General features: G+C 50.4%; 2 protein-coding genes and 4 long non-coding RNA genes across 10 annotated transcripts; 2 read left to right on the top strand and 4 right to left on the bottom strand.

The window, feature by feature from the left end:
• Positions 1-4,625: 4,625 nt before the first annotated feature.
• On the bottom strand, positions 4,626-10,424 carry LOC144367855 (uncharacterized). The gene is made up of 2 exons (XR_013427391.1): positions 5,862-10,424; positions 4,626-4,941 (listed from the first exon to the last, which is right to left on the bottom strand). It is a non-coding gene; the product is annotated as an uncharacterized LOC144367855 (long non-coding RNA).
• Positions 5,113-15,902, top strand: LOC144367854 (uncharacterized). Of its 2 annotated transcripts, none has more exons than XR_013427390.1 (2): positions 5,113-5,797; positions 15,654-15,902. It is a non-coding gene; the product is annotated as an uncharacterized LOC144367854 (long non-coding RNA). The 2 variants fall into 2 exon arrangements; XR_013427389.1 differs by lacking the exon at positions 15,654-15,902 and adding an exon at positions 12,614-13,293.
• On the bottom strand, positions 14,873-22,024 carry LOC144367856 (uncharacterized). The gene is made up of 2 exons (XR_013427392.1): positions 21,357-22,024; positions 14,873-18,870 (listed from the first exon to the last, which is right to left on the bottom strand). It is a non-coding gene; the product is annotated as an uncharacterized LOC144367856 (long non-coding RNA).
• A 1,170-nt stretch (positions 22,025-23,194) lies between these two features.
• Tmem201 (transmembrane protein 201) lies at positions 23,195-45,212 on the bottom strand. 3 transcript variants are annotated; one of them, XM_078025227.1, is made up of 11 exons: positions 45,036-45,212; positions 38,844-38,964; positions 38,025-38,219; positions 36,501-36,677; positions 35,045-35,391; positions 34,302-34,505; positions 28,687-28,919; positions 27,019-27,090; positions 26,205-26,504; positions 24,783-24,920; positions 23,195-23,623 (listed from the first exon to the last, which is right to left on the bottom strand). In XM_078025227.1, exons 1-11 carry the CDS (start codon positions 45,146-45,148, stop codon positions 23,526-23,528), a joined length of 1,998 nt encoding a protein of 665 aa, XP_077881353.1. In that variant the 5' UTR covers positions 45,149-45,212; the 3' UTR covers positions 23,195-23,525. The 3 variants fall into 3 exon arrangements, with proteins under 3 accessions (XP_077881353.1, XP_077881354.1, XP_077881355.1); XM_078025228.1 differs by having other exon boundaries at positions 36,507-36,677; positions 45,036-45,211; XM_078025229.1 differs by lacking the exon at positions 45,036-45,212 and adding an exon at positions 43,704-44,710.
• A 171-nt stretch (positions 45,213-45,383) lies between these two features.
• LOC144367853 (uncharacterized) lies at positions 45,384-59,966 on the top strand. Its single transcript, XR_013427388.1, has 3 exons — positions 45,384-45,702; positions 46,266-46,320; positions 59,834-59,966. It is a non-coding gene; the product is annotated as an uncharacterized LOC144367853 (long non-coding RNA).
• Positions 48,576-79,202, bottom strand: Slc25a33 (solute carrier family 25 member 33). Of its 2 annotated transcripts, none has more exons than XM_078025226.1 (7): positions 78,924-79,202; positions 66,473-66,652; positions 55,410-55,487; positions 53,921-54,021; positions 52,319-52,385; positions 50,344-50,624; positions 48,576-49,042 (listed from the first exon to the last, which is right to left on the bottom strand). In XM_078025226.1, exons 1-7 carry the CDS (start codon positions 78,977-78,979, stop codon positions 48,840-48,842), a joined length of 966 nt encoding a protein of 321 aa, XP_077881352.1. In that variant the 5' UTR covers positions 78,980-79,202; the 3' UTR covers positions 48,576-48,839. The 2 variants fall into 2 exon arrangements, with proteins under 2 accessions (XP_077881352.1, XP_005334808.2); XM_005334751.5 differs by lacking the exon at positions 78,924-79,202 and adding an exon at positions 70,206-70,360.
• Positions 79,203-104,506: the final 25,304 nt, after the last annotated feature.

The raw sequence follows: 104,506 nt of genomic DNA, 5'->3' as shown, positions 1-104,506 counted from the left end.
CATCGGCGTTCCTCAAGTTCCTGATAGAATCGCCTTCTGCCTTCCTCTCTCTCTGGTTTCTGATCTCTCTCACTCTATTTTTAACTGTTGTCATGTGTGTATTGGAGGAAGCCACCTCAAGTTCCCTTTGAACTGTAAATAAAATGAACTAGATGCGGTGGAGAATTTATGGCCCTCCTAAGGGGAAAATGGCAAGTTTTGGTGGACCACTGGAAGGTCCACACTGCTATTCCTGGGCTGGGTGCCTTTCTCTGCAAAGAGTCGCTGGGAAGTACTCGGCCCATTGTATGGAGGCCTCAGTCCATAAAGGGTGGGGCTGGCCAGTGCAGATGGGCCTCAGCCAGGCCTCCAGGCCTCTTTTCCGTGTCCCTGGAGCCCCGCCCCCCCATCTCCCCTCCCAAGCCAATTGGTTCCCGCAGCTTCTTGCAGCAGATGCACAAGCAGGGTCCTTGCCCAACCTCTGGTAGCCTTGCACTGTCACCCACGCGTGCCCACAAGCAGGGTTAGCTCGAGGCAGCCACACTGAGCACCCGGGCACAGAGGGGAACAAGTGTGAGCCAGTCCCCTTCCTCAGCCCCCTCACGAGGGGCTCCAGACACCTGTCCCCTTGTGCCCTGCCTGGCAGGAAGTCCACTTCGCTCTGCTTTCCCTTCCACCCAGCTTAGAAGCGTAAGTCTTTTTTTTTTTTTTTTTTTTTTTTTTTTTTTTTTTTTTTTTTTTAAAGAGAGAGTGAGAGAGGAGAGAGAGAGAGAGAGAGAGAGAGAGAGGATTTTTAATGTTTATTTTTTAGTTCTCGGCGGACACAACATCTTTGTTGGTATGTGGTGCTGAGGATCGAACCCGGGCCGCACGCATGCCAGGCGAGCGCGCTACCGCTTGAGCCACATCCCCAGCCCAGAAGCGTAAGTCTTTAGCCTTTTGCTTTGGCCAGAAAAGGGTGGTGAAGCTTCACAGTGGAGAGTAACCATCTCCCTGGAACCACACTGCCTTGCGGGGCGCTGTGGTGCTGCGGGGACTCGGGGCAAGGGACCTAAATCTCTCTGCTCCCATTTCCATGTCTATAATGTGGCAATGATAATCATAATGCTCAACTGTTGCTAGGATCAACTGGGTTGATACTACAAAATGCTACAACAGTGCCTGACACAGACTCAGTCCCCAGAACAAATGAGTTTTGGAGTCATTACTCTAGTTATTAGAGAGTGGTCTTTGGGCTTGGTGGAAAGGGGTGTTTCCGCTCTAGAACAGCATTTTTCAGCAGCAGCATCAGAAGACTGTGACACCTTCTGTGCTACAGATCTATTCAGTGGGTTGAATTTAAAACTAAAATGGAATCCCAGTGGCCTGAGAGGCCGAGGCAGGAGGATGGTGAGTTCAAAGCCAGACTCCACAGTGGTGAGACCCTAAGCAACTCAGTGCGACCCTGTCTCTAAAATAAAATACAAAATAGGGCTGGGGATGTGGCTCCGTGGTTGAGTGCCCCTGAGTTCAATCCCTGGTAAATAAATAAAATAAAAATAAAATGGAAGCCAGCTGAGATTATAGCTCAGTGGCAGCATGTGACACATAAAAACCTGGGATTCACAGCCAGGGCAAAAAATAAAAATAAATTTTAAAAAATGAAATAATAGAACAGAATAGGAAACATCAGACTGTGTTGCACGGGGTGTCACTCCCATAGGTTATAGGTTGTAGGCTGCATGTGTGCGTGTGTACGTGTGTACGTGTGTGTGTGTGTGTGTGTGTGTGTGTGTGTGTGTGTGTGTGTGAGAATTCAAGAGGTCAAGGGCATTTCAACACCACCAGAAAGCTGCTGCCCTGGACCACACAATGGAGATGGCTAAGAAAGGGCAGAGCAGAGGATTAGGGAATGAAGCCAAGGTCGGACTCCATCCCTGAAAAGTTTGACGGTGTAAGAACACAGGCGCAGAGCAGCACCCAAGGTCCTTGCAGTGTCCACCCCCAGGCTGTGCGCACTGGGCTTCAGGTACTGGACGGGGGTGGGGGTGGAGCCCTTGCACTTGATTCCAGGCCAGGGCCAGGCAGAAGGGTTCAGAATGACCTAGACAGCTCAGAGGAGGCCCAGGGGAACAGGCCTTGTGGGTCAGGGCTGACCGGTGGGGATTGTGCCCTGGATTGTGTCCATCCCAATGGGACTCCAGACAGAAATCCAGCTATCGTCTTTTGAAAGACACAGGCTCCGCTCGCTAACCCCTGATTGCCTGGGTCCAAATCCCTGCCTGCCACCTACCAGCTGTGCAACCCTAGGGGTCGTTACAGACTGAGTTTCCCCATGAGTCACAGGAGGACAGTACCGGCCTTCCTACCCTCCTGTCTGTCTCCAGGGTTGGGTACCAGTTAGATGAATCAACAGCCCTGTTCCTGGCACCAAGTCCAGGTAACAGAAGTTGGCCTTCTAAAGACTCCTGTGAGAATCTCCTTAGTCCACAGCATGAAGAAGGAATTGTGGAGGGCCGAGTCTGGGGGTCAGGAGACTGGACTCTGGGATGGTCATGCTGGTAACCCTCAGAAGCTGGCCTTCTAAAGACTCCTGTGAGAATCTCCTTAGTCCACAGCATGAAGAAGGAATTGTGAAGGGCCGAGTCTGGGGGTCAGGAGACTGGACTCTGGGGTGGTCACGCTGGTAACACTCAGCCAGTGTAGCTGTGCAGGCGCTGAGCTGGTTACAGCTGAGCGTGGGGTGCGGGGAGAACCCTACCTTTCTGGGTTCATACTCCAGGGGGATGAGAAAATGTGAAGAACAAAAACAAGATACAGGAAGGCTGCAAAAAAGCCGGGGAAGAGACTGAGGGGGACCCTGGGGCCCAGGAAGCCTCTCTGAGGTCAGGACATTTGAACAGAGCTTTGACCTGAGCTCACTGGGAAGGGCCAAGGAGGAGGCCCCAGCAGCAGCCGGAGCTGGAGGGGGCTGGCGAGGGCGGGGTACAAACTGGGCGGTGGCTGAGGATCTGCGGTTTGCCCCAGAGGGTTGGAAAGCAGAGGGAAGTTCTAAGCTGAGCTGGGGAGTGGCGGGCTATGATTGACGTGTTTAAAAGTCCACGGTATAAACACAGACACAGCCACGCACCACGTGTTGGCATTTTGGTTAACGATGGACCACAGACATCAGTGGTCTCCTAAGATTATGATGGAGCTGAAAAAGTCCTGTCGTCCACTGACCTTGCAGCCATAGCAATGTCTTCGTGTGACAGGTCCCCTGGTATGTTTGTGGTGATGCTGGGGCACACAAACCTTCTGCCATCCAGTCTTATAAAAGTAGAGTACAGCCAGGCACAATGGCCACGCCTGTGATCCCAGCCACTCAGGAGGCTGTGGCAGAAGGGTGTCGGAGCCCAGCCTAAGCAACTTAGCAAGATTCTGTCTCAAAATAGAAAACAAAAAGGACTGAGGATTTAGCTCAGTGGTTAAGTGCCCCTGGATTCAATCCCCATTACCTCCCACCAAACAAAAAGTCATGAGACCCAGGCTTGTAGCGTCGGGAAGCTGAGGCAGGAGGATAACTTGAGCCCAGTAATTGAGACCAGCCTGGCCACACAGTGAGACTCCTCTCAAAAAAATTAAAGGGGGGCTGGGGGTGTGGCTCCAGCGGTAGCGCGCTCGCCTGGCATGCGTGCGGCTCGGGTTCGATCCTCAGCACCACATACCAACAAGGATGTTGTGTCCGCCGAGAACTAAAAAATAAATATTAAAAAAATTCTCTCTCTCTATCACCCTCTCTCACTCTCTCTTTATAAATCAATAAAATCATCTTTAAAAAAAAAAAAAAAATTAAAGGGCCAGGGTGGAGCTCAGTGGTGGAGCACTTGCCTAGCATGTGTGAGGACCTAGGTTCCATCCCTAGCTCTGCAAAACAGAAGCCCACATGGAGCCGTCAAGCTGTGCTATCCAGCGCACACCCATACACGGATGTCCACTTGTTGACAAAGTCACCCACGGAAGTTCTCAGAACGTGTCTGATTGTTAGGCCATGCATGCCTGTGTTTCTTGGCCTGGTCAAGTAGAAAGGCCTAGAAACAGCAGCACAACGGTAGCGGGGAGAGCAGGCCTAGCATCTGGATCTTGTTCTCTAGTGAATTCTCCTCAATAAAAGGGACCAGGACCAGCTGGAGGAATGGCGATTCTAGGATGGGCAGGAGCGGACCCCAGGAGCCTGGAGCATCTTATGGTGCCAGAGTCGAGACGTGTCAAAACAGAGCAAAGAACACGCCAGGAAGATGGGCACCCGACAGAGGACCCCCGTGAGGGGCTGGAAACGCCTCCAGGGGCCGAAGCTGGAGCAACTTGAGCATCGAGATCAAGTAACGTTGAGTTTTAACCCAAGTGTAAAAATAATATTCACGAGTCCACAGATAGGACTGTGGGTCGAACACGCGAATAACTGAGGGAGAAGAGACACGTCTCTGCGGGAGGATTCCAGATGATTTCTTTAGCTGGGTTGCCATCAGGAACGTGGAGCTTGACCCTCCAATCCGGCCTGTGGGCCAAACCCGAGACGCCCTTAAAAAGCACAGTGGGGAACATGTGGGGTGGGGGCAGGTGGGGAGAAGGAGAGGAAGAAAAAGCAGCAAAAATGTGAACCTTTTTTAAAAAAATATTTCTATTAGTTATAGAGATGGACAGAATGCCTTTATTTTATTTATTTTTATGTGGTGCTGAGCATCAAACCCAGGGCCTCACACATGCTAGGCAAGGGCTCTACCACGGAGCCCCAGCCCCAGCCCCCCAAAATGTGAATCTTTATCTGTCGCCCCATCACGGAATCCTCTGGGTGCTCTCCACCGAGACTTGTCACATCTGCCTGGGCTGCAGTCACACTGGGCTGTGGCCAGATGTCTGCCTCCTCTTCAGGGATGGGCAAGCTCTCGAAAGGCTTGACCCCGGGAGAAGCGCTCTTTTAGAGTGCAGATGGCCCAGGGAGGTCTGTCGGTGGATGGAATGATACCGAGAGCTTGGTTCTCGCCCCCAAGGCTGACCCATGAAGGAGAACAAGGTTTTGGGGAAAAAGGGGAAAAATCACTTTTATAGCTTTGCTACACAGGGGCCCCCCGTCCCAGAGGCTGTGATTCTAACTGCGAGGGGGAGCAGGGGGATGTTAAAGAGGTGATTCTAAGGCTGCATTCCAGCTGTGCCCTGTCAGGGGTCATAATTCACTCGTATCCTTGAGAGATAGCTGTTCCTTAGATCTTCCAGTGCCAGCCCTGAGCCTGGATTCTTTCATGCCTGCGGCACACGAGCTGAAGGACAGATAACTGGGCCTAGGATGGGAAGATTAACCTCCTTCCCCCACGGTTGGGGGCGGGGAGAGGGAGAAGAGAGAGGAAAAGCAAAATATCAGTTTTAAAATAAGCCACAGTGGCAAAGCAGCCAGGGTCATGCCCAAAGCATGGAGTGGACCCCTGTTCCGGCAGGACCTCCGCCAACCAGAGGTCCTACTTGGGCACATGCAGATGGCAAGAGCCCCGTGCTGTGGCGCGTCCTCCCAGTTCCTTTCTCCAGGAACCCTGCCCTGCTTCCACATAGCTACACCAGCAGTCTCCAGAGTCTCTGGCCTCGCACACCCTTGACCCTGCCCAAGTTGATATGGCCAGGGGCGGTCAGCTGACCTGAGGACAGCCTCTCAGTGACTGCCCTGGGCATGGGAATTAGGCTCAAGGGAGGCTTTGTGCTTCAGGACCTAGAACTTGGGTGCTGCAATATGGAAGCTGCGAGCCATGAGGCCCCTACGCCCATCAGAGAGGATGGGATGCAGGAAAAGAGACAGAGAATCATGAAGCAGGTGAGCAGAGAAAGAGAGGGTGGGGAAGAGAGAGAAGATTCCAGGTACTTTCCAGCTCCTTGACCTGGGTCTTGAAGGTCCCTCTGCATTCTCGCCCTGAGATTCTGTGACCCTGATGCCCGTCATTCTTCAACTCTGGGTTGCTCACCTAGGGCGGCTGTAGTAATTGCCCACGAACTCCATGACTTCAAACAAGAGGTTCCGTCTGGAGGCCAAAGCCCAGAATCCAGGTGTGAGCAGGCTGGTCCCTTGTGGAGACAGCAAAAGAGAATCCACCCCAGGCCTCTCTCCAGCTTCTGGAGGCTCCTGGCATATAGATGCCCCTCTCCAGTCTCCACCTCCACCTCCTCCCTGGGTCTGTCCCTGTCCAAGTGTTCCTCTTTTTATAAAGACACTGTTCCAATATGACCTTCTCTCTCAACTAATCACATCTACGAAGGTCCTATTTCCAGCTAAGATCACTTTTTGGGGTGCTGTAGGAGCGTTAGTTTTTGTGGCAGGGAGAGGTGGGGTGGGAACAATATTCCACCCAGCACCAATTCTCTGGCCTTGATTTCTATTATTTGAAGAAATCCTGGTTTTTCGACATATTGGTATCAGAAGTGGCTGTCACAGTGACAGGTCTCAAAGAGAGCATGAAACAGCCAGTGTGAAGCTCAGCCAGCCACTGCGGATGGACGGACTCTCTTCCTGGGTGGGGGCTGGCCGTCCTCCTTACGCGGTGACAGATCCCGCCAGCTATTTTCAGTGGTCCCCTGGGACCTCAGGGCTGAATGCCTGAGAAACTTGGGAGCAAGATGGCCAGGCTGTGAGGGTGTGAGTTACTTCTAGCAGAGTTCCAAAGGTGCTGGAGGAGGAGCTCCCGTTCGATTCCGCCCAAGATGAGGAAAAAGAAAGGCAAATATTGAACGTGGTTAAGGGAAATTCTCTTTTCCTATATGCAGCGACTATCCAAGGTCAGATGATGTGCGCTTACCGAGCAGCGGAGGCCGTGGCCTCTGCCACACCCTGTAGGCAGCAGCTGGTGTACTGGGTGCCTGGCGTTTGGAATGGAGCCACCTGGGGAGACCACGGGGCTTTAACCTCTGGTCCCTGCCAGACAAACATGGCGGTGCCTCACATCCTCAGCTGGCATGAGGGCAGGCAGGCAGGCAGTGTTCCGAGAGAAAGGGAAGAGAAAACCTTCCCCCCACCTAAGCTAGGCTGTGAGCTCCTCCTCTCACCCTTGTTCTGATCGAAGACACCAACCACCATGCCTGCTGCCGGGAGCCCCCAGCCCTGGCCGCAGCCCAGTCCTAGCTGGGATATTCAACTAGAGAGAATTGCAGGGCCTCGGTTATCGGCAATGGTCATGACCCAAGATAAAATTTTCAGATAACCAAGTAGGTTTTATGAGGGCAGAAAACCCAGGAACAGAGCCTGGCACCTTGGGGCTTGGGACATGTCATCGTCTTGGAGCATCCGAGGCCAATGTCCCAGCGTGGAGAAGCAGGGGACTAAGACAGTTATCTTTCTAAGAAGCTCTCAAGGGCGTGCCCCAAGGACCCTCGAGAGGGGGCATCTTCCCAGTGGGCAGAACCTGGGTGGTCACGCTTGCCAACCAAGGGGTCAAGAAAGGTACCCAGCAAAGCAAACCTCTGCGACAGCTCGTCCCTCACGTTCCAGACCGCGGTGGGTGACACTTCGTCGTCTTGGCACTGCCATCAAGTATGGCGGGAGAGGTCAAACTGATCCCTTGGTCCACCAGCCGAGGGGGTCCAGGGGAGCCGCCCTAGATGGATCCAGCAGAAATACAGGGGACAGACAGACAGCAGGGGGACATCCAGGGAACACAGCGTGGATGCGACCTCTGCTTGACAGGGGGACATTGGGTTGGCTTGGTGTGTGGCAGGAGGGGGCCAAGCAAGGGTGACTGGAATGAGGGGACATGGGTCAATCCAAGGGGCCGACAAGCCTGTGTCGGGGGGACCAGAACAGAGTGGACCAGAGTGAACGCTGTGGCTGGGAGGCCGGGTCCCCTTTCTGGTCACCCTTCCTCACAAAGCCACGAGGACAGGTGTGCAGCAGACAGACTTGACCAGTTGCCACAGCAGAGTGGCCCAGAGGAGGCCCTGATTCCAGAGAGGCCAGTCAGGTCTCTCCAGAAGAGTGGGCTTGGGGACAGGAGACGGTTCTCCTTGGGTGAAGGGGTCCAGGGCACGCCAGCTTGGCAGATGTCATGCAAGTGGGCAAGTGGGGACAGATACAGGGTGCTGGGAAAGTATCCAGGGGCTGTCCTGCCCCATCCTCCCAAGCCTAGGTGTGTCTCTGTGTCCACGGAGGGCAGCTTGTACCTGTGATATTGAGAAATAGTCCCTGGTCCTTGTCCCTTTTCCTGGCAGATGAGTCCTACCATCCTGAGGATCCCCCAAGTGATACGTGTCTTTTTATGTGCTACCGAGTTGATTGACAACTGGGGGCTGCGGGACATCCCCGGGATGAGGCTGGTTGCCAGGGGAACCAACCATGTGATCAGAGGGTCGCAACTTTCAGCCCCACCTCAACCTCCTGGGAAGAGAGAGGGTCAATGATGCCTCAGTCATGCCTACACAGAATCCCAAGGGACAGAGTTCAGAGAGCTTTAGCACGGCTGGACGCACAGAGGTTCCCGGGAGGTGGCCCGGAGAGGACCGGGAAGCTCCAAGCCCCGTCCTCGTACCTGGCTCTCTTTGTCTTCTTACCTGATGTTCTTCAGAATCCTCTGTGATATTCTTTATGTTATTATTTTATTTTTTGGTGCTGGGGATTGAACCGCAGGGCTCTGTACCACGGAGCTACATCCTCAGTTCTTTTAATTTTTTGTTTTGAGGTAGGGTATCACCAAGTTGCTGAGGCTGGCCTCAGACCTGAAATCCTCCTGCCTCAGCCTCCAGAGTAGCTGGGATTACAGGTGTGCGCCACCACGCCCAGCCTTTGGGATGTTCTTTATAAGAAATCAGAAAACGTGTTTCCCTGAGTCCTGTGAGCTGTTCCAGCAAATTATTGGACGCTGAGGAGGGGATTGTGGGAACCCTGGTTTATAGCTGTTCTGTCAGGCACAGAGAAAGCCACCGGGGCTTGCAGCTGGCTTCAGAAAGGGGGCAGTCTTGGGGAGTAAGGACTTCTGCTGTGACGTCCCCTTTCCTGCTTGAGCTAAGGGGCTGGTTTCTGATCTTGGGTGAGGCAGGCTGATGGGGGTGTGGGTCGAGGCTGAGGCTTGAGGATGAGGGGACATTCAGTTATTGTGGGGCCTGTCAGCCGGCCTCCCAGGGTGCCACCCAGCACTCCCCCCCTGCCCTCCTTCCTGCCGAGTGAGTGGGGACTTGCAGCTCCAGTCCATCCCAGTCCTGGGGTCTGCTCTGGGCCTTTGCACATGCCGTTCCCTCTGGCGCACCCTCCCCGCCCTTCCTTTGTCCTCTCGTTCTGTGCCTGGAGAACTAGTCAGCAGAGTCAGGGCCTGGCACTCACGCTCCCGGGCCCTGGCTGTGTCCCAGGCTGCGTGTCCCAGCCGGAGCGCTCCGTCCACTCAGCCACGGTTGCCTGCGGACTCAGCAGCACCCAGCCGCGGCGCTCTGCACGGATGGGGCTGGCTCCCTGGTCAGCAGAGCCATGTCTGGGCCCAGAGGCCTCCCGGAGTGCAGTGTGCCAAGTGAAGGAGCGAGCCGTCAGCGAGGGGCCGGGCATGGACAAGATCATGTTTTGTCCAGGGGGAGGGCTGGGGACTGTAGCCCAGAAAGAGGACAAAAGCCCCGCTCCCGGCCAGTGTGGAACAGCTCCTTCCTGTCCTTGGGGCTGGACCTCAGACACAGTGACCGGGAGCCCTCGCTCAACCCTGCAGCCTCAGCGAGGCAGGGAGGCCACCCTTGCTCCTTGCAGTGGCCCTGCTGCCCCTTACGTCACCAGACAGATGGGGCCAGCGGGATCAGGGCGTCCTGGACTTCCTGAAGCCTAGGGAGGGCCTCTGTCCAGCCTGAGGACGGGAAGTGAACTGCCCTCGGGCGGCTCCCAGCTCCACCTGCCTGCCCCTGGCCTCCCAGCCTCCCTGCCTCCCAGTGTGATTTCTGACCCTAGGCCTCCTCCCCGGCCAGGCCTCTGCCTGGCCTCCCGCCCCCAGCTCCCCTGATGAAAGGGCGAAATTCGTTGGGGCTGAAAAACAGGAAGTGGAGCCCAGGGCCAGGCTGCAGAAGCCTCCGCGGCAGCCCCCCGCCTGGCAGGAAAGCTGTGGGGCAGCCCCAGGCTGGCGGCGGGGGTGCATCCGAGAGACCCTGCCACGGGGGGCTTTACTGAGGAACCAAACGTCACGCCTGTGCCCGGCGGCGGTTTTATGTCTTCTCTCAGCTTCTCAAACCCTTCATGGCTGAGGCAGCTGCCCGATCTGATGATGAGCAGACAGACTCAGAGAAGTCAAGGGACTCCGCGGGGCCACACAGCCTTTCCCACGGCTGGGTCATGGCTCCTTGGTTCTTTCTCAGACTTTGATTTCTATTTGTGGTGTGTTTTTGTTCTGGGCCTGTGAGCCTACGGCGGTGGGGGCAGGGCGGGGGAGCTGTGGCAGGCTCCTTCCTCTCAGCACTGGGGGGGGCCCCCCCAGGAGGCCAGTGGCCAGACAGGGAGCAGGGCCAGCTGCTGAAGGCCCACCCGAGGCTCTGCCCCTGCCGCGGGCGTGGCAGGAGGGGCCAGGAGCCGCGGTCTCTGCTGGAGAAGAGGTAAGGGGAGCCGGGAGGGGAGGTCATCTGGCTGGGCACAGAGGCCAGGCCCTGACCCCACCAACTCCTGTTCACACCTCGGCGGCTGAGAAGCCAGAGGGCCCGGGACTCCAGTGGGCTCCGGGGCCTCCTCCCTGGCCTGGAACCCAGGCAGCCCCTCCCCTCAGCTTCCTGCCCGGCGCCTCTTCAGGGTGAGACCCCAAGGGGAGAGGTGGGGCCGACTGCAGCCAGGTCATGAGAGGGGGTGGACCACCCGAAACTCCCCCCCAACCAGGCCCCAGCCCTCACTTGGTCATGAGGCTGGTCACCTGCCTGCCCCATTCCAGGACTGACCATGGCCAGAAAACTGGGCTTCTGGGGACCCTCCCCATAGACGGCCACGGCCAAGCCTTTCGCTGCCTGGGACCCTGGGAGATCCCCGGCCTCAGGACACACAGGTGGGGGCGGGCATCAGAGCCCACCAGGCCTGGCCACTTCTATATCCTGACCCTCTCTGCCTTCCAACTGCCTCTGGGCACCCCCCAACATCCTGCAGAGCCCTCAAACCCAAGGCATCAGGCGGGGTTCCCCGGCCCAGCCATCCTGGCCACGCTCTGGGTGGCACCCTGTCAGGAAGGCACTCCTGCCGAGCCTGAAACCACAGGGTCCTGCGGTGGCCTTCACTCTCCTCCTGCCCACTACTGCCCCATCCTTCCTCCGCAACAGGGGCCTTTCTCAGAAGCCCTGGGGCTGCTCAGACCACAACAGGAGCCAGGTGGGGGCGGGGGAGGCGCCATGGCCTCAGCAGTTCCTCTGCTGGTCTCTGAGTGGGCGCTGGGCGCTAACCCACCAGCGGCCTCTGCTTCCCCTCACGAAGGCTGTGGGGCCGAGAAACTGGAAATAAAAGCGGTTCGCAGCTGCAGTGTCACAGGTGTCCCCTCCTCTGCCCACTTTGGGCAGGAGTCTCGCCCAGCACTGAGTGGCACCCAGGGCCACAGCGTAGGTGGACGTTAAGGGAGGCTTGGCCTTTTGTGGAGGAGATTCAGCCCGCCTGGCGACTCCCATAGGAAAGGGGGCAGGTGTGTGGACAGAGCCGGCCCATTGTCATCAATGCCATATTATTATCTATCGCACTATCATCTAATCATAATCCTGACTGGTGTTGTCCAATTTGGATATATCAACCCCGTGAGATCAGTAGTAGGCTCCCATTTCACAGGGGAGAAGGTGGAGGCAGGGAGGCCTGTTTACACAGCATGACTTGGCTGGACAGGGTTTGGAGGCTCAGGCTGCAGGAAGAAGATTTGTCTTCCTCTGGGTTGGGGGCCACAAACTGCAGCCCCAGCACATGCACAACTGTGCAGTCCCACCCCCGCAGGAGGCTGGATGTACAGGGGGAGGAAGCCCTTGGGGCAGAGAGGCTGAGTTGGAGTCCCTACCTTCAGGGGACACTTGCCACTCCTCTCCCCAGGCCATCTGTGGCCATCTGCCTGCCTTGACCTCTGGGCCGCCCGTCTGGTCTCCAGGGAGCACAAGGTGCCACCTGGTGGCGGTTTGGGGGCATTGCAGGCGCTGTCCACAGATGCTCAGTGCCCCTTGCTGCCCGCCTGGCTGAGGTATGTGATTTCCGCCACATGGTGACCTACAGAACGTGGGACTTCTCTTCTTCCTGCCAGATTCTAACAGGGTGGGGCCCAGCGAAAACCCTTGTGCTGTGGGGCCTGGGCTGCAGGTGGCCCTGGCAGGTGCTGGACAGCCGGGCTAGTTGTGCCTCCTGCAGACCCCACCCGCTTCTCCCCTGCTCCTGCTCCCACAGCTCCCGCTCTCCCTGTCAGGCTCCACTGGCCTCGGGACATCCCATCTGGGCCAGGAGTCCTCCCTGACCCAGCTCCCTCCCCTCCTGACCTGCCCCCGCCTGCGCTTCCTTCTCGAGGAGGTTTCTCTTCCCCTGGTGGCTGGTGGGTGGTGGGTGGTGGCTGGTGGGTGGTGGCTGGTGGCTCGAGGCTCATTCTCTCTCTGGCTCGCCCAGGGCAGATGTCCTGAAGTCACTGTCCGTGAGACCCTCAAGGACAGGGTGAGCGGTTCACTTTTCCTTCAACATGTTGTCAACCAGGTGCGGGGCCCTGCCCGAAATCCCAGCTCCTCAGGAGGCCGAGGCAGGAAGGTCACGAGAGTCCATCCTGGACAGCTCATGAGGCCCGCCTTGGCATAGAGGTCAAAAGGGCTGGGATACAGCCGAGAGGAAGCGCCCTTGGTTCCCTCCCTTGTGCTGCAAAACAAGAACACAACCAAACAAACAGAACCCGTGTTGTCAAAGGCCACCAGACACAGTCACACTTGATATTCGGTGGCATTTCATACGTGGGCTGCTTCCAGTTTCCTGAGGATACAGCAGTGGCCAGCGTCCCTGCCCTGGAGCGTGTTCCGGTGGGGTCGGGAGCAGAAGATACGAAAGCACCCCTACTGTCCTACTGTCTGCCCACGACACCTGCCCAAGCCTGGCCCTCACCACCTGCGGCCAGGGCTCGGGTACCTCCTCGGTTCTTGACTGAATCGCTGAGGAAGGGAAAGAAGAAAAGTGCTCCTTCAACTTGACTGTTTTTGGTGTTAGGTATGGAGCCCAGGGCCTCCACATGCTAACCACAAAGCTGCACCCCGGCCCCCCAAGATGGTACTTTAAGGGCTGGGGTGGTGGCCCAGTGGTAGAGCGCTCGCCTAGCACGTGCGAGGCCCTGGGTTCGATCCTCAGCACCACATACAAATAAATGAATAAAATAAAGGTATTGTGTCCAACTCCACCTAAAAAATAAATCTATTTAAAAAAAGACGATACTTTACGAAATGCAAACCCCTCTGGAGAGCTGAAAGGTGGTTCTGTGCACCCTGGAGCTGGCGGTGCGAGGCAGGCCTGTTTGCAGGCAGAGGGCAGGAAACAGCGCACCAGCTGAGGGGCAGGCTGCTGCTGGGGCTCCTTCAGCGGGAGGGCAGGTGGGACCAGGCATGGGTGGGGCAGCCCGGGGAGCAGCGTGGACAGAGCAGCCCTGGGGACCAAGGCGGAGGACAGGGTCCAGGTCCTCCAGGTGTTAGTCAGCCTCTCTCAGCTTGACACCCCAAATGCTTCACTCAGACCTTGGGACTCCAGTCTCTGTTTCTGTGAGTCAGTCGTTCTCAGCTATTAGCCAAGAAAATGGAAGAGCAGGGTCCAGGACACCGCCAGGTCCTCGTGGGAGCGACTGTAACTACACCTACTAAGCACAGCTGCTCTTCTCGGCTTGCCCGCACCGTGAGCTGGGGCAACCCTCACCAGGGTCCCCCGAGAAGACCCTGGGGGTGCTTCCACGTCACTGGTGAAGGAGGAAGGAAGTAAAGGGGGCCTCAGGTGCTTGGCTGAGGCGGGACTGGACGGTGACAGGATGGGTCCCACAGTGTGCAGGGCCCGGAGCAAGATGAAGACACAGGCCTTTGCCCCCAAATTGTTAAGGCGTTCAAGATGGCGACAGCGGAGCATTAAACCCCTTCACCACAGAGTGGCCATGAGCAGGCCTGGTGGTGGAGGGACAAGAGGCAGCAGTGGCTGGCTCGGCCTCCCTGGGAGGTCTGGGCTGGTGCCTTGGCCTTCCCGCTCAGGGACCTGCTTTCTGCTCCTCCAGGCCTGGACACGGGGCTCAGTGCTGTGGTACAAAAGCTCTCTGGGCCCCAGGAGGCCGAGCCAGAGGCCGGGCACGGGGAGCAGAGCAGGGACAGAGGCATGGGGCAGAGGCAGAGGCCGGCTTCACTCACTGACCTGGAGTCTGAAAGCAGGGGGCCTCTTGCTTCTCCCCCTCCAGACTGCATGGGGCTGGCTGATCCCTCCCACCTCCGTCTTCCCCTATCCAGGATCTTGGTGCAGGGAAATGAACCCCACCCCAAGATGTGGGGTCGAAGACTTAAAATGTGCACTGGATGTGTTCCGGGCTTGCAGCCACGACCATGGCTTCCCACAGCACATCCCCCTTCCAGCTGAGCCCAAAGCCCAGGACGCCTTGCCCACTTGGATTATCCAACAGCAGGTGGTGGCCTAAAAAACTATGGTACTGCGACAAAAAAGTGTGCCATCATCGGAAATCACGGAGAGCATTTAATGATGGGGGGAAACGCGCAGGATGTGAGATATTTTTTTTTTTTTTTTTAAAGAAAGAGTGAGAGAGGAGAGAGAGAGAATTTTTAATATTTTTATTTTTTAGTTCTCGGCGGACACAACATCTTTGTTGGTATGTGGTGCTGAGGCTCGAACCCGGGCTGCACGCATGCCAGGCGAGCGCGCTATCGCTTGAGCCACATCCCCAGCCCCCAGGATGTGAGATATTAAAAAACAACAACAAAAACACCTGTCTTGAAAAAACAACCAGCCGCCCAACAGGGTCCCAGTTTTATTAAAGAAATACAGGGGTCTTCATTCACTCCCTCCCCACCGCCTCCCAAGCACTCACAGCTCCTGCGGGGGAGCCTGAGGGGCGGGGTCAGCAAGCCTGGCCCTGACGTTGAGATGCCCGAGCTGAAGAGGAAAGAAGGACGCGGCCCGGTGCCCTGGAGGGACCCCAGCTGCTGGAGGAGGTGGTACCTGAGCCATCACTGAAGGACACTCAGCTGGGTGGGGGCGGGGACCCGGAGGCTGCAGAAAGCTCAGCCAGTTTGGGGACAGCAAGTGCCCAGGCAGTGGTCAGGGCTAAACTAGGGACCCGACTGTGACCGATGGGCTACAGTGGGACCCATCCCCTGTCCCTCTCTCATGACCTGACAGTTCTGCAAAGGAAGGAAATGAGGGCAAGAGGAACAGGGTGGTCAGAAAGCCTTCTGTGGAGGCGGGCAGGGCTGAGACCTGCAGGGAGAGCGTGGGGAGGGGCCTGGGTGGGAGAGTGGCCTGCAGCGAGCCACTGTTCTGGACGGGGTTGTCCTTGGGCAGGGTGTTCTGGAGTTTTTATTTTCATTTTTTGGTGGTGCTGGGGATTGAACAAGGACTTTGTGCATGCGAGGCAAGCACTCTACCAACTGAGTGATCACCGGCAACCACCAGCCCTCTCTGGGTTCTTTATAGGACCCCTGTTTGCCTCTGGGACTCTGAGGCATCCAGAATCAGCCTCGGCAGCAGTTCTTACAGCCCAGTCTTCCCACAGGTGCCAGCGGGAGCTGCCCAAGCACCAGGTTCCATCCTGAGGACACGGACTGGTCGACCAGATGCTCTGGGCAGGTCAGAGCCAGCTCTGCAAGGCAAAATCAAGAAGCCGGGACAGGGCTGCCGTCCAGCTCAGTGTCCCCCACCTACATGGCACATGTGGCCTCTGCTGGTCCCAGGCACTGAGGAAGATGCCCTTTTGAAGAACCCCTGAGATTGTTACTGAGGGGAAATAAACCCTTTTGCTTCACTCGCTTTTGGTTGAATTTAAAAACCGCAAGTTTTGGAGGTCGCGCAGCTGGGCCATGTATTACTAGCTCCCATTACCTGGCTTTAGGGAACACCTGTGACCCGGATATGATGCTGATGGCTGCCTAGGTTACCCTTCAGGGACCTGCAGGCCACTGCTGCCGAGAACTGTGGCTTCACTGAGCCTGCAGGTGTCCCACGGTGGTAGCACGGGAGGAGAAGCCTTCCTGTTGTGCCTGTCTCCTTTGCTGCCTGAAGGTGGGTCAGACTTCTGCTGAGCTCTGCAGGTCGGCAGTGGATCGTTTGAGAAGGGCTCCGCCTGGTGCAGGGGTGATTTGACCCAGCCTTGCCAGGTCTCCTCTCCTGGAAGCTAAAGGCACCAAGAGGGGAGTGGCTGGGACAGCATCCAGTTCTGGGTCCCTGGGGTGGTACCTCTCCTTTGTCCCTGCTCCTTTTTGCATATCCAAGGTCCCCAAGATGGTTGCTGAGGGTAGGGTGCTTGTTATTAATCCATAAAACTCTTTGAGGGCTGGGGCTGTGGCTCAGTGGCAGAGCACTTGCCGAGCCCGGTGAGGCACTGGCTTCAATCCTCAGTACCACATTAAAAAAAAAAAAAAATAGAATAAAGGTACTGTGTCCATCTACAACTTAAAAAAAAGAAAAGAAAAAAGAAAACCTCTTTGTTCTCTTGTCACTTGTCTCCCAAGCCATTGGCTTTCTAGGGTGGCAGCTGACCTTCTCTGGGTTACCAGACTCAGGGCTTGGAGTACCTCCAGCTAAGACACTCTGAATCTCTGCGGTTCCCATTTTACAGATGACAGAACTGAAGTGCAGGAGGATTGGGTGAAGGGGCCCCCTCTGCATGGGAAGTGGCTGAGTTAGGACTTAAACATGGGTCCGCCTGTGCTCTCACACCTGCGCTCTGCTCCCTGGGTCCTCGTGACTCTGGAACCAGCACCTGGCAATTCCCAGCCTCCTCTGCATCCTTCACAGAATTGACTCATTCACCTTGCACCAGTCCCCAGAGGTGGGTTCCCATGTTTCGTCCAGGAGGTAGAGTCTGGCTGTTTCCCAGGGGCCCACCCGTCCAAGGCTTGGTTGCCAGCCTGGGGTGCTACCAGGACGTAGTGGGACCTTTAAGGGGCAGGGTCTTGTGGGAGGAAGTCTACATTGGGGATGTGCCCTGGAGAGGACATGGGGACCCACGCCCCTTGCTCTCTTTGGTGGCTGGCCACCAGGAGCCGAGTGGCTTCTGCCACATGTTCCCGTGGAGACGTGCTGCCTTGCTAGGGGCCTCCAGGCTGGGCTTCCTCTGAGCTGTGGATCTTGGAAGCATGTAATTTCCTTTTTGAGTTTTTACAGCGGCTCACAGCTGAGAATTTGCCTCACATCTTGGATAAGGGTTTTAGTCGTGGTTTCTGAGTTTTGCTGGGACTGTTAAGACCCTGGGGTGGCTGGAGGTGGACTGGAGGCATTTTGCTCTGTGACATGCACCTGAGCCTTCGTGGAGCAGTATGGTTTGGATGGGTGTCCCCCAGAGGCCCGTGAGTTAAAGAACCGGTCCCCGCTCATGGCACTGCTAGGGGAGACCCTAAGGTGTTTGGCCCAGTGGAAGGGCTTGGTGACTGGGACATGGCCTTGAAGGGGATATTGGAAACCTGGTTCTTGGTCTTTTTACTTCTGGCCCCCCAGGAGGTGAATGGGTGTGTGCCGCACACTTCCTCTCTGGGTGCCTCCTGGTGGCCTGCAGAGGCCACCTTCTCCCTGAGTGTCCCTCAGGTCTCCTTCACGTGTACTCCTGGTCTTCTCTTTTCCTAAGGACACCAGTCCTGCTGTGAGGGCACTTCCTTACCACTGCATGTGACCTCAACGACTCCCCAAAGGCTCTGCTTCCAGGCACACTGGGATTAAGGCTTCAATGAGTTTTGGGGGGACACAGTCCAGTCTATGACATCATCCACAAGGAATAGGCCGTAAGCCCTGGGTAAAGAGCCTTCAGATCAGTAACAGAACAGGGCAGGGGCGCAGCCAGTGACAGGACGCTTGCCTTCTCTGCCTCTCCTGGTTTCCCTAGACAGGGAGGGCCTCCGTTCAGATGTCCAGAATCCAGCTGGAAACTCGGGTGACCTGGACACCTTCCCCCGCTCCACCCAGGGCTGGTGGGTTGTCTCCGGGACGCACAGCATCCCTCTGCTCCATCCCGGCCCAGCTGTGGCCTCTGTCCCCACCCCCACCACTTCTGCTTCTGCCCTAGGGTCTCCAAGCAGTTCCCAAATGCAGCGGAGCGGCTTTTATTGATCGATTGATTGATTTGTAGTTGTAGGTGGACAGCATGCCTTTATGTTGTGGATTGAACCCAGGGCCTCATGTGAGCCAGGCAAGGGGTCTACCACTGAGAAGCAGCCCCAGCCCTAGGGCTTTAAAAATCATCCCTTCCTTTTCTGGACTTGTCACAGGTGTCCCTTTGTTCTTAGCAGATCTAAGTCCCTAAGTGGCCCCACCTTCCTCCTGGGTCTTGCCATGCTGGCCTAGGCCTTGACCCTGCTAAGCACTTCCTCCCACCACCCGACCTCCCGCTCCGCCCTGCCACTCTCTGGATTGTGCCTCTCCTGCTGCAGGCCAGCTCCCCAGCACAGGGACAGTTCCATGGTGCCCTAGCGGTCTGGCACTCACTGCCGGCGGCCCATGGTGGCACAGATGTGGATCTGGCTGACTGGATCAGTCTCACCTGGTGAGCGGCCTGTGCAGGGCTCCAGGCAGCCAGAGGGTCACAGCAACCCCAGCGGCCCTGAGGCTGGGCTGCCCTTTTTAAGAACAGAAGGCAGCTTTCCTCACATCCTGTCCCCAGCAGCACCCTCGCGTTGCCCTCACAGAAAGCGCTTTGCCATGATGGAGTCCTTCTGGGTTCCCTGACGCCTGTTATGGAGGTCCCATCTCAGAAGTGTCAGGAGACCTGGGCTTCTCCTCTCCTGTAACAGAGGGACCCCAGAGTCACAAGGCTGTCAGCTAAGAGGGCTGGTGTGCCAGAAATTTTTAAACCCTTTTACTTTTTAAATCAATGGACTATTTTCTGACACCAATTTGGAGGAGGCCCGCATGGGAGGACTGGGCTTCTCTGCCCGAAGTGGATGGTGCTGCCCTGTGCGCATGTCCTCAGCCACCCAGGTTCCTTCCCAGAGCTGCGTTAAAAATCACCTTGACCTGTCTCTAATCCCAGTGACTGGGGAGGCTGAGGCGGGAGGATCACAAGTTCCAGGCCAGCTTGGACAATTTAGCAAGACCCGGTCTCAAAACAAAAAATAAAAAGGGCTGGGATGTGGCTCAGTGGTTAAGCGCCCCGGGGCTCAATCCCTAGTACCCAAAAATTCCTTTTTTTTTTTTTAATATTTATTTTTTAGTTTTCGGCGGACACAACATCTTTGTTTGTGTGTGGTGCTGAGGATCGAACCGGGGCCGCAGGCATGCCAGGCGAGCGTGCTACCGCTTGAGCCACATCCCCAGCCCCCCCAAAATTCTAACCAACCAAAAAAACACAAAACATCTCTTTACAAATGTTACTAGGGGAACTTGGATCTCCTGAACCTCTTACCTCACCACATAAGATGTCTGGTCACTAGAGCCAAGTTTGCAAAGCGAGTCAGGTTAGGTGTTGGAACACATAATACTATACTTTTATGGAACACAACAGGCAACTTTAAATGCCCTAGAATCCTTTATTTTTCGCAGTGCGGGCACTGAATCCAGGGCTCTGTGTGCCAGGCAGGCACTCTACCACTGAGCCACACCCCAGCCCAGCAAAGACGTTTCCTGGCATCCCAATGCAAACAGTAGGCCTTCAAGAAGCTTAGCATCAGGGAAGTCAGGTTCCAACAGGGCTGCAGGCTTAATGACAGGGGGAGGGGTTATGATGTTAGAGGAGAAGTAAAGTTACCAAATTCTGTTTTCATTCATAAAAAGTGCACATTTAGGGCCGGGGGTGTGGCTCAGTGGTAGAGCGCTAGCCTAGCATGTGTGAGACCCTGGGTTCGATCCCCAGCACCACATAAAAAAATAAAACAAAACAAAACAAATAGGGGCTGGGGTTGTTGCTCAGAGGTAGAGTGCTCGCCTAGCATGCGTGAGGCACTGGGTTCAATCCTCAGCACATAAATATAAAATAAAGATATTGTGTCCACCTAAAGCTAAAGAATATATTTTTCTTTAAAGAGAAAGTGAGAGAGGGGGAGAAGAGACAGAGAGAGAGAAATATTTTTAAATATTTATTTCTTAGTCCTCGGCAGACACAACGTCTTTGTTGGTATGTGGTGCTGGGGATCGAACCCGGGCCGCATGCATGCCAGACGAGCGCACTACCGCCTGAGCCACATTCCCAGCCCCTAAAGAATATTTTTTTTTTTTTTTTTTTTTTTTTTTTTAAAGAGAGAGTGAGAGACAGAGGGGGACAGAGAGAGAGAGAGAATTTTAACATTTATTTATTTTTTCTTAGTTCTTGGCGGACACAACATCTTTGTTGGTATGTGGTGCTGCTGAGGATAGAACTCAGGCCGCACGCATGCTAGGCAAGCGTGCTACTGCTTGAGCCACATCCCCAGCCCCAAGAATATTTTTTAAAAAATGCACCTTTAGGGGCTGGGGTTGTGGCTCAGCAGTAGAGCGCTCACCTAGCATATGCAAGGCCATGGGTTCAATCCTCAGCACCACATAAAAATAGATAAATAAAATAAAGGTATTATGTCCAACTACAATTAAAAAATATTTTTTTAAAAGTGCACATTTAGATATATATAGAGAAACCCCCCCAAAACTAGAGGGGCTGGGGTGTGGTGGCTCAGTGGTCGAGCACTTGCCCAGCATGCACGAGGCCCTCAATCCCCAGCACGGTGGGTGTGGAAGACACCAATATTTTGTTTATATTTCTGGATTTTCTTCAACATGCAAGGCAAGGGATGGGCAGGCATAAATATTTTAATGGTAGGATGGACATTTTCTTTTTTGATTACTTATAATTCTGAATTTTCTTTAATAATTCTTTTCTTTTTGTAATGAATAGCTTAGCTATCTTCATGGTACTGGGTAAGGGGTCTGGAGTGTGACTGAATCTCAGGCTCATGTGTAGAATGGGACAAGCCCACCAGGGTCGCTGGGCTACCTTAGAACCCCAGAGAGTATCTATCTCGGGAACCCTTGGAGTCGGGGACCTGAGGTGTTGGGGCCCCACCTGCGGGCAGCTTGGTCCCATGGTTCTGGGTAGGGCAAGTTGGCCCAGCCTTGTGCGCCATCTGCCTGGGGGAGTCAAGCACCAACTCACGTCCATCCTCTGGTGGGCACTGGGCCAGGAAGACAGTGGCTCCCTGTGCATTGTGCTGGGCTTAGTATCCCTGTTTGCCTGGATGGGCAGCCTGCTAGCTCAGTGACACTGAAGCCGACAAAGAAATGCAAACCCAACGTCCCTGACCTGAGATGGCTTCTTCGCGGGCTGGTCTTGAGGTCCTTGCTCAGCCCGGAGCCCTGTTGTCCTGTGGCTGCATCTCATACTGCATGCAGACGTGCTGGTGCCAAGTCCAGCTGCCCAAGGGCCACAGGCCACTCGGAGTGGGCTCAGCGAGATGAGGCATGTCACACACTGACCCTGAGCCTGGGGCAGGCTTTCTGTGATGGGCTGAGCACTTTCTGGGCCAGCCCTGGTGTGGGAGGCCCTTCCTCTTCTCTGCTCACAACCTCTCTGGCTTCTCTTGCCTAGGCTGGCCCAGGTCACCAGTTTCCCTTTCAATAACACCACTGTCACCTGCCACCCCACCCCAGGGGCTGTGCATGGAGGGAGGAGGGGAACCGTCCCACCTGGGGCGGGGCTTGCCCCATGGAGCTGCGAGCAGTAAGAATGAAGAGGAGACAGGAGAGGCACAGTTCAAAGGTTGTTATGTTTTTTGGTTTCATTTTTTGCTTTTGTAAACAAAAATAAGGTTGTGTTTTCCATTTGAAACAAAACATAAAAGCCCTTCCCCGGCCCTGCGGGGTGCTGGGCCACTGGTCCAGGCGGCAGAGCTCCCTGCGTGGGAGCATCCTCAGAGCCAGAGACAAAGGGCACTGGGAATGGAGTTTGGTTTTGTTAGGCAAGAAATAAAATTAAAGGGGCTGGGGATGTGGCTCAAGCGGTAGCGCGCTCGCCTAGCATGCGTGCGGCCCGGGTTCGATCCTCAGCAGCACCACATACCAACAAAGATGTTGTGTCCGCCAAGAACTAAGAAAAAATAAATAAATGTTAAAATTCTCTCTCTCTCTCTCTGTCCCCCTCTCTCACTCTCTCTTTAAAAAAAAAAAAAAAAAAAAAAAAAAAAAAAAAAAAAAAAAAAAAAAAAAAGAAATAAAATTAAAGACCATACAAATGAGGACCAAAAGATGCTACCTCGGTGTTGGAACCCTCTTGGCAGCTGGACTGAGTCCTCACACCACCCCGGCCCCCCCCCCCAGTCCAGGGTGGTGGACAGCCCAGGACACAGCATGGGGGCTCCCAGGACAAGTGGCGAGGGAGGGAGGGTGAGGTCAGAGTAGCCTCCTTCCCTGTGTTAAAAAAAGTACTAGGAAGCACCCAGAGCTTAAGAAAATCCCCCGGCAGGGAGAGCCGACAGCGAACACCCTGCCTGGCGAAATGTACAAAAATAAAACAAAACTTTATCCCTGAATGACAGAGTGAAGACCCCTCCACCTGCCCCATGCCCCTCCCCACAGCAAGTCCCAGAATTTACTGAGGCGGCCAATCCCTCCCCCAGCGGCACAAACCCCTGAATCAACAGGCAGACAGACATGCGCTGGGCCGAGGCCCAGGGTGGGAGGGGATCCCGCACCCAGACACAGACAGCCCAGTGCTCCTCCCCCTCAGGAGGCAAGACCGCCACAGCTGGGGGGGGGGGGCAGGGTGGGTCAGGTAGACGGTGGCCAGTCGAGGTGGCCTGGGAGACAACAGGAACCCAGGTGGGCACAGGAGGACAAAGGGGAAGACAGTGGGTCCTGGGTGGGAAGAAGCCAAGGACCAGGGTGGGGCGGGGTGGGGTCCGGTCTCCTCTGAGACCTGCAGTTCATGTGGGGCTGAGGACCTGGAGGGCAGTGTGGGCGGGAGGTCCTAGCATACAGGCTGCTTCCTGGGAGGTCACCAGAAGTCACAGAATAGGGAAGTAGGGGGAGGGTGGGTGCTGGAACTGAGCCCTAGGCACCCAACTGCCCACTTTGCCTGAAGCCAGCAGAAAGGGAAAAGGGTGGGGCAGTGACCCAGGGACCATCCCAGGGGCTTTCTTCGTCTTTGTGGGGCTCCGAGGTGGCCCCCCATGCCAGGGGAGTACAGTATGAAGCAGCCTGGCCTCGTGCTGCAGAGACAGTAGTTCTGGCGTTCTGCCGGGTGGGTGGATGACAGGGAGGGGCCTCGGTTTCAGGGTCAGAGTGTCAGCACCAAACACACCCCGGTCAGCCAAGGGGGTGGCAGGCGAGGATCGCGGGTGTCCTGAGGACAGGAACGCATGACCTGGCAGGTCCAGGCCCTGGAGAGGGGGGAGGCACAGTCCCTGGGAGGCTTCTGAGGCCGGCAGTGGTGGAAGCAGATGGCACCTGGGCTCCGCCCTCCAGGACTCCGAAGTCAGCGCAGGCTCTGGTACAGGTAGGCGGAGGTGAAGAGGGCGTTGGCGGCCAAGCTCACAGCCAGGAGGCCCCGGACCAGGGAGGGGCCAAAGCGCCCTGTGCAGGGGGAGACACCAGTCAGAGGAGCCTTGGAAGGGCCACGGTGGCTGAATAGCACCCAATCTTCCACAAGAGGCGGTTTTTGGGGCCTCAGTGTCCCCCTCCAAAGGTGTCCCTACGACGGAGGACCTCGGCCCTGCCGTCCTCCATGGAGCCCTGCCTCCCTGTAGGTGCACCTTTGAGCTCAGGCCGGCAGGCAGCCCAGGGCAGCCTGTGCCATGTCCATCCCTGGGCAACGTGGGACAACCACGTTATTTTCACAGACAAGGAAATAGGGGTGTGGGTCACCACCTGGCCGGGTCTCAAAGGTAAAAAGATCTGCCTCACTCAGCTCAATAAAAACCCCTACTGTGGGCCTGTCTGTCCTCCTCTTCACGGGCCCCCCCAGGGGAGAAACTACGTTAATCTCTGCCAGGGCCCAGCCAGCCAGTATGCACAAGAGCCAGCAGGGCCAGAGCCAGCAGCTTAGCACCCTGCTGTGGGTCCGAAGCCTGTGTGCTCTCGCCCACCCCCACACTGTGCCGCCTCGAGGTGCCCAAGCCCTGCAGACCAGCCCCAGGTGGGAAGTCTCTAGTGTCTGCCCGTCCAGCTTGGCAGCCGCAGTCATGTGCAGCCGCTGAGCGCTGGCAGTGTGGCCAGTACAGCTGAGGAACCAAGTTTTTTTTTTTTTTTGGGGGGGGGTACCAGGGATGGAACCCAGGGTGCTTAACCACTAAGCCACACCCCCAGCCCTTTTTGTTTTTTTTGAGACAGGGTCCTGTGAAGTTGATGAGGTTGGCTTTGAATCTGTTATGCTCCTGCCTCAGCCCCCTGAGTTGCAGGAATTACAGGTGCACACCACTATACCCGGCCCAAGTTCTTAATTTTATTTTAGTTCAGTTAAATTTAAATAGGCACCTGAGGCCACAGACTCATTCGGGAAAGTGGAGGCCTGGACCTGTCCTGGCAAGGAGGGGAGGCCATTTGCTGAGTGCAAACTCTGGATCCAGAGGCACTGGGAAGAGTCCACTGGTTGGAGGATGGTGGTACCCTTGAGGGTTCTTTCTCCCAGTGTCACAGGCCCTGTGGCTCTAGGCCAGAGCTCTGTACCCACCAGGAGGTGACCTTGCCTTTGGCTCTGTCCCTTCCCATGCCCTCCAGCATCCAGGGAGCAGACCTTTCCAGGCGGCGGCCTCCTCTGAGCACCCTCTGGTGGTGGTGTCCACTACACAGGTGGACGACTGGGATGACTCGTCCTCTTTCTTGATGGAGAGGCTGCTGCAGGCACTGCCTCTCTCTGGCACTGATCTCATGTCTGCAAAGAGAAGGGTGCGTGTCTCAGGGGTGCTCACAGCTCACCCCCAGGGACAGATGTGGGCAGCTCCACTTCAATTCCAAGACGTGATCCTTGGAAGTGGTGGGCCAGACTGTCCCAACCCCTCACCTCCCCTGGGCAGTGGAAGGCTGGGTTCTTGTTCAGACCCTGTTTGTACCCTTGCTGCTGGCTGCCATGGAGTAGCTGGTTACAGATCAGGTGCCCAAAATGCCCACAAGTGGGACCTCTGGAGGGGGAGGTGGACAGGCAGCAGGGCAGCCCCAGGGGCAGGGGACCCCTGCCTAGCCGTCATTCAGCCAGTGTGGTTGGAACTTTTGCATTATTAGAGACACAAGAAATCGGCGCGTTTGCATGGAGTCCTAGAAGCTGAAGCCACACAGCTGTGATCCCAGTGAGTGGGAGGCTGAGAAGAAGGTAAATGAGATTGAGGTCAGTCTCAGCAATTTGGTGAGACTCTTTGTCAAAAAATAAAAAGCTCTGGGGATGTGGCATAGTGGTTAAATGCCCCTGGGTTTAATCCCTGATTAAAAAAAAAATTTTTAAAGGAGCCTAATATAAAAAAATTTTCTTTTCCCCAGTGCCGAGGATTGCCTGTACATGCTCAGCAAACACCTTGTGCTGAGCTACACCCCCAGTCCTAGGCACTTTTTATTTTTCTTATTTGCAGTGTTGGGGGGTTGAACCCAGGGCCTCATGCATGGCTAGGCAAGTATTCTACCACTGAGCTCCATCCTCAACCCAGACCTAAAAATTTTTATTTTTGGTGCTGGGGATTGGACCCAGGAACACTTTACCACTGAGCCACATCTCAGCCCTTTGTGTTTTTTTAGACAGGGTCTTGCTAAGTTGCTTCGAGCCTTGCTGAATTGCGGAGGCTGACTTTGAACTTGCAGTCCTCCTGCTTAGGCTCCCAAACTGCTGGGATTACAGGCATGCACCACCATGTCTGGCCCTAAAATTTTTTAAATGCTTTGCAGTACAAGAGCATTTGAGCAAAACAAAAACATCTATGACAAGACACGGCCTGGCTGAGCATGACTGTGTTCAATGGGTCCAGAATGGAGGACCCTGAAGGTCACTTGTAAAAGAAAAACATAAAAATAGCTAATGTCCCAGGGGTTCAAGGTCATCAGAGCCACTTCACTGAGAAGTCTGGAGCCTGGGAGAGTGTCCAAGGACAGGACAGCCCCCTTGCAGCACCGATGGCCTCTTGGAAGGTGAGCTGAAGGTTGTACCTGCACGTGCTTCGTGCCCCCCACGTACCCACAGTGTGCTTCTTGTCCCGCGTGGGCTGCCTGTGGGAGAGCTGAGGCGGCTCGATGGTGAAGAGGCTGCCATTGTGTGGGGAGTGCTCTTCTGAGCTGCTGGGGGTGTTGGGGGCCTCCCCAGGGGGAGAAGGGAACAACAGCAGCTTCTGTCCCTTGAGGTTGAGCCGGGCGGGGCTGATGAGGGGCCTGCGATGGCGCAGGGAGCCATAGCTGGAGGCCAGTGAGCTGGCCACCGAGGGCACCGGGGAAGGGAGTGGCGAGGTGGGACAGCTCCCCGACAGCAGAGAGAAGTAATCTGCAGGGAGGGAGGACATAAGAGCAATGACGGCAATGCAGGGATGTGTCACGGCCACCCAGTCCTGGTGCTTCTCCTTCCTTAACCCAGGACGAAGGGGAAGAAGCAGACGTGGGGGACAGTGGGAGGCCCTGCTGGAACCGAGGAGGGGCGGTCATGGAGCCTCAGCCACCTCGGTTTCTGTCCGAAGCCTGGTACCCCCTTCAGCGGAGAGCAAGGCCTGTGTAGAACAAGCTCAGGCCTGACTCTAGGTCTCCCAGCCCAAGCGCGCTGGAGGCCGGAGCCCAGAGTACAGCTCTGTCCACGGCCGACAGCACACCCTGATCCTATAACCCGCCACCCCATTTCACACCACAGGAAACGGGGCCAGTGTGGCATTCTTGCCCAGGCCTGGTGTGAGCACAACTCGGTTGGGTCTCACAGCTCATACTCGGGGCTACCCCACTCTGGAAACCCGGGGCCACCCTGGCCCCAAGACAGCTTTCCTGTCCCCTCTCTTGGCTCCTGTTCTTACCTGAAAGAGGAACCTCCCCGGGTCGAGACATCCGAGATGGTGGGCGGCTCCCGCTGAACAGGTATCCTGAGTCTGACAGAAAGAGGGACAAACTGCACAAGGCCTGTGACCAGAGCCACCACCTCTCACCCGACCCACCTGCACTTTCACCCTGCTCTCCCCAATCGCGGGCATTTGAGTGATCCCTCAGCCACCACCCAGGTACCTTGGCATATTGCCATCTTGAAGATGAAGAAACCGGAGCCCTGGTGGGCCACAGGGTGAGCCAGCGGCTGGTTCAGGCCTTCCACTCCTCATCCCATGTCCTCCTCCCACACGAGGCCCCCATCTTCAGCCGTCTTGAGCTCCACCTTCCCCACTGCCCTAGAGCCAGCCGCCTGTGTCGGACCCCATGGGACACTCTACTTCCTCCTCCCCAATCAAGTGCACCCAGAGCAGGCCCAGATCCAGGATCTCATGTCCTCCAAATGACCTGCTGAGAGCTGTGCGGGAGACCTGGAGGATGCCACAGACCTCGTGGTGGGGACAGACTGCTGTTCCCCTGCCCTAGGAGCTCCGCAGGGTCCATCCCAGTGTCCTGCCAGCCCCTTCCCCTTCAGGCCAGCCCCTGTGGCTGGGTAAGGGTGAACACGTGACCCAAGTGTGCCGATCAGTCCCCCAGGACCAGGTCTATGGATGCATCGACAAGCCTGGGGCTCAGGAATGTCCTCAGAACAGTTCCCTGCAGGGGGACAGGCAGCAGCCACTTTCCGCCAGCAGCCTGGCTCCTGGCTGGTTACACAGGAACACCCAGAGTGTGGGACTCTGTACCAAGGGTCATCACCCTTCACCAGTCCTCTGAAGGCCTTGGACTGTGTCTCCCTGGGGAACGACAGGGCGACCCTCACATGCTCTGGAGCATGGTCACTCACACAGCCTGAGCTTAAGGGCTCAAACCCAGTTCTCAGCCATCAGAGGGACCTTGGGCAAGTCACTAGGGAGCAGAGGGGCTGACACAGAGCCACACCCCCCTGCCTGGAAGAATTGTTGAGGGGCTTAAGTGAGATTAACCAAGATGCACCCACATTCTGCCTTAAGCTCCCCTGGCACTCAGAAAGCCACCTGCAGGGGACTCCACTGAGAGTGAGGCTTCCCAAAGTCGAGCGGGGATCATTCAGACACTCTGGGTCCCTGAGCACATTTAAAACTGAATTAATTTACTCGTAACTTAGAAGATGCAGCCGGGAAAGGTGAGGGTGAGACAAAAGTCCTTCATGTCAGGGACAGTTGTTGGTCCCCCTCAAAGTCTGGGAGCAGCAAGTGCTTGCCCAATGTAACTGACCTGAACAGAATCCCTGCCCTGGGGGACACATTTTCCCTTCCCCAGGACTTGGCTTAGAACAGTAGATTTTAGAATGGTAGAAACAGGAGGAAAAGGCAAAAGCCAGCAAGAGCTCACATTTATTGAGTCCCCAGGGTGCCTGTGGCCCTTCCAAGGCCCCTCCGTGTACCCCTTCATTTAACCCTCTGACCATGCTGTTCCTGTCCCGTGTTTCGGAGGGAAGCAGAGGCTGAGCGGGATTGAGGCCAAGGGCAGCTGCTGAGCAGGCCCATCTGTCCTTACCAGATCCCAGTGCAGCTGTCCCTAGCCTGCGCCTGCCCACCAATGCAGACATGCATGCCACTTACCTGCTCGAGTCAGAGAGGGAATGGTTCCCAGCGAGAGGGCCCGGCGGAGGCGGCCTGGCAGTGAGGAGGGCGAGGCCCGACGGGGAGACCGGAACAGTTGCTGGTTGGCGAGTGGCAGGAAGCCGGGCGGGGAAGGGATGAACAGGGACGGTGAGGAGCCTGTGACGCTCGGGTGCGGCATGGCCAGGCTGGGGCCGGAAGGGAAAAGGCCGGCAGAGTCTCCAGGAAAGCACCTGCAAGGGCCCATTGGGCACCAAGAGAGGAAGAGGGTGAGCCTGGAAGGTTCTGGAGGCAGCCTGCCCAGCAGGGGCCCATGCCCTGTCCCAGGGTATGAGGGGGCCTTAGTCGGGGTCCCACAGGAGGCGTGCATTAGTTAAAGCAGGAAAGCAGTCGTCCATTTGCGCCATTAGGAGCAGGTGGCTGAGAGGTGGCAGCATGACTCCCCCCACCCTGCATGCCCCTCCAACCCCTCAGGCTCACAGCAAACTACCTCCACTACAAGTCTCAGCATTAAAGTGACACTGTCGCCCTTGCTGACCTCACATCAACCTGGTGCCCTGAAACAAAAACCCAGCTGTGTGCCGTGCGCTCTGTGAGGCTCTGTGGACCTGGGCTCCTTCCTTCCACTTCCTGTTCTGTGTCCAGAGATTCCCAGCAGAGCAGCGGAGCCCAAGAGACACCCTGGGTGGTCTCCCACATGGGCTGGGAAGCGAGAGAGCATGGGGAGCCCTGTGCATCCTGGGCACGGTTCCTGCAGCCCTCCCCGGGCTCCCCCTTGGGAGACTGCCTTTTGCTCTCTGCTGACACTGGATGCTCTGCTAAAGCCCCCTGTGGCGCAGAGGGAGAGGTGGCCAGGCCTGGCACTGCCAGGCTCTCAGGGGTACACACCAAACTCAAGCTCAGAAAAGACCCCTAAACGACCATGAGGCTGCCCGAAGGACAGGTGACAGTGTCTCTTTAACTTGAGAATGGTACAAATCACACAACAGGACGGATGGCCCCAGGCCAGAAGGTCAACCATGCTTCCGATTAAGGCACCCGATTACAGGGGGGAGAGGACAGAGGCAGTTAATACATTAGTCTGCCATCTGGACGGAGCTTTGGGCGTCCAGCCTTACCTCAATCCCAAGGGACAAAGGAGCCCAGCAGACAATGTGGCAACAGATGGGCAGGTAGGCTCAGGCCTGTGGTGAGGGGGGCTGGCTACTGCACCCGTGCTGTCCCGACTGAGCACTCCTGAGCTACCAAGATGCCACCACTCTCCTGGCTATTCCTCTCCTCTGTCCCTTTAAGTTTTATAAGGTAAGGACGGGGACAGCTGTTGACTCCCTGGATAATCACGTGACCATTCTGATCTTAGGCAAAGAACCAGGAGGCCACCTGGACTTTAGAACCAATGGTGAGACCCGGTGTTTGCAAATTAAGGCAGAGAATCTGCAGAGGGGCCTGGTCAACTGGGCCCAGGCTGGACACACCCCTGCTCCACCTGCTGACTCGTCCTTCAGACCTGATGCCTGGCTCCTTGCCCCTAAACTCTGGGGAGGGCTCTGCCTCCAAACAAAAAAGATTTTGCAGGCTGAGGGCGCCACTCGGGGGCAGAGCATTTGCTGAGTGTATGCAAGGGCACAACACCAAAAAATAAGGTTAAGAAAAAAAGGTTTTGTCTTCTCGTTTTAGGAGTGTACATCATGTGGTAGGCAATGCAGGGCAGTGGCTGGGACCGGCAGGCTACAGGCCCCAAGGCACAGAAGCCTGGGTAGGAAGAGACTGGGTGCTCAGCCCTGCTGGGGAGTCAGCAGACAGCATCCCGTCGGCAGCAGGCTGTGGGTCAAGAAGCCGAAGCAGGCCCCTCCAGCAGGTGGCAGCAGGACTCTGTGCTGGGCCTCCTGTGACCACTCCTCTCAAGGCCAGAGCCAAGGGTGACTCTTGAGCAGAAGACCCCAGGGACAAGTGAGCTGGTTAGGGAGGCAGAGAGGAGAGAGTATCCCTATCAGGCTATGGGTTTTGGAGGCAGCCAGCTGGGACCAGAGGCTCCTGGCCCCTAGGGCCAACACCAGAAGGAGCAGCTGTTGTCTTGTTAGTGTGTTCCCAGGTTCCCCAGTACCTCCTCACCCCCAGGGCCACCCCCTACATCTCCCAGTTGAACCCGAGAATCCCAACCATCTGACAAAGATGTTTCTGATTTTGGTGCCAAGGAAAATATTGGCACTGTGGGGGGGCGGAAGTCTACCCTCTTGCTGTGATGTGAGGGAACGTCACTGGATAAGTGGACTCTCACAAAGCCCGAGGTGTGGTCTCTATTTGGGCCCAATTCTGCTCTGGACAAGGGTCTCCACGGAGCATCCTTCTGTTACAGGGGCTCTGGCTGTCAGGCTCCAGAGAGCTGTGCAGGTACGAGTGCTCATGTGCTCAAACCCACCTCAGAGAGGGACTCGGAGCCCGAGATGCACTTCTGTGTGACCCCCAACTCCCCAGGGTGGTGGCTGTGGGTGGGGCCAGCAACATAACTGATACAGAAGCCACGGCCTTCTCCTGCCCCGCCTCATCAAGAGCAGGAGAGAGGTTATGTTTTAAGCAGCTGTTTATTGAGATGGGAAAAATATGCAGCAAGGCAAATGAGGAAGGGTGGCCCCTGAGCCATCTGGTGACATTGTCACCAGTTCCCAGATCTCCCACTCAGACTTCTGTGTACACGCCTACACCCCAAACAAGCCCTCCCGCTGCCCCAGCCCTGGCAGAGGCCCTTCTGAAGAAACGTGAAAGAAAACAGGAGAAGACGCGTGGTACCTGACGCCACCCGGAAGTAACAGGGCCGGGAGGCATTTATTGAAAACACAGCATTCAGATCATGTCGTCTACGGCCAGGGTGTGTTTACAGAGGTCGGGGTCACTACACAGTCATCGACAATGCTACACAACAGGACAGAGGAGACTGGCACCTGTCGCAGATCGAGGACACAGGCCCCTTCCTGGCAGGGCGGGGCCGGCTGAGGGGTCCTGGAGGATGGTCCTGGCAGTCTGCTCCAGGGCCCACTCGGCGGGGTTGGGGACCGCAGAGCCAGAGGGTGAAGATGGCTGAGCCTACCTCTCCCACATCTCAGCAGGGGTGGTCACCCTGACCTGGGACGTTCTGGCAGTGGGCCCCAGGCCCCCTCCAGGGAAGCCTGCACTTCCTCAGTTGCCACTATTGATACCAGAAGGTGCCGCACTTGTAATGGAAACTTCAGCAGACAGTTAAAAGTCACACAAAACTCTAAAGGCCAGGAATCCTTACTCGCATGTGTCTCTTGACACCCCCTAGAGGGCAGGAGACACATCTGTTTGGTAAGGGATCCCTGCCAGCCAGAGCTGGCTCCGGCTCTGATAAATAATTTAAATAATAAACACATACATCCTGCTCCTGCCCACCGCCAAGAGCGCAGAAATCAGCACCACACTGTCAGCTTGGAGAAAAGGAGATTCACATCACACCAAGAGCACGCGTGGCTGACAGCCTGGCCCTGCCACCTTCCTCCTAGGCGGCTTCCCAAGGTGGAAGGACAGGCAGGTGAGCCTCCAGGCGGCTTGGCCCCCCACTCCTCACTGCTGAGCACAGGGGCATGGCCGCCTCCACCTCTTTTCTGAGGGGCTTTTTATCTCACTCTGCAGCAGAACAACAAGCCGCGTCCAGCACGGCCAAGCCTCGTGTGAAGTCACAGAAGGCCACAGAAACCCAGATGGTCTCCTGCCCTAGCTGGGCTCCCCTCATGCAGAAACTGAGCAGGATGTGAGCTCCTACTGTCCACTATGGAGGCTAGAGGGTGGATGGCCTCACGGGATCCTCGGACTTAACAGCTTACAATGGTGGGGCCTAGGTACGACTCTCCAACTCCACATGGGGCGCCATGGTCAAGCTGACCAGCCATCTCCCACCTGCCCATCTGCCCCCCAGACCTAGGCAGCTGGTGGCCCCTTTGTTGGGTGTGGCCCTTACATGTGTAATCTGCTTTTGCCCTCCTGGGCTCTGAGGCAGAGGGTGGAAGAGCTGGCAAACTGTAGGCCACTCACAGCGGGGCTTATGTTGAGTGACAAGTGGCAGGACAGACTGGCCCTGGAGGGAGTGTACAGCCTACTCAGGGGCACCACAGGCTACATGCCGGCAGGCCCAGGCTGGGCCCACGCTCCTGCTGGATCCTTGCACACAGCCTCAAAGCCAAGGTCTATCTCCACATTTGGACAGCACCCAGTTCTCAGAGCATGTCCACATGTGCTACTTCATGTAACCCTTACATCCCCAGAAGCCACATCCCAGGGCCCTGGAGAGGGGACCACCTATTGTTTTGGATGGTTAATCAAGGCTAGGAACAGCAGGGGCCTGGCCAGGACAAACAGCTAACCAGGAGCCAGGTATGGCCCTTCCCCGGGCAGCTTTGGGGGGCAGCATCCCAGGCAGCCCTGCCTCAGAGTGAAAGGCAAGGCTGAGGCCCCGTGGCTGCCCTCTGGGGAAGTGGGGGGCAGGAGGTACGGCACCCTGCATGAGCTGCTACAAGGAAGTCAGTGGGTGACAAGGCAGAGAAGGACGAGGTGGCAATGACCTGGGTCACTATGAGCCTCTGGATCCCTTGGGCCCCTGACCTGCATAGAACTGGGGCAATCTGAGCTTCTCTCAGGCAACACAGGGAGTGAGCAGAGGAGCTGGGGCATGTCCTAGGCACAGAGCAGAGCAACGCCGATGACAGCACTCAAGTCCTGCTCTTGCCAGCCAGAGAAGGGCAGCTTTGGCTCAGCTGGCAGGGCAGGGTGTGCATGTGGGGTGCCCAGTAACTAACTTAGGAGCAGAGACTATTAAGACTCTGCACCCTGGGCAATCCCAGCACAGCCTGGCTGTCAGGAAGGAGCCTCCTGACTACATACAGCAGCAGGATTTTCTACTATCCACCTTGGGATGGGGCTCACCACACAAATCACGGTCAAAGCCAGGTCAGGCCCAATACTACACTCCGCATTCCTGGGGAAGGAGGCCGAGGGATCATGCAGTCTCCAGGAAGGTCTTAGAGCAGGAAATGGGGTAGTGGATCAAGGGACAGACCAGGCAGGAGGTCCTATGCAGGGACAGGGTGGTGATTCTGTTCTAGTCCTCACTCACCCAGAGTGGCACCTGCCCTGCCAAGCAGCCTGAGTGGACAGGTCACACAGCAAGGGCTCAGCAGGTAGCCACCATCACTGCCCTGTACCAGGGGCTCACCCGTGGGAGCTGGAGCCAGGAGAGGGCCATGGTGGTGTGTATGTGCGTGTGCCTGCAGGGTTAGGGCTGGGGTCAGAGGCAGACTGTGAAATGCTGCTCATGTTTAGGTCACTGGGGCTGTGAAAGGGTCTCAGGCCAGAAGTCGTGGTAGTGGTGCACAGTTCCTGGGCGCTTGAGCAGCACCTCAACTGGGGGATGGCCTAGCGGTGCTGGGAAGGAAAGAGGGGGCAATGGAGAGGCTGGACTGAACTCAGGGCTCTAGGCTGGGTGGATGGGAAGTGAGACAGGTAAGAAGAGAGAAGACTGAGGGGTGTCTGTTCCGGGCACGAGTTGCACCCTGGACCTGTTCATCCATCTGTCCTCCCCCCGCAGTCACTGCTGCTTCTCTGACCTTCGGGGCCGGAACCTCCGTGGGCCCGTTGCTTTTCTTGTTGCCACAGCTGCAGTGAAGCCCACCAGGCAGCACAGGGATGTGGTACTGAACTTGAGTGTGTCCAGCCAGCTGGGTGAGGCCGCCTGCAGGTACTGTTGGGCCAGGTGCAGCCCCAGCAGCAGGGCCCAGAGGCAGGTGGAAAAGGCGTCGATTCTTCGGAGCCTATGGGGGGACAGGAGGGGCAGGTGAGTGCCCAAGAGGCAAGGCAGGAACCCTCAGCCCCCTCCATCCACACTGGGCCTTGCTCAGAGTGCAGAGTCCAGAGCCAGGGGGATCCCTCTTCTGGCTTACAAGCCACCAGCCCTGGGCCAGCGCAATTCCTAAGCTGGTGAAATGGGCTAAGGAAACCTCTTGAGCCACTGTGTGGACGCAGCAGGTGTGGACCTGCTACCACTCGAGAAGGAAGCATGGCCCAAGAGCACCTCGCCTGAGCCCTGCAGCCCTCAGGGCAGGTGGTCAGCATCACCTGATTTACAGGTGGGAGCATGAGAGAGAGAAGTGAAGTGTTAGGGCCCAGCTCACAGTGGGCAAGTGCTGGTGACCCTGCCCCTGAAAGGCAAGTCATCTGTTATCCTGTCTCACCTGCCAGACTAACAAGTCTCGTCTGGCTACATGGTGGAGTTCAGCCCAGGGCTGTGCACCAACAAGGCCTCTCAGCTCCCATCCCTACACAGCAATGCAGAGCTTGAATCCCAACGTACCTGATGCGGCCAGCCAACAGCATGGCCAGCAGGCAGGTGAGCAGGCCCAGCAGTACAATGCCCATCTGGTGGCTCTGCCCAAAGGCCCAGGCCTCAAGCAACTTCTCTGCTGTGTGCTCGGGCAGCAGGCCCAGCAGCTGCCGCCAGCCCTCAGCCCCAGGGGCAGTGCCATTGTCCGGCATGGCTGAGCCATTGCTGCCAGGGGGCAGAGCTGGGGGCAGGGCAGCTTCTGGGGTGAAGGGGTCACTGGGGCCATACAGCGTAGCAGTCAGCAGGAAGGCACAGGCCAGGAAGGCCAGAGCACGGAGCAGGATGACCTGGACTGGGGCCTTCACTGTAGAGAAGCTCTGAGAGGGAGGAAGAGAGTTGGGTCAGCAAGTGCCACCAACAGCCACCTGTGCCCTCTGGGGGGGTGGAAAGTGTGGGGAGGGGCTGGCCAGGGCCCTATGACACCCACTCGAGAGCCCGATACTCAAGAGATGCCCTGTTCCCACACCCCTCAGCTCTGTGTGGACACACCACTGGCTTGTCCCACTCCTGCCCCCACCTGGCGTGGGAGGGGCACCCTCCACCACGCTCACTCTCCCTTTAAACAATCTCTTCCACATTGTAGGGGCCTTTTTCCTCCTAACAAGTTTCCAAATTTACTTTGTCAAGTTCTCACTTGTGCTTTTAACTAGCACTGGAATAACCATACAGTTAATGCTGGCAAAAGTTAAGTTAAACAGTACAGTCGAGCCATTCAGTCAGAATGAGAACCACAGGTCTGACAAGGGTCCACCTGGTGTCCTGCTGTGGGCCAGGGACCCAGTGCAGACTGTTAACCACACCAAGTACCCCAGGGCACATCTCAGGACACGAGAGGTCGGTGTTTATTTCTAAATCCACCTGCTACTATGTAGAGTTAAGGTTTTGTTTTTTTTTTGTGGTGCTTAGATCAAATCCAGAATCTTGTATGTGCCAAGAAAGTGCTCTCCCTCTGACATGCGCATCTATTCCCTCATTTTTCAAATGACCAGAATATTTCATTAATTAAGTACTGTGATAACAGTTAATAGTTTCAGCCAGACATTCCCAGGTTTAAACCCTGATACTGGTGCCCAGCAGGTGTGGCAGGTGTGGGGCTCTGTGCAAGCCTCTCAGCCTCCCCAGAGTTGTAGGAGTCACAGCACCTAAGAGTAACCACGGAGGCCATTATGAGGAATGTACATATGATGCCGAGTAAGTGCCACTCAAACCCATGCTTGGGCATGTAAACAATCCAAATGTCATGGTCCTGGTCACTCTCCTTGGGAACACACACATGGCTGGTGACAAAGGGACTTGGGGGGCAGGGTGGGAAGGGGGTTCTAGGGGAAGGTTGTTTCCCCAGGAAGGGTCACCGAGGCCCAGCCCTCTGGCAGGGGCTTCCCATGTAGACCCAAGGCCCCAGAAGCCCACGATGCCAGTCTCAGACCTGTACCTGGGCCTGGTCAGCCTCCCGGCGCCTGAACTGGTGGCTAAGCAGCAGGGCCCGCAGCTGGCGGTTCTGGTGCTTGATGTAGTACTCCACGGCTGCCTGGCATGGCCGGCATAGCTTGTACATCTGCTCCAGGTGGTGGCGGTACACCTCGATCTCCTCGTCGTATCTCCCCTGTGGGTGAGGACAGAGGCTTGGGTCTGGGGGCACCTGAGCTCCCCTGGTTCAGAACCAGGTCCTGCCACTTACAAGAGGGTGACCATGGGCAAGTACTCCCACTCTGAACTGCCTGCCTCTCTGCCACTGAATGGTGATGCAGGCGCCCAAGAGTGAGGGACAGCACAGGGCAGGGGCACAGGTGACAGCAGTGTTCTAACAAAATTGCTGCTCCAAGCATGTACCTGGAGGTCAGGCACTGAAGAAGCGCTGCCTGTAGCAGTCCCCACTCCTGCCTGGAGCTCCTGGAAGGTGGGTGACCTACAGGAGGCGGTTCTAGGCTACTGCTGGAATCAATCCAGCAGATGGGCAACCCCAGCTCAGGGACTGCCCTTGCCCTTGACTGATGGTCTAAAATGCATTATAGCTGCTGGCTAGGCCAAGGCCTTATTGGGGAGCTAAAGGGTTCTTTGGGCTTCTGGAATAGCCCAGAAGACAAGTCCTATCTCTACCATCCTCAGAGATACAGCACTGTACCTCCAATGTCTTATAGTCTGGAGTGGCCTCTTGAGGAGACCAAGCATGTCAGAAAAGCCATCTGGTGCCAGGTCCCCTATTCCTCCCCTTTCTGCAGACCCTTCCCTCCTTGCTTGGTCTGAGCTCACTCTGTTCTCTCCCCCTCCTAGGCTGGACCTGAGAAGGCTGGTGTTCCTGGGCTTCAGCTGGGATCTGCCTCTGAGGTCATAGGACCTAGGCTAGGCAGCGTCTGGGGATAGGGTTCAGGAGGAGGAATCTCTGGATCTCAAGGAGGAGGTCGAGGGGAACAAAGCTCCCAGCTCAGCCCAATTCCTAACTTCAAGTTTCTTAGCAATACCTAGCTTCCTTCCTCTCCCAGAGCTCTGAGTGTTCCCCACCAGCTCAGAACTGCCCTTGCTGGGCTGAGGTATAGCTCAGTGGTGCAGCACTTGGGTTCAATCCCTAGAACCCTTCTCCCCCAGGAACTGCACAGGCTGCCAGTGGGTAAAGGGACCTAGAAGGACGGGGACAGGATAGGGCCCAATGGAGTCCAAGTTCCTTATCTCTTTCTGTCCAGGGACAAAAACCCCTGGAACAGCAATCCCTGGGGTTTCCACTGGTGTTCCTGGGCTGAGTCCCCGGGCAGCATGGACAAGACAGGGAGAGCAGGCAGTTTGGCTCTAGTTGAGAATGAAATCCCACTCCCTGGAATGTGGCCAGACCAGGGTCAGGGGAAGGGGCCTTGGGTCCCCAGGGACAGAAAAGCTGCTACCTGGCTGAACAGGGGCTGGAGGAGCAAAGCTAGCCCCAGCCAGCACCTGTGCACCTCGGCCCTGCCACCCTGCTCACCTCCTCCCGCGGTGCGAAGGCGGCCAGCTGCTTGATCTTGGTGGTCTGGTGGTGGCTGCACCTTCTGCACAGAAGGACTTGGCTGCTCACCCACTGCTGCGGCTGTGTGGGATCTTGGGGCACGCGCACGCTGCTCACCACGTGGTTCAGGTGCTCCATGTACTGGGCAGGGATCGGCTTGTTGTAGTCACCGTTCTGTGGAGGAGTGTGGGCATCCTGGTTAGTGGGGAGCCCACTCCCAGATCCTGGCTGGCTCAGCTAGAGGCCGCTGCAGGATGCTTCAGGATCTCAGACATTCCCACTCTTTCTCTATGTGACAGAGCAGCAGCTTTTCCTCGGACACCTCACGGGTGCTGGGGCAGGGCCTGCACACACACCTGGCTCTGGCTTCATCGCTCAGAACCCAGATTGTGAACAGTGGCCTGTGAGCGGGCTGCCTGCCTGCTCTGTGAAGTCTTACCGGAAATTGGCCACTCTCCTTCATTCACATATTGTCTGTGGTGGCTGGGCAGTCGAGCAGCTGTGACGGACCACACTGCTTGTAGAGCCGCAGATTTGGGCTTGCCTCAAGTCTGCCACTTGTAATGGCGAGATAGCTGACAAGCCACCACGGCTCCCTGAGCCTGGTTCCTCCCCCACAAATAAGGGTGTTGTGCCAGGACAACTGTGAAGCATGCGTGAGATGCCAGCACCCTGCTCACGGTCCAATGGATGGAGATGTGGCGGCCACCAACCCTGGGATGGGCCAGGGAGCAGGTGGCTTTGAGTTGCTGTCTCAGGAGCACCAGCCCCACCTGCCCGCCTGCCCACGGCCCGCACCTCCTGGAAGCCGTTGTATTGCTCGCAGTGGGGACAGTCCCAGCAGTTGCGGTTCCCATATGGCACCAGTGTGTCCTGGTTGCAGAACCAGCAATTGACCATTGTGTGCGTTGGCTTCACCCTGTGGACCAAGGACAGTAGATTCAGTCCAGAAGCCCTCAAGACTTGTGAGAGGGGAGGCCACCCAAGCCCTGCCCCAGGCCACCAGAGAAAGGACAACAGAAGCAGGATCCCAGCTGGAGACGCAGATGGGCTGCCAGAGGAAATGGCGGCCGAGGGAGAGTGGAGAGAGGAACTCAGACTCCATGTGCTGCGGCTGGACCAGAAGGACCAAGCGAGGGGGCCACAGCTGACAAAGCCCCTCCCAGGAAGAAGCTGGAGACTCTCCGGATCCAACAGTTCCAGCACATCCACATGGGGACCTAGGGCCACCAGCTCCCCCCCCCAACCTGGGGCCCAACTCAGGATGGTCCCTCCCCAGGCTGCGGAAATGGTGCTCTCCAGAGTTTTCTAAGGGAAGGGAGTCACCCGTGAAAAACTCCCAGACTTTCTGCTTCCCAGAAAAAGTCCCTGGAGTACGATGGCCAAGGAGCAGGGACTAGTGACAGCTGCTGGGCCAGGGCCCAGCCTTCCTAGTGAGGCAACAAATGTGGGCAGGTCCACAGTGGCCTTCCCTGGTCACACTTGTGGTGACAGGTGGGGGCTTCAGGATAAGCCTGGCCCAGACACTGGGGAATCTGTGTTCTGGGTCCCCTGTCCCCCTCCATCTGCTTCATTGGCTGTGGGGTGTTGTATGGGGGAGGGGGGCACAAAACAAATATACAACAAACTCCTCAGTCCCAGAGCCTAGAAGGAGGGGAGTGAAGGAGGCAGCTGGGAGTTCTTACCTCCCAGCTCAGGGCCCACGTCTGTGAAGCAGGAGCTTCTGCACATTGCAAGGGCTCGATGGCATAAGATACAAAGGGCTCTGCCAGCCAAGGGACAGCTCTGTCACTACTCTTATTACTGGTCTGGGGGGACAGTAGCTCCAGGGAAGAAGGGCACAGCTGCTGCTGCCTGGCCTTGCCCTCCTGTGCCCTCCCATCGACTGACTATGGGCAGGATAAAGTGGTTTCATCACCTGTCGCCTGGGGACAAGAAGGCTGCCCTCACGGCCTGTTCCTGGGCAGTGCTTAGGAGGCTGGGCCTAGAGTCAACCTCATAAAACGTAGTGATGTGGGGGTGGGGAGGCCAGAGGGTGGCCAGGGTATGCCACTGGCAGCCTCTGCCTACACCCGCTTCCTACTCTGGCCCAGGTCAAAGCCCTCATCATGACAAAAACCAGCTGCATCTTGTCAACAGCACAGGGCTAGCAGGCAAGGCCTGAAGGCAGTGCACAGGGCAGGGGTGGCTCTGTGCTCACTGGCATGGCCTCCAGAGAGGGTCACCCAACTTCCTGGAATCCCTACTTCATTCCCTCACCTAACAAACGGGGGACACTAAGACTCACTGCCCCAGAATGGCTGCTGGGAGGACCCAACCAGAGAATGTAGGAAAGCACCGAGCACGGCAGGTGGCCCATGCTCAGCGCCAGTCAGCTTCACTGGGCACCAACAATGGGGCCAGTGTGGCTGGAGGCGTGGAATCTCTGCAGTGGTGGTCTGGTGGCCTGGGCAATTAGCACTCGCTGTTTATTAATTTGTACTGCTTTACAAGCCTCTCTGTAGTTGTGCATGGGGGTGTGTCCTGACAGCTGGTGACCAGGCAGTGTGACCTCTCTCACCACTCCCCCCCATGCCTAGGACAAGGCTCTACCTGTCTCTAGGGCCCCTCAGCCACGGTTTGTTTGAAGGGGAAGACCACCCCCTGTGCCTGCCCTGGGAACCAAAGACAGGTGAGCAGGAGAGTGGCTCCGGCTGCCCAGGGGGCCTTCAGAAGCCCCTCCCATCCAGGGAGCCCCTGCCAAGGAAATGGCTCAGGGCCCTAGAAGGAGCCCAGCCTAGAAGGGAAGGCAGGAGGTTAGCCTTTGTCACAGGCCAGCAGCTAATCTTTGATGGGGGCAGAGATATTCTTTTGTGGCCACAGTGGCTGTTGCCCACTCTGGCTAGGCAGTCTCCAAACCAACAGTCGCCTCCTAGCCCCAAAAGGTCTGAGGGTGGCAGTGAGGGGCTACTGGTAGAATCTCAGGACCCCTCCCACTAGTACAGCTGCCTCCCAGGCTTCAGACATCAGCTGCGTGGGTGAATGTGCCAGCCCAGGCAGACCAGGCCACCCTGGCCTCGAGGCCTCCCTCTGCCAGGCCTAATGCAGCAGTAGCTGAGCCAACCTCACCTGGCCTGGCTTCTGCTCAGAGAAATGCCCCGCCCCACCTCACATTTCCCTCATAAACCCCGGGGCCCACTTCTCTCCACCCAGCCTAGACCACCCCACAACTGGTTCTAGGACACAGCGTACCTAGCAGGTTTGAGGTGAAAAGACAAAGTGACACAGGCAGCCTCAGGCCCACAAACCTTTTAGGAGGTTACTTGGGGGCTTATGGGTGGGCCTAGAAGGTACTCTCCTAGCTCCTGACACCATTATACTAAGCTCTTGGGCTGCTGGAGGGGCCTGAGGCAGTCATGGGGCAGAAGCATAGCCCAGAACAGAGGGGAAAACTACGAGCAGGAGGAGTCTCTGAAGAGGCTGGCGCTCCAGGAGGTCCCCCCCCCCCAGCGTTACTCAGAACAAAGCTCCTGCCCTGAGGTCTCCCCACAACTTGAGTTCCTTGAGGCCTACCTCTGCCAGGCTGCTGTGTGTCACACAGAAGAGACACTGAAATGGCTCAGCTGCCATCCTGAAGAGCTCCAAGTGCATGCGTACACTGGTCTCCACCAGGCTGAGCAGCACACAGCCTGCCAGAGGCCCAGCCCTGTCACTTTGACCCTGGGCACTGTGAGCAGGCTTGGTTCCCTCACAGGCCCAGGGAGAGCTGGCCTCACAGGGTGTCTCTCTTGCCGTCCACCTGCTGGGTGGCCACGCAGATTACTGCATCTGCCCTAAGTATCCAAGGAGCCTCTTGGCTTACTTCAACCATGATGGCATCACACTGCAAAGCACACCAAAGTCCACAGTGAGGCTACCAACACCAAAACAGAAACCCCAAGTTCTGCCCCTCGGAGGACAGACCTGGCTTGGGGCGGCTATTTGCCTATCAGTTCACCAAGCACCGTGCAAAGTTTACAGAGATGCAAGGACTAGCACAGTGCCCCACGTGGTCCTGCACATGAGGACAAGAATGACAACTCAAAAGGCAGCAGGAGACAGATGCCACAGGAAAGTAGCCAACAAGCAGGGCATCTGCTGTCACCCTGAAGAGCAGGTGTGCTCAAACCAGGTATGGTGGTGCACACCTGTAATACTAGCTATTCTGGAGGACGAGGCAGGAGGGTCACAAGTTTGAGGCCAGACTGAGCAACTTAGTGAGACCTCAAAAAACAAAAAGGGGTGGGGATGTAGCTCAGTGGTACGGCACTCCTGGGTTCAATCCCCAATACCAAAAGGAAAAAATACCCCAAACACAAACAAACAAAAAAGAGTGGGTGCGCTCAACAGCAGGCAAAGGTGGGGACCATGTGAGGTGAATGCACCCAAGCACAAAATCTGCGCAGCTTGGGTGGGCAGCCCAGGACATAAGTGGCGAGAAGTGGACCTGGCAACATGAGGGTGCCCTATAGGGCTCTGTTGCACCAGAGGCTGTGCTACACACTGGGGGAAGTTGCCTCCTCTTCATTCCCAAACAGAAGATGATCCTAATAAACCCCAACGTAGTGCCAGGAGCCCCAGGCAGCATGTGACGGGTGCAAGGAAGTGTGTGCTTGCAAAGGGCAAATCCTGGACACGCAATAAGGTGGGATGAGACATACCAGAGCAGCAGAGTCAAGGGCTAGGGGGTGGCACAGGAAGCCACGGGCGGTCATGGCTGCCTGGACGGGGTGAGCAAGCCCAGGGAAGTGTTATTTGGGCTGTGCTGCCTGTGAGCGCAGAGAAGCAGCCCAGGTGCTTAGTGAGCACACAGAGCATGAGGCTTGGTTGACAGCTGAGGCGTGGACATAAGGCGGGGCTCTGCCACTTACAGCTGGGTGATGCGGGGCAGGAAGACCAACCTCCCCAGGACTTTGTTTTCTGGCCCTTTGGAGTTGATGCCTGAGGACAGCTCCAAGTGCTTATGGCCCCACTATCACCACAGTAATGGTAGCTGATCTGGTCGTTAACAATAATCAGGGTAAGGGGACTCATGGGGGAGGAAGCCACAGTTATTGGACTTGACTGGGGCTCTGGGGGACTTTAGAGAAGTGACCACTTCTTGGGCATCTCAGTGAGGCTTAAAGCCCAGGGTAAGGCTGACCTAGAAAGAGTCCAGAGGATGCTCCCTCCACATTCCTCCTCAGGGGCACCTTCCTGCCCTCTGCCATCTCTGTGCTAAGCCTGCAAACACTGAGCCCACCAAGCCACCTTCCAAAAACAACTGTCCTTTCATGCCCTCCTTAGGGTCATTCAAAACCCCTGCTGTGGCCAGAACCAATGACTCCTCACTGTCACAGTTTTCTCTCTGCTGGAGGGAGAAAGGTGCAAGCAGCCACTTGCTAGACTGTTCTCCAGGTGACACCCAATGCCCTCTGAGGACATTGAGAGCATCCTGGGAAGGACCAGTCCTTCTCTGTCCAATCAACAGTAACAGTTCCAACACTACACCTCAACCCTCTGGTGTTGTTCAGGGACACGAAGGGACTTCTGGGCACCCACAGCACAGCTCACCCTGCACCTCACCAAGACCTCTCATTTTGTCTTGTTTCTGGCAGAATGAAAGCCATGGCTGACAGGTCAGGAAAGGGAAATTGGTACCTGGGAACAGTCACAGCACAAGACATCCAAGTGTGTGGCACAGTGAGCAATCCCTAGTCATATGCAGCCACACTAAACCCAGGCGAGCAGGTGCAGACTCTGCTCCTCGGCTGTGCTCCCAATCCTGGGCTGCCGAGGTGCTGCTGTCCAGGAGGAACCTGGCTCTGCGCCAGCTCTGCTGCCCACAGGCCCTCTGTGTAAGAAAATGACTGGTTCAGACCAGCTGGTCCTGCAGGCCCCTCCAGCTTCCAGGAGCTGGGCAGGAGTGAAACATGTGGAGACTCAGGGTGAGCGACCTTTGAGTTTGGCTCCCTCAGTTCCCCAGGAGGCAGCCCCTCCTCCAGAGACACCAGACACCTCTTCCTCTTCCAGAGGTCTCTGTGATTCGCCCAACCCACTCCTTTTTGCCTGTCTCTCCTCTGAGAATGTTAAGGAAGGCTCTCCAGTCACGCTTTTGGATTCAAGCTGCAGCTCTGCCACCTGCTGCTGAGTGACCCTGGGCAAGACCCTTTGCACCCTTTACCTTTGTGCATCCCTTGCTGTCTTAGGATGGGTCTCACAACTCCACTTTCCTCCCTGTGCTCAGGGAAGGTGGATCAGTGGGGAAACAGTTGGCTATTTCCGCCCCCAGGCCTTGCTGAACCAAGAGGCCATTCCACTTCTATGCCTGACCATGGAGTCGGATGGAGAAGCCAGATGTGAATGGAGGGTCTGCATGATCTCGGCATGGCAGGGTGGAGGACGGGCCCTGTCCATCTCAGCCACTTTCGAAGCAGCTTGGCTTTGCCCATCTCCGGGAGGCAGTCCAGGAGTGCAGGTTCCAGACACAGGCAGCAGTTTTCCTGACATGGACCTATCTGGCTTGCTGTCTCTCGGCTTTTCCTGGGGGAAGCAGTGGTAGCCTGAAATGGCCGATGTGAGGAGTGTGTGGCCCGAGCCATGACACGCAGAAGAGCAAGTGCCAGCTATTATCAATGCATCAGACGCGCTGCCGGGGGACCCAGGGCGGAAGGGGCTCAGGGCAGGCCGCCAGGGGGCAGCGACCTCCGGGCCTGCAGGGCGTGAGGCGCGGGCGCTGCGGGCGCCGCGGGCGGAGGAGCCCGCAGCCCCCCAGCCCGCCGCTCTCGCCTGCACCCCACACTCTGGAGCCCCCGCCCCCGACCAGGCTCCCCAGCCGCTTCCCCACTCGGTTCCAAACCCGGTCTTTTCGGGGCGGGCGTGGGGCTGCAGAGCGGTCCCGCGCGTTCGCAAGCAGGCCGGTCCCCGCCGCGGCCTCCGCGGGACTGGGGCGGGGCGGCGGCCGGGCCGCATGGGGCCGGCCCGCGCACTCACCTCCGCGCGATCCGGTAGAGCAGCACGCCGGCGGCGGCGCACGCTGTGACCCCCAGGCCGCCGGCCAGGCCGGCCGTGGGGCAGCGGGCCAGCAGCGCGCTCACTCCTTCCATGGCTCCCGCGCGGGCGGCGGCGGCGGCGGCGGCGGGCTGGGGGCGCGGGCCGCAGCGGTACGCGGGGCGGCGGCGCGCGCCTGCTCGCGCCGTGACCTTCGCCGCTTTGTAGCAGGCGCGGGCCCGCCCCCTGACTCGGCGCGCTCCCGCCGCTCAGCCTATCGCGGCGCGGGGCGAGCCCGGGTGGGCGGGGCGCCGGCGGAAGCGCGCGGCGCCGGCTCGGGTGCGCCCCCCGGCGTCCGGAGGTGGAAGGCGGCGCGCAGAGGCAGGCCAGAGTCCCGCCCGCGCACGCGCCGGCCCGCGTGGGTCGAGCTCCAGCCGCTGGGGCTATCTCCGCGTCCTGCCACCGAGGGCTGCTTGCCGTTGGTTCTCTCCTCCCGCTAGTCCGCTTCTCTCGACGTCTAGCCAAACCTTGCCTATGCGCTCAGTGCCGTTGCAACTTCTGAAGGCACAAGGTTGAAAATTAGCTTGTACAGACACAAGCGTCCTGCGACGGAGACAAGGTTAATCCTAGGATCTTCATGCAAACGTTAGAAAGAACCTCAGGGCTGGAGGTATTGACCTGGAAGGGTGGTACACTTTTAAAAATCCACTGAGCAGGGCGCGGTGGCACATGCCTGTAATCCCAGGGGTTTAGGAGGCAGAGACAGGAGTTCAAAGCCAGTTTCAGTAGGCGAGGCGCTAATCAACTCAGTGAGACCCCGTCCCTAAGTAAAATACAAAATAGGACTGGGGATCTGACTCAGTGGCCGAGTACCCACCCCTGAGTTCAATCCGTGTACCAAAGGCGGGGAAAATCCACATGCTGGTTAATTATACAGTATCCTAAATTTGAATAAAGCCTATTGATGTATTTGTAAGAAGTAGAGGTGGTTAACACTGAACTGCAAACTGGTTAGTTATCGCGGGCGGGGTGAAAGGAAGGTGCACTTGAGGGAGTGTAGCAGTATTGATTTGTGCTAAATTGGTCAATAAACGCTAAGAGGAAATATTTTTATCTAAGCAAATGTTTCTGTAACCCCACAAACTTACCACTGTTTTTGAGATCGATATTAAGTTCTGTGAGGCAGAGATGGGTTATTTGTGCATCAATGTCATCTTTGTTTTCTGTTGCCAGGGAAGCTGCCCACACTCCATTCGGTGCTTTCACTGGGCAGGAAGGAGGAACCCCGGTGAGTGAAAGGAACCAAGGTGAAGCCTAGGGGGTGCTTGGGCCTGGACTAGACCTCCTCTCCTAGATAAGGGTGTTTGAACAAAGCCCTTGCTCCGGACTGTCTTGGCTTGCAGCTTTTTCCCAGCCATGAGCACACAAATATCTTATGATGTGTAGCATACCTTCAATGTGTGGGCCCGAGTTTAATCATCACCTTTCCAATAAGTGTGCGCTTGTATCCAAAAGGAATGAGTGCACTATGTGAGAACAATGTATGACATCCAGCTGTCACATCCCTCGTTCACTAGTTTAAGCACACCTTGGTCAGCAGCGCTGCCTATGAATGCAGCTTTCTGAATGGTTTGCCTTTGGAGTCAGAACATTCCTGCCTTTGGTTGGACCTAGAATGACACCCTCACCTTTTATTAAGTCTTTGTCTCCAGCCTTCTTTGTTATTGGAAGGTGGTGGTGACTCAGTTCACTGGAAATCCCTATCTATTCCTCTTTTTGCTTCTGGGCCACAAGGTGAGTGATGCTCTGCCACGGTGCTCCTGCCATGACATGCTGCCTCCCTGCAGGCCCCAAAGCTATCAGCCAATCAACCATGGACTGGAATCTCTATAACTGAGCCAAAGTAGAACTGTTCTCTTTTTATATCTCAGGCATTACCTAACACAGACTTTGGAGTCAGAACATTCCACAGGCTCCAAGGCCCTTTAGACCTCTTTTTCAATTTATTCAACAAGCAGGACAGCGGGCTACTGTGGGTCAGTTTACCACTTACCACTTGCAAGTCACCTGACATAATCCCACTCACTTCTTGTGTGGATGGTACCACCTGCCTCACAAGGTCACCAGGATGAATTTAAATGAGAAAATACCTAATACCTTGAATAGTTCATGGCATATACTAGGCATGCAATGAGGGTTTTTAAAGTCACAAATATATATGTGTATATGTACATATGATTATTTAAAAATAATGAAATCCCAATGACTGAGCTTGTGAGCAGAGAGGAATAAATCATGGGGTTTCCCCGCTCAGCCCCAGCAGTGGTATTCCCCATGAAACCAGCAGCTCTCCCATTTGAGTGCTCAGTTTTCTTTCACTTTGATGGCCCGGTGAAGGAGAGACAGAAAATTAAATTATACTGGCTCAACATCAAAATATTCAAGAATGTATAAGTGAAAAGTTAAGCAATCTCATTTTTAGAAAGAATTCTGGTTTTAGAGAGTATAAAAATGATGCGGCTGGGGTTGTAGCTCAGTGGAACAGTGCTTACTTAGCACATGTAAGGGTTTGATCCTTAGCACCACATAAAAATAAATAAAAATCTTTAAAAAATGAGGTTGTGGTAAATGCCACTATCAAACACTACAAGGAGCTTCTAGATTAGAAATCAATTTCCCATTGTACAACCAGAGAAATGAAAAGTTGTGCTGCAACCGTGTACAATGAATCAAAATGCATTCTGCTATCATATATACCTAATTTAAATAAATAATTAAATGTTTTCCATCATGCACTTTAGAAGCAATGAAGACTGGCTACAGTTTCCCTTTTAGGTAGTAGTTGAAGCAGATTATATTAGTGAGCTCAAGAACACCAACTGACTTCCCTATGACTATAAAATCAAACTTGATTTAAATTCTACTTGAAAACATCCTCCCCTCATCCTTACCAAAGTATCTGCAATTGAATCTGAAATACAATGTATCAGGATCAAATCTCTTTTGAAACATTCAGATTGCAAAATAAACTTCATATACCAATTCTAGTGAAAGAGCTACTGGAAGACTACAGATTTTTACCTGCCTTTTGTCTTGTTATAATCATCGTGCTCCTTTATTGTTTCCTTTAAAAGCTAGGAGTAAAATTCTGGTAATTTGTTTTTAGGCTTTGATCAGAGGTATTTATACAACTCTAGCACCTCCTGTCAGTATGAGTGACCTCCCCAGGGGTGGGCAATCACTCCTGTGTGAAGTTCCATCTCTCCAACAGCAGAGACCCAAGAACAGAGACTGCAGAGGAACGGCTGCTGCCCCCCCCCACTCAACATTCACAGCCAGGCTGGAGTGAGCCTGTCTTCTGAGGGTTCACTTCTGGAGGACCATCCACGAGTAGGAAACAGTCCTTTAAAATTCCTGCCTCTGGTCCAAATGGGGTAGATGAGGGTTCCTTTAGAAAAATGTTTATAAGTTGTGCTTCAGCCTCTGTGTTCCTACAGTTCAAAGTAGGATGAGCATAAAAGAGGACACAAACCAAATGCACACTTAAATTAAATAGCATGATTTAATTTAGTTGCCTCTTAATCCTGAATCCTCTTAAGTTAAAAAAAAAAAAAGTTATAATTAACTATTAACGTTAATGAATTTAAACCTTCCAGAAAGCATGAATCCAAAAGGAAATGTCCAGCAGGTGACAGGAGCCAGATGCTCTATGGCCTTTCCTGTTTCAGTCTCAGACACTCTAAACATCAATGGAAAAAAATCTCTAGTTTCTCAGTTTTATTCTCCTAGAGCACAGCGTGTGGCCTGCTACTGCACACGGTCCTCCAGCAGGTACACAATTAACTCATAGGTGGACAACACGATGGCAGTGTTTGGGATCTGCCTGATGAGCTGGGCTGAGAGTCCTCTGTAGAAGGCGAGGTAGCCTTCCTCCCGGAACACCAGGCGCGCTGTCTGGATGAAGGACTTGTACTTGGTGCCCTCCTCCCGGAGCCGAGTTCTAATGACCTCTGCAGAGAGACAAACACCTGCTTTAGGCTACAAATGAAATGGAGAGAAGGTTCAGCTATGTCTATCTGCCATCCTGGTTCTATTTGGACAGGACAGTCACAAGCTTAGATAAAAAAAGGGTAAATTCCTTTTAGCGCATCTCCTACTCCCTTTCATAACTTTCTCCTCCTCAAATCCTTTCCACTCTGTCCAGCTGAAAAGCCGTTTCCTCCTTCTTCAAGACTTTGCTGGTTTGGCCTCCTCCCCAGGCACCCACAGCTAGACACTAGTCACTCCTACCTGATGTGCAGAACTCAGACCCTGGATGACCTCTACTCTATCATCCCTTTGGGTCGCCTGGTAGTGTCCCAGCACAGGGTGGAACGTGATACCTGCCACCAATACTTGATACCATGTGCTGACAGTACAGCAGGCTTGGGAAACAGCCTGTATCTCACAGCACGATAAACTAAGTGTGGTTGGGCTTGTTTTGTTTTTGTGGTACTGGGGATAGAACCCAGGGCCTCAAGCAAATGGTCTACCACTAAGCCACATCCCAGCCTTTTTAAAAATTTGAGACAGGGTCTTGTCAAGTTGCCCAGGCTCAGCTCAAACTTGTGATCCTCCTGCCTTAGGTGAAGGAGTAGCTGGGATTACAGAGGTGTCTGCTACTGTCCAAGGTCTTTTTTAAAAAAGTATGTCAGTGGGACAGTAATTCTATAATTCTTTAAAAAATAAAATTAGCTGAGGGCAGTGCTCAAAGGCAAAGCACATACTTAGCATTCATGAGGCCCTTCATCTCCAGCACCAAGACAAACAAAATTGCTAAAAATTAAACTTACCCAAAGCAGCCTTACTCATCACTCCACTCAAACTGAAGCTGAGTGATTTTTAAGTTTGGCTCCCACGTAATATTTTCAATCAAGGAATTTTAAGTAAGACTCATTCTGGCCCCAATCAGCTGAAGCTGAATGAAGCAGTTCCCACCACTGATCTGATCTCTGCCAAAGTAGCTAAGGCCACTTGTGCTCACCCACCTTACCTGTAGGTATAGGGTGAGCACCCCCAACCCAATAATCTGCCTGAAACTTCTGGTGCATCATGTTGGCCAGATTAGGCACGCTTAACTGGTAAAGCCTACACACACATTACAAAACCTGAAAATCCCCAAATCTGAAACACTTCTAATCATAAGCATTTCAGACAAAGGACACTCAACCTGTATGTGCACTTCAGTTTGTGCTATGGAGGTCCTGATACAGTGACAAATGACAAACCTGTCAACTGCTTGACTGCTCTGGAAGTAAAAGGCAAAACATACCGTGTGGATAAGCAATGCAGGAGGCACATCCCTTAGAAAGAGCAGCAGCTGCCATGAGTCCAAAAAAACTTGTGGAATTTTTCTCAGTTCCACTTGTGGAAGAGGCTAATGGACCTTCTTTCAGATACTTCTTTAAACTTTCATAAATAGCAAAACAGATGATAGTTTCTGAGATTCCAGCATATGAGGCAGTTAATCCTCTATAGAAGCCACGGATGCCCTCTGTCTGGTAAACGTGTCGAGCGCACTGGAGTGTGTTCATCTGCTTGGAGCCCCTTATTCTGCATGGGGAGAACCAATGACAAGTGACTGAGAGATCGCTGCACCAGGTCACAAAGGTGATCGCCAAATGTACAGAGAAAATGCACAAGAGAGAAATCTGTAATCTGTCCTGTGGCCGGCTGACCCTTGGCCCCCTGTGAGGCCAGCTCAACACACTGGGGCACCTGATTGGCCCACAGAGTGGTTGGTCTATATTAAGGGCTGGAGAATTGTGTTCACAGCCTCTGACCTAATTCTATAAAGAGCCCATGGAGGATAATGCTCGTCCCAGGGGAATCACAACTGCAATACACTCAAAACAATCCAAAAATTTAAGAATGGGATGGCAAGTACCAGATTCAAAGTCAAGGTGCAGCAAGACACAGGACGGTGCTTAAGTGGAAAGCAGGACAAAATTCACACATGAAATGTGTGAAAGGAAGAAAAATTCACCAAAATTCTGACAGGCTGGTAAATACAAAGGTTTCCCCAGGCTCCAGAGTATTATTTTGTACACGCACTGAGGACTGAACCCAGGGCCTCATGCATGAATGGAATATTTTTATTCTATTATTTCTAAACTTGGTTCCCTGTCTTAATCATTTTACAAAAAAGGTAACTTAGAGTGAACTGATGTTGACCAGTTGTTTTTAATTGTTCAGTCTCCTAATTGCTATGTTACAAGGAAAAGTAATTCTGGCCAAACTTCTTTTTATTATGTCCCTTTTTTTTTTTTTTTTTGGTGCTGGGGATTGAATCCAAGGGCGCTTAACCACTGAGCCATATCCCTAGCCCTTTTTGAGCCAGGGTCTCACTAAGTTGCTCAGGGCCTCCCCAATTGGCAGAGGCTGGCTTTGAACTTGTGATCCTTTTGCCTCAGCCTCCTGAGTTACTAGAATTGCCTTATACAGACAGCCCTCCTCTGCTTGATTCACTGGAACAGTTATTCTGTGTTATGGAATAAAGTGATATAAATTTTAGAATCATAAAATGGACCTGATTAGGAGTTTTAAGCTAAATTGCTGAGATTTCATCCTCTGACCAAGGTGCTTTCTTGTCTCAAGCCTTTTCTGTAACCTGGCTGCTCTCAGGATGGTGGGTGTCCTTGCTGCCTCAGAAGACGGACCTCCTCACCTTGTTATGTGCCTCCTGGGTTGCTGGGATCAGTCTTAGGCCACTGTACCCAGCTAATTGTATTTTAATAACTATTTATGATTGTGTTAAAAATACTTTATTCTAAAAAGAGCCTACAGGTTTCCCCAGAATGCCAAAGGAATCCACAGCACCAAAAACAAACAAACAAAAACAAAGCCAACAACAATGCCTGGCTAGAATTTCAGGGCCCAAACTGAGTGTTTCTGAGGGCCTTATTCAACTTCCCTCTGGGGCCTGAAGGCTTGTGCTGTTCTGCTCTTTCAACTTCCTCCCCTGGAAGGTGAGGCCTCCAGAGGACCCTCAGCATGTAACCTGGTGGGGCCTGCACATAGCCCTGAGAGCACTTCCCATCTTCTTCTGCCATCTCTGTGGCCCTCCTCTCCCCACAATGCTTACAAGCACAAATCTCAAAATATAAAGTATTTCTACACATGCTTAGATTGAGAGGGGAAAAAAGGGGGATGACTGAAGAGTCCTACATCTAACACCATAGCTAGAACTGGGGAAGGAAAAATCCCACCAAATTCTTACATTAAGGAAGGGACAATCAAAAACTTACTTTCGCTCTAGCTGCATCCGAGTTTTAACCATCCATATAGGATTCATTAAGGAATTTGTGACAAAAGCTGGAAGAAAAGAACAGCAAAATAAAGTCATTACTGGGCAGAGCCAGTGCTTATCAAAGTTGCCCATGCCATACACAGCTTGCGAAACCAGGAATCCTGTGGCTTAACAGAACTGGGTGGCGGAGGCAGATACCTCTCTGTACTGCAGATGGAAGTCGCAGTCTCTAAACTGTACCGTGTCTACTCCTGGACCCGGAGAAAGCGCTCAGCTTCCTAGAGCCTGCTGGGTCTCTCTCACCCCTAGGTGGTGCTGCTGGCCTTTCTTCTAATGTGATTCCCACAACTTAGAAGGTTCAGATCCTCAAGGAATTTTTTTTAAGAAGTTGCTAATGTAATCCAAATGTTACCTTATATCTAATTTGGAAAAAAGGAATTCAATCCCTTTTCACCTGAATTCAAACTTAGAAATTTTAAGCCAGATGAATCATTTCAGGAAATGAACTATTGAGACTGATCTGCTTAGGACTCAACTTTGCTCATCTTTCAAATCAGTCAAAAAAAAGGCCAGGCTGTGGTATTAGTTCCAACTCCTCTGATACCTCATGCCATCCAGAGTCCTAAGTAGATTAATTATTAGGAAGACACTTGCTTATAAAGTTCCCTGAAGGTCTGCTTTATTTACCTGTTCTGGGTTATTTTTGCAAGTCATAAAACTAACCAGTAGCTTCTGGCTTCTGGTTAACTCACTACTGGCCCATTAAGTGAAGATAGACCTAATTTGGAATGCTATGTCCTCCTCAGAGCTCCACACGAAGTGGAAATGCTTCTCTTGTGTGAAGCAGCTCTGCTTAATGTTTTCTATTCAGGGTCTAAAAATCATAATCTCTAAATATTCAAATGGGTTGCTAGTACACTTACTGGGGTAACAGAGGCAAATGAAACTGGTGTTTATACCCACAGACTGGCACAAGGTGGAAATTTTTATAAAATGTCAATTTAAATTCTCTAAAATATGTTTAAGTGGACATAAGCCTCTGTATAAAAAGACAGACTTTCTCTTGGCAATCTGCAAGTCCATGCTTTCTGCATAGGACTTCCTGAGGAACAGTCCTGCCCCAAGTTCTACAATGAGTGGAATGACTTGCTCAAAAGAGAACAAAAGCTCTCTGACCTGTCACCCGTCCTGAAAACACTGCCCCATAGCCCTGAGCCCTCGCTGTGTACCCAGGTATTAAGGGCAGATGGGCCTGCCAGATCCTGGGGAGTCACAAAGAAAGCAGCTCTGATTTCAGGAAACAACTTAATGGGAAAAGCAGAAAGACATGAAAAACACACTAATAACATTAAAAAAATAGCACTGACTGGCAGCATGCAGGAGAACATGTGAATTTTGAGGGAGAATAAAAAGCTTGAGCAGTCAAAGAAAAGGAAATCAAGTTACAAACTACTCTCAAACATCATTCCATCAGTTCTAACATAAAGCTTTTGAAAATGATTTTGGGTCAAAAAGAATAGGAAGTGAATTTCTGGGGGGCTAGGGGGGACACATGCTTTAGGAAGCAAGAGGCTTTTATTTCACTCACTAGGTAACATACCTGCAGAGCCAGCTGAGAAAATATGCACAATATTGCTATTAGGCACGAAAATGCCATTAAATTGCTCTTTGGCTTTGGAGTAACATGCAAAGTACACAGCCCTGTTAGAACAAAGAGAGAATGCTATAAAGAAATCATTATGGCACTACAAAATATATATGTGAGGCATAATAAATAATATGGGAGAAAATATACAACCAAAACCATGACCTCACCTGTGCTAAAACCAAAACCTGCTCAGAAAGTTCTTGCTTGCCCTGCCAGAATTATTTAATGATGACAGAGTATCCAAAACAATTGAGGAAAGTGATATCTGGTGATATGTTTACCAAGTTCTTTTATGTTCTTCATTCTGGATGAATGCTAACAGCAGCAATATAGACTTTTAACTTTAAAAGCTTGTAACATTTCTAAAATATACTAAGGCCAGCGCAGTGTTTCTGTCCCTTGCTCCAGTCTTCTCAGTCCTTCTCCTCTGTCCTCCTTGCTGCTGGGGCTCAGGAGTACAGGCTGCTTGGAAGTTTCCCCGTAATGCAGGCAAAATGTTTCTTTTTCTTGTTGGCTAATAATCCAATCATAGGATTTAAGTTTCATCTTAGGATCTTCTTTTTTAGGTGGACACAATACCTTTGTTTTACATTTATGTGGTGCTGAGGATCAAACCCAGTGCCTCGTGCATGCTAGGCAAGTACTCGCTCTACCACTGACCACAACCCTAGCCACTCATCTTAGGATCTAGACTACTGTTAAAATAAAAACTGCAGGAGGCCACTACTTTGGACTAAATTCCTACCTGGGCCCCAAGAGATCAGACAAAAGCAGTGGAGTCCCTGTGTTGAAGTTGCTTGTCACCAAACTATCTGTCCCTCCAAGAAATCAGGATTAGATAACTGTTAACGTTCCCAAAAGGGACAGTTTCAACTGGTGTGATCGTCAACTTTCCTCTGCTTTAATTCTTATGAAAAAGAACTGATGTTAACCAGTTATTTTTCTATTATTCCCTGTTTTTACCCTCCTTGGCCCACTGGAACACTTATTCTAAATTATATGGAATAAAATGTTGCCTAAAAAGTAAAGCCTGGGTGCCTTTCCAGTTCCTTCAGATCAATGTTTCCAACTGCACATGATCATCTGGGGATCTTGCTAGGCTGTAGGCCTGGGCGTGCCCTGAGATGACATGACTGTGTGGTTTCTCACAAGCTCCCAGATAACACCACATGGTGACCACATACCACACTTAGGACAGCAAAAGCTTAAGGGAGATTATAGGTGATGATAGCAAATTAGTTTTTCTACTTAATAAAATAACCAGAATTTCTATCTCACACAAAAGAACACAATCACAGCTATCACCATCTCTGAAGGTCAGATATATTTAGGTGAATCCAACACAGAAAACGAAACTGGCCAGTTAGCAGTGTGGCCCTCTGGCAAAAAAGGCCCAACATGGACACTACTCTTAGGAGCAAGCGCATAATTCAATGCTTACCTTGACGGTGCCACTCCAACCAAATTTGGACCCAAGCCTCTAAAGAGTGACTTTGGTCCTTCCTTCTCCAAGATCGACCTGAATAATAAAAAGACATACCTTTAATACCCCTTATGGGAGGACTGTGCCAAATGGCGAAAAGTCAACTTTCACATCATTCCTTCAGATAATATAATGTTAAGGAACCCTTACCCAACTCCACTACACCTGCAGGAGTAGGCCCTGAGTCCCATTTCCACTAACACATTGACACAGCCTGCTGCAAAAGCAATCACTGGACATATTTTCAACAAGCCTTTTCCCTGCTCCACAGGAGCAAGATATTGAGGGTTTGTGCTACATAACGAAAAGCTCCGGTAAAGGGAAGTGTCCTCAATCATAAGAACAGCTCAGAGATTTCTCTGGGTGGTATTTCTTTTGGAAATACCTCTTTATTTATAGCATCATTATCTTATAGATCATTGCCTATTGTAGCAGAGCCCTAAACAGGACAGAAGGAACAGAAAAGCCTACCAAGTTTCATGGTATATGTGAAGGTTATTTAAAGCCAAAGTCTAACCTCTTGAGTCCCCAAAATGATACTATGATAAATCTTATTTATTATTTTGGGGTATTGGGGATTGAACCCAGGGGTGCTTAATCTCTGAGCCACCTTTTATATTTTTATTTAGAGACAGGGTCTGGCTGAGTTGCTTAGGGCCTCGATAAGTTGCTAATGCTGGCTTTGAATTTGTGATCCTCCTGGGCTGGGGATGTGGCTCAAGCGGTAGCGTGCTCGCCTGGCATGCATGCGGCCCGGGTTCGATCCTCAGCACCACATACAAACAAAGATGTTGTATCCACCGAAAACTAAAAAAAAAAAATAAATATTAAAAAAAAAATTCTCTCTCCTCTCTCACTCTCTTTAAAAAAAAAAAAAAAAATTTGTGATCCTCCTGTCTCAGCCTCCTGAGCTGCTGGCATTACAGGCATGCACCACCATTCTTTTCAAGATTGTACAAATATATATAACAAAATTTACCATCTTTTTTTTTAAAATTTTTTTTTTTGAGAGAGAGAGAGAGAGAGAGAGAGAGAGAGAGAGAGAGAGAGAGAGAATTTTTTAATATTTATTTTTTAGTTTTCCGCGGACACAACATTTTTGTTTTGTATGTGGTGCTGAGGATCGAACCCAGGCTGCATGCATGCCAGGCAAGCGCTCTACAGCTTGAGCCACATCCCCAGCCCAAAATTTACCATCTTGGTCAGTGGCACTGAGGACATGCACACTGTTGTGGACAACTCCCCTGTCTACCTCCAGTACATCTCCAGCTGACACTTCCTACCAAACAGTCCTGCCCCCACTCCTCTCTGACCTGCCATTCCACTTTGACTCTGCATCTGACCATTCCAGACACTCCCACCAGTGCAATTATATAACGTGTGTCTCCTTTTTGTGACTGGCTTATTTTACCTGGCATATTTTGAGGGTCATCTATGCCCTAGCATCAAAATTTCCTTCTCCTTAGAGGTGTGATGACCTTCTATTGTTATATACACCACATTTTACTCATCCATTCATTCATTAGTAGACACCAGAGCGCCTTCTACTTTCTGGCTACTGTGAGTAATGCTGCTATGAAGACAGGTGTACAAATACGGTATCTGTTCAAAATCCTGTTTTTAATACTTTTGGATTTATACTAACAGAATTGCTGGGTCACAGGGTCATTCTAGGTTTTGAGGAGCTACCATGCTGTTTTCCACAGGGTCTGTGCTATCACACATGCCTAAGAGCAACGCCTAAGGCTTCTAATTTCTCCACAACCTTGCCAATATGTTTTAAAAAAGTTAATTCGATTTCTGATTAAAAGAAACACAGAAAACCCTAAAATGGTATAGAACATTCTTAGACATTTTCCTACTCAAATATGGTAATTCAAGTTGGTTAAATTTATTCATTTCAATGGCTCAATCCAATAGAATTTACCTTATTTTTATTAATGGTCTTCTCTAATTTATTCTCCTTTCTGAGTACACACACACACACACACTCAGGACTGAATCTGGGAATAATCTACCACTGAGCTATATTTCCAGCCCTATTTCTTATTTTGAGACACAGTCTCCTTAAGTTTCCCAGGCTGGCCTCAAACTTGAAATCCTCCTGTCTAAGTCTCCCGAACAGCTGGGTTTACAGGTGTACAACACCATGCCCCATTAATCTTTTCTTCTAGTACCTTCAATTCGACAGTGTTCTATGTTGAACCAGTTCACAAATAATCATATCCTAGTCAAAGGGTTACACGCAATGTTTTACCTTCATTATGACACGCTGAAGGTATGATAAAAAGATATTTTTACTTCTATGCCAACAGTGAAGTGTTAACTCTATCTTTACCACTTCCATATTTCCATTTCCTCAAAACCAAGCAGAAATTTTTGGTGCAAGAGTGGTTAGGCTGATGTCTGCTCATGGCACATGAACTGTGTTCAAGTCCTGTTCACCAGCAGCTTTTCTCCTTCCTCAGGTCACTTTTCATGCTCTAGATCCCCTCGATGAACCAATCAACCAAATGGTGAACCTTGGTTTCTCTCCTAATTTTTAGATGTTCACAAAATATTTCAACTGCTTAAACTAAATATTTATACCTTAAAATCTTTCCTAAAAATAGGAAGCTAGCAATTAAATAAGAAAAAGGTTATTTGGATTAAAAAGAAAAAAGTAAAACTCTATTTATGGACAGAAGAATCTTATAAATAAAATATATGTTGGGGCTGGGGATGTGGCTCAAGCGGTAACGCACTCGCCTGGCATGAGCATGGGGCGCTGGGTTCGATCCTCAGCACCATATAAAATAAAGATGTTGTATCCACCCAAAACTGAAAAATAAATATTAAAAAAAAAATTCTCTCTCTTTAAAATAAATAAATAAAATATATGCATTCTGTCCAGCTATAACTAAAAATATTTAAAAAAAAATACGGGGGGGGGGGGGCTGGCTGTGGCTGTAGCTTGGTGGTAGAGCGCTTGCCTAGCATGGGTAAGGCCCTGGGTTTGATCCTTATCACTAAACAAAAAAATAAGTAAATAAAATAAAGTTATAAAACATATTTTAAAAATACTAGGGAATCCACTAAAAAAAGTAATATAGCTAATAAATAAGTGCTGCAAGGTTACAGGGTATGAGATCTGTATGAGAAAAATCAGCTGTTTTTCTACACAGGAGCACTTTGAAACAAAATTAAAAAAACAATTCGATGCTGGGTACAGTGGTACCTGCCTGTAGCACTGGCTAGTTTGGAGGCTAAGGCAGAAGGATCATTTGAGCCCAGGAGTTTGAGGCCAACTGGGTAACACAGTGGGATCTGTCCTAAAACAACAACCAACCAACCAAAAAATCCCAGTTCCATTTACAGTAGCATCGAAAGGAATAAAATATGGGGCTAGGGATGTGGCTCAAGTGGTAGCTTGCCTGGCATGTGCGCGGCCCGGGTTCGATCCTTAGCACCACATACAAACAAAGATGTGTTGTGTCCGCCAAATACTAAAAAATAAATATTAAAATTCTCTCTCTCTCCCTCTCAAAAAAAAAAAAAGAAAGGAATAAAATATTTATCCCTAGAGACATGAACTAAATTAGCAGTTGCCAGGAAATTGGGGTAGGGATGGAGGGATACTGCTAATGGATACATATTTCTTTTTTAAATATTCTGGAATTACATAGTGGTAGTGGTCACCTAACTCAATATACTAAAGCTTACTGATCAGCAGACTTTAAAAGGACAAATTTCATGGTATATAAATAATAATTATTTAAAAAAATAGTGAGAGACCTCAGTTCAATTTATGTAATCCAATTACTTAAAAAAAATTAGAGACTGCAATCTCATTTTCTAATCATAAAATCTTTCTTTACTGGTAGGCAGTGATGTCAGGACACTCAATAGTGTGGCCCAGACTAAACCCTTTGGTGCAAACTCTGCTCTACACTGCTACATCTAGACCAGGGAACACATCTCACACTAGTGCAGTGGATATTTCATTTTTTTCTCCATGGCATCTGAGGAAGGTCAAAGCAATGAGTTTAGAATAAGACCTGACCATACAATGGAACATACTTCAATAGTAGAGAGGAAGGAAATACTGATATGTGCTACAGTAAGGATGAACCTCAAAAAACATTCAGCTAGATGAAAAAGCCAGACCCACGAAGCCAACATACATCATATGAATGTGAGGAGAAACAAATCTATAGACAGACAGCAGACTAGCATTTGGTTACCTGGGGCTGGGGCAAGAGATGGGAGGGTTGCAAACAGGTAAAGGATTTTATATTAAGCTCTAAAATTAAATAATGGTCATGGCTGTACAAAACTGAACATACTAACAACAGCTAGACTGAACTTTTTCTTTTTCTTTTTTTTTTTCTTAAAATGAACAGATGGGTCTTCTGCTGCTGCCTAAAGCTGAGGATCGAACCCAGGCCACACACATGCCAGGCAAGCGCGATACCGCTTGAGCCACATCCCCAGCCCCACAATACTCATCTTAATAAAGCTTTTTAAAACAATAAATAGCTGGGTGTGGTGGTATACGCCTGTAATCCCAGTGGCTCAGGAGGCTGAAGCAGGAGGATCACGAGTTCAAAGCCAGCCTCAGCAAAAGTGAGGCACTAAGCAACTCAGTGAGACCCTATCTCTAGATAAAATACAAAGTAGGGCTGAAGATGTGGCTCAGTGGTGGAATACCCCTGAGTTTAATGCCCAGTTCTCAATCCCTCCCCTGCCCCCCAAAAAGGCCAGGCAAGGAGAGAGGAGGAAAAACTCACTGAAGAAAGATCTAGAGCAGGGGAGAAATGCTGTTGTAAAGCAAAATTTAGTTCTTAATCAGTTACTTATAACAGATTAAATGCTAAAACTGGAATATGGATTATAGAATATTAAAAAGTAGCATATCAATATGGAATTTCTTGAATTTGAAAACAACTATTCTCTCTTGGAAAATAAATGCTGGAGGACTAAGGATAAAGGTACAAGCCACATGGTACCCACTTTGAGATGGACAGAAAATAAATGTGTACAGCCAAAATCAAAGTGTGAACATTATCAAAATGTTAAAAATTGGGTGAATCTAAGGACTGGGTTGTGGCTCAGTGGTAGAGCCTGGCCTGGCATGTGTGAGGTCCTGGTTTCGATCCTTAGCACCAAATATAAAGAAAGAAATAAAGTAAAAAATCCACTACAACTAAAAAAAAAAAAAAAAAAAAAAAAAAAAATTGGGTGAATCTATAAAAAGTTATAAGAAAGTTATCAGTACCATTCCTGTAACCTTTCTGTAAGTCTGAAATGATTTAAAAATAAAATCATTTAGGCTGGGAGTGCAGTTCAGTGGTAGAGTATTTGCCTAACATGTGTGAGGCCCTGGGTTTGATTCACAGAACTGCAAAAAACAAAAACAAAACAAAAAAACCTACTAAAAATATGTCAGGCTATAAAAACAACTTAGATTATGATTACAGTGTAAACACAACTCTTAGGATTCCATAAACACAATACTTCAAAATGAAATTCATGGGGTTTCAATGAATATTCACAGTGGCCAAGAGTAAGCCATCTGGCTCTTAAGAGAGTCATGAGAATTTAATATTTTGAAATTAAAATACTTTCTCAAAGCAGGACTGTTAAAAAGACAAGCTCTTTTAACACAAACTTTCCTTAACACCTTGAAGTAACCTACACCTCCTGACATAGTATGCAATGAAGGTTTTCAATGCTAAGTATATTTGACAATCTTTTAAAGCTTAAATTCCGTCTGTGGTCCCAGAAATGTACAGTGTGCAGCTCTAAACACAACTAAGGGAATCTCTGGCTCCAGGAAGCTGGGAGCTCTTATCCATAATGCAGCAGGGAGCTCGTGTCCTCAAGTGACTCAGACCTTTAAAGAAGTAAAGACAGCGGTCTCCATAGTTACTCATATTAACAGTTGGCAAAGAGTCAAATCTGTTATATAATCCAAAAGTCTAAACTATCTGGGTGTTTACAACACTTTTCTGGAACAATCAAGTTCCTACTATAAATGGTCCACTTTAGCTTCGAAAGAAGGTTTATAAGGATTCAGACTCATTTTCCCACAGTCACATCAACCTTCATTTGGGAAAGAAATGTAAAAAGGAATTACAGTCTTGTTCGGAGCATTTCAATCTCTTTGCCAGTTTCAGAACACAATATGCTTACCACCGACTAATCCAAGACAAGTGTCTTATCTAAACATGTCAGTTTTTTAAAAATACAGACTGGCTCACTGATGTACACATTAGTTTTTGGATTAAAAAGATACTTGAAAAAACAAATTTAAGGTACCTCAGCAGTTAAAAGAAACCTTATTGACAAAAAATTAAACCAGACTTTTTTTTAAAAAACAGATACCTGAAATAAACATTACTCTGGTAAATTTAATAGATGCATCCTGAATTTGCTAACACCTTGCCTTTTATTCTTTTATGTAACTGTTCAAAGAATGAAAGTTATCAGTTCTCCAAAGGAGAATTTTTTCTCAAATGTGTTAACTTGAGTAAACAATGATTTGCATTTTGAAAAATAAACTTCCTATAAACAAACTCTGATGTCTTTTTTTTCTTTAAATATTTATTTTTTAGTTGTAGTTAGATACAATACCTTTATTTTTCTTTTTAAAAAATATTTAATTTTTAATTTTTTTTAGTTGTACATAGACACAATATTTTTATTTTTATGAGACGCCAAGGATCCCCAGGGACTTGCCCATACTAAGCAAGTGCTCTACCGCTGAGCCACAACCTCAGCCCTATTTATTTTTCTTTACGTGGTGCTGAGGATGGAACCCAGGGCCTCACACATGCTAGGTGAGCACTCTACTGCTGAGCCACAACCCCAGCCTGGCTGATGTCTTTTACAGCAGCACTCCCTCACAGAGCAGCACATAAGATGAGTAGCTATAGTTTAATGAAGTGACTGCTATTCATTTGGGCTTTTTTTTGGTACTGGGGATTAAACTCAGGGGGTTCTACCACTGAGCTACACCCCCAGTCCTTTTATTATTATTATTATTATTTATTGAAACAGGGTCTCGCTAAGTTGCCAAAACTGGCCTTGAACTTGCAACCCTCCTGCCTCAGCTTCCCAAGTTATTAGGATTCCAAGCTGCCATCTATCATTTGAGCTTTTGAATAACAGTATCTTCTACAAATGTAAACAGAAAACAAAGATGGGTTTTGTAGCACAGGGGAAAGGCTAGAGCCCTTGGCCTTGCCTGTCGTTTCCTACATAAAGGGCTCTTTCTGCAGGTCAAAGTGACCGCCCTGGCTCAGGGTGGCTAACAGTCCACCAGGGTGGCAGCCCAGTGAAAAGCAGCCATCCTCTGAGGCACACAGCCAATGGTGGCCTGACTGCAGCCTGCTTTAGAACTTCCCACAGGAAAACATATGCACTGTCCCTGAAGGGCCACTGTACTTTCTTCAGATGGGAATTAGGTAATATGATGTTCCCCTTTGTGGCCCAGGAACCAATAAGTTCATTTACAAATCTGTTTAACAGTACAGAAAGCACATGCATAAGACAGCAGCTAGTATTTATTTACAAGGCAGGGAATGTTGAGTCCTTCAGGTGCACTATCTATCCAATGGTTTAAATCCACCCACTTGCTGATGTATGGAGTGCTTACTCTGTCATAGGCCTCATTCTAGGTGCTTGAGGACACTTCAGCAATCATATAAAGGTCCCTACCTCCAAGAAGTTCAAGTGGAGGGTGGCAAGAGGAAAGAAAAGAGCATGTAAATAAACCCACTACACTGTTGGAAGGAGATAAGTGCTGTGAATAGAAATAAAGCAGGCAGAGGGGATGGGTGTGGAGGAGGGTTCAGTTTTAAAGAGCATGATCACTGCAGAGCCTTCCTGCAAAGGTGACAAAGCCACGCAGACAATGTCCAGAACAAGCACCCTGTGGTAGAAAATGTTCCTGGCCTTTTAAAGGAACAAGGAGGCTGGAGGAACAAGGGAGGACACAGGAGGTGATATCAAGGACAGCTGTGGGCTGCAACTTTTGCTTGGAGGAAGATGGTAGTCCCAGCAGGGACGGAAGCAGAGGATTCTCTGGCTGCTGTGCTGAGAACACACTGAGTATGGGGACAGCTAAGTCTTAGGGCAGGGCAGTTGGGAAACCACTGTCATGACACAGGTGTGACACTGGCCTCTGCCAGGACAGCACCAGAAGAGGTGTTGAATCAGGGTCAGATTCTGTGTATATTCTGAAGGCAGAGTTGACAGCATCTACTGTGGGTTGAGAGAAATAAGACTTGAGGGCCACTCCAGACCCCAGAGCTTCACAGCTACAAAGACTACACTGCTTTAACCCAGACAGGGAGGTTCTGGGGGCAGCAGGGTACAGGGAGTTTGGTTTGTCTCTGTTACATTTAGAATGGCCAGTGAATGTTCGAGCTATCTCAGGCAGCTAGAGGGCCTGTGAGAGAAGCACCGTCATTCACAGATGATATTTACAACCACTAGACGAAATGTGATCACCAAGGGAGGGGCCTCATAGAGGAGTGGGGTAGACTCTAAGCCCGGGTAGCTCCTGCAGCATGGGGCAGTGTGGCTGCAGACAGCCAAGGAAACAGAAGCAGCAGACAGACAGGATGGCGTAGGACATGGTCCTGGACGTCTGAGCCAGAAGCTGACTGATGTGTCTCTGTGTTAAGACCTGAAAGACACAACAGCTCAGCCTCCACTCTAGGGCTCTTGTGCTACTGTTTTTCACCTTACTATTAGTTGCTCCAAATCCTTAAAAATAAGGTGGCTATTCATCAAACATGACTTTGGTATACCTCTTTTAACTTCTGATCTGTATGTCCTCATCTATAACAACGGGCAATAGTAGGCCTGAGAGAGAATACCTTAAGGTGGTTGTGAAGACAAAGAAATACTACTACATGAAAGTGGACTTTTATTAGTTTGAAGCCATAACATCAGCTAAGCTGTACAGCAGAATCTCAAAACAAAAATGTATCAGGCTTAGGAGATGGAGCTGAATAAAACAGTTCCCAGACAAAAAATGCTGCTTCACAGATGGTTTTCCAACAAGTTAAAATTTTACTTAATTCTTTTTTTAAAAAAATATATTTTGATGTAGTGTTAAATAGTTTAAAAAGTATGTACATGTGGTATTTCATTATTTGGTAGCTGTGGTTATATCAACCAATGAATGTTGTAGGTCCACAACAAAAATGTTTGTGTGTAGTGTGGAAGATGTTTCTATATTATAAGAGATAGAGTAGCCCTTTTCCTTCAGGTTACATTTTTGATAAATGATTATCCTACTTGGGGACATATATGGGGGAGGTAGGAATTATTGGAGATGAGACACACAAGATATTGGAGATGTGGAATATAATATATCTTATAGAACTTAATTTCACTGTTCGACACTGCATGCTCTTTAGATGAAAGGTGTCACCTGGACCCAGTGTCTGCCTTTGCTGTGAACAGAACAAGCCAGTAGGAAGTATAATCAAAGCCACTGAGGACGGCAGTGGCTGTGTGTCTTGGCTGAGGTTCATATCCACCTCCATGGCACTGGATTCTATTTTCCCTGTGCCTGACCAAAATCTCCTCCTGGTTGGGTCTCCGCTCCACCTTCAATGTTTAACTTAAATAACAGATTACTTGGACTGTTCTGGAGAAGGTCTCCCTTCCCTGAGGGGGTTTCTGAATCTCACGTGGTCCCCAGCAGATGTCCTGTCATTGGGCTCTGCTCAGTAAGCTTGATGCACCCTTTATCATGTTTGGCAGGGATGTCTGAGTGCTGCACAGGTAGGTTTTACAAACAAAATGTACCTAAGAACAAACCAAGCACACATTCCACATCTAAGCTGTGGCTGGACCCTGCCTAAGTACCGAGTGTATGTGTGTGTTAGGCCAAAGCATCTCCAGTTACTGCTTCTTTCTCTAAGGTTTCCCGACTAAATCTCTACAGGAACAAACAACAATTTCTTTCCTGATATATCTTTTCCAAGGATAAGTTCCAGAGGTCTGAATATCAAGCTCAGTTAAATTTATCTATTATTTATTAAACATCTCTTTAAAAAAAATTTTTTTTAGTTGTAGATTTATTTATGTGGTGCTGAAGATTGAACCCAGTGCCTCACACTTTAGGCAAGCACTCTACCACTGAGCTACAACTTCAGCCCTAAATATCTCTTCTTAAAAAAGTATAGACCATAAGCTAAAAAAAAAGACTGTCAAATACTCTTCTGAATCTTTTATTTTGCCTTAATGTTAAGAGACTGTACCCTAAATTCAATTTAGAAATATTTAGCTACTTTGTAAGCAAGCAAATGATATACTGTTCCTACAACAAAAATAATAAAGAGGGCAGTTAGTCTAGTACTAAAACAAAATTTTCTATAACTTATTTCTAAATAAAATGTGAAATTCAAAAACATTTCATTTGCATATCACTTACTCTTTAAAATACAACCCATATCTTGTCAATTAAAAAGATTTTAACCCTTTATTCCCTTGCTAGCCCTTAAAAGATTTGAGCAACAGCAATAATCTGATGTAACAATTTAAATATGGTTTCAGTTTGCTTTGTAGTTTGGTTTACTCAACTGTCCCTGGATGATGATCACATGCACAGCAGTATCCCTGTAGCCAAGGGCACAAGGTCAGGGTTCAAAGGTGTTATAAAGAATCCTAGTTCTTGATGGATGTGGTGGCACACACCTATAATTCCAGCTACTTGAAAGGCTGAGGCAGGATTGCAAGTTCATGGCTAACCTAGGCAACTTGGGTGAAACCTTGTCTCAAAAAAAAAAAAAAAAAAAAAAAAAAACCAGCAAAAATAGGACTGGGGATGTAGCTCAGAGGTAGAGTACCCTTGGGTTCAATCCTCAGTACTCCCCGCCACCACCAAATACTTGTTCTTAAATAGGACTACAGACTGTGCAGACCATTCCCTCTGATGGGCTTGATGAACATCCTGTCCTACAGCAGAACAGAAGCGTGCGGTGGCAAAAGCAGAGAGGACTGTGCAGGATAGAACTTACTTCAGAACCTGTAGGAGTCCAGGTGTCACCGACGTCGGTCTCACCATTCCAGCTCCATTAATGGTCCCCAGATGAACCTGAGGATAATAGACGGTCCGGAGAGCGAGTCTTGAAGACTGTAACCTGGTCTTAATGACTTCTAGTGGGCAAGTGAAAATAGCACCAACTGTGCCCCCACACCTGGAAGAGAAGAGGTCACCGCAGGATCAGAAGAGTGGCCTGATTTTCTGCATGAGCAGGATGTGGAGTCTGACTCTTCTCTTAGAAAAAGGGCACATACATTAATGAAAGCAGAACACAAAGGAGGCTTAAAAAAAAAAAGTTGAAATCCCCGAGTTAAAGTGATAACCACTGTCACCATGTCCTTCTATACTGGCACAGACACACCACCTTCTCCTGATTTTGTACTCTCTCTCTGTGTTGATGTATAATATTTTTAAAAAATTTTTATTTGTTCTTTTTTGTTATATATGACATATAATATTTTAACAAACTTCCTAACGTTGGACATACATGCCATCTCTCATCTCACTATCTGCTGCAAGGAATATTCTAGAAAGTGCATCTTTTCACGCCAAAACCAAATATTCAGGTAATGGCACTATTGCAAAATTCCATGTTTATGACAATACGGATCTTTATTAAAATCTAATTTACTTACTGCTTACTAATGATCCCCTCAAGTTAGCTTCCTAGCAAGCAATTGTGTATAGTTTGATTTGGGAACAGACTCCAGCACCAATCAAAACAACTTGTGTAACTATCAGGGCCAGCAGAAAATTGTTGTAAAACAAATCACTTCACCTTACCCCATTGTTGCCCTTTTATCCCTTTGAAAATGGGGTCCTGGCCAGGTGCAGTGGCACACACCTATAACCCAGTAACTTGTAAAACACCTACTTCAATCTTCTTTTACATAACAGGATCCATAAATCATGTTTGATAAGCTAGTTATAACGAACAATGTCAAGTACCATCTAACGCCATCACCCATACCACAAAGGATGCAGGCTTTCCTCCTTGAAAAACGTGACTCTAGAGCATGATGATCCTCAAGTTCAGGACCCTGCATTCCTCCCAGTGAGATCTCAAACGGTACTTATTCATTTGAGATTCCATGGGGAATGTTTTTAGAAGGCACCTAAATAACTGGGAAGAGCATTCACCCTTCACCTTCCACCCCTGCCGCCTGCACTTGCAGTGAGCTGCTGTGGGCCTGGCACTCAAGGAGGTTCAATCAGAATGATGCTGCATTGGCATCTCAGACTGGGACAGGCTAAGCTCGGAAGGACAGGAGCTGGCACTGTGCAGGACTCCTGTTAGCTCCCCGGCTCCACCACAGCTTCACCAACACAGGGTTAGGCAGGGGAAATCTAGAAGCATCCCAGGCCCTCCCACACAACTGGGGTAGCCAATGAAGTCAAATCTCCAAGCAGGACGCAGATCCGGAGCCTGAAGCTCCACAGAGCAAGCAGCAGACGGAGAAACCAGCATTGAAAGCCATCTGCTAACCAACAGCACTGCTGCCATCAGCCCAGGGATGGTTTGTGACAAACATTTACTCCTCTGACAATCTTAAGAGGCAGGAATAACCAGCCCTATTTCACAAGGAGGAACCCAAATGTCAGGAGACAGAAATGTACAGATGGGGTAGAAGAGGACAGAGCCAGTGGGGGCTGGTTAGGTAAACCTGGTTTAAGTCACAATGAGGACAAATCCTAAACTGCTACCTACAACGGTGGTTTCTGAACTGAGGGCCCAAGCCCATCAATCACAAAAGCACTTTGGGGGATCACAAGCAGGACAGGGAAGCAGGAGAACAGAAATTGATGAAGCCCTGTACTGAAGGCAACGTGGCTCTCCACAAGCTTATATACTTTTTCAAAGTCTCCAAGTCATTAAGCATTCAACCCACCCCTATCCAGGTCCCCTATGCTAAGATACCCTCTTGTGGGATATTTATGGAAAGAAAGCAAGTATTGTTAGTTTGTTTATACTACTATATATTAGCTTTATTAGTTAACTCAGACTTTTGTAAAACTCTCATGGATTTTTTAATCAAGAAGGTATTTTGAGCTGGGCATGGTGGCACACGCCTATAATTCTAGGGGCTCAGGAGGCTGGGGCAGGAGGACTGTGAGTTCAAAGCCAGCCTCAGCAATAGTGAAGTGCTAAGCAACTCATTGAGATCTTGACTCTAAATAAAATACCAAATGGGCTGGGGATGTGGCTCAGTGCTTAAGCACCCTGGCGCGCGCGCGCGCACGCACACACACACACACACACACACACACACACACACACACACACAAAAAGAAGCAGCAGCAGAAGACGACGACTTCTTGAGTCTTACTTAATATTGATCTGTATAATTTATGCTTAGCACTAGGCTGTATCTAAAAAAAACAGAATAACAGGGAGCAGTTTTAAAAAGAGGTTGGAAAATACTAACTTTCTAACCCATGCCTAGTCATATAAAATAAATAACTCTTCTCCATTATAATACTAACTACATGCTTAAAGAAGCCCAATAGGTAGGCAGGGGCGTAACTTGTTGCCTGAAGGGCAAGAGGCTATGGCTTTGAAGGCCAGTGACACATTCACCTGATGCATAAAAACTTCAAAAACTTACTTTCCAATAGTTTCAAAATACTGGAAAAAATGGGCTGGGTTTGTGGCTCAGAAGTAGAGCGCTTGCCCGGTGTGCGTGAGGCACTGGGTTTGACCCTCTGCACCACATAAAAATAAAAGGTATTGTGACTACCTATAACTAATATATATATATATATATATATTTTTTAAAATACTGGAAAAATTACATGTTACAGAGTAAGATAAAGAAATATCTGGGGGCTGGGGCTCAGTGGTGGAGTGCTCCCCTAGCATGTATGAGGTGCTGGGCTTGATCCTCAGCACCACATAAAAATAAATAAATAAAATAAAGGTGTTGTTTCCAAACTACAACTAAAAAAAAAAAAAAAGAAATATCTGAAGTCGATTTATGGTGAACAACCCAACTACATGTGACCAAAAGAAGCTTAAAAAAAAAAAAAGCTTCTGTTTAAATTCCTTTATCAGAAGGTCATAAAGTTCAAATCAGATACAGGTCAACCACCTTCACTTTGTCCCTCAGTCAGCTGCACTCATGACTTTGTCCAAGTGTCATCCAAATCTATGCCACTGATGGAAGATGACCAGCAGGAAGCAGTCTGTAGACAAAGCCGCCTCCTGACAGTGAGTGACCTCTCTGAGGTGGGAGGCCACACACTAAGCACTGCAGCCACTTTCTTATGTTGTACCCTGTCACTTTGGTGCAAGGCCTGATGGTGACAAAAAGACCAGAGCCGGGCACTTGCAGGCTCAGCGGCTTCAACTACAAGCAGGGAGGATGCAGTGTCAGTGTCAGAGCAAGCCAAGCAGCAGCAGGAAGCACTGCGACAGAGCCCTGCAGTGCATGATGAGCAGAATGCTGCTGCCAGGCGGGCCTCACCTCTCCTGCTGGAAATGTCTCAGGGGCTGGGGCTCAGGGGCAGAGCGCTCGCCTAGCATGGGCGAGGCCCTGGGTTCGATCCTCAGCACCACATTAAATAAAATAAAGATACTCATTCAACTACAACTCAAATATTAAGAAAAATGTCTTAGAAGTGACCTATTTTAGTCAGCTTTATCACTGCTTGACTAAAGGATCTGACCAGAACAATTTGAGGAAGAAAAGTTTACTGCAGGGGCTCACAGTTTCAGAAGTCTCAATCTATGAATGGCAGGCTCCATTCTTCAGGGCTTGAGGTGAGGCAGGACATCATGGCAGAAGAGTGTGACAGAGGGATCCAGCTCACAGGAAGATCAGAAAGCAGAGAGGCTCCACTCGCCAGATACAAACTATGTACCCTGTAGCCAGGCCCCAGTGAACCACGTCTTCAAGCCATCTGTCTCCGGTCTCCAGTCGCCGCCTCTCCATTAATGTCATCAGGGATTAATTCACTGATTAGGTTAGGGCTATGCATTTTTCCTCCGAAACTTCTTGCATTTCTCAAACGTGAGCTTTTGGGGGACACCTCGCACCCAAACCATAACATGACCTGACCAAAGGATATTTTTAAGTCATTGTGTCAGATACAAATTCACTGTAGTACTCAATTAGATGAAAACAAGTTATAATCTTTAATTAAAAATTTGCAAATAAGATCCTTCTAGCTGGACATATTAGCACATGCCTGTAATCCCAGTGACTGGTGAGGCTCAGGCAGAAGGATGGCAAGTTCAGGGCCAGGCTGGGCAACTTAGCAAGGCCCTGCTTCAAAATAAAAAAAAAAAGGACTGGGGACGTGACTCAGTGGTTAAGCACTCCTGGGTTCAATTCCCAGAGGGCCCTCCTAATCCAGAAATTTAAAACATTTCCCATTGGTACTCCTTTTTCTTTTTTCATGAATCAACATGGGCAAGACATTCATCAATCTGAGAAGATAAAATACTTATTTTGATTGGCCTTCCAAAGTTTTCTAAAAATATTAAATCATAGGGCTGGGCTTAGCTCAATGGCAGAGAGTGTTTGAAGGCCCTGGGTTTCATTCCCAGCACCACACACACACACAATCATAAATATTTACTTTTTCTAAAAATATCTGGGACCCAGGCGCTTTAGATCACAACAAACCATATTCTTTGTAGAAAAGCTCTCCCCGCTGTCCAGATTCCTCAGTACAAACACCACCTGGCTGCACACTGGGCTCTGCCGCCCTGTGTTCCACTGCGCTGCCCAGTGTTAACCCAGTCTCTCTGGAGTCTCAATTCAGAAAGGACTCAGGCACTGGTCCTGTCACTGGTCCCCTACCCATGGCTTTCAGCTGTGCTCACTGAACTCCTCTTTCCCTTCAATGGCATGGGCAGATTCCAGACTTTTCCGTAACTTTCAGGTTTTCCCAACACAGTCCCACTGATACTTCCATCTCTGATCAGCTTCAAATTTCCCTCTTCTACTGCTAGGCAAACTTGTGACATGTGGGGACTTGGCTTGCTCTGTCACTTTTTTTCCCTTTGATTTATGGTTCTCTGGGCTTGAGGACAGGGAGAAGAGATGTGGTCTTGTCTTATTGGGGGTCCATCCAGCTGTGTGCTGTATTGGTGGCCCCAGAGAATGTTACAATTTCAGTGCAACTGGTACTCAACCCACTCACCAAGCCCTGACACAGGACACCCCTCCTTGGGTCTCAATAGTAGCTCCTCCCCCAACCTCTTTTCTGCCTTACTTGGCCTGGAGACTTGGGTAGCAATAGCGCCTTCCCTTCCTCTGGCCCACGTGCTCCTCGACAAGAAGCCAATGGAGCTGGTCAGCTTGGCTTTCCTCAGCCCCTTCTCACCCTGCTGGCTCACAGGACGCAGCAGCTTCCCACCTGCAGGAAGCAAACGGCCCCAGAGCAAGCTTCAAGTCTTTCTGCCTTGAGAGCTCCCTCACTCTGCAGCCCAGACTGGAGGACAGAGTAGGGGACAGGGACAGTAAGATGTTCTTAGTACTCAACAGGACCCAACGTTGACAGTCATGTATTTTCTTCTCTGCATACACAGTGTGTGGGTAGAGTGGTCAATGGCAGCAGGAAGACTCTAATACCTCTTTCTAAGACTAGGTTTATTTGGTTCATTTGAGTGTCCTGGTAGCCATGCTCAGACAATGGGAAAAGTCACATTCAATGTCCACTTACATAGTGACACAGACTTAGCATCACATAATTGGGGAGCTGACTAATCTGACTGAATAGCAATATTTTAGACCATTAATCTCCAAAGTGGGCTTTGTCCTCCACTGTAAAGACCCACTCATGTACAGAAAGAAATACAATTTCAACAGGGAACAGTGGCATGTGCCTGTATTCCCAGCAATTTGGGAAGCAAAGGCAGGAGGATTACAAAGGAGCCTCAGCAACTTCACCAGATCCTGTTTCAAAATAACAAAAAGGTAAGGGATGTGATTCAATGGTAAAGTGCCCAAGTTCAATTAGTAACAAAAAAAGAAAAAAAAAATCGAAAAAGATGAAAGATTTTATTTCTAATCTCCATTTAATTTATAAAATTTGTGTATACATTTTATATGTATAAAATAGGGCAGAATAAACATTTCAATCATAGGCCTGTGTGATCAAAACTTGAAACCACGATTCTAGACCAATGTTCCAAGCCTGGGCAATTTTGTCCCCACCCTCAATGACATTTGGCGATGTGTGAAAATATTATGGTGTTGAAATGGGGGAAGAAGCCACATACAGTTACTATGCCTGTAATCCCTCAGGAGGCGGAGGCAGGAGGATCACAAGTTGGAGGCTGGTCTTGGCAATTTAGCAAGACCTTGTCTTGAAATAAAAAATAAATTTAAAAAAAGAGCTGGGGAAGCGGCTTGGTGGTAGAGGTCCCTTGGGTTCAATCCCCAGCATCACAAAACACGAAAACAAAACCAAAACACATACAGGAGAAACGGGTGTTGGGAAGTTTTTACTACCACGTAGTAAGTAGAGGCCAAGAAGCTGCTCAACATCCTCCCATGCACAGGACATCCCCTCCCCTCAAAATAATTACCTGACTAAGGTTGAGAAACTCTTGTTTCAGACCAAAAAAATGGACAACACATCTGGAGACAGCAGAACCTAGGCAGAGGGCACTGCAGGCTGCTTCCTGCCTCCCTGCACCCATCCCTCAGATCCTCATTTGTTAAGCCACACAGTACACATGGGACTGAGCTCATTTCTCTTTTTAGCTCTGACTCGCTCATACCCCTCAACAAAATACCATCCACTTGGGTAGGCTGTCTGTTCAGAGAAGGGTACATGATTCAGCCCAAGCTTCTAAATGACCAGTTTGGAGATGGTGTGGGTCCAAGTGGGTCCAAGGAGAATGAAACTCCAGACCTGTTCAGGGGCGGGAGGCAGAGGAGCTGCTGGAAGCCACTTTGTGTCCATGCAGCAACCAACCCCACGAGTAGACATTCCCGGGAGTCAGAGCAGGCACAGGTGGGTTCCATGGCGACACTGTCAGCTGATTAGATGAGTCCTTCCCTGAAGCCTATCCTTCCTCTACAGTTTGGTGTATGTACCAATAATTAAGCCAGTGGGAATTAAATCTTCTAGACTTACAACTGAAAGCCTCCTAAACAAGCCCAGCCAAAAAAAATAGAATAATTGTGCTCACACTTCTCCAGAAAGCACTTGTGGAGCTTGAATGTTATAATCTTCCAAAGAGAAGTTAGGACTAATGTTTACTATAGGCTGCTTCTAACGGCTGTGAGGAAACTTTCAGGGTATTAATTTTGCTCCCAGCATAATATCACTCTAGTTGGTAATGCCAAAGTCCAGCAAAAATTCTCTGGGGCACTGCACACTCCAAGCGAACAATGAGGGTCTGAGCAGAGCAGCAGCGAGGCCATGACGAGCAGCTCAAGTGCATGTCTGAGTGGTCACAGGAGCGTTTTTTGCTTAGAAGTCTATTTACTTAATTTTCCTAAAAATCTATGAACTCGATTTTTTCTGCACTGCTTCTATTTTTTTAATATTCCCTGTTATATAAAACTACGCTCCTTGTTTCTCTACCTTCTTTCTTTCCTCCTTTCCGGAACTAAAGTCTTATGTTCATTACATAAGAGCATATTAACCTTTTATCTTCTACACCCACATAACACTTGCCTGATTTCTCCCCCTGAGGATTAGGCACCTCTCCTCCGGTTTATAGCAGGGCAAAGTTAGGGCATTCCACTCCTGCCACAAGGTACACACTGGGTTTTTCTACCACTTTTATGTGCTCACACAGAACTACACAATATTTTAAAATTGTTCAGACTTTTACCTTTTACCTCAGATTCAAATTACTAGAACAATTTATTAAAAAACAGATGTTTTCAACAAGAATCTGTTTACTGTGCCTGTGCACACACATACTAGACAAAGTCAAGGCCATAGTGCTCTTTAATGTAAGAATCACTACCCAACTGGTAGAAACCTGGTTTCCACATGCATGGCTCACATACACGTACAACAGGCTCCACCAACAAGCCCACCCCTCAGTTCTACCCAATCCTCCTAATCTTTGGTGCTTCTCATAATTCTGCCCTTTTAGCTGCTACCTCTGTAGTCACTATTTGAAAAATATTAGTTGCTTTTCTGTACATACTATAATTGAGAAGTTTTACTTGAATACTTGAGATAAGGTTTATAAAATTTTAATTATGTAATTTTTCTGTATTCACTCAGTGAAAGCAAAATAGTTTGAGTTGGGTATGTATCTCTGTGGTAGAATGCTTTCTTAGCATGCATGAGGTCCTGGGTTCAATTTCCAGTACCACCAAAAAAAAAAAAAAAAAAGATAAAGCAAAATAGTTTTTGATATAATTATTTCCTGAATTCCATCTCATTTGGAAAGAAACTTAAAAACAGCACTCAAAATGAATAAAAACTCTAGTACTTTCTGAACATGAAGATAATCATATCTTTTACAAATAGAAAAAACCAAATTACCATTACCTTATAACTACAGTTTTAGCAAATCTTAATACAGAACCAAATTTGCAATTCATAAATAATCATGGGGAAAATAAATAAATAAATAAATAATCATGGTGAGTCTATTCTTTATCTGGGACAATTCAGAACTACATCAGTCTATATACCCTCAGGTGAGATACACAGTATCTTTTATTCACTTGGTCATTTAAGAAATATCGTTTGGGGGCTGTGATGGCTCAAGCCGTCGACTGGCATGCGCAGGGCGCTGGGTTCGATCCTCAGTACCACATAAAAATAAAATAAAGATTTTGTGTCCACCAAAAACTAAAACTAAAAAAAAAAAAAAAGAAAAAAAAGAAATATCATTTGGGCATTTGTAACATGGAAATATAGTAGGAGATTCTAGTGAAAACCAACATGGTTTCTACCTTCATGTACCCTCTATTCTATTGGATATTTCCCACTCAAATACCATACAATTTTTAAAAATGCTTGTAACATGTATAAACAAACTGGACAAATCAGCCAATTTATATTCCTAGCAGCATATATAAGCTTTATACAAGGAGCAGTTACGTAACAGTATATTCAAGTTATTATGCATACACTATATACTCTATCAAAAAAATTTTAAGCATTTCAAGTAAGCCTTGCCTCTTTTGTAGACTGTTTCCCCCCAAAAGAGATGAACTTGCACTATATCTCGGTATTCCCCAAGGCTTCAGCAGTAACCACTGGCTGATACAGATTAAACTTCTAGAGATACAGCACTAGAGTATACCTAGCAAAAGCTGCCCATAATAGGGTCAAAGTATTGATTTTTAAAAATATATGTAGATTTTATATTTTAATACCTTAAAGACATACTATATTCCTACTAAAATACATTTTAAAGGCTATGTTAAGTATATTTAATTTCAACACAAAAAAAATCATGCCATAAAAATAAGACCTGAAGTGTCTAGTCCAGGTCTTCCATCTCCAAATCTATATCAGCTTAGTCTAGCTATTTTCAGGTGCCCAGCAGATCTCCTAATCGCCACCCTGCTACTGTGATGAAGATGAAGGGCATCACTGACACTAATACACAAGCAGAATCCCCAAGTCATCCTCTGTACGCAGTAGAGGAATCTAGCCCCAGGCCTTGTGCATGCTAGGCAAGTGTGCTACTACTGAGCTATATTCCCAGTCCCTCCCCAAATTCTTTGGGGACAAATCAGGCCTACACAGGGAAGGGCCACTTCACAGTATTTCAGCATTTTTCTTGATGAGATGGTTCAAATAGCAGAAAAGGATTAAAAGTAACAATAAAATGTGTGTGAGTACTTTGTTTTGACAACAGTATTACCCATATAAGGGAAGAAAGCAGAAATCCTAAAGGTATTAAATACCATCAAATGAATGATGTTATTCATGCAGAAATGAACCTAAGATAGTTTTCAGATGTGGTGGGACCAAAAATGTTTTTACTCAGTAATTGTTCCTCTGCTGGTTTATCCAAAGAAAATAAAGTATGCACCTGTAAAGATATCCAGTTGTTTATAATGGTAGAAGTCAGCAATGATAGATCAGAAAGAAATGTCATTCAAATATTAGGCAGCCCTGTTGTAAACGACTCTAATGTCCTCCATGGACTTTAGTATTGGGTTTAGACATTAAGCTTGCCTTCTTCATTGCTTTCTCCACAGTCCAGCATTGATGGTAGATAAATATGGTTCTATGGCAAACTGTACTCAGAGACTTTCTACCATGCTGCCCCTAAAACTCAAAATAGTACTAAGAAGAAAGCAATTTAAAGAACACAAAGCTATCTTAAAAATGAATTTGAACTTGTATTTGAGACATATATTCAGGCAGGGAAGCTTTTAGAATGTGTTCACTTCTAGGTATTGGTTTGTGGGTGGCTTTTCTTCCTGTTCTCTTAAAAAGCAACATACCATATTCAAAATGTGATTACAGGTTAATACTAGAGTATTTTCTTCTTTGCAAAGAATCCAAGAAAATATCTTTTAAAAAAATAAATCTAAGAAATTTCAAACACTATGAGCTGTTTTGGTGCAGTTTTCATTTTCCAGGTTCTAAAATTAATTTCCATCTATTCAGAAGCCTGTTAAACCTAACAAAAATATTTGTTCAATATCATTAATTAGTGATAGCATTAAATTTGCTTGGCATTATTATACCTTCTGAAAGCTGTTTAATAAACAGGAGAAATGTGACAATTTCAAAAGGGCCCTGACTTCTTTTCAAAAGGCTTCTAAAGGAGCTGAACTTAGTTCTTTGGAAAGGTGCCAGCTTAATGAGAGTTGACTAGGTGAGACAGCCTGCCTGACTACAGTAACTATATACTGTGCCCGTTCTACACTCAATTCCTTTCAGGTTCCACCCTAAAAGAGACTGAAGTCAAATATATTAGAATACTAGATGGATCTGGAAACATCTCTTTTGAAGATTTCTTTCTTGAATCTGCAAGTAAAATAACCCCAAAATGCTACTGATGAAGGAACTGAAGTATGTTAAATCCCATAGTTTATTAGGTGCTACCCTAATAAACTACCTAATCAGTCCTCCTGGCGGTGCTGCCCACTGCAGTTTTTTGCCATCACAAGGTAAAAGCCTGACACTCCAGCAGGAGAATAGGCAGCCAGAGGGCACTATGAAGGGCGCATGGGGAGATTCATCAAGACAGGGCCATCAATTACACAGTGAATCTCAGCAGCTAGGCTGCTCCAGAGCATACAACTCTTCCAGTTTGGAATACAAAGAAAAACTTAAAGGAACACTTCACTCAAAACAGTAAATCAAAAATCACTGAGCATAATTTCATTAAAAAAAAATTCTCCTACTTGGCTTTAAAAAATGTATGAGATGTTTTTAAAGCCACACTTTAAAATGTGGCCAACTTTTTAAAAGTTCTCAGGAATGACGAATTTATAGTCTATTAAGGATGCTTCCTCTGTTCCTCTCAAAGGAAATATCCATGGAGACATACTGGGAAGGGTTGAGAGAATGACAGAAGAGAGATGAATGAGAAATTCTTCCTAGGAGGAACCACCAAAACTGTCTAATTGAAAAAAAATAAGCAATGGCCTAAAATAAAAGTACAAAAAAATGCAGAAACACAGGTGAGTTTCTTAACTATAATTGTTTGTAATGGGGAATATGTCTAGGTATCAGTCCAGGCTGAAACCAAAACACTCAAGATGATAAACCAGGATAATCTGTTTTACGCAAAATGTCCTATACTGAAAAATCGTCGTGCTAGGCCTGTGAGGTTCCAAATATCTGGAAGAAACCAAAAGGACCCAATGCCACCAGCCGAGATTTTTAAAAATTCCTCATACTCCAAAACGATTCTAGTTCTATGGGGGTTGGGGGACGTCAGCTCCCGTCCCATACAATTCAACTCACAGGCACACCTTCGCGACCCAGCCATCTCCCGAGGTTCCTCAGTTAACCCTCCCACGTGTTGCTGGCTGGCACCTTCCAGGCCCTGGCTGAGGATGCCCATCGCCTGCAGCCCCTGGCCCTCTGAATTACCTCTGCACTAGCTACCCCGAGAACTCCAGGGCAGACCCGAGCATCTGCAAGGGTGCCCGGGGCCCGAAACGCTGGTCTCGGGCGACAGGCCACGGAAGAGAATCCAGATGGACAGGGAGCACGGCGTGGCCGGCGAGGAGGCCAGCCGCCGAGCCTCGGTGGCCCGACAGGGCCGCCCTGGGCGACACTCACCAGCCACTAACTGTTCAGGAGAAAATGCCTGGCCTCCGAGCCGGGGGACGCGCGCGGGGTAAACCGCCCCCGCGCGACGCGTCGGGGTGGGGGTGGGGAAGAGGCCCCGACCCCTCCCCCGGCGCCGCCGCCCGGCCGCCGGGACCCTCCCTGGGGACCGCGCTGAGCCCACCGAGGAAGCCGCGGCGGGGGCCGAGAGGCCGGGGCGGCGGGGCGCGCGGGCTCGGCCGAAGGCTCACCCGCCGGCGAAGAGGTGAAGCAGCGTGTTCTCCTTCTGCTGGGTGCCGGTCGCCATGGCCGCGCCGGCTCTGTGGCCCGCCGCAGCCGCTCGAGGGATGCGCGAGGTCGCCCGATCTCTCGCCCGCTGTCCTCAGGCGGCCGCCGGGGCCTCCATGCGCACGCGGGCTCCGCAGCCCCGCAACCCCCGCGGCGTCGCCGCGGGTGCCTCACCGGCCTCTGCGGCGAGAACCCGGCGGCAAACGAGACCCCGGCGCGCGGCCGTCACGTGGCGGGGGCTGGGCCGTGACGTTACTCCGCGGCGCGAGTCGGAGGCGGGGTGCGGCGGAGGTGTGGGCCCGGATCCCGCGCGCCTATTGGGCAGCAGGAGGATGTGGGCGGGGAGACCTCCCTGGCCGGGGCGGGGTCAGCCCCGAGCGGATCACCGATCTGGGCGGGCCTAGGCCACTGAGAGGATGAAGTGGGAACTGGCAGCAGCTGCCTAGTACCAGCTCCCAGGCGGCGAAGTCGCACTTGGCAGGCATAACCAGGTCCTTGACCTCGCCGTTTTAAAAAGTTAACTTTGTGATTTTTACGTGTGCAAAGAATTATACAAATACACCCAGCTTAAATGATCTTTTAAATAGACTGACCTCCCAGTGCATCCTAAATATTTTGTGTGGGCCTGTGTTTGCAGTGCTGGGGATGGAACCCTGGACCTTACCGGTGCTAGCCAAGCATTCTACCACCGGGCTACACCTCAGCTCATCATTTTGTACAATTCGATATACAACACTTTTTGATTTACAAATAGTATTACGTAGTGTTGTATTTAGCAATGTGCTTTTTTGACTTTTTTTGATCTTCTCCAGTCCAGACTGATACATCTAAACTGTTTCTCTACTTGTACTTCTTGAGTCGCTGTCAAACTCAGCCTGGCATTTTATCTCCTGGGCTGGCTGGGTGGAGCCTTCTCTGGTTACCCTTGCAGCAGAGTCTATCTCATGACTCCACTGAATATTCTTACCTGGGCTTCTGCATTTGCTTTGTTGATATATTTAGATTGCCCTTCTCACCCTGGAATGTGGGCTTCAGGAGAGCAGGAACTTTGGTTTTGTTTTTTTCTTGCTCAACGATTGTTCCTGACATGGTTCTTGCTGCCTGGTAATGCCCAAGGAACTAATTAGTAAATGTCCCAAATTGAACTGATCATTCTTGCCCTCCTCCAAACCTGCTCAACCTCTCCACTTCCTGTTCTGGTGGTGACTGCCAGTCTGCACAGGGACCAGTGCCAGAAACTCCTTTTTCCTTAGACTCTCTTCTCCTTTCTCTGAACAGCCTGCTGACCTCAGGTGGCCGCTGGGGCCTCCATGCACACCTGGCTCTTCTAGCTTCTAAAATTCTCCAAATATACCTGTTTCTCTGTGTTCTCTCCACTACTGCTAGGGGTTTCAGGTCTGCATGGACTTTACCTACTTTGCAGGGGAAACAAAAAACAAAACTCTCCTGTTCTCACAGGCCACAACTTTACCCCTTTAGTCTGTAGCCCTTTAGTCTTTACCCTTTATAGTCTGTTGGCGAATAACACCAACTCTTTGTGTTCTCCTTCCTGGAGCTGCTGAAAGCAGCACCTTGACTAGCTCAAGCTGCTAGATGTGCTTGCTGTGTGTAAACAGTAGAAGTAGGAAGGGAGCTGTGAGCAAACAGAAGCCAGCAGCCAATCTGTATTTGATTATGGGAACTCTTCAGAAATAACTCCCAGGCACAGTCATCCAAAATACAAATACAGTGATTGCTCTATATTAAAGCCATTGCTCCCAGGCCTAGAAAGAGGGAAGCCATGCTAGTGCTCTGTATATGAGGGAAAAGGAAAGAAGGAAGGAAAGGAAAAAAAAGGGAAACGTCGGAGTGTTTCCTGAATCTACAAAACCCCTTGCTTAAGTCACTTAGGAAGTCAGTGTTCACCTTAGCTGAAGATGACTTATGAGGCAGCAGGGGAGCCTAAGGAGAGTTCTGCCAGGCTGTTAACCAAGCTGCTCCCCTCTACGCAGGATTCTGAATCAGGAGATGCCATGGTGGGCGCACAGCCCTTACCTTGGCTGGTGTTGGAGGCTAAGACCTAGGCTGCTAACTCCAAGTTAGCGCTGGCCTCCTGCTTTCTTTTCCCAAGGATTGTCCATCTGGTGCTCAGCTGGACACACAACAGGCCTGCCCACCTCCGTGTCAATAGTAACAGTGCCTTCACATTAGAGGTTTCCCAAGGTCTCTGTGTGTTATCTCACTGGGTACTCACTGTGTTGGCAGCCCTGTTGTTGTCATTCCCTTTGGGTGGATATGCAGGAGAGATTTGTCCAAGGTCACACGACTAGTTGGTGGCTGATGCAACAATCTTTCAGCATCTGTGCCTTTGAATGTGCTGTTTCTACCATCTAGGCTGCTCCCCTTCTGCTGGCCAGACTCCCCGTGAACCTGGTGGACCTCCTCCTCTTCCTCGCTGGAATTCTAGCAAGACAGCCCAGGGCTTGGCTTCTCTGTAAGGCCTCCCTGTGCTCGCTTGGGAGAAGTCAAGGGCTTCTCCAACCTGTTCCCCATCACTCAGTGGAGGGAGTGTGGCGATGACGCCATGTGTGTCGCTGAGCCATACTGCACACTGTTAACTCCCAGGCGTGCATGTTGATGGGAGTGAAGACTGGGAAATTTTCAGAGGAAAGTCTGACAATATCTGTCAAGATATAGAAAAGCACACTTCCTGTGACCCAGCAATTCCATGTCAAGGAAGCTATCAGATTCAACACATGTATTGAGCATTTACTCTGTTCTCGGCCGTGTTCTAGGCTCTGCGGATATAGCAGGGAGGCAAATGGATAGAACTCCTTGGCAAAATGTGAACAATCAAATCCAGTAATATAGAAAAAGGATATTACGTCACGACCAAACGAGAAATGTCCCAGGAATGGCAGATTGGCTTCACATTTGAAAATCAATCAATGTAATTCAGCATATTAACAGAAGGAAGGAGAAGAAAACCAGACAAACATGTCAACAGAGGCAGAAAAGCATTTGATGAAGTTGAACATCATTTGTGATTGAAAGCTCTCAGCAATTTGGGAACAGGGAGGAATTCTTCCATCTGATAAAAGTTGCCAATAAACCTACAGCTGACATACTTAAGAGTAAACAGATGCTTATCTGGACCCTAAGATTAGCAATGAACCAAGGTGTCTGCTCTGTATTCATTTTGTGTTAGAGGTCCCAGTCAGTGCAGTAAGGCAAGAAAAGAAAGAAATGGCACAAAGTCTGCAGCCATCAGACTCCATCTTGCTTTATTCTTGTTGCCTTTCTTTCTCCCAGGATGTGGCTGCCTGTCTGCATTGGGAGCGTCTTGCCCTCAAGATAAGCATAGGCTATCACTAGAAGATTATCCCCTGTGGCTGGTGTCAAAACACCGGACTGCTTGACTCAAGCTCCCGCATGTATGTAACCTCGAATTTAGTCCTTAGATAAGTATCCCCTGCTTCCCCAGAGACTTGGAAAAGGGCTCTGGAGACAACAGTCTACCTCCCAGGTTGCTAGCACCCTCAATAATGGCTGCTTTCTTCCCCCCAACATTTATCTCTTGGATATGAACTTACATTTTAATAAACCTTTGGAGCCAGAGTTCAGTAACAGCCAAAAAGGGAAAAGTAAAACTGTCTTTAGTCACAGACAATGTATTGTTTACCAGAAAGTCCTAAGGAATCTATATAAGAACAACTCAACCTAGTAAGTGAATGTCGTGAGGTCACAAGAAGTAAACAATATAAAGATATTTATATGTTGTTTATTATTATAGCTAGGCTATAATTTGAATATGAAAATTTAAAAATCTATCCTGGCATGGCGGTGTGCACCTGTGATCCCAGTGACTGGGAAGGCTGTGCCAGGAAGATTAGAAACCTAAGGCCAGCCTCAGAAAAATAGCAAGGCCCTAAGCAACTTAGTGAGAACCTATCTCAAAATAAAAAATAAAAAAGGCTGGGAATGTGGCTCAGTAGTAGAGCACCACTGAGTCTGATCCTCAGTATAAATAATAATTAAAAAAATAATAATAATGAAATCTATTGACAATAGCATTTGAAAAAGAAGAAAAGAAAATAGGCATGAAATAGTACCATGGTGACTGAGAACAGATCAGTGGATGTTAGGGCAGGGGATCAGAAGGGGCCTGAGTGCAAAGAGGCCAGAGGAAACTTCTAGGACAATGAAAATGGTCTGATCAGGGTATACGGAGATAGTGAGGATAACACTCATTAAAAGTTCCACTTACAATGGGTGCATTTGATTGTATGTATATTATATCTCAATAAAATTGACTCGATGGGGGAAACAAAGCAAGGCAAAAAATATGTACCCCACTAAGGCCTGGGGGTTAATGGTAGAGCATGTGCCTAGCCTGTGTAAGACCCTGGTTCTAACTCCAGGATACACACACACACACACACACACACACACACTTAAATATATTTACCATGTGTCAAGTTTAAAGGTGAACTGCACGGAAGGTGACACATGGAGACCAGTTAGGTGTCCTTGGGTCCCCTGCTGGTAGGGTGGGAGGAGCTTGTCTGGATGTTTTGTAACCAGGTGAGGTTTTTTCCTCCTTGTTCTGGAGGTTGAGTTGAGGACTTCATGTGTGTTAGACAAGTGTTCTACGCTGAGCACCCCCAGCCCTTCCAGTCCAGTTGTGAAGGGCTTGTGGCTTCCTGCTGGCCTACTGCAGGCCTCCTCTTGTTTCTCTTGACTTCGATTGTCAAACCTCTAATTGATTCTTTAATCCTTATTTTTCTTTTTTTCTTTTTTTTAAAGAGAGAGTGGGAGAGAGAGAGAGAATTTTTTTAATATTTATTTTTAGTTCTCGGCGGACACAACATCTTTGTTGGTATGTGGTGCTGAGGATCGAACCCGGGCCCCACGCATGCCAGGCGAGCGCGCTACCGCTTGAGCCACATCCCCAGCCCTAATCCTTATTTTTCTGCAAAAGCTGCTGGCTATGGGAAAAGCATCTCTCCCACCCTCTATTTGAGGTTCCATTTCTATGCCAGAAATTGTAAGGAGCACTTTGGTTTTGTAGAGAGCTAACGGCTGGGGCAGGACTGGTTTCTCTCTCAGGAGGCCTCAGTAGATAGAAGAAGAGGAAACAGTAAGGCGTACTTCTGCGCAGGGGCAGCAGGGGCAGGTGGTGGTGTGTGGGGCAAAGGACAAATGCCCCGTCGGCCACTGCACTCCCTCTTTTCATTTTTCCATAATAGATCCAGCCTGAGTCGTTTCCAGTGACAGTCCTCATGAGACTCTGCAAGCCAAGCCTTCTCTTTAATGAAAGAACGGCGTTGTTTTGTGTCTCCAAGGAAAAACTATCTCCTGTGAATCTCTGTGCCAGCTAGGCTGGAACTGGTTTTCCTGGACTCTCTTGTGAGCTCTTTTTCTCTGCCCACAAGTGTCCCTGATCATTTCTTAGAAGGAAGTCATCTCATGTCAGTCTAAGAGGCCCAGACTTGTGCTTCTGAAACATTTTGAATAATCCTGGGAACTTGGTGGGCCCTCAAAATAGATAGATGACAGACCAGTGGGCAGGTACTATGGGGTGGACCCTGTTCCTTTTCTTCCCTCCTGCTAGTCCCTTTGTCCCAGCTTCTGAGAGACAGCAGAGAACAGGGCTCTGTTCCTGAGCTACCACATTACTTGGCCTCTCTGCCTCAGTTTCCAAACCAGCCCTGGAAGGCAGGCTATGGCTTAGGCTTCAGAGTGAGAATTAATGATGATTCTGCTAACGCTGGGTATGTGCTAGGCATGGTTCCAAGTCCCCCAGGACAGTTTAAGTTGGCACTGGGATGGAACCCTGATTACTAAGGCAGGGAGGGGTCAAACGGCAGGCCCTGTTAGGAAGTGGCAGAGCTGAGATTTGAATAGAAGGCACCTCTGCAGAGGGCATGTGCTTGGCCATGTGGCTACAGGGTGTCGGGCTTAGAGCTCTGCCTTCAGTGAGCTCGGAACATGCAGGGATTTTAACAAGATTCTCATCAACATCTGTTCACATCCATTGAGAGGCACAGGAGAGAAGGCTGGCTGGACAGGAAGAGGGGAAGGACATGCACAATCCTAAAAGAAGAGAGAATGGTGACTTACTGAGCACCTGCTCTACGCCAGCTATGGGCAGAGGATGCCATAAGCACCACCTTGTACCAAGACCCTGGGTGGGTTTCATACATTAAAGTTGTCCTGATGATCCTAGAGAATTTACACGGGGATGCGTGTACCACATAGCATGCAATGCCTCTAGTCCACACACCCTTTGAATAGCCATGCTGCGGGGGATTTAAAAACATCCTGTCAACAGCTTCCTGGTCAGTGAGGTCGGGGTTTGCCACCAATGAGGGTGAGCCAGGTCAGGTTCTCCTGCCAAGGGAGTTTGACCTTCGGCTTTCAGGGCTTTGGGATTGTAATCAGTGTTTCATTCCATCCTCCCAAGGACCCTAGGTGGCCTGAGTGTTCTAAAGGGTGACCAGACCCAGGGATGTACTGCAGGGCTGATGACAAGCACAGCAGTCAGCCTTGACAACTCACCAGCATGTCACATACATACTCTCATCCAGCCACATGCTCTGATTATTCCCATTTCACAGATGAGCAAACTGAGCTCAAGAGAGATTCAGGAATTTCCCCCAGAATCATAATTTGGACCCAGCTACCCCTACTTGCAGAATGGGGGTGCTTAACTCTGAGCTAGGGAATGGGTAAGTAACGCACGGGAAAGTCTGGCCAGGTGGGTTCAAATCTCAGGATTCTGGGCCCATCACTGGACCTCTGTAAGCATCTGTTTCCCCAGCTACAAAGGGGCAATAATAACAGCACCTGCCTCCCAAGTGGAGGCGAGGCTCACATAAGATAATTGCACCTTGGCTGGAGAAAGTACCCCATTAACATAAACCCCATTCTTCTTGCGGTTTGGGCTCCCAGCTTTCACTGTGGGTTCATGCCACATAGACAGGTGGGAAGGATTTGGGGCAAGAGACAGAGGACCCTCAGCATAGGAGGTGGGGTTCTGGATTCTTGCCCACACAGTGTTGCTCTCCTCAACCTGGCACCTGGTGCTGATGGGCAAGCATTCAGAGCGGTACTGAGCCAGGGGCATGGCCGTCCCATAGGGAGATTCAGTGGTGTCTGGACCCACAACAGCGTCCAACCACTAGAGGAGAGAGGCAGAGCAAGGAAGAGAAGAGGGCACATCTTCATTCAAGCATGCTTTCCTGCAAGGAATGCTGATTTGCCCCGACTGTTGCAAGCCTGATGGTGGCAGGGCTTTCACAGCTGGGGAGCTTCACAGGGGTCTTAAAGGATGCAAAAGCCCTAAAAGCCTTGAAAGCCAGGCTGGGGAGCCGGGTGCCACAGGAACCCCTGCACTTGTCTGCATAAGGTCTGGAGCCCATACAGAGAGGCTGGCAGGAAGCCTGTGCCTGTGCCCCCCCACCCCCAGGGGCTGGAGCCTGGCAGGGAGGGAGGGCCAGAGGAGGGCAGGGTCAGGCCAGGAAGGCCAAGGATTGTCAGTTTTATCCCAAGGGCAATGGAAAAACCACTGAAGGTTTTTAAAGGGTGGAAGAAGCTGCTTCTGGCTGCTGTGTGGACAAAGAATCAGTTGGCAAAAGATTGGAATCCAGGGTCAGGGCGGAGGATGTTTGGACAGTAGTGACAAGAAAGGGTGCCGGCCTGGGTCATGCGTTGGGGCGGAAGGAAGAGGATTGGCCGTAAATTGACTTAGGAGGCAAACTGCAAATATCAAGGCCCTGTGAGGGGTGGGGAGCCTGCGGCAGACGGCTGGTTAGTGAGGTCCCTGAGGCTCCTGTTAAGAGGGTCATGTCATGGGAGGGCAGGTGGACATGGGGAGAGTTCCTGCTAGGGTGGGGAGGGGCTGGAGACCTCCACTTGGGCCTCCTGTGTGTAGGGCCTCCTGTTAGAGCCCTGATTGGTGAGGGCCAGGGCTGGCTCCCCTTCTGACACCAGACATGCTGGGGATCAATCACTCTGGGCTCTCTGGGTTGAGCCTGGGCTGGTTACCATCTCAAAGTGCAGGACTGTTGCAGGTGACCTAGAGCCAAGGTGTTTATCCCAGACCCAGCATCTACGAACGCCCTGAGCAGTGTCTCCCCATTTCGCTCTGGGTAGCTTCCCCTCAGTGGTATCCCGACAGCACCTGGAGAATCCAGAATTCTCTCTGGTTTCTTGCAAAACAACAGGGTCGCTGGTAGAGGACAAGGGGCAAAGCTGGGCGTTCCTAGAGCTGGGTGCACACGATGCAGAATGGCTCAGGTGCCTGCTGGTGTCACCAGCCGTGATGCACGCAGCAGTCACAGCCCTGCAGGCTCTGCAGAGTCACTGTCCCGCAGGCTGCTTCTCTGGGCTCAGTCGCTCCAGGAGGCAGAATCGGGACACCCTTCAGAGGGCCAGTAAGCCTGGGATTTGAAAAATTCATTAGCTCCTGGAAGTGATCCACAAGCCGCCCTCCCTCCCTGGGCAGCTGGCTCCAGCTACAGACCTGCCATCGCCACAGTCCAAGTGGAGCAGAGCGAGGGTGTCACCTTCCAGGGCCCATGCAAGGGGAGGGGGCCGGTCTGCCAAAGGGAGCCAGCGCCTGGCTAACGTGCGAGATGGCGTGCTCTGTCCTGTTCTTGTACTAACTCAGTGGTCACAGCAACCCCACGAAGTGGAGACAGTTTTGTTACTGTCCCCATGGCATAAAAGAGGACACCGAGGCACCAAACCTGTGTGGTTTGGCCCCAGAGTCTGTGCTCCAAACCCCTCCCAGGACTGAGCCTGGCTCTGAGCAGGCTGCATCCTCAGACTTTCTTCCCCTGAAGTTCAAGTTAAACTGATCTGAAAGCCAAGCTCTTCCTCCTGGGTCGTTCACCTCTTGGTGCTGATTATCTGTTATCAGTAAGCCTAGGGCTGGGGAGGGCGGGAGGGTGAGAGGAGTGAGGGGTGGAGGGGGAAACACTCCAGGGCTTTGCCCCCCAGCCGTGGCCATCGCCATCAAATGACAGCTGAGCACCTCACTGCTCGCTGCACCATTTATAGGCTGTGTGACCTTGAGCGAGCTAACGTCTCTGATCCTGACTTCCTCTTATAAAACAGAGCTTTAGGTCACCAGGTTGTTCAGAATCCCTGCAGCACACACCCTCTCTCAGGGTTGGAAGCAGCCCTCCTGCTTCCTTGGGATTTCTATCTGAAGCTCTACCCTTTCCCTGATGTGTTCTGGAAGATCCACCAGCCACGGGACACCTCTAGAGGGTATTAGGCAGAGGAATTTAATGTGGACAAAAGACGTGTGTATCCTTCTCCTGTCCTCCGCCGTGTCTGCTGAGCCCTGGCCGGCCTCATCTTCCCCATGCACGGTCATAGCTGGCTCACTGGGCCTGAAGTCAGAGTTAGGGGCTTAGTGGATTCATGAAACTGAGTCATGAAAAGGTTTTTTTTTTTTTGCACAGACATCCACCTGAACGTTTCCTCCATCTCTGGCACTGGGTGCTTGGGTATGAAGAAGAAATGGTCTTTGGCCCTCTTGCGAGCTCAAATTCTAGTAGAGAAGATCGACCACAAACAAGGAAACAAATGGTCCATTAAATCATCACCTGTGACCAATACCAGGGAATAAGCAGGTCCTGGATTAATGATCAATCTAATGATCCCTCTGGGGAGGGCGGAAGGGCAGGCTCTCCGCAGAATGGCATTAGGCTGAAACATGGAAGCTGCAGAGAAGCTAGATTCATTCACTGGTCCTGACCAGTGGGCACGGCAGGGGCAAAGGCCTGAGGTGGGAGAGAGCTTGGGTTGTGTCAAGAACCGAAAAAATGGGGCCAGTGTAGCCGCAGCCCAGGGAGCTAGGGAAGGAGAGGTTTGCAGGTAGGAGAAGCAGTTTGGTGCTGGTGTGTAGACCTGGACTTCTACCCGTAGGACTCGGTTTACCCTCCAATCCGGGGATTGTCTCACAGCAGTCCACTGTCTGAATGTATCTTGCTTCTTATGCTGCAGCTTCACTCCTGTAAGCATCATGAATGTGAGACACACCCGAGCCACCCACTCAGGGCGAAGCAAGCTGATGTAGCTAGCAAGCGGCGTTGCCGAGACAAGAGAACGGCTGGTGGGCACGCTGAGTGTCCTTCGAAGCCCTCCACTCTTTGGCACCTGTGCGAGTTAATTATATGTGGCAACTTGACTGAGCTCAGGGAGGCCCAGGTAGCTGATAAATTAGTATTTCTGGGTGTGTCTGTGAAGAGGTTTCTGGCAGAGATCAGCATTTGAACTGGTAGACCAAGCAATGCAGGGCTGCCACATGCTAGGCATGACTCCACCACTGAGCTACCGGCTGCCCCAGTACTCTGCTCTTTTAAGCCTGAACATCTCATTGCAGATGTGCCATATTTCGTCTCTCTATGCATCCACCGATAGCCATTTGGGTGGCTTTCTTGCTTTTGCTACTGTGGAAAATGCTGCTTGAACATGGACATACAAATTTCTGTCTGAGTCCCTACTTTGACTCCTTTGAGGTCTACTCCGGAGGTGGCATTGCTGGATCATACGGTCGTTCCTATAAAACCACAAAGGAATCTCCAGGCATCAGATGAGGGAATTGCAGCTGCTCAGAGCTGCTCACTGTATTTTTGTACCCGATGTTTAGGCTGAGATGGGTGAGGAAGTAGGGGCCTGGTTGGGGCCTCCGTGAAGCGGAGCTTACCTTGGTGCATGGTGCATGCCAATGAAGACAGAAGAAGAAATTTGTAAATGCTCACCATCTCTAGCAGTCAGAGAAATGCAAATCAAAACCACCCTAAGATACCATCTCACTCCAGTAAGATTGGCAGCCACTATGAAGTCAAACAACAACAAGTGCTGGCGAGGATGTGGGGAAAAGGGTACACTTGTACATTGCTGATGGGACTGCAAATTGGTGCGGCCAATTTGGACAGCAGTATGGAGATTCCTGGGAAAGCTGGGAATGGAACCACCATTTGACCCAGCTATTCCCCTTCTCGGACTATTCCCTAAAGACCTTAAAAGAGCGTACTATAGGGATACTGCTACATCCATGTTCATAGCAGCACAATTCACAATAGCTAGACTGTGGAACCAACCTAGATGCCCTTCAATAGATGAATGGATTAAAAAAATGTGGCATTTGTACACAATGGAGTATTACTCAGCACTAAAAAATGACAAAATCATGGCATTTGCAGGGAAATGGATGGCATTAGAGCAGATTATGCTAAGTGAAGCTAGCCAATCCCTAAAAAACAAATGCCAAATGTCTTCTTTGATATAAGGAGAGCAACACATTTGATTGTATTGAGCAGGGAGGAAGAGCATGAGAAAAAGGTTAACATTAAACAGGGACGAGAGGTGGGAGGGAAAGGGAGAGAGAAGGGAAATTGCATGGAAATGGAAGGAGACCCTCTTCGTTATACAAAATTACATAAGGGAGGAAGTGAGGGGAAAGGGAAAAATAATACAAGGGGGAGAAATGAATTACAGTAGAGGGGGTAGAGAGAGAAGATGGGGGGAGGGGAGGGGAGGGGGGATAGTAGAGGATAGGAAAGACAACAGAACACAACAGACACTAGTATGGCAGTATGTAAAAAAGTGGATGTGTAACCGATGTGATTCTGCAACCTGTATATGGGGTAAAAATGGGAGTTCATAACCCACTTGAATCAAATGTATGAAATATGATATGTCAAGAGCTACGTAATGTTTTGAACAACCAATAATAAAAAAAAGAAGAAGAAGAAATTTGTGTCTCCGTCCAGACTGAAGGAGGAGGGGGCACAAAGCCCCCCTGAGGTTGGGCCCTGTGTACCCACACCAAGGGGGAAAGTCCTGTGTGCTGGGTCTATCCCAAAGCACAGCCCTGCAAGGATGGGGTGTGTTTGGCAGGGGTCCCAGGAAGCATGGGCAGGCAGGGAAGGGGAGGGGAGCGCTTTAGTCAGCACTTGTGTCGCTGTGCCCAGATGGAGAGGAACAAGGTCGAGGAGGACAAGTTTGTTTTGGTTCATGGTTTCAGAGGTTCAGCCCACAGTCAACTCACTCCTTAGCTCTGGGCCTGACGTGAGGCAGAACATCATGGCAGAAGGACTTGGTGGAGGAAAGAAGCCCAGGACATGGCAGCCAGGAAGCAGAGAGAGGGAGGGCTCCCTCAGCAGGGACAAAACATAAACCCCCAAGGCAGACAGCCCGTGACCCACTTCCTGCCGCCACCCTACCTGCCTCAGTTACCACTCAGTCAATCCACATCAGCCATCAACCCGCCGATGAGGCCACACCTCATAATCCAATCATTTCACCCCTTGCTTTGTCTCACACATAAGCTTTTGGGGGGAACCACATCTCTAAACCTTAACATTCCACTCATAGCCCCCCCAAAGTTCACGCCCATCTCACAATGCAAAACACATTTGGTCCTTTTTTCCCTTTTAATATCTTCTAGTTGTGGATGGACACAGTACCTTTATCATTATGTGGTGCTGAGGATCCAACCCGGGGCCTCACACATGCCAGGCGAGCGCTCTACCACTGAGCCGCAACCTCAGCCCTCACATTTGGTCCTTTTCTAAAAGTCCCCACAGCCTGGACAGTTCCAGCATTGCCCAAAAGTCCAAGCCCAGAATCTCATCTGAGTCTCAAGGCAAACTCACAGATGTTTTCCCAGTAAAAATAAAAAGCAAGTTATATATATATATATCCAATATATAAGAGCACAGAGTAACATTTCCATTCCACTGGGCATTGAACCCAGGGCTGCTTAGCCACTGAGCCACACCCCCCAGGCATTTTTGTATTTTTTATTTAGAGGCAGGGTATCACCAAGTTGCTTAGGGCCTTACTAAGTTGCTGAGGCTGGCTTTGAACCCGTGACCCTCTTGCCTCAGCCTCAGAAGCCCCTGGGATTACAGGCGTGCGCCACTGTCCCTGGCCCATGATGCTGTCTTTGAAGGACTTGTGAAGGTGTCTTCTTATGACCTTGCTGGTTACCGTCCGTATGGTCTCTCTCTTGGCTTGTCTCTGTTCAGTTCCTGCAGCTTTCTTCAGGGGTCTCTACTACATCCTTGGCTTCTTCCTCACATCTTCACACACCACACTCTCAGGGGCAGCCTGCAGGGACTCCAACCTCGCTGAACTTGCCTGGTCTCCCAGGCCTTCCTTTGAAATGTTGCTGGAAGCCTCCACGATCCCCCAACTCTAGCATCCTGCATTCCTGCAGAACCAGCACCATGTGGTTGATACCAAGGTCTGCTGCTCTCTTGAGCAGGAGCCAACCCTCCTATGACCATGGCTGCAGCAGCCTTTGGGTGCCTGGATGGTAGAACATGGTGAAAAACTTTCTAGGTCCCCCTGTGCAATCAGGGTGCCCCCTTTTCTTTTCTTTTCTTTTTTTTTTTAAAGAGAGAGTGAGAGAGGAGAGAGAGAGAGAGAGAGAGAGAGAGAGAGAGAATTTTTTTAATATTTATTTTTTAGTTCTCGGCGGACACAACATCTTTGTAGGTATGTGGTGCTGAGGATCAAACCGGGCCGCACGCATGCCAGGCGAGTGCGCTACCGCTTGAGCCACATCCCCAGCCCTCCCCCTTTTCTATTCTCCAAGGAATTTTTACTTTGACACCCTTCAGCCTGAGATGGGTGTGGTCTTCCCAATTCCTGAGATGCCCTCCACCCATCTTCCCCATTGTTTCTGGGAATAGTATTCAGCATTTCTTTAGTGGTTGTAATCTCTTTTACAGTAACACCTTCCTTAGTCCCAGTTTCATTTTTCCCGGCAACACTGCAAGGTTTTCAAAGCTTTCTGGTTCTTATGGTCCTAACAGCTGCCAGCAATATTCATGCCATGACCTGAATGATAGTTTGCCTACAAATTTCTTTTGCCAGATTAATTAGTCCATCACCTTTAAATTAAGACTCAGAAAAATCTCAGGGCATGGGTAAAATGTAGACAACATCTTTGCCAGAAAATATCGTGGATGGCCTCTAGTCCAATTTCTAATAGAATCCTCCTCTGAAACCCCATGAACCCAGTCTTTACTGTCTACAGCCCTATCAGGATTCTGGTCTTACGAGCTCCCACCAGAATCATCCACTAAACAACATTCTAAAGCTTTTCCAGTCTGAACTCTAAGCTTTTCAACACCCCACCCCCTCAAAACCCAGGCTTCTGGTCACTGCAATAATCCCATTTCTTGGTACCAATTTCCATTTTAGTCAGCTTTTGTGTTACTGTGACCAAAAGACCCAAAAAGAACAAAGGATTTATTTTGGAAATTCAAAAGGAGGAAGAGTTTATTTTGGCTCATGGTTTCAAAGGTGCAGTCTATGGTCAGCTGAATGCATAGCTTTGGACCCAAGATGAGGCAGGACGTTAGGGCAGAAGGGTGTGGGCGGAGGAAAGCAGCGCCAGAGGTGCCAGCCGGTAAGCTGAGAGCAGAGTGAGCTTGCTCATAGCGACAGACCCAAATGCAGGTGGCCAGTGTCCTACCTCCTCTAGCCACCGACTCCCTGCCTACAGTTACTGCCCGGTTAACCAATCAGTGGCTTGATTCACAGATTAAGCCACACCTCATAGTCTCATCATTTCACTTCTGAAAACTCTTACCTTGTCACCCACGTGAGCTTTGGGTACCATAAAGGAGCCACTGTGGTGCTTCTGAGTTCCACAGCGTCCCCACCCCACCCCAAGAGGCCGTGTGGGATGTGAATGGAAAGTCCCCAGAGAGGAGGCTAGGTGTTTAGCTGTCATTCCCCAGTGGGGTCGCTCCCTCAGTGGGTAGTGGTCATGGAGGCTGCTGGAGGCCACAGGGGCTGTAGGGGGAGTGTCCACGGGCCTCCCAGGGGGTTGGCTGAGGGGGCGGCAGGTGGGTTCCCGATGATGCCTGGTCTGTTAAGTTTCCCGGTGCATGGTGGCAGTGCTTGGAGAATTGGCAGAAACCGCCACTCTCAATGTGCCTTTGCAGGATTCCCCTCCAGGGAGCACAGTGAGCGTGAGCTCAAATCCATTTCAAAGCACAAGCGACCCAGGCAGGGCTTTCCTCTTCTGCTGCCACACGATATTCCTTCACACGGCCAGGCCTCTGTGCATGCTATGCCCCCCGCCTGGGACCCTCTGGCCCTTTCCTGCCGGTAGATTTACCTTGATATTATTTGCCTGTGGGGCCCTCCTCTCTCTGCACCCCAGCAGGAGATGGTAATGAGGAAGTCTGTGCTTACCTGTTTCCTTCCCGCTTTGACTGTTAAAGTACAGGGCTACCTGTGTCCAGCCCAGTGTGTATGTGCAAAATGAATAGTTAACAGAATTCTGCGTTTATACGATTACTTCCTGGACCCCTCTCTTATTTGTATTTTTAACTTTTTTTTTGGTGCTAGGGATTGAATCCCAGGTGATCTACCACTGGGCTACATGCCCAGCCCTTTTTATTTTGAGATAGGTCTCACCATGGATGCTTAGGCTGGCTTCAAACTTGCAATTCTCCTGCCTTAGTCACCCGAGTCGCTGAGATCACAGGTGTATCCCACCGTATCCAGCCTTTTTATCCCTTCTTTTTTTTTTTTTTTTAAAGAGAGAGTGAGAGAGGGGGACAGAGAGAGAGAGAGAGAGAGAATTTTTTAACATTTATTTATTTTTTCTTAGTTCTCGAAGGACACAACATCCCTGTTGGTATGTGGTGCTGCTGAGGATCGAACCCGGGCCGCACGCATGCCAGGCGAGCGCGCTACCGCTTGAGCCACATCCCAGCCCCCTTTTTATCCCTTCTTGAAGGAAGATTATTGCCTCAGAGAAATTGGTAATCTTAATTTACCTTAGTACATTCCATTTCTTTAAAATAATCTGTGCACTTTAGACGGGTTTTCTCTTCAAAGTATTGGACATCGGTATGTTTTGTTTGTTTTAATTTTATGAAGATAGTTTTTAAACTGAAGAAACATCTGCCTCACCTACAGGGCAGTTTTGAGTGTGCCTCCCAGTTTGGGGCACAGGCTTTGTGACTCTTCCTTCGCTTGCCTTGACTGTTGGTCCCTGTCGCCTCCTCCTGGCAGGGTCCCAGCAGCTCCCGGGAACTTGCTGTCCTAGGACAGTTGGCCATGTTTCTCTCTCTGGCTGTCTGTCATCTCTCACTCCCGGGGCTTCCCTTTGGAGTGGAAAGGGGCTCAGTTCAGCCTCTAGGAGAGGCCTGGAGCTGCCAACAATTCTTAGGCAGCCGCAGGGACAGCCAGTTTTCAACCGAGAACCCAACCTGGAGCTTGGACCCTGATATGAAGGACACAGTGGGAACTTGCCCCCATCCGGGCCCTTTTGGCACCCCCGAGAGCAGTGGATCACGTTTCCATCTGGGACCTTTAGAAGCATCTTGTTCCTGAAGGGCTGATGAGGTCACAAGTCCCGAGTTCTGAATGGGGGATGGCTGGGGAAGTGATGTTGAGCGGGTCAGATATCAAGTCCCCAGGAGGTGGGAGAGGTGGGGGGTGTCTATGTGTGGAAACAGCCTCAACTTGACTTTTTTTTTTCCCCCAATGGTGGAGATTGAACCCAGGGCCCCCATATGCTAGGCAAATGCTCGACCACTGAGCGGCACACCCAGCCCTGACATTTTACATTTTTTACAACTCAGATTTGACACCACGAACTGAATAATCAGCCTCAGGGTCATTTTTTTTTTTTTTTTTTTTTGTACATCTGGATTTTGTTTTTGGTGCAGGGAATCAAACCCAGGTCCTCCTGCATGCTAAACTCTGGGCTCTACCACTGAGCTACACCTTAACACCTATTAAAAAAATTATTAGAAAAAGTCCTGTGAAACTATCGCCCAAGCCCCCCATCCCCTTTTATTTTTTATCAGTTAAGAATGATTATTACTTTTTTTTGTTTGCAGTGCTAGGGGTTGGACCCAGGGCCTCACGCATGCCAGACAAGCACTCTACCACTGAGCTACACCCCAGCCCTCTTTATTTTGTTTTGACATTAGGGTCTCACTCAGTTGTCCAGGCTGGCCTTGAACTTGCGATTCTCCTGCCTCAGGCTCCCCAGTAGCTGGAAGGTTTTTTTTTTTTTTTATTTTTGTAGTCCTGGGGATCAAACCCAAGGCTCATGGGCTAGGCACACACTCAACCACTGGGCTACACCCCTAGCGTGGTTGTTAGGTTTTTAAGTGGTCAGGGAGAGGGAAGTGGAGGCTAAAGAAGGGTAACATCTCATGACACATGAAAAGCAAATTCCATCCTGGTCCATAAATAAAGTCTTCCTGGGATTCCGTCTGGTCCATGCATTTCCAGCCTTGTCCCTGCAATGGCAGAGCTGAGGGGGAGCCCGCTGAGGGGGTCCGACCATGGAGGTGGTGAGGCCATGAAGTAGGTACTGTGTGGCCTTTGGCAGAAAGTCTGTGAGCCTCTGGCTGGAATATTGGCAACGATGAAGTTCACGTTGCTGCTTATCTGTAGCAGCTGGCACGGTGCCCAGTGAGTACCTGCTGAGGGGATGAAGAAACAGTCACTTGGCTTCAGGTGGAGGTTTAAATGCTCTTTCCCCCAGATCCAGGCTGCACCGGGCTGTGCTGATGCCGGGGCCTGAAAGAGAACATGGTGGTCCCAGCCTGCAGTAGGTCTAAGTCCACGTACTGTGGATGGTTGTGCCACCGTGAAGGCACTCAGGCAGGGCATTGGGAAATTGTCCCCTCAGCTCAGCTGAGGAACACGCCTGTCCTGTTGTAGAAGTCACTCTATTCTGGGAGCTGGAAATGTCAGGTTACCTAAGGTATTTGTCTCCTGGTACTGCCATAGCAAAGTCCCACAGACACTGGAGTCCCAGAGCTCTGGAGGCTGGCTGTCCAAGATCAAGGTGTTGATCTTGGTTTCTGGTGAGGTCTCTCCTCCTGCTTTGCAGATGGCCCCTGTCTTGCTGTGTCCCCACGTGGCATTGACTCTCTGTGCACCCCTGGTATCTTCCTCTGCTTATAAGGACACAGTCTACAGGTTTACAACTCTACCTACACAATTTCATTTAACCCTAATTACCTCTTAAATGCCCTACCTCCAAATAGTCATTGTCACTTAACAGGGACATATTCTGAGAAATGTGTCAAAACCTCTAGGGCCTGGGCCAATCACTTGATGTTGTCTCTTTTTTATTCTTCTCTCTCTCTCTCTCTCTCTCTCTCTCTCTTTTTTTTTTTTTTGGTATTAGGGATTGAACCCAGGGGTGCTTCACCACTGAGCGACATCCCCAGCCCTTTTTGTTTTTTTATTTTGAGACAGGATCTTGCTAAGTTGCTTAAGGCCTCACCAAGTTGCTGAGGCTGGCCTTAAACCTGCGATCCTCCTGCCAGACTCCTGTTTCGCTGGGATACAGGTGTGCACCACCATACCTGGCTTTGATGTGGCCTCTAAGTAATCAATAGACTCAGTTCACACCAGATGTGTGAGACTGCTGCCCGTGGAGCATGGAACACTGTTTAATAGTCAACTTTTATTGAGGGGGGTGGGTACCAGGGATTGAACTCAGGGGCATGCGAACACTGAGCCACACCCCAGCCCGATTTTGTATTTTATTTAGAGACAGGGTCTCACTGAGTTGCTTAGCGCCTTGCCATTGCTGAGGTTGGCTTTGAACTTGTGATCCTCCTGCCTCCGCCTCCCCAGCTGCTGGAATTACAGGTGTGCACCACCGCACCCAGCAGTCAACTATTTTTTTTTTTATAAGCAGGAATACACTCTAAAGTAGCAATAATAAGTATTGCAAATACCTAAGCGGTAAGAGTCATTTACTTTCTTCACCAGGCATGTCACCGAGCGTGCCTGAATGTGCTTGGCTTTTGTAGGGCTGGCAGCGTGACCACAGGTATGTGGCCGAGCTGTTCACTTGGTAATAGCAATTTCTCAGCTGCATTTCCTATTTGTTTTGTTTTTGCTATGCTCGGAATTGAACCCAGGGCTTTGTATGTGCTAGGCACTATTCTGATCTTAGGATCTCATGGGACCACTGTCAGATGGACGCGTGGCCCATCATCAACAGAAATGTTTCGCGGTGTGGGACAGTGCAGTGGCCTTCTGAGGGGTACTGGGGTTTAGGATTGCAGCATATGAATTTTGAAGGGACACAATTTGGCAAATACCATCTAATTTCCTTGATTTTAATGATGCCGAGGGCTTGATCTCAAAGAGAAAACAGAGGCAGGGCCCATCAGCCTCCAGCCCCCGGCCTCCGGCCATGGGTCATTCTGGGGCCATCACCTTCCTACCCTGCTCCAGCCCAGTGCTCCCTGTCCCTCCAACTCCACCAAGGATCCCCTCTTCTGTATTTTGGTTTTGTTTTTAAATATATATATTTTTTAAATTTTAGGATAGTTTCAGATTGACAGAAAAGATGCAAATATAACCCTGAGAGTGCTGCACAGGCCCTCCCCTGCCAGCTTCCCTATGGTTCACCTCTGACATGACTATGTGACGTCTGTCACAACCATGGAGCCAATATTGAGACATTATTATAGCTAAAGTTTATATTTTTATTCCTAGCATTTGTTTTTCCTTCCCTGCGCTGGGGATCGGACCAAGGCCTCACGCATGCCAGGCAAGTCCTCGACCACTGAGCCATATCCCAGGTCCTCTTTTCTTAGTTATTCCTTCGTGTTCCCTCTCTGTTCCAGGGCTCTGTCCAGGACACCACGTTACAACGAGTCTTGTGCCTCCTTGGGCTTCTCTTGGCTGTGACACTGTCTCAGACTTCCTTGTTCTTGGCATCCTCGACAGCTTTGAGGAACTCAGGTCAGGTGCTGGTCAAGAGCCCCTCCCTCCGCTGGGGTTGTCTGATGTTCTCTTCAAGGTCACACTGGGGGTGTGGATTCTTGGGAGGAGACCACCCTTGGGAGTGTCCCTCTCAGCACATCCGCGGAGGGGACCCCCTCTACTTGGCTCCTTGCTGATGATGTCGACTTTCATCTCCTGGCTGCGGCTGTGTTTGCAGGGCTCCTGCCCTGACATGCTCCTCTGTGCCCTGCCCCCCTCACACTGTGCTGTTTGGGGGAGTCACTATGTGCAGCCCACACTTAAGAGAGGGGCTGATGGGCTCTGCCTCGTTATTTAAAGTTCTTCCCTGCAGGAGATTCGGCTCCTCCTTTCATTTCCTTAGTCAACCGGCTATCTGCACGCACTCATGGGTACTTGGACTTGGAGTGCTTATCTAATATTAAATTATTTACCACATTATTTATTTGTTGCTCACATTGTCCCAACTTTGGCCACTGGGAGTTCGTTTCGTTGGCTCTGTGTCACTTTGATTCAGCTCCATTTTTTTTGGAGCACCCCCTGGCTTTCCCACGGGAGGCTGATGCTTGGGTTCAGCTTGTATATTCCCTCTGGAATCAGCTCTGGAATCAGCCATTACAGACCCCCCCCACAAGCCCTGGCTCCCCTGAGTGGAGGGAATGTCTTGGAAACCAAGGCCTCATTGCTCATTGCTTAGAAAAAACCGAGAACCTATAGAGAGAGAGATACAAGTACCACGTAGATATACACACACCTACAGCTTCTGTTTTCATCCTCTGCTTTATAGTAAGAGAAACCCGAGTTCCTGCTGCCGTCTCCAGCTCTGATCCAGTATCCTCTGGCTCGTCCCAGCCTTCCCTCTGCTCACCCGGAACCTCCCTCCTGACCCTCCCTCTCTGACCGTGAGAACCCGCCCCCACCACGCAGTGGCCCTGAAGCGTAACCAGGCCCAGCTTTGGTCCTGGTCTTGGCTTTGGTCTTGGTCTCCACTGTTTCCAGGTGACTTCCATAACTTAGTGTGTTTATATTTAATTCCCCCCTGGTGCTGGGCACTGAACCAGGGCCTCACCTATGCTGTTCTTTTTTTTTTTTTAATATTTATTTTTTAGTTGTAGTTGGACATAACACCTTTATTTTATTTATTTATTTGTATGTGGTGCTGAGGATGGAACCCAGCGCCTCCACGTGCTAGGAGAGCGCTCTACTGCTGAGCCTCAGCCCCAGCCCTCTTACGCTGTTCTTAGGTCACTTCTGATCATCCCTTCCCCCACATCTTTCAGTGAGGCGATGCCATATACTTACAGCATGGAGAGGTTCTTTTGTCACAGCCTGTGTGCCACCTTGGGATCACTCCCATAAACCTGTGTCTGAGCCCCCTGGGGCCCTCGAACTGTGGGCTGTCTTCTCCCCTTGATATACAAACCCTTCAGCCTCACTTCCGGTCCCGCCATGGACACCATGGGCTTTCTCGTGGCTGACCCAGATCCCTGATCTCCTCTGGGGTCTCCTCCTGGGGCCTCTTCCTTCTCTGCTGGCCAGCCGAGGCCTCCTCTGTGGGCGCCTCCCCTTCTGTCCTCTGTAGTCTCAGACCTGCCTCCTCACTCTGTAGCACCCTCCCTTGCTCCCTCTCAGAAGCATCCGTGTACCAGAAGCCTCCGTGTTGACTGCGGCCACCCAGCTTCCCTCTTGCGTGCCAGCTCCACCTGCCCCCATGGACCGCCCACTGGAAGTTCCTGGAGGTGCCTCCACACAACACCCCTCAGGTCGCCTCATTTCTTGGTCCCCACCACTGACACCAGAAGACCACAAAATGGAGGACAATTAAACTTTTGTTCTCATCCAGAATTTTTTTTTTAATTACTCCTCAGCCAAGCTGTCTACCAGCAGTCTTTGGCCTGCACTTGGCTGAGCACTCTCTGGCCCCGCATCGTCCTGTTGTCCTCGTGGCAGCATTTCCGGAAGCCTCTTCTGCAATAACACATGCAGACTTGACCGTGACCGGGTAACTATATGCCACCTGACCTGAGTCTCATTAGATTCCAAATGCCTGCAGCCACCGTAGGCAGAGCAGGGGAGAGCAGGGGCTGGGGCGGGCGAGTCAGAATGAACAGAAGCAATCTTTAACTGAATGCAGTTAGATATTTCACCTTTGCAAATTTTGCAAGAACATTTGACCTCCAGAGGGCCGTTGCTAAGGTCCTTGAAGCTTAAGCTCTATCTACCTCCGGATAAATCACATCGACTCTGTGAATCTCCCTTCACATTTCATAAGCCACCCTACCATCACCCTTTGTCCTGCAAATGGCATCCTTTCATAGCCCATGGTATCCATCCTCGTGCATTGGGACTGAACACAGGGTTCTCTTAAGGGCATTCATATAGATTCTGGCTGGTGATTCCAAAAGAAAAGCATGTTTTAAAAACTTGCTTACACAGATATTCATAGCAGCATCGTTCCTATTGCCAAACAGCCTAGCAATCCAAATGTCCACCAGTGGATGGATGGATGAACAAGAGGTAGTATATTGGCACACGATGGGCATTACTCAGCTTAAAAAGGAGTGAAGAACTTACACATGCTACAGCATGAAGAAGCTTTGGAAATATTTTGCTAAGCACAATTCACAATAGCCAAACTATGTGAGCAGACCAGGTGTCCATCAATGGATGAATGAGTAGCGAGAATGTGGCCTGTAAACACAATGGAGATTTAGTCAGCCATAAAGAAGAACCAAAGGACGCCGTTGGCAGGAAAATGGATGCAACTTGAGAGCATTATGTTAAACAAAATAAGTAAAACTCAGAAATTCAAGGGTCGTATATCCTCATATGTGGAAATCAGAGGAGAAAAAGGAAAAAAAAGGGTGATGGTAGGGGGGCTCATGAAATGTGAAGGGAGATCCATAGAGTCGACGAAGGGGCCAGGCACAGGGAGAGGGGAGGAAAAGGAAAACGCGGAGCGATATTGGCCAAATGACATGGTTAGGCTGTGTGCACGTACAAGTATGTAACAACGAAGCCCACCGTGATCCATAATTATAACGCACCAATAAAAATGCAAAAAAAGAAAAAAAAAGATGTTTTGCAAAGTGAAAGAAGGGGGAGACACTAAAGGTCACCTCTATGATTCCAATTCTTTGAAATGTCTAGAGTTTGCCAATTCAAAATAGATTAGTGTCATAGCCTGGGTGGGAGGGAGGGAAATTGGGGGTTAATAGAAAAGAGGAATGCCCTTTTTGGGGGTGATGGAATGTTTGAAAATCAATTAGGGTGACGGTTGCCCAACTTTGTGAATACATTAAGATCATTGACTTATACCCCATTCAGTGGTAAGTTGTGTAGCGGGTGAATTCAGATCAATAAAGTGGTTACCAAAACCAAACCCAAAGCCAAACCCTCACTGATTGCTTTAAGACACTATTCATTCATACCAGGAACACCTGTGAACAAGGTGCGTCACTGTGTAAATTCCCAAGCTGATTCATTCGGAGGCAGAGCTGCGTTCATGAACACCCCAACTTGGATGGAGCAACCTCCGTCCGGCACAGGACCAGCCAAAGAGGTTTATCAAAGGGTGTCCCTGAGACTCGGGCCATGGGGGGGTTGGAAACCGAGCAGGACTATAGAGGGAGCAGGTCCTGCGCAAAGAAAAATAGCCACCCCTGTTTTGGTCTCTAATTGTCATCTCTGTCTATTCTAAGATGCCAAAATCAGATTGGAACTTGGGACGGTTTTGCAAGTGACAGAATTTCAGCCCTGTCTGTAGAATTTCAGCCTGGCCTCAGAGGGAGGTCACTGTCTGATGCCAGATCAAACGTAGACGGGATTGCAGCTTCAGCGTTAGGAAATAGCAGAAAACCAGACCAAAAAAAAAAAAAAAATCGATTCCAGGAGCTAATCTGGGAGAAAGGGGCACACACGGGGTGTCACCCACCTCCAATCACAGAGGAGCCTGAGGATTACAGGGCGTCCAGGGGAGTCTTTAGAGCGTTACAAAGAATTCATTCTCCCTTAGTTCCAGCTCTACTGGCTGATCCTGTGTCCTCATTTGTGCCTCTCAGCATGTCCTTGGTGATTCCAGTCACTTGGTGTATTCCCTGGTGACCTTCTCCCTGGCTGCCACCAGCAGTCATCGAAGAAGCTGAGTATAGCTTCTCTTTTGCTGCGAATCCACCTGGAAAGCAGGCCCTGTCGTGGTTTGAATATATTTGAGCGTGTCTTCCAAAGATTCAGGCGTCGGAAGCTTGGTCCCCAGCGTGGCAACGTTGGGAGGTGGTAGCCTCTATTAAGAGATAGAGTAGAGTAGGGAGTCCCAAAATTGGCCCCTCCCCATGCTCTGTCTTCAAATGTGATCTCTGCCTCTCCTCTGTGTCCCCACCACCATGATGGTGCATGCTCTTTGGATTTTCAGCCTCCAACACTATGAGCTAACTAAACCTCTTTTCTTTATAAGTGCCTGACCCCAGAGATTTTTGTTATAGTAACAGAAAAATAGCACTGTCATGGAACAGTGGCCCCTCAAAAGCTCTGTCCACCCAGAACCTGTGAATGTGAAATTACTTGGAAAAAGGGTCTTTGTAGATGTGATCAACTTAGGGATTTTTTTAGGTGAGATCATCCTAGGTTACACAGGCAGATTCTAAACTCAGTACTTGGTGTCCTTATGAAAGGCAGGACAGGGGAAGTCACAGACACAGAAGAGAAAGCCATGCAAAGAAAGGGGTGAATTTTAGTGATACAGCCGCAAGCCCGGGGCCATCTGGAGCCACCTGGAGCCACCAGAAGCTTGAAGAAGTGAGGAAGTCTCTCCTCCAGGGCTTTGAAGAGAATGCAGCCCCGCCATGCCTTGATTTCCTTTTTTTTTTTTTTAAAGTATTTTCTTTTTTTTTTTAAGAATTTTTTTTAAAGAGAGAGGGAGGGAGAGAGAGAGAGAATTTTAATATTTATTATTTATCGGCAGACTCAACATCTTTGTTTGTATGTGGTGCTGAGAATTGAACCCGGGCCGCACGCATGCCAGGCGAGTGCGCTACCGCTTGAGCCACATCCCCAGCCCCATGCCTTGATTTCCAATGCTTGCCTTCCAGAACTGTGAGGGGATACATTTCTATTGTATGTCACCCAGTTTGTGGTCATTTGTTACAGTTGCCACAGGAATTCAATATAGTCCTCTGGGTCTTAGTACTCACCTGGTCAATAGTATATTTCAAGAGAAGGCAGCATTTGTCACGGTTAAGCATTTAACCCACTTACACCGGCTAATCTTTGGAATATTCTGCATGGGGGACGCTATTGTCTGGTTTTGCTGATGTGGGAGAGAGCATCAGAAACTTGGAATGTCCAGACCAGGTGGGGCCCTGCTCCGTCATTGGCTCCCTCCACTGCTCTTGCCCTTGGCCACCTGACACCCAGTTGCAGGGAATCTAACCCACACAGCGCCGGGCCCAGCCCTCAGCTCCTCCATTCTGTGTGTCAACCAGCTCTGGGGGTCAGGTCCAAACCCAGCCTGGGGAAGACAGGAAGTGACCCCTCAGCTCCTCTTCCTGCCACCGCAGGCATTAAAGGAGCCCCGAGGGGAGAGGGAAGCTTGGGGGCTGGGGGACTCAGAGGTCTGAGCTGGTCAACAGGAGCCAGGGCGCCAGGGTGATGGCTTTTCAGGGTGCAGACGCAGCCCCATCAGAGGTGACCATGGTCATAAACGGGGCCCAGGGTGTGTGGGGCCTGCTGAGGTGCCCCAAGGACGGGTTCCCTCTCTGCCCAGCACCCAGCCTGGCTCTGTCTATGG

The sequence above is a fragment of the Ictidomys tridecemlineatus genome, chromosome 11, assembly GCF_052094955.1.
Source record: "Ictidomys tridecemlineatus isolate mIctTri1 chromosome 11, mIctTri1.hap1, whole genome shotgun sequence".
Classification (NCBI taxonomy): Eukaryota; Metazoa; Chordata; class Mammalia; order Rodentia; family Sciuridae; genus Ictidomys; species Ictidomys tridecemlineatus.
The sequence above is the reverse complement of the archived record's forward strand: the minus strand, read 5'-3'. Positions and strand labels throughout refer to the sequence as shown.

What these genes read in the sequence shown, in the direction of transcription:
- Slc25a33 (XM_078025226.1), bottom strand. Translation starts at nt 78,979, where the DNA reads ATGGCGACCGGCACCCAGCAGAAGGAGAACACGCTGCTTCACCTCTTC. An exon ending in CGGATGCAGCTAGAGCGAAA is followed by an intron (nt 50,625 to 52,318) that starts GTAAGTTTTTGA and finishes CTCCCCATGCAG; the next exon opens with AATAAGGGGCTCCAAGCAGA. An exon ending in CTGCATTGCTTATCCACACG is followed by an intron (nt 49,043 to 50,343) that starts GTATGTTTTGCC and finishes GTCTCTCTGCAG; the next exon opens with AGGTCATTAGAACTCGGCTC.
- Tmem201 (XM_078025227.1), bottom strand. Translation starts at nt 45,148, where the DNA reads ATGGAAGGAGTGAGCGCGCTGCTGGCCCGCTGCCCCACGGCCGGCCTG. An exon ending in CTGACCAGGCCCAGGTACAG is followed by an intron (nt 35,392 to 36,500) that starts GTCTGAGACTGG and finishes CCTCCCTCTCAG; the next exon opens with AGCTTCTCTACAGTGAAGGC. An exon ending in GGAGGCCGCCGCCTGGAAAG is followed by an intron (nt 23,624 to 24,782) that starts GTCTGCTCCCTG and finishes CCCCCTGCACAG; the next exon opens with GGCGCTTTGGCCCCTCCCTG.